The following is a 144,179-nucleotide window of genomic DNA, read 5'->3' as shown; positions in this document are numbered from 1 at the left end:
GACGAAAGTCTAAATGCAGAGGACACTTGTTCAGACACAAAAGGAGTTCACCGATACTTGAAAACTGCTGTAGAAGCTTCTGGAAGGTCAAGGTATTGGTGACATGGACTTGTAAGGCATACTGGATGAGCAAATACATTCACAGCCTGTGTGCTCAGCCATGTATGAATTCTAGTGTATATACTACAGCAGTTTCAACGTATGATGGCATTAATATTTTTAAATCTCTTCCTTAGGTTAACACCTTTGGGACAGATTTCAGTATTTAATTTCTACTATTTTTGCTGCCCTGCTCTGCAAAGCATTATCTATCTGCAATCTGTTTTCCTCAGTAGAATACAATCCCTGAAGAATACCCCATTTTTTTCTCCCATCTTTCTACCCACACAAAAGACAATTCAACTACGATATTCCATCTAGCAAGGCTGCTTAATGGAATCTGTCTTGACAGTATCAGGTCCAAATGCATATGTTTCAGCATAACTTTGGCAAGTCAAAAAATCAAGTAAGCATCAAAAACACTGCAAGTATCAAAGTGCACCTGGATAGAGTCAGGATATGGCCTCCTGTACCAAATTCACCAGAAAAAATGGTATGAAAACCCAGAACTCTAAAGGGAAGTCTGATCCCAAGCAGCACCTTTGGTCACTACTTCAGCTACATAAGCATTAGATTGCCATTTATGCAAAGACAGCTCTAATCTGTCATAATTATGAAAAATAAAGGCCTCCACTAACACAGAATAACTCAATATAGGTAAAAATGGGAAAAATAACTTTTTACCAAGAGATTACTAAATAAGTTGACTGACTTAAAGTCAAGTAAGATTCCACTGGCGAAATTCAGAAGGTGAATCCAGACCTTTAGTTCTATGACACATCCTTACATTTAACACTTCTAAATCACAGGGCCTCCAGACAAAAGGTGCTACAATGTGGAGGAAAAAATCTTGCTGACACACTAGCAAACAGCCTAGAATACCAGTAAAAGATGAACATGACAAAGACTTTAGAACTATCTACAGAAGTAAGAAAACCTAAGTAGAAGGACAAAGCAAGCAAAAAATACCCTGAGGTTTAAAGGAGTTTATAAGAATATGAGCCTTACCATAGGCAGAAAATACTAGCTGGATTAAACATACCATGTTTTATTGCTTCATCAGTGCCTATAGTTTGTATGTTTATTGACATTCAATATTCTTATTAAAATGTGAGAATCATATATTGCTGAACACACTCAAAACGTGTGGATTAATTGCAATTTATGACTAAAAATAATACAGAAACAGAATTGTCAAACCAAGTATCAGGACTGCAACCACTGTTTAGTTCTCATTTAAAATGAATCAAGTAAAAATGCTATGCAAGACTATGAACACACCAGGTATACCATCCTTACCTGCAAAGGAAGGAGAGTATTACTGTTGGTGTCAGTTCGGAAAACATTATCTTCAATCCACGATTTTGGTGTCAGTGATGGAGTAGAGCGAGTAAATTTAGGAGGAGCTATGACATTACCAGAAAAGGGCTTCTTCAAAGGAGAGATCTGGTTCATAGTTCCTGGGATTCCCATGGTTCCAGTTCTACGATGGTCTCTGCCATGCATTCCTCCCCAGGATATATTTCCTGTGCTCCAGCCACTGCTCTGATTGCTCCAGGGTGACTGCTTCAGAAGAGGCTAAAAAAGAAAGATTAATTTCTATTATACTGAAAACACTTGAAATTATTTTCTACTTAAAAACCCAAACCCCAAAACAACCAACCACCGAGTAAGCAATGCGCAGAGATTTCTATACATCACTCTCTTCTGATAACACGTAAATTAGGTACTGAAACAAGGAAGAAAATGCAGCTTCATTTAAAAAAAAAAAAAGTCACTCCTACTCTCCCATATGTCTCCCCCAAAAATGCTGCAGTACTTGTGCAGGCAATTTTGATTATAATTTTTATCATTATGATAATTTTAGTGACTGGTAGCATTTTTAAAGCTACACAGAAGAAAAATTCCAGGGTATAAAACCAATTTCCAAAAAGCCCTGAAACCAGTTTTTATCATACATTACTTGCTGTTATATGATGAGATCTCTACAATAGTAACAAAAGAATTTCAAATAAATAAAAAAATATTATTAAAATAGTATTTTTCTTTCTACTCAGTGAGTAGTAGTATTTCACTACAGTGAGTAGAAATTTAAAAATTAAAATTCAAATGGCAGATTTAATTCCCCCCACTCCAGTATTTTGAATATCATTGTCTAAGTATTACCATATAAGAGCAAAAAGAGCACTGACTATTGTACAGAGAATTTGTTTGAAGGAGCTATCTTAACATTTCCATTAAAATGCATTATTCTGAAGCCACTGCTCAAATGTTTCTGGAGTAATGAATGGAGTAATTTCCGGAGTAATGAATCCGTGGGATTCGGCAGGGTGTACTCTAGAATTTTTTTTGATGATTTCTTCTCCTATCTAGATATTATGTACTTTACACCTACCTAAATGCACTTGTAAGTGCATTATATTCTCTAATATGAAAATGGAAGCATTTTTTAGAAAGACAATTTTTAAAGGATTAAGTTTTTTATTCATAAGAAAAACTTCTGCTAAAAAGTGACCTATAGTGGTTGTCATATTACCAAGAGGTGGACCCACTGAGCATGACTGACAGTGAAGAACTGTATTTATCTTTAGTAGTCTCAAATCTGACTGTTCTTGGAAATGCTTCTCCTCAAACATAGAAATGGAGTGGGGGTGTGTGTGATGATTCTAAATTCAGTTCTGTTAAGTGAAAACACAGTACTTTTACCTCTAAACTTAGCTGCAAGCAACCCTCAACTTGCATTCTAATAACTTAAAAATTTAAAGCATGTCAATATGCTATGCATCAGGTAAAAGAGAACTTTCTGAAGACAGAAAGATAAAATTGTAACAACACCCCCACCACCAGAAAAACCAAAAAACCACTAAAGTCACTCTTGGTCAAGTGACCAGGAAAACATCCTATTCTATATAATTATAGATAATTACATTGTAAAACTTGAATACTTGTTCTGGAATTTTGGGAGAGGCAGGCACTCTATTGTGAAACAAACCTTAAGAGATAATGCCAAATGTTACCAAGCCTCTAATATTGCTAGCTATGCTGTCATGGCACTGTTTAAGTATACCCACAACTTGTGAGAGAAAATTCCTGTACACCTCACTGTTGGAGAATTGCCTGGAATTTGTTTGAAGAAGGTTATTATAAATGTTAAGGACAACTAGCTCCTAATCATAATGCATCGTAATCAGGTCTTCAACAGGCACACTATGTGAGATTCCAGTTCTGATACAAATGAAGCGCCACTGATTAAATCTGAACGGATTTAATACCAGAATGAAAAAGAAATTAAGATGAGGCCTATGTAACTTCAGCCTTTCATAAATGAGCAAATTAATGGAGCAAAATGGGCGTATAATGCAACAGCTGGTAATATTAACACGGATTTCCTTCTCACTCATTTCTTATAATATTCTGTTCCAGGAAGAAACGTAAACTTCCATTTTAACACGGGATTGTTAAACCTCTCGATTAAAATTGGTTACAGAACTTTAAACATTGCGCTGTCCTCAGATACACATTCAAGCAACGTCTGTCAAAAGCCCTGAAAGGCAGCACGGTGTCAACTTTCGTATCTGACCCTCCTCTCGGCGACCTGTGCCCGTCCGACCGAGCCGGTCGAGGGCCGGCCCGCGGCTGGGGAAGGGGCTGCCCGGGGGCGGCGCCGGCCGGAGCTGTCAGGCTCGTTGTTCCGGGGACACTGCGCCCGCCGCGGGCAGTTCGGGGGGACAAGGGGGGGCGTTTTCACGGCAGAACTCCCAGCACCAACAGCAGCGGTTGAGATCTTGTTTTTTTAAGCGCAAACCCTCTTTGCTCGTCCCAAGTAAAACCCCAGCGTCCCTCGGGAGGCGACGGCGCACCAAGGAGGGCAAGAAGAGCCACCCCGGCACCTGCCTCCCACAACAGGCGGGGAGAGCGGCCGGGAAAGGGGCGGCTGCTGTCCACAGACCTCTCCGGGCCGACCCCTCCGGCCGCCCGGCGCCACCGGGCGGGGGGCGCAGGTGCCCTCCCTCCCGCCGGGCCGGCCCCGCCCTGCCGCCGCGGTCCCGCCGGGCTGTCACCGCCGCGCAGCCTCGCCCGGCGCCGGCGAGAAGGAAGCTGCCCGGCTGCCGCGGCCGGCCAACCGAGGGCAGCGGAGCCTCCGTCCCTTCCCCGCGTCCCCCTTCCCCGCCCTGGGGCTCCCCGCTGCGGCCGCCGCCCGGTACCTGGTGGTGGTTGTAGGAGTTTCTCTGCTGCAGGAAGGCGGCGGCGGCAGCCGCCGCCTGGTGTTGGTGCTGGAGCTGGGGGCTCACAGGGGATCTCCGGTTCTGCTGTTGCTGCTGCTGCTGCTGAGGTAAATTCATCTGCGGCGGCGGCGGGGGGGCGGCGGCCGAGAAGGGGCTGCTGAAGGGCCCGGCGCAGGGGTTGTGAGGCGACACCGGCGAGAAGCTCTGGAAGAAAGCGGGGTTGATCGATGACGGGATCCCCGGGTAGAAGCTGGTCTCGGACTCCGGGCTCGGGGGTGGCATCGCGCTGATCTGCCCGCCGCCGCCGCTGGAGACCGGAGGCTGCTGCGTTTGCTGCGGAGGCGGCGACGAGGTCTGCACCGACCAGGGGGTGCCGAAGCCGGGCAGCGGCGGAGGAGGAGGGGAAGCCGCCGAGGAGGAGCCGCCCCCGCTCTGGTGATGGGGGCTGGGGATCTCCGGGCTCTGCAGGCTGCTGAAGCCGGAGCCGAGCCCGCCGGGCAGGAGGTTCCCGGGGCTGCCCAGTAAGTGGCTGTTCGGGGGGGACTCCATGGGGGGCAGCTTGGCTCTAGCCTGCAGATGAGGAGACGAAGGCGGATTCACGCAGGAGGCGGCGGCCACCCCCACATTGGGGTCCGCGGACGCCGATCCCCCCGGGCAGGAAGGGGCGAGCCGCTCCAAACCCCCCCTGTCCGCGCCGCCCGGGTGCTCGGCGGGGCCGACGGGCCGGTGGTGCGAGTGATCCCCCGTCCGCGGCGGCTCCGGGGGCTGAGCGCTGAGGAGCTGGAGCTGCTGCTGTTGCCTGTGCTCCTGCTGCTGGTACTTGTCAGTGGGGTGGCTGAACTGCTGCTGCTGCTGCTGAGGGGGGTGGTGATGATAGTCTGGGGGGTGGTGGTTATTCAGGGGGTGGCTGCTGCCGAGCTGGGCTGGGCTGCTGAGCTGCTGCTTAAACTCTTTCCTCTTCTGGCTCAGCTGAGGAGGCGGCGGCTGTGGTTGCTGCGCTTGCTGCTTGTTTAAATCCTGGTGGGGGCTGAGACAGGGTTTAAAGTCAGAGGAGGGGTGGCCGAGAGGGGGGTGTCCCGACGCGGGGCTGCTGCCCAGCCTCTCGCTGCCTGGCTGCTGCTGCTGCTGTGTCACCCCCAGGAGCAGCTCATCCTGCATGTTTTGATGATGCGCGGCAGCGACCGCTGAGGAGGAACAGGGAGGGCAGCGGCGACCCGGCTGCCGGACGAACCGGCTACAGCGGGCGGCAAGGGGCAGAGGAATGAGGCGAGGCGGCTGCGGCCGCTCCGGGGAGGGAAGGACCCGGCGGCGGGCAGGGGCTGAGGCGGCCGTCTGCGGGAGCTCCCCTGACAGCGGCTCGGCGCAGAGGTGAACCCCCACCTCAGCACACTAAAGAGACAAAGATAATTAATAATCTTTGTGGCGAAGTGTTGGGGGGCGGGGGGAGAGTTTAAACACCCGCCTATCGCAAACCACTATGCAAGTCCCAAAATAGCTTATTTATAGAATAAAGCTCTCTTCTTTCCCATCAACGCCACTGTACTGCTTTAAAAATATCGCAGCTTTTTGATACAAGCCCATTTTTATCGGAGATTTCTTTTTCCTTTTCATTTACTGGGACCCCCGGTAAGGCGGCCCTTCCCGCCTGCAGTCGCACCCACAGGGATCCACTAGATCAGGAACTCGCCCGGACAGGTCACTGTCCCCGGACAGAAACTCTTCCGTCCGACCCCCCCAGCCGCCACACCGCAACTCAGGGGAACAGCGGGGCATTCCCGGGCCTGGCACTGGTGGGGAGGGAAGGAAGGGAGGCCGCCGGTACCTCCACAGGGCAGGCGACCCGGTCTCCTCAGCGAGGCTCCTGCCGCCCCCCGGCCGCCCCCGCCCCGCTGCCGGCTCGGAGCCGCCGCGGCGCCCTTAAGAGCGCCGGAACATCCGTCACGGTGACGTCACAGGCACCGCCCCAGCCCGGCGGGCCCTGGTAATGAGCCTCTGGGCCGGCCCCTCATGAATAATTCATCAGGCCGGGAGCCCGCCCCCCCCCCCCGGCGCCGACGGGCCGGGTGGGTGCTACCACTTCAGCCAGAGGGAGGTGCCAGCCCTGTGAGCCGCTTGGGCAAGGAAGGGTCTCGTTGGGCTTTGACGACCCAAACGTCAAAGGGAGAAACACCTGCAATAAACAGATTTTATTTCGTTCTGCGGCAGCGGCTGAGATAGGCTTTTATCCCAACAGACGGGGCAGGGATAGCCGTGACGTCGGTTTCTCCTGCCGCCCGTGATCCCGTCAGGCGCTCACTCTGGGCGGGGGAGAGGGCGATCGCCCCGCCCCCGCCTCGCGCGCAGCTCATTTGCATTGACGCACGACCGCGCGCCACGGGCGGGGCGGGGCGGGGCGGGGCGGGGGGTGGAGCGCAAGCGCGGCGGCACGAGACGGGCCGGGTGTCAAAGCCCCGCCCAGCCCCGGGTGGCCCCGCCCCCCGAGCGGGTCGGGGTGCGCCGTGCGCCCGTGTCCCTGTGGGAGCGGGCTGCGGGACTGCCCCTGTGTCCCTGTCCCTGTCCCTGTCCCTGTGGGAGCGGGCTGCGGGACTGCCCCTGTGTCCCTGTCCGTGTCCCTGTGGGAGCGGGCTGCGGGACTGCCCCTGTGTCCCTGTCCCTGTCCCTGTCCCTGTGGGAGCGGGCTGCGGGACTGCCCCTGTGTCCCTGTCCCTGTCCCTGTGGGAGCGGGCTGCGGGACTGCCCCTGTGTCCCTGTCCCTGTCCGTGTGGGAGCGGGCTGCGGGACTGCCCCTGTGTCCCTGTCCCTGTCCCTGTCCCTGTGGGAGCGGGCTGCGGGACTGCCCCTGTGTCCCTGTCCCTGTCCCTGTCCCTGTGGGAGCGGGCTGCGGGATTGTCCCTGTCCCTGTCCCTGTCCCTGTCCCTGTCCCTGTCCCTGTCCCTGTCCCTGTCCCTGTCCCTGTCCCTGTCCCGTGGGGCACTGTAGCGTCCAGAGCTCCTGCGGAAACATGGGCTCGTCACCCCTTCCTCCTGCACGCCCGGGGCCAGCCAGCAAACCTGGTTTGTTGGCATTTCAGAGACCCACGGGAACCCGTGCTGAGGTGTGGTGGCACGGGATGGTGGCTTCTGTGGTATTCCAATATCAAAGGTGGGGTTTTACCCCTTCCATACAGTGGAAGCACACATTCTTTCAGCTGTTCAATGCAAACAAATTAACAGTTTGGCACATACAGATGTAATGTGTCCCTGAAAAGGCTAAAAGCAATGGCCTCTGTGCTCTGGGAAGGCTGTAGCTCAGCAGTAAGAGAATTCATACAGGGCTGTTAAATGTGTGAGTACTTGGGGAAAGTGTCATTATGTGCTTGACGTGTTGAACTTTTCTCTAGGTGTCTGTCCATGCCCACTATCAATGACTGGATAGCTTCATTCTTCCTGTCCCATGGACCTTTGGTCTGACCCAGTGTAGCAATTATTTTTTTCTTAAATCTGTATATATTTTCTATATGCATATAAAACATTGAGGATAAAAATTATTTTAGCATTTGCAGTCATCTCTGATGTGGTTGTGAACCTGTGTGGATATATATTGGGGAATCTTGCAGAGTTAATATGTAAATGCATTTGCGCCATCAAAGAATAATTGATATGTGTTTGTCTTTGCTGTATTATGGCATGGCACTCCAGAATTACTTGTTATATTGGCATTTGTTTCAAGAACTTGGCAATCTTACGGGGGCTAAAAAATCCAGAGCGCAGACCAAGGCCTTACGGATGGTCGCATGCTGAATAAATGTTGCAGGCCGAGTCCTGGTTCCTCTCTGAAGACTGAATTGCTTCACAGCACAGTTCTCATAAACATCAGTTTGGTGAGCTGCAGAACTGGTAGCATCTGGTTTCCCTTTGTGTTCCTGTCATACACCTGACGTTGAGTTGTGTGCAAGCCTGAACAGAAATTGTCCTCTACCTGGGGCGTTCTCAGGCAATGTCTAACAAGGGTGGAAGCACTGCTGCACTGCACTCTCCTGTAACCAGCTGCCTAGTTCTGCAAAGTGTGTAGGAACTCATTCAATTGAGTTTTTTTTGGTAAGCAGTCAATTTCCCTGTCCCTCACTTTTAAGTCAAGTCTGAATTCTAGCAATTCTTCCTTCAAAACAGCTGTCTTGGCATACACAAGTATTTTTAAAATTAACTGAAAGACAAGAGTGCTCACATCCTTCATGACAGCTTCTCTCTGGCATGGTAGCCACTCACCCCAATTGCATGTGTTTGTTAAGTCAGCTTTCATGGAGTTAAGATCATCTATTTTTAATCATGTAAAAAGTAAGTGTCCATTCTGCATTAGCTGCCTAATGTTCCACAAACACAAGACACGTGCTATCGAGGGTGACTCATCCTCTGACAAAGGTACTTTTAGAGAGAGAAACCTGATCTCCCTGTTGAATATGAGGAAAGGTTTTGGCTGCCTTACTGCAGAATCCAATAGGTCTTTGGTGATCCCTGGTCCTGTGGCACACGCTACTTTAATATAAGCAAGAACAGTTGTACCAAATCAAACCAAGCATCCTGCAGGCTCTTCTGCCTCAGATACAAAACCCCTTGTGTGCTGAGACCACAAGTTCTGGCTTCTCCTCCACCAAGTCAAATCTCTTACCTGGTACCTTGGTGCCATCAAGAAGTGCTGAGGCCTCTCCTTGGTAGTTTGTTTTCTCTCTCCAGTCTCCAGTTTCTTGATTTTTGACAATTTGGCCTTTACACCCTCTTGCATTAATGTTTTTCTCTCCCTTGTAATCCCTTGATTTCTTCCTCCTTTCTTTTTTCTTAGCTGTTCTAGGGAAGGCTTGAGAGCGTTTTTTGGATTAGACTAGTTGGAAGGTAATATTGTCTGAAAATAAATGTCTAAATAAATGTGTAAGAACAAGCTAAGTGTTTGTTATGCTTCTTTCAGGTACATCACCTATTTGCAACACAGGAACTCCCTAAATTTGCCTTTCCAGACTTCAGAGTGTACTGAGAGTCTTGGACTCCATGTTCCCTGATGATTACCAAAGCGAGACTGCCGGAAGAGGGGAGCATGCTGGCAGAGCCACGCCTCACCTGAGTGACTTGAAGAAGCTGGAGAGTCATGGAGCTGGGATGAGTTCCTTAGGCTAGACAACAAACATTACAAATGCCATGCCATATGCAATATCACTATACATAATATGTAAATTGAAAAAAACAGATGTTGCAAAGCAAGCTGTCAGTATGGTAGAACCAAGTTATTGTTTTTGCAGCTATTAATCAACCTGCTTCTGTATATTCATTCCAACAAATGTGCCTGACATTGACTTCACCTGGGAGACCTGTAGGAGAGCTGGGGCTGACAGCTCTCCTGGATTTGCCAGTGCCAGAAAGACAGCGATCATATTGTCTGGTGTTCTGCATCATGCAGTGGGTGTTAAATTTTGTGTGGTGAGTTTAACCAGCAGTGCTGGTTAATGGAAAGTATAAGGACAAATCCCATTAACCTATATAAAATAACTATAACTATATAAAGACAAAATTAACTGTAAGTGTTACAGAGCAGCTTCTCTGGCTGCCATTTGGGTGACATGAAAGGAATCATCAAGGTAGTGGTTTTGCCCCTGAGTGGTTATCATCTCTTCTAGAAATTGCCATGCACAGCTTAAGTTCTTTCCTTTTATAAACCCAGGAGAATAGCATCTTCTATTGGCCAGTGTTAGGAACAGGATATTATTATATGAGGATGGATTTTGGCTCACTGTTCTTTTTTTTTTTGCTTGAACAATAAAACCTTTAGCGGTTATAAGAACTGAATGGGACTGTACTGAGATGCTGTGCACTTCAGAGTGGTCTGTGGGTTTAGCTCCTTTTAAAAGGTCTTTGGTGGGGTAGGATCCATACTTTGTAGTGCTCACATATCACTTAACAAGTGTTGCAGTTTTTGTGAACACACCATAAGTCATGAAACTTAAATATGGTATGTAGACCTGATATGTAAACAGAGCTATTTCAGTGCTTCCTCAGTTTGTAAATGGACACACACACACACACTAGAATATCAGGAGCCTAATGTATACAAAACAAAATAGTTCTGACCAGTGGTAGAATCTGCTCTTTCCCTCCTATTAGCTAGTTGGAAAAAAACATGCCTGTGATTTTAATATGGGCTGCAATTAGATGTGCACATTAGAATATCTTCCTTTCATTCCAATACCAAACAAAGCTTTTTTTTGATTATTTTTTGCATGTTACAGTTAAAAGTAAGTGTTACAGATATTATTGACTTCAAAAAATCTTTTGTGGATTGGCTCAGCATAGTAGAGACTAATTGCCTGCTTGTAATGCAACAAGTTTTCTTTCCACGCCCACAATATTTATAGGCCTTTCACCATTTGTAATGATTTACTACTTCATTTGACCTCTTTTCCAAAGTGCTACAGCCAACAACAACAAAAAAAATCTGTTTCTTGTTTCCTCTGGCTGTTTCACCATTCCTTCTTGTTTTGCATATCTACTTCTTTTACTAGGGTCTCTGTTAGCCTTCTCTATCTAGGTAGCTGTGTCTGTCCTGCGGTGCTTGCAAGTGTTCTGCTAAAGATCTGCTGAATTTTGCCTGGGATCAGGATATTTAGGGAAGTACACAGTATGCTGACCTGTAGTCTCTGACATGTGCCTACTTTGTTGCTCAGCCTAAACTGTGACATGGTCTTGCATATGCATTCCAGGAACAGCACATTGTTCTAACTGGTAACAAAACACACGATTCACATGCTTTTGCTAGAGCTGCTTCCTCTTAACCCTAAAGCTGACTTTTTGTTAATTACATTTTCCTCCCATGGAAACATGGTAAACAGTCTGGGACTGCAGGTTGTTCATATAGAAAAGCAGATGATGAGGTTTGACATTTCACAGGAAAAAGAGGTCTGAAGATTTATAACAACGTGCTTCATTCACTGTTCTGTTCTTGATTTTTTTAAACTCTAAAAATAATAGTCATGTACCCTTAGGAAGGAGGTAGGGAAGTCTTTTTCAGCAGTGAACAGACTGTTGAGTTATAGTAGCTTACCTTTTCTCCTGGTGGTTTTTCTCATTAAAAAAAAAATTAATTACCCAGATATACCAAAACTGGGTAAAAAACCCTTTCTTAGATCACTGTGTGTTGAAATTAAATTAAAAGCAGTGGGAAAAATTAATACCAGAGGTTGAAATAGTTTGCTTTGTTCTCTTATTCCCATCCTCATGTTATGTTTTTGTTTGTTTGTTTGTTTTTCAGGTTAAAAATCTTAAAATGTATGGGAGATGGTCAGCTTTCTTGTTTTATTCAAAGTCTGGTTTCCATCATGAAAGCCTGCGAAACTTGAAGGATATAGGTTCCGGTCACAAGAATGCAAAGCAGTGATCTATTGTGTCTTTTCTTCTTTGTGCTCTGGAGTTTAACCAGCACACTAGTCTAATATTCTCTTGCTTGCTAGTGGCAGTTTCTGTTTCTTTTTTGTTTTGGTTTTTTTTGGTAGTGGTAGTCATTAGATTTTCTCCCAAGAGAATTACTGCCAAAGTAAACAAACATCTTCATGGAAGGAAAATAATGTCTAGAGTATTCAGAATTCCATGTTTTACAGATGAGTATTTGTGGCAACCAACTAGCGAATTAAAGTGAATGAAATCCTTTTTCTAGTTTGCTACTTTTGCTGTGCTAATTGAATGTGACAACTCTGCAGTGCAAGTACTGGATGCCAGTTATAATTTAAGATTAAGAAAAATATGAGATGAAACTTGGTTTAAAAAAAGATTTTATTTTTTATTTTTATTGGTGGGAATTGAATAGTACATGTAAACCTCCAAGGAATTGCTGTTGTCTCTAAAGTGTTCTGCATGTGGTTGGCAAGAAAAACAAGGAGAGAGGAAAGTTCAGCTAAAAAATTCATAAAGGCTGTCTGGTGGAATGCATTACAGTCATCTGTATACCTCTGTGCTCTTATCCCTCTGAACTGATAATTTTTAGCTGAGATGAAACGTTCTGACAAACAGGAGGCTGGCAGATTTGCAGCATAGATTGTTTGAAGGTTTAAATACTGTGACTATCTCAGCTTACTGCAAGTCTGTAGATATAATGTAAGCTGGAGTTGCTGAAAAGTGATAGAATAGCTCATATGAACAGCCAAAAAACCCTGTAAAGAGCTTTTATTGTGTGCTTCAGAATTCTGCAGTCTTTCTCTATCTTTCTACAGGATAGCAATAATTCACTAGTAGAGCAGAGACACTTCAAATTTGTTGACGATGAGACCATATCTAGTTCTTTGTTTAGGCAAAGGCTTTCACAAAGGGGACCAGTGGTAACTGGGAGCTGCTGCCAACACCATCATATGTTTCTTGACAAATGCAAAGTGTTCAAAAAGTTGGCACTACAAAATAGAGATACTGTCAATCTTTGTTTAATTCTCAAAATGGCTTTTAAGCTTTTAAAGCTTGTGTTGTTGCTGGCACACTTGCATATCAGATAACATTTTTGACAGTCCTTATAATATGGCTGGTTAATTTGGTCACATTACTAGAACATAAACCAAAATTCTGTGAGTGCTAAGATTTTACTGCTGGTTTTTCCTACGTGCCATGAGCAGAAGAAGGGTATGTTCAGCAGTGTGTGCTACTATAGCCAGAACACAGTATTTTCTTATCTCCTTTTCTCTGCACCATGCAGATGCAGCTGCCACTGTTTATCAAACATGAAGGTGTTGTTCACAGCTCTGTGAGTAAGTTTGGGTTTTGCTTTACATAATGCAGGAGACATCTCTACTAATTGCACAAATGTTCAGCCTATATTTATGTACTGGATATTGTGGTGTAGGAGGCAAATTAAAATTTTAAGGTATTATTTCTGTGATCATTGGCTAGGTCTCCAGAAGCTCATGGACCTGGATTTTGCTCGGAATAACTGTGTGGTGCTTCCAGTTATAGAATAATCTGTTCTGAAGGGTGGAATACTCCAGTGTGAATGCATGTAGATGAGGTAGGAGACCCAAGGAAACTCTGTAAATTTTTGGGCAAGGAGGCTTTGAAGTAGCAGTCATGAGTCCTGCAGGTAGCCCTGATCTCAGGTGCAGCAGGAGGAAGCAAGTGTCTGTAGCTACTAGGTCTGCCCCCCTGGAGGAATTGTACAGATCATGTAGCAACTTAAACAGAAGGAGTATATGTTTGTACCTCAGCAGGCTATTAAAAAAGTGCTTTCAACTGCTACAAGAAAATTTATTAAAGCTTACTTATTAAACTCAAAGCAATAGAAGAACAGGTTCCCCTTCTGAACCATAGCATCTGTGTTGTACAAAAACCAAAGGCAGCCTCTCTGATTTATATGTGAAAATATATTCTCTTGTACTTGACCTTATTTTCTCTTTGAGTGTAAGACGGATGCTCACTAGTTTTACACCACCACCCACTGCTTCAGGAAGATTATTTTCAACAGATTCTGCAAGAAATTTTCTGCTTTAATTAATACGGAATTATCTCAGAAATTACCAGTGCAGACTCTTCAGATTTAGCATAGAACTAAAATTAGTCAGTCTAGAGCAGAAGAAGCATAGATTAAAATTTAAAAATACATTAACCATATAATTGTGAGTAATTATGATGATATATCCAGTAGTCAAGATGGGGTCAACAGTGCTGGGCCGGCCACACGGGATATCAGAGTTTAGCTAGTCAGGAGCAGCCAGCCTGCTTGAAGGGTAGGATTTCTTTCCCATTTGCTGAGGGCATGCAGCTTCTTTTAGGAAATGCTCCATTATCCATGGCTGGAATGATGAGACTTGTCTAGTGATGAGGCTGTCCCTCTGGGGGGAAAAGGGGCAGGCCTGGATGCAGTGCAGAATTGAACTCAGCTCTGCCATACAGCAAATGAAGGCTCTCTCAACACTTGGCTGGTTTTAGTCATGTCCCAGCTTCATGCCTTCCCCACCCCTGGCTTTTTGCTTGTTTTTTAACCTACTAAGTTATATTTCTGAACAGTGTATAGTGACTCTACTGAAGCTTTCACTTATTTTCCTGTGGGTCTCCCTCCTCCTTCTAAATATGCCTAGCTCTAGATGGGACTCAGAAACAAGAAATCTTGAGTTCTCCCATAATAATTTACATGTCTGATCTGATGATGAATTGTAAATCAGTTAAGCTTCATGACTTTTGAACATTCATGCAATTATGATACAAAGACATTGAAAAGCAATATGCTAATTTTGCCCCATATATTTGGTTACTAAAGGTCATATTATCCACATGATTATTTCTTAATGCTCATGTATAGCATTCTTAATAATTGTAAAGAAAACAAATCAAAGAAAAATTCTTTGCCAAGAAACTATACAAAACCTAAACATATTAGAATATTAATGCTAAAATATTTTAGAAGTCCATTAGCTATAAAAAATAATTGAAACCTAGAAAATGTAGGGAAAATATTACATTTCAATAAAATGAAATATATTAAAAAATAAAACACACAGTTGAATGTCATCCAGACAACCTTAATTTGCTTCTGTAATGAGAACTTGAGGGAAATGTTGAGTTAAATTTAGTTTATTTCAGTAGATTCTATTTTTTTAACCCTTTATGCCCATATATAAAAGAATTTTTTGGTAGGTTTTATCTAACCGAGTGCTGGAAGTGCTTTCTAACCACGTAGCTACAAGGTGAAGGAACTAAGGAAAGAGCAGAATTGTTGCCTTCATCTTTTTCACAGAGAGTACAAAACCTACTGAAATTTTGTCATTTAGTCTTTCATTATGGTACTGAGAGCTCAGATCCATTTTTATGCAATGGCACAAAACAGTTTGCTGCTTAAGTATATCTTGCAGAAGCTGAGGAACATCTACACCACAAATCAATTGTATCCATGATATTAAGAGGGAAGATGACATAGATCTTTAAAAATTCCCAAAACTTGACAAATGACCTTGAGTGATTGTGATATAATTTTGGGTCAGTGTGCTTTGACTGGTGGTCAGTCAAAATGCATCAGAGATTTGTTTTCACAGCTGTAATAATTTTTTTTGTGTTCATGCTTATAGCAGGTTGTAGCTAAAGAGCAGAAAACCTCATAAAATGTCTACATTAGGAAATCAAAGGGCTTTTCCTTTCTGTCTTTCCTCCCAAATAACATCTCTTTTTTTCAACATTGAAAGGTCGTCTTTATTAGAGGAAATTTACCAGAGACTAGAGTGGTATAATTATGCCTTGTGGATGCTTTTTAATCTTGCATGAATGCCTGTAGAATTCTAGTGTCCACTTGGGGAGTTATACCATCAGAACTATAGGGGCATAATTACACAGGTGAATTCTGTATTGAGACAAATGCTTTATGAAAAGGAATTTTATTTTTGCTCTTTACTTTTCAGCTTATTCATGTTCTGAACTAAAAGGAGGTGATCAAATCAATGAAAATAATGAAAATTCAATGGTTACCAAGGGCTGGGGAAATTGGAAAGTAATAAATATATATGTTTCCTGATAACACTCATGTGTGTTTTGGTTTTTATTCTCTTGCCAGTGTTTGAGTTTGTGAAGGGTTTAGCGAAAGGTCAATAAACAAGCCTTGTTCTTTGCTGAACCTCATAAACTAATATGTGTAATAGCTAAACACTTGTAGAATATTAGAGATTCTTAGCTTCCATAAAAAGCAGATGGGGCTTCAGGCAAGTAGGACACTGGAGAGTTATTTGAATACTTTTTAGTCTCTGTAGAACCTCAGCAGTTAACACTGATCAAATCAAACATTGAGTTGCTATATATGAATTTTCATACATCCCAGTCAAATTGTAGTTCCTAAATATGTGAGTCCTAGGACAGTAGTCAAAATGTTCTCTACAAAAATAGCCCATTTACATGAAAATAACTTTTGGTAGGTCAGTAAGGGTGTAGTAACACTAATAATTATTTACAAAATGTTCTTAGAGTAAATTACAAGCATGTCTCAGTGTAATTGCTGCATAGACTTTAAGAGAAGAAGAGCTCAATCATTTTGGTGATGTAATCCAGTCCAGCCTTAGCACTGACCACAGAGCATCACACTGTATGTCTTGCTTCAAGACCAAGGTGAACTTCATTAGAAAAATGTGTCGTTCATATTTAAAGAATTCAGAGAACAAAGAGTCCATACCAACACTCCCTGTTCATGTGAAGTGTTTTATTTGTGGTCTGAATTGAGCTTTGACTTGTTCAGTCTTTGCAGGGTTAAAAAAGCCTTTAGTGCTGGACAGTATTCAATGAAAACATTTGAAGGCTGGGATCAAGGTATCTCAGCCCTCTTTAGTTGTGAAGCAAATCTCATTGACGCACTTTAGTTTCTAACTGTAAGGCAAGGTTTCTGTATCACCAGTTTTTCTTGCAGCTTCTTTCAAGTTTTCAAACATCTTTCTTAAATAAGGACATCAGTGTTGTCAGTAGTGGTATTACTAATGAGAGAATTACAGCAAGAGCTAACAAAAGCATGCTATTCTTGCTGTATTTGAAGCATGGAGAAGATTTTTTTCGTATTTATTATCATAAACCTTTTATGAGAGACACTTTGCAAGGGCCTCCATTGAATAATATGTTTTCAAGGCAAGCATATTAGGAGATAGCAAAGTGATACCTTGCTGTGATAACCAGAATATTTGGGTTTGCCCTGGGTAGTGTTGCACACAATGGAAGTGCTTCTCTCCTGCTTCATATTTTTTTATCTGCTATTATTTATTTTAGAGTTGAAAATACAGCCTTCAGTCTTGTAAATACTGTTGATTTTTTTTTCAACATGTGTAACTGATATTTTTATCATTAATGAAGCATACATCTGTCATTTTAAGTAAAGCAGTTTACAAGGAAGCATGGCTGTGCCATTTTTTTTATTTCCTATTTTTCACCTGTAGAATTTCCAGGTTTTTCATCAAAGCATATCCCTGTATGTTCACCTAATATATTCACCTGAGGTAAATGAGTAGAATTAGTCCAAAAAAAAATCTTTCCTATGAGCTGACTATCGAAAGATTGCAAATGGAAGATGAGTCTGGTTTTGATTACCAGTAGAGCTCTGTTATTTATTCTTAATTAATGTAGACTAGAGGTCTTTGCATGGTGTCATGAAATGGTTTGATAAGTGTTTTAGAGGGATAAAAGTATGTGGGTTTGCATTTTTACCGCATCACTCTGCAGCTGTTTTAGGCCTGCTGTGCAAGCACACTGAAACATAATATTTAAATTTCTTTTTAGTTAGCAATAGTTTCCAGTCCTGTACTGTTTTCTCCAGAGCAGGCTGTGTGCTAGGCGTAGTAGAGCCTTAGCTAGAGTATCTGAGGAACTTTTTTGGTGTTCTGAAAATAATGAGATCAATTTTATTGTGTTTGGGTGGATTTGTGCAAGGGACAGCACACTGCAGACAAACTTAGAAAAGGGAGCAAGGAAGCCCGTCAGTCTGAGGTCTGGTCTCAATGTGACCCTGAGAAAAAGGTGATTGAAACTGTGAGGATGGAATCTGTCTCCTGCTGTTTGCTTCCTACTGTGTTCAATGAAACAGCATATAATATATATGGTTTGTACATAAATAGGACTGCATTGAATAAATGCCCATCAACAGTTCAAGGTGCAACATACAAGACATCAAAAATCAGAAAATTTTTTGTGTATTTACTGACCAAGTTTATAGCAGTATCTTAGAAAGCCCTCAGTGAAGGTGAATGGAGACAGAAGACAGTGATGAAATTTAACTAAAACTACACAGCAAGTCTGTTTTTCTGTCTGGAGTTCTAACTGAAAATTAGGTATTTCTAGCAGCACTGAGAATTTTTGTTTGCGTTGTTTTTCTAGTCAGAACAAAACCTTGATAGTTATGGAATAATATAGAAAAACCTGGTGTGGAAGGGAGCTCTGGAGATTATCTGCCCTAGGCTCTTGTTGAAAGCAAGACCCTCAGTGAGATAATCAAGGGCCTGTCAAGGCCAATGAGTTCCCCACTTCTCTGGGTAAACTGCTCAAAGTTCAGTTCCTCTCATGATGAAGAATTTCTTCTTAAACAAAAATGGGTTTCCCCTGAAGCAGCCTATTGCCTTGTGACACTGGGCATCTTGCTGAAAAGAATCTCTGTCATCTTTGTAACAACAATTTAAGTGATAGAAAATGGTGTTCAACCCTCAATTGCGTCTTCTTCATGCTGAACCAACCTGATTATTTCAAGTTTTCTTCATCCGTCAAGGTCTCCAGTCCAATGATCAGCTTGATGGCCTTCTGCTGGATTATCTCCAATTTTTAGCATGTTTTTTTAGCTAAAAGGACCAAGACTGGACACAATATTCCAGGTGTAGCCTAGTAACCGGTGAAGAGAATGCAATTGCTATGTTTGTTTTGTTTGTTGGCTGCAGACATACTGAGGAAGCCTACGACACCAGCTGCTTTCGTTCCTGCAACAGCACCAGTCTGGCTTGTGTTCAGCTTGTGATCCCTTTACCCTCAAAAATACTATTTACTTTGTGACTACATATAAGGAAAGCAATGAACAGAAGTTCACAAAGCTTCTGGAAGAAAAGAGTTTTACCCTAAAGCCTAATGACCTCAACCTCCACTCCCAGTATGGGAGACTTGGTTTTAGTTCTTTCCTTCTTTCGGAAAGCTGGACCTGTGTTGCTCCCAACCCTGAGCTGTGCCCTTGGGAGGAGACTGTAACAAGCCACAGCATATTCTGAAGTTCCTTCAAACTCACATATTGCCACAATGATATTTTTGTTTAATATACTTCTGATGCTTCTTAGAATAGGGACTAGGTGTGATCCCTTCCCTTCCCTTCCCTTCCCTTCCCTTCCCTTCCCTTCCCTTCCCTTCCCTTCCCTTCCCTTCCCTTCCCTTCCCTTCCCTTCCCTTCCCTTCCCTTCCCTTCCCTTCCCTTCCCTTCCCTTCCCTTCCCTTCCCTTCCCTTCCCTTCCCTTCCCTTCCCTTCCCTTCCCTTCCCTTCCCTTCCCTTCCCTTCCCTTCCCTTCCCTTCCCTTCCCTTCCCTTCCCTTCCCTTCCCTTCCCTTCCCTTCCCTTCCCTTCCCTTCCCTTCCCTTCCCTTCCCTTCCCTTCCCTTCCCTTCCCTTCCCTTCCCTTCCCTTCCCTTCCCTTCCCTTCCCTTCCCTTCCCTTCCCTTCCCTTCCCTTCCCTTGTTCACAAATGCAAAAGCCCAGAGAAATTCTCCAAAATTTGAACAGAAAATGTACTTGCCCAGCTCCAGTGTGATTCTTATGACATACAATGTCTTTATGTTTGGTTTCTTTCCTTTGATGTGAATGAACTTGCCTGGAGTGATTAGTCATGGCTTGAATGGCTGCATCTTGGTGGTGGTGAGTAAGTAGAGCTACTCAAATTTAATTTTTTTTAAGGTACTTATCTTAATGCTTTTAGTATTTAAAATGGTGGAACTGGATAATTTTTTATTATTTTTTGTATCTCACATAACTTCATCTGTTCAATATAGTAACTTGTGATGGGACAAGGAATCTATTTGTATTGTTTTAGAGGAGCCAGGAAATATCTAAAAGTATTTTCAAGTGCCACAGTTTTTTAACAAAAGCAGCTTGGATGTAATGTTTGATGTACTGGGTAATAAAACCAGGATCAATATTCATTGCTACTCTTATTTTATTTTGTAATTCAAGTATCAGAATAAAAAAAAACCTACAAAAAACAAACCAACAACAACAACAACAACAAAAAAAAACCCGACAGAAACAACCATAAAACAAAACCACTGGTATTTTACTTGCATAATATGAATTGTTCAGTTGAGTTCGCCACAATATATTTTACTTGCAGATTTCAAAGAATGAAAACCAATAATTTTAATTAATATATTAAAGGGGAGTAATATTTCCATATTATTTTTAAAGATATTTTCAATCCCCCAGAATGAGGTTGGAATTTTAGTCTACCATGAAAATGGCACACATTTTATGTCCATTACACTAACAGCAAAGCAGACTGTAGACTGGTGGACATTTAGTACATGGACAAATACTGATGCAGTGGAGAGGACCACTTCCTAGGATTTGTTCAAAATGTCTGAGAAAAAGATGTATTGCCATCAGTAAATCCAGAATGAGAACTACGTCTAAATAACATTAGGAATAATTGAATATTAGGAAAATCTCAAGGATATTGTAATATGGAAATATCTGCATCAAGTACAAAATAAATCTGTGTTGGACTTTGTGATGCACCAAGCAGAACACTGGCTGTTGATAGCCAAAAACTCTCAGGTACTGCAGTATCTATACTTTGTGGAAACAAAGGTTTTGCATCAGGCAGAATTATGTGAAATACAAAATCGACCGGTTCATCAGAACAATTTGTTTCCCTAACCGAGTGCTAAAAGGGGAAGCTTTAATAGAAAGTGTGACTTCTCAACGAAATCCTGCTGGGTATTCTAAAGGCTATGCTTTAATGAGCAGATGAGTAAGTTACCTTGGAGAGGAAAGCTAGCCTAGTAAAGAAGACACAAAGGTGATAATTAAACAAGAAATCAATGTTAAGTATGGAAAAGAGGGGCATAACTGAGAATGAAAATTGAATCTACACAATGTAAATGACATTTTGGAGAAGATAAAGGTAATAAGGAATTATTACTGGCCAGTAGAGCTTAAGACAATAAGAAGACATTACCAATGTATTAGGAACAAAAGAACAACTAAATCAAATATAGATTTCAGTCTTGCAGGGACAAACCAAAAAAGAACCAATGGCTGGAAATCAAAGCCTGAAAAATTCAATCACTATAAAGATGCAGTGAGGGTGATTACATGTAGAAATAATTTCCCAGTGTAGGTAGGTGGTAAATTTGCCATTGCTAGGAATTTAATCCAATTGGATACACTTTAATCTGAATTTAGGAACAGGCTTGGCAGCATCTCTGTGGATGGCAGTGGAGGTCATTTGTTCTGTGCAATCTTTACATCTGTGAATTTGTATTTGTGTTTTGTCACTCCCTTTTTTATAAATTGTTAAAGAAAATAGAGAGTGCTCATATTCAGCTCTACTTTAAGATATGACTAAAAAACCTCAGTCTTATCCTTCAGGGCTATAGGCTGGCTGCCTGCAGGAGGAGAGACGCTGCCACTTCTCTGCAGGAAAGTCTTCTCTTTCATATAGCTGCTATCTTCTGTATGGCTGGGGGATCAGACAGCTTCAGGCTAGCAAGGGCTTTGAGTTCTTTTTTCTTTCTTGTTCATTACGACACCTAGGCATATCTGAGATCAAAATTATGATCATTTGGTCATATCTAATATAAACAACTCAATATCATTACTGAGGCCTGGAGGAGAGGCATCAGAGTCCTTTTTGGAATTGTTAGCTTGATTTATTCAAGATAGATTTTTGTTTTATTTTGGCTTTTTTGGGGGTTTTCTTTGGGTTTTTGTTGCATAACCCAGCTCACTGTAGTAAGCAATAGTAAACAGGTGAACCATTATGCCACACACAAAACAGCAGGTTGTCTGTTCTGGTTTAAATCCTGAATTATCACTTATTCTTTCTGCAGCAAGAGTCGTAGGTTACAAATACTGGTTCTTTTTTCATAAATGGCTTCTGCCAGTCGGGATGCTTGAGGAGTTGCAGAGCTGCCACTCAGGCTTCCCAAGTGCTGCTTTGCTGGCTGTGTGCAGCAGCTAACAAAGGGTGTGTTGTGCTTGCAGCAGCTCCTGCAAAGTATAGACCTGCCGTTTCATCAACATCAGCACGTTTTCTTCTTAACCATGTGAAGAAAAGGCAGCATCCCTCTGATATGAGCCCTTATGTATCCTTTTTGTGTGTCCAGTTGAGGGACACCTTTTCAGATGCTGCTTGTTGTGTGCAAGTGGAACTGGCACTTGCATAAATAAACATATTGGCTTATTGCAGAATCACCCTACCTGTGATAAACCATCTATTCTATGATTTATAATATGTCATTTTGCACAACATAAAACATAGCTTATGATAGTATATGTTTAATTGTGGGCTTATCCTGTACCATTGTTTCCCAGGTGGCTGAGTACCTATCTGTAGCCCTTCACGCCTCAGTAGGGGTTTGTATGTAGGAGCTGCAAGGAAAAGTAAGTCCAGCTGGAAAACTGGAGATAGATGGGTTGAGAGAGATGAAGGGAAAACCCAACAGATCCAGATCATTCTCTGAATGGCAGAACTAAAGAGAACTGATTTGCTCTTGCTTTGTCTCTATGGGGTGCAAGACATTTGTGATCATCCCACTGAAGTGGCCTCTTCCATGGTACTTTCCAATCTCTCTGTGTCCTCATAGTGAGGTGTCTCACTTAACCCTAGCTCCTCTTCATTCCATGGTTTTTAGCTAGCATTACTTGGCCTAGCTGGGAATGACACAGCAGATACTGCTCTGGAGGTGCATTCATGCAAGGTGGCCAACCTGTATATGTCCAGCATGGTCAGTAGCTGCTACCAGATGAACTTAATCAACTGCTCCTCATTTTTGCTGGCAGCAAAATTAATGACTTTGGGAGCTGCCTTCCATGATGTGCTGAATTTTGCACAGGTCTGTTGTAAGATTTTCCTACGTAAAAAATGACTACGCTGTTCAGTTCACTTGAAGCTGAATAAACATGACAGAGAGACGGTGTGATGCACGCAAGCTTTATTTTCTCACGAAGCCAGGCTAAAAAAAACCCCTCCAAATCTGCCTAGGAAAATTTTCAGCCAACATTTGAGAAGCTTGCCATTAATTATCAAAATGAAGAAGCAGAATGTGCTAACACAGTGTTGATTCAAAACATCAGAATCAATTTCTCAAAAAATAAATGTGTTGAAAATAATACATATAACACATTAGACATGTACACTGGCTGGTATTCCTATTTAGTTTCTGCATCTGGCCTTGTTATAACAGCCTCTAACCCTAAAAATCACCTTGCTTTCCCAAACTCTAGAGGATAAACAGAATTTGGAAGGACCATTTCCTTCCTTAGGCATCAGCAAACCTTTGTCTTGTAAGGTTGTTCATTCAAAGTGAGTAAATTGAACTAGGTCAGCTTGAATTATGATGATGTTCTTCAGAGTGCCTGTGTTCCTGGAGTGTCTCTGGAGGACTGCTACTCTGCAAGGTGTCTGCCACCAACCCGTCCTCTTGGCCGTTGTTGCTCACAGAGCTTTGTGCTGTGGCTGTGCAGAGCAGATTTGGATTCGTTCATGCAAAAAGATGTAGATGCTAAATATGCATTTATTGTAACACTGTTTCTATTGCTGTAAAGTCAGTATTTTGAAGGCTTTAAAGTTTCTGGAAATGGATTTTTGATTTATTCTGATAACAGCCTTCTGGTACTTATTCACTTGCCTTCTGTGTTCTGAAGGCCAGTTGGGAACTACGGCTCTTATAAATAATCCTGTGTATTTTGCATTAATCCAAGCCTTCCTGCACCTCACTTAGTTGTTGTAAATGCAGTTTATAATTAATACAGAATGTGGTTCTTCTGCCCTGTGACTTGGAAACGTTAAAAGACAGCATTCAGTCATAGTTTATGAGTCTGGTGATGCAGACTGGGTTTTTAAAAGAACCCAAAAGAATTAGGCATTCCAATTTCATTAAAATGCTGTGGAAGTGAAGCATATAAGCTCTATTTAAAAGCTCAGCCATTATCTATAGCTCTTGTTTTGTTTTTTTTTTTCCTCCAATTTAATTTGTGCATAAGCCTGCTTTGGGGAGAGAAGTGGACAGGGCTGTTTTTGCTCACCTTTCCTTCTTGGTGCTGAGGAACAGCCCTGCCTTTGAGCTTGAGCATGCTGCAGCTCACTGAGCTCTTCCATTTTGAACTGTAGCTTCATGTAGCCACACAGGTACTGATTTTATAATTAAAACCTCATTTTCTGAACCATAAAAATGAATGTAAGTATCTGATCAATAAAACTGTTGATATAAATATGACTAAGCATTACATGTAATATTCTGTCACATGTCTAAGAGAACAGAGAAGTTTCCTTTATATGCAAGAATCAGGAAAGTACAAAATGATAAATATAATTAAAGAAAGATGAGAGATCAATAGGATACACAGTTGGGTGAAGAACAGTAAGTAGGGAGTGAAGTTTGTTCCGCAGTCAGAAGGGATTGCTGCAGCAGTACAGAATATGCAGAATTGCTGCAAGAAGGAGTTAATCATTGTGCCAGCACTGCTTAGCCTCTATTTATTGCAAAAGAGGATTAATGGTTTTCCTGCCTGGTGCTGAAAATAGAAGTCAAATTTCAGTTGTTCTTGAAAGCAGATATAATTAGATTGTGAAACTTGTGGCTTTTGGGTCTAAATAATAGGACAAGAATGACTACCCTAAAATCAGAACAGAGTGCAGTCTCTTAACTGTTTCTTAGGAGTGAGAATAGAACAATCACAGAGTGATACTTTTCCCATGTTCCAGCTGTGCACAATATATCCTCTACTTAAACTGTAGATAAGATGGATCATTATTATCCCTTGCTGAATCCTTTCTCTACACATTGTTCTGATTATTTAGTAAATGAATTTATATTTTTTTTTAGCTACAACATTCTTGTAACAACAGACTATACTGTGAATTGCATGGAAAAATATTTCTGTTTGATTAAAACTATGATACTTGGTGCTTGTTTCATGGTAGGATAAATAGTGAGCAAATGTTTTTTACTTACTAGCTATGTTAGATTCACTTTTATATACAATTATTTCTTCTTTCTCATCTCCTTTTAAAGTTGAAAGGTACTTTCATCCACCCTCATACAGTGTTGTCTAGCATACATCATTACTATCTCTAATAAACCTTTGGACATGGATCATTCAGACTTAAGTGAAGTGTTTGGAATGTGAATGCAGTCTGGGTTATACAATGGTGTAATATTTCATCTTTTCATACTTACAGAATGATTTTAAAATCAGTTTACATTTTCTGTCTGCCAGTGAGCCCTGGACAGATGTTTTCAGAGAGTTCTCAACAAGTCTAAGATTCTTGCTGAAGTGATACTAAATTATTTATTTGTTTGTTATTTGTCCCTGTGTATGTACAGTTAGGCTTTCCCCCATGTGTATTATTTTGCATGTATCGATATTAAATAATGTCTATATTTTTTGTTGCTGAATCAGTGTTCAGTATAATGACACCTTTTGAAGTATTGACAGATTTGAGTAATTTGTGTTGTCAGCAAACTTTACCATCTCTTTATTAATTCCCTTTTCCAGATCATTTATGAATATATTGAAGAGAGCAAGTTCTAGTGAAGATATCTGATCACTTCTCTCCCATGGTGAAAATAATTTATTACTATGGTCTAACATATCATTTATCTACTGAAGAATTTTCATCCTTCTGGTAATTTAGTTTCTCTAGGAGCCTTTAGAGAAAGGACTTGTCAAAATATTTGACTTCTGAAAATTCAAGAACACTACAGCAACTGGCATTCCAAAGCTGGCTGACATCTTTGAAGAACTGTTAATATCATCATTTTAATCAACTGACAGTAAATTGAAACCCCCGCATTTAGTAAGGTTTCTCTATTTGCAAATACTACATTATTTGTATACGAAGAATATCGCAAGTACTTTTATTATTCATATTAAGGTTTCTAGCAGTTAGGGGCAATTTCTGCAGAAAAAGTATTTACTATGCTGCCAGAAACTCCAGAGTGAGGTGCAGCTTTTCACTGACCCTGAGTGGAGCATGGTTTCTTTGCGATAGAAGTCTTCTATTTATTTTCTGTAAATGACACATGCCTGAAGCAACAGGGAGGGAATGAAAGTTACATTTTATCACAGTAGCATTTGCAGAAAGGTGAACTGTGAGAGTCCCTATTTTTAATGAAGCTTGGGCCAACCATGAGTTCCTAAAAACCTTACCTGCAGGTGCTTAATTTTTTTTATTAAAAATTTGATATCTGAGCTTTATGAACTTATGATTAAACTTTTAAAATAAATTAAAGGTGAGAGGATTAGATGTGAAATTGGAAATGAACTGTGGTACCTTTTGCCTCTAGCTCAGCATTTTGAAGGCAAGCCAAATGAGATGTGACAAAGTGCAGTGAACTCTTTTTTTTTTTTTTTTGCTGACCTATGTGAAAGTAGAGTTTGGTCTCCGCCAGTTTTTCTGCGTGTGAATAGTCACATCACTATCCCCACTACTGTAATTATCACTATTAGCCTTCTATTGGAATTTAAAGTAAATATGCCATGATTTAGATATCACAGAGACTAAATTATCCTCTTAGATGATCCATTCAGACTAGAAGAACAGCCAGCTCCCCCCAGCTATCCCTTTTTTCCATTGTTTGACTAAGTTACAAAGGTAAGTTTTAAGTGGCTGATACATCCTAGTCCCATGTTGCACCCTATTTGAAATTTAAAGTATAAAATCCTATTGAAGGACAGTTCCTGGATGTGAGTTGAATGAAACTTTTAGTCTGTTATGGGTCTTGGCTACTGTTGGACAATTCCTTCCTGATAGGAAAAACTTTGGCAGAATTCCTCAAGAGGTGCTCCTAGATTGGAGGTCTTCAACCTCCAATCTAAACTTCACACACCTCCTCAAGAGAATAAAATTAATCTACATTGGCTTTTGCTTAGCATGACCCTGATGTTGTTTCTGCTACCTGTTCACTGTTAGGCTGCCAGAAAATCTTCAGACCTGTAGGTACAACCAAATTACTTCTCCTAGTCTTCCCACACTTATAAGACATCGTGCAGTAACAGATGCCCTGGAAGGGAAATGGGAAGTGTTTTTTAAGAGAAACATTTCATGCAGCCTAATGTTGACATGAATGCAGTTTACAGCTGGTGGTGACCATCCTATGCCTTTCTCTTTGCTTGATTGAAATCCCAGCTGCTTCTTCTTTTTTCCCCAAGGCACTAGTGGATTTTCTGTTGCTTCCTCCATCTGAACATTGTCTCTGTAGAGAGATGAAGACTTAGCAGCTGGCCAAGGCCCAGTTCTTCAACCACACTGCTTGCCAGTGGTTGCTGGGTGAACAGAGGCTGGTAATCCTTATCCTGCTGCCGTTCAGAGCCCCAAATGATGTACAGTGCACACAATGCTTCTAGACAAAGGGTGATGGCACAGAACTCTGTCATTGCTCTTCTGGGACAGTGATCATTATCCAAATGGTCTCTGCATTGTTGTAATGGGAAAAATATTGATGGCCTCAATGTCTATTGCATTGGATTATTTCAAAAGCAATTAGCAGTGGCACTAGAGCCAATGACAGGTGATACACTACTGCACTGCATGTTATGTCAGCAATGTGCCAGTATTCAGCCTTCAAACAGATGTATACCTTCAAACCACACAAACACTAGCTGTTATTCTGGAAGAAGAGAGCAGCAGCCTAAATGGGCTTTTTTCCCATACTTGCAGCAAATTATGGACTATTTTAAGTTTTTATTCAAAATAAATATTTGGACTTAGTTTTAGAACAACAAAAACCTGCTGGATCTTTCAATGCAGACAAAAACTTAAGCTGCCAATATGCAATTGTTGAAACGAGAACTTCAGCAATCGAGTATGAGGCAATTCTTGTTTCCCACACTAGGTCAGCACTTTCTTGTAGAGTTAGTTCATGTCGTCATAGTGTGCTCCATGGAGGTGACTCATTTGTGTATTCTGGAGTTCAGACAAAGCCTATTAGCTGACTTTTCTCTGTTACCTTCCACATATTTTTCCTGCATTTGTAACAGCACAGTCTGCCTGCTATCTGCAAATGAAGCAGCTTCTCATCTATACTTTCCTTACACACAAAGAGACTTCTAAGGGTGTCAGGCTATGGCTGAGAAGGCTAGGTTACATACTACCTGAAAATTATCACAGAGGGATCTAAAAATGATCTTGCTTAATTAACAGATAGGGGTGTTTTCCTGTGCAGGTCCAACTATTTGACAACTGATACAGCTTGTAAAATTGGATATAATTACACACGGCTGAAGATCCCTAATAATGAAATAGTTTTTTATCTGTATAGAAGTAACTATGCCAGAATGGCTGTGTTCATATCAACATTACTGCAGTATATGATACCAGATGTACCATTTTAACTATCTTGATATTGTTAAAATGGGCTGTTTAACATTTATGTGTGTATAAAGCCTTTAAGCAGAGAAATGCTCAATCTGTTCTCCATTTTGGAAAAGTATCTATTACCTTAGGAAGATTGTAGTCACCCTGACAACATGAAGCTTTGCTCAAACTCTATCAGTTCAATTCTCTCTATGTAGTCAGACATGAAATTGAGTTACAGTGGCTTAATGGGTTACCACATGTCAGTGGAGATGAATTTGTGTGCAGCCCATTGCCAACACAAGACAGAAATCATTAGAACCAACAACTCCATTTCACAGAGGTTTTCAAGAATTTTTTTCTTATGTATGCTTGTAGTCTAAGAATGAACACACAGTCTATTACTATGCTCAGCTGAAGACTAAGGCACTATTAAGTAGTAATAAGTTGATCTTGTAACTGAACTACAAATTACAATTTTGAAATAATTTAATTAGATCTGTTTTAAATTAGTGAATGGTATGTGAAAACGTATATATGGAATGACTATGTCTTATATGCTGATAAAATAACACCTGTAGTGACTGCATTTAGTTCACTTGTATAATGATGACTGGAGATTTTCAGAGGTAGCTTAGAATCCATGATTTCCATTTGAAATATTTCCAGGTGTGCTTAGGCAGCTTCCTCCCATTTATCCCTAGAATTTCATGTTTATGCTTGTTTCAAGAAAATTACATGATCTTTTGGACTTCTGACAATTTTACCTTCATAATGAATCTTTTTTATTTTTCCAACCTGTCACAGATTTGCTGACATGTAAAGAAACCTTTAGAGAGCCAAACCACAACAGTGTAGAACAAACAGCTTTGTACAGGTTTTATTCTTAACAAAACCATGCTCTTTGCTTTATAAGTTTTACTAAAAAAGATAAAATAATTACTATACTTAAATTAATGGCTCAGTGAATATCTCATCTCTTGATTACAATTATGCTTATGGCAAGAACATTGCCATCAATTGCAATGCCTCAAAATGTTTTGGGAACTTCAAGAAAACAAGATCTGACTACACATTTTCAGGTAATGCCTCTAGGGTAATTTGTGGAAGAAAAAGAGGGTTCTGCTCTTTTAGAATTAAAAAAAATTGTGGTCATATTAAAGTTTATGTTAGTTTCATCTTAGCTGACACTAAAGACTGTAATTATTTGCAAGAGAAATTTGAATGTAAATATTGTCAGCATTTTTTCACACTTTTTCATTGTGAAACAGAAACCATTAAATGTAATGAGAAGGAAGTTAAGAAACTCCCTCTCAGGATACCATGAGTTTCTTACATATTGGCACATCCTCTAAGTAAAAAACAGATCTCTTAATAGCAGTTAATCTGGATTACTTGAAATACTATACTGCAAGCACCCGGCCAAATTCTGTTTAGCAGAAATGCTTGCAGTTGCTCCTTGTGTCAAAAACTCCTGAGGTCAGAATTTTATCACACCTTCTTTAGCTTGCTAGCAGATGTGGCAGATTCTCCCTTTTGAGGGCTGTTGTTTTTTTGTTTTTGTTTTTTTTTTTTTTTTTTTTTAGTTGTTTTTTGTTGCTGTAAGAAAAAGAGAGATGAGAGAAAAGAGAAATAACATCTCTAAACACTGTGCTATTATCTATAAAATTGATTTATGATGGCTTATGAAATTTACCTCAGTCCTCAGTCCTTGAGGAGAATAGTACCTAGGGAGTAAGAATACTTCCATAATTATGCTCATCAGTCTTTTTTTTGGTATCTTTTTTGAGCCATTAGTAAAAGTATGTTCTTCTCAGGTAAAATGTTCTTCTCAGGTAAGGTGGACCCTGAGACTGATTTCTCATCGACTTCCAAATAACCTGTCTGTAGTAACTTACTTCTGGTTTACTTGGACTGGATTAGGTTTGGCAAGGTGAAGGTAGGATGCTTTCATGGAAATCTGGCTCCCAGGAAGTCAGTTTTCCAATAAATTGTAAAAAAGTTTTATAATTTTTTTTTCTATCTTAATCTTTGTGCAGCATTAATTTCCATACTTTGTTCCTTACTGTAAATTTTATTCCATGGCAATTGCATTGCTTTTTGTAACTGTGCTGTGAATGATGTAAGCCTTAGAACTATTCTTTTCTATTTTGATTTTTTTGTGAGTGTTCCTATTTATAGATAACTGCCCACCTTTTGATAAGTTAAGAATAAAACAGTTAATTCTATGATATGACCTGTCAATTTCAGGCTAAAGAAAGATGTTATTTTTAGTCCTACTTACTTTTTGAATAAAAGCTTAAAGGGAAGAAGATCAACATATAACCGAAATTAAGCCCTTGACAATGCCTATTCTGCTGTGTAATTCATAAATTAATGGATCATGAAAAGACCTTTAAAGAATGTTATCCATCAGAAATACTACCTTTGTATGTGCAGTGCTTATATCCCAGAAACCTTTGTGTTGATTTTGCCTTACTAGAAGCCTGCAATCCTTTTGAGAAAGGATGAAAGAACCATAAAATAAGTTTATGTTGTTCAGTCACCAAATGTTATAAATGACTAACACAATATAAGCAAACCAGTAAATCTAATCTTTTGCAACATGTATATTTAACAGTCATAAAATCTACTTTTGGGGATGTTGATATTAGACTTGTTTTAGATGCTGCTTGCCATACATCCAAATTACTTAGACCTTGAATAAAGCTAATTTTTCTTTCTAGAATTTCCAAGGTGACAAGAAATCTCCCACAGAATTTCTAGAATAATAGCATCTAGTAAATGCTTGCTATTCAAAATAAGTTTACCATCACAGCATCAGAAAACCTTATTGCAAAGGTAATAAACAAAGCATGACTTCCCATCTGTCTTTTGTTTTTTTAATTATCCATTTGACAGAGAAAGAAATGTGCATATTAGAATAATGTAGAATTGCTTTGCTGATTTCTTTCCTATAATGACATATTGTGTGATACACAAATGTATATGTGAATGAAGAAATGTGCTTTTCATTGGAGATAAAAGGGGGTTAAGCACTTTTCTAATTTTTATTAGGTCTCCAGGAATGGCTCTCAAGAAGATCTTAAAACTATTCACCCCACAGTCAGTTTTAATTTCACTGTGTAGACTGCACTGTGTGACTGTTGACCATGGCGGTTTCTCTGGAATTTTATCAGTCTTGGTCCTCAGCCATGAAATGCCTCATAGAGCAAGACTTGAAGCATTCATCATTCTGTAGGGAGCTGGACTAGCAATCCAGAACCCAGAGGGTTTGCTTACGATGGCTGCTCATGCAGAGCAGTGATCAGGAGTGCCCCTGGCTTGCTGCACTTGCTGAAGGGAGGAAAGGTCTCTTGCCCAGGGTATGTCCAGTAGCTGGGTCAAGGGGAGAGCTGACATGAATAACCACAGCCAGCTTATTGGCCTGACAGGGAGCCTTGGGTACTACCAGGGTCAGGAGAGAGTCTTGTCCATAGATGTTGCTGTGTAGGATCTTCCTATCTCTGAGGAATGCAGGAATGCTCCTGGAGCATGGACTGAGCTGGCCAATCACTTCACTGTAGAATTTTGTTTGCTTATGCTTCATCTCATCTAGAAATTGCATTGCCTGGAAAAAAAGCAAAAGAGCATTTTGTTTTAATAAGATCAGACTTGAAAACTCAAAAGTAAAGCTTTAGAAATACACACTTGTGACATTAGTCTGCTTCTATGGGGCCTTTATTTTCTTGATGAATTATTTTCAGAATTCATTTTTGACAGCTTTTTTCCTTTTGATTGATACATATAGAATGCTATGAGATTGCAACATGGCAGTTCTCTTATCAAACTGCAAATGGGATAAAAACCAGGGAAGGAAACAGATGCTGCAGTGATTTCCTTGCACAGATGCAGCCCTTCTTACCTCTGCACCCCAATCACAGCTGGTGTGTTTGAATAACAAGGGCAAGCTCGGGGCACCATGGTGCTTATGGCAGGATTACTTTTGGTCTGACTGCTTCTCAAGATGCTGTCTCCTACCCTACTGCTGTTCAGTAGAAAATGGCTCTATGTTTTGGCACTGACTGGTTTGATCTCTATTGCCCTGGCTTGACAGCAGCTGGCTATAGAAACTGCTTTTCCCTCTCTATGTAAAGTACAGGTGTTTTAATTTGATATGTAGAAGTGCCACAGTTTTGAAGCTTATACTTCCTTCTCCAAGCCCAAAATAATTTGAGTTAGTTAATTGCCAGGACAAAGTTAGGTTATTGTCTGTTATAATGCATCCTAGGAGATGAGCCATGATGTGTACTCCATTTGAAAATGGGGTGGGTTTGTTTTATTAGTTTAAACTTTGCCATATAATATGGAAACAATGAATTGTGGGCAACTTTTTCTAAGAACTATGTTTTTATGGAACAGGTGTGCAGAGCACCAGATTGTTGCATTTAGGTTGTGCATAAATACAAATAGATAAAACCCAAGTGCTCCATTTATTATGTGTAGATTTAAATAAATTATATCTTTGTATTACTTAGGTGTATCTTGCACCAAGGTAGGTTTTAAAATAGAAAATCATGTGTGTATGCATATTCTTCAACATGATTTCTAGCTTTCAATTATTGCCTAAGACATTTAATACTTCTGTTCCCTTCAGCTCTGTACCACTGTCTCACGGTGAGTAAAAGATTAATTCTCTTACTTCATCCCAAAAGGCAAAGATAGTTTTTCTCATCCCTTAGTTATACACTTGCATATATAATAGAAAAAGTAATTTACCTTTCTGCCTATTCTAGATAATGTTACATAGAACTTAAGACACACTCACAAATCTGGAATCTGTCAAAATACTTTACAAGTGATTTCCTATCTTGTGCAAAACCTTCCCACAGCCACACAAGGAACTCACTCGTGAAATCTCCACCAGCCCTATGATAGGTCATTTCAAGCTGACAATAATGCAGTAAACTTTCACTTCACAGAAACACAGGTTTACTTCCACAAGTAAGGTCAGGATTTTCTGAAAGAAGGGAAGAGTGTTCTAGCTTGCTTTTAGAGGGCATATTGTTGTATCACTTAGCTCTCAGAGCTGTGTGACTCTGTGAAGTCCCTCTCTAAAATCTGAAGATGAACATATTTTTATTATATAGAAACTGATTATTCACTTTCAACACAGCTTTGTCTTTCTGCCACTTGGCATATACCAGTAGGCAAATCCTTAGGATTCTTGAAATGGGAGCAGTAGTGCTGACCCTTTCCACCTGTCCCACCAGCTAGCCGTGCTGTTCATATTTACTACCACGTATGGATGTTACAGCAGAATCATTTTTACATCTACAGAGCTGCCAGGTGCTGTATCTCAGTTTGAGGCTTATGTCCCAGCTTTCTTCCTAGCAATGCTTTTGCATCTTCAGTACAAAGCTAAGACTTGAAAATAGAGATTTATTTTACCTGTTGACTATCTGTGCTGTATACACACTGAAGCAATTCAGGCAAAAGACAAAATTACTAAAGCTTCTGTCAAAATTCAATGGGGAAATGAATATTTTAGATTTTACACATCCAAGCTTCTCTTGCTTCCCAGTTTTTAGTGCTTAGTTTACTTAGAAGGGTCAGAAAATTCAAAACACAAAATCCATGGGGCTATTGCATCTTCCCAACAGTGGAAATTTCAAAACAACATCAACTGGTCTCAAAACAACATCTCATCCTGAGAGGAAATAGCTGAGAACTTTTTTATGAGTTTAAATGTACTCTTGCATTGAAATTTGGAGGATAGCTGAAGTGACACAGGAGAACAGGAGGCACATACTAATCAGAGAAGGGCTGTATGGATTGTGCATGTTTTTCATGCCTGAGTGTTGATGGAGCTTTATGAGCACCACAGAGGCAGTGCTCAGCTGGGTGGACCAGGAGTCATCTAAGAACAAATCAGGTAGCTGGGGCAAATGGAAGTCAAGAAGTTTCTCACATTTACCCACTTAACCAACCTAAGTTAACTCCTAGCAACAAAACAGTTGGTGAAAATATTACAACAGCAAGTTTCAGGTTGACTTGCTAAAGACATCTCTGGCAAACAAGGGAGTTACAGAAGTCATTAAATACATTAAATGTATCACCACACATTGGTGTTCAAACAGAACGGGTGGGGCAGTTATGAGAGATTGTGCCCCTGCAAAGAGTCTCACCAAAATAAGATTTTAGCCTGACAATATGGACAGGAGTGTTGTCCTTATTCCTTACTCCTGTACAGGAAGCCATGTGTCTCCTCTTTCAGGTGACAGACAGGTGTCCAGAAGTCAGATCTCACTGCGAGACAAAGATGGGAGGTGTTTGCCTTCATTGATTTGTCTGGCTACCAAGCTCAGTTATTACCACTGAGTCCCAAAGCAAGGAGTGAATGCATGCTTTTCCATGGTTTAATGGTCTTCGTGCCAAATCTTTCCAGTGATACACTACTAAAAGTGCAAGTCACGAAGCAATCAGAGCAGGGACCACAGCATGTACTAGAACTGTGACAGTTCACACTTCATAATTAAACTGGCAGAAAGATTAAGTAAAGGCTTCTTTTATAAAATGAAAATTAAGAGTAGAGAATGGTAAGAGGTAATCTGCCTTTTACTAGAAATAAGATCTGAAATATAAATTCTTGTGTTTGTGCTGGATAAGATCCTATGGATGGAAATAAGATGATTTACATTTATTATATACCCTGCCATGCAACGATTTTCTGAACATGATGTGTGTGCATATATATTATCTTAAAATGCTTACTGCTTAGGAGGATATAAAAAATAAACTGTTTTTTCTCAATATAAGTTTAAAGTATTAATTATTTTGAATGTTTAATAAAATTGGTACTTCCAAATAACTTGACTTAGAAAATTAGGAGTTTGTAGAACAACCAACAATTCTTTTTGGGCTTTATTTTAGGTAGTTGTGCATGCTTAAATGAGACTAAGATTTGCACTTAAATTGTTAAAACTATGTATGTTTGGAACGATAACTAATTCCTAATAGCACTTACAAATCATAGTATTTCCATTCCTAATCCAAAAGACAATAAAGAAGTCACAGAGACAAAATATTGTCCATCTCTGTAGATATATGCCATAATATAGAAAGAGAGAAAATTTTTTTCCCCTAATACTTGTAGTTTTCATGCTTTGCTATTCTAACTCAGTGTGCTTCAGATCAGGACCTTGATATCTCACTGTGGAACAGCTCCATGAAGAGAAACTGTGAGCAATGCTTTCTAGGCTAGCTGAGAGTCTGAGGGGCAGAACACTCATTTGGATAATGAGATAATATCATAATCAGGTCTTAAATGGAACCACATTCCTTGCTATTAAGTTGTTGTGGTCTGTTTGGTGTTTTCCTGAATGTATTAAATCTTTTAATCCACAGGAACTAGTGTGATCTTGATGATATGATTAATTTGACAGTATTTCCAGATTTCTTTAAAAACCCCTCCAAACTAACTGGATTAACTCTAGGGTAGTTTAGAAATATATCACACATTGCCATCATACATAAATTTGATTGACAGTACCTATATATGTATCATTTGTTCACCATCATAATTCTGTTATCTAGTTAAAAATTATGCTTCTCAAAGTATGAAATAGGTTTAAAAAGAATGCTAAAATGAAAAAAGTTAAGTTCTTTTAGTCTGTATACTGTTGTTCTTGACATGGAACTGTATCACATTTTTAGCTTTTATACACATGATAGCTTGAAATGTACTTGATGAAAGGTGGGATTTTCTTCTATTCCTTTGTCTGAAGGAATTGTGGCTCTAACATAGCATGATGACTCATTAGAATATTGAGACAGTGATATTGCTCAAACAGAGTGGTAAAAAATGATGCATAGAGATCTCTTTATGTTACACTGTCATGTCATTATTGGAAAATTCTTCAGTGACAGATTCAAACAAGTATTTCTTAATGAGAGCCAGTTTTTATATTTTTGAAAATATTTGTTTTAGGCAGAAATTGAAGTTTTGACTGTATTGCAAATTTTGGTATCGCCACTTCAATGTAGATAAATATAAGTGATACCCATGAAAAAAGCAATCTTAACTCTCCTTGTAGTGTGATCGACTCTGAATTGAATGTTACCACTTAGGAATGAGATCTCAGAATTTTAATGAATAGTTTTTATGAAACCACCAATTTAATGCTCAGCAGCAATAAAAATGTAAATTGAATGTTAGGAATTATTAGAAAAGAATTAGAGAACAAAAGAAACTGCATAAATCTCTACAGAGTTCATGTCCCCTCTTCTTAAAAACATGTAGTGGAGAACTGGAAAAAGCTTAGAGAAAGGAAACAAGAGAAGTATGGAAATTCCTTCACATGAAGAGTGACTTAGAGGTCTTCTAAGTTTGGAAGAAAATCATATGGAGACTCCTTGCCGTTTTCCATCAAGATCTAGATGTCTATGAGCCCAGCATGTATGCAGTTCAAAGCTACCTTATGTTTTTCCTTATGCGGTGCGTACTTATGTGTGCAATTTATCCGTGTGTGTTATGTGTGCTGTGAGCTAGCCGAGGCAAAAAAACCTACACAAAAAAAAATCCATGGAAGATCCCATTGTGAAAAACTAAACACAAAGACATTAGTGATGGCACAGGAGATACCAAACACATCTTCAGGGAAAGCCATCACTGTGTGTTTTCATGCCCTTTCCAAGGCATCTGCTGTTGATTACTGTCCTGGGCCAGGTAGACTTTGGTCTGAGTAGGAGCATCCCTACGATGTGTAGCAGCATCAGAAGAATTTATCAGTGGAGGAGCTGGGCTGATTACGTAGTTTTACTGAGAGCAGATGGTACTTCTGAATCTGAAGAGTTTGTGGCTGAAGGATAAGCTTATGTGTTCAGATGTCAATGCTTGATGCAAACTAAATCGAAAGAATGATGAACACAGGATGAAAAGAAGAATCTATGCTTCTCAGGACTATTGCTGCAGGCTGGCTGAACAGAAAACGGACTGGGGGCATGGGCAAGAAAATGACATGAATAAACCTCTCTGAAACAGATAACTGCTGGCTTCAAACTCTCTTGTAGCCTGTGGTGAGTGGATATGGTTTTAACTCCCTGCTCCTAACTTGATAATCATGGGCTTTGAAAGAGTGCATGAAGAGTAATGTCTACGCCATCGTGCCGTGCTATGAAATCTACCTTTTTCTTGCCATCTGATAAGGCTGATGCAGATTAATGCTTGTTTCTCACACATCCTCTTTAGGTGGGTGAGAAAGGCCAAGAGCATGGAACACAGCCATACAGCAGAGCCTCAAGGCCAGTTAACATGTCCAAGCATGCTATTTATCAGTGTAGGTATAACCAGAGTGCCTTTTAAGTGTCTTTTCAGCCCCTTTTACCCAACTGACAAGAGTGGAGAAAAGTGTAATTATAGACTCTCTTATTTTGCAGAAAAGCAATAACTGTGATTCTGGTTTATATTAGAGCAGCTTGAAAAACTGCCCTGCCCTGGCAGCCCTCTAGACTTTATGTCCAAACTTAGATCACATGTGTTCAAGCTTATATCACATATAAATACACAAACACTCACTTGAATAAAACCCTGGGCTGCTGGGCACAATTATATCAGCATTTGCCTAAGTTCAACATTTATGTTGCTTAAGAAAGGCTATCACTTAGTTTTTTGCTTTTTCTCAAATTTAAACAGAACCTTGAAATTTCAAAATTTACTGAGAAATAACATTTTGGAATTGCTTTACTTGAAGTCATCAAAAGAGCTCTTTATCAAAGACTTCGATAGAATCAAATCAGTTTGTTTTGCCTTTATTATTTCTACTTTCAAGTGATAACACATTTGAAACATAGTGATTTAAGTGATGAAATCCAACTGAAATTATATAACCTTTTAGAAGTAAAACCAAATAATTTTCTTTAATTTTTTTGATGAACTCAATACATTTCTACAGATCATTGAGTCAGCACTTACTAATGAAAAGCAGTTCTTCTGGAACTGCTTCAAACAGTCCTTGCAGGATATAAGACTTTAAAAATTCCAGACTGTAGATAAAAGCCCTCTTCAAAAAAAAAAAAAAAAAAAAAAAAAAAAAGCCTTTTACTCTAAAAAGCAAAATTACTCAAACTAAACAAATGTTTATGTTTTCTGCCTGCTTGTCACACATGAGTGCCTGTGAATATAGTCTAACACATTTGACAGGTCTGCTGGTCTGATTTAGTACTTAATTCAGTTTTTTTTTTATCCTCCAAATTTTTGCACAATATCTGCTTTCATCCTTACTTATTAATATTGGCTAGAGTCTGTGTTATATTCCATCCCATACAGCAATGCTCATAGGAGCATTTTGAAGTTAAAATAATATTCCAGCATCAATTTTATACTCTACTGTCCTATAATAACTCTTTCATCTTTGTTTTTAAATGCTATTTTGAAAACCACACATACTTAGGCTTCATACCTTGCTCACCAAAGGAACAAAGACTGAACACTGTTTGGCTCCAAGTGTCAATCAGGACATAACAAGTTAAACAGCAGTCAACACATTGGCAGATGAGTAACACCAAGTGGTTACTAAGCAGTGCTGAATGCTGTTTTTCCTAGTCTACCTCAGCAGCTTAATGTGTTTACTTATTCATCTGCATCTGTTAGGGTGTAGCCAATGTCAGTAATGGGTAATTTTCCCAGTAGAGGCAAGGTTTTGGGGCTCATCTTACAAAACCATTCAGACCTGAAGGATATTAAACTGTGATTAAGCTAATTGATTTCAATAGGTGTTAATCATGCAGGCTCTCTGGCAATGCAGTGATGAAAAACTAGTGTACCCTGTCCCTTGGACAACAAATGTGTATCATACTTGCCCACTATCAAGATGAGATATTTTTCTGTCACAATTTGGGTATGTGTTTGTTTTTTCTACAGCTGTACCCCATGCTGAGTGGATTCACTTTAGCAGTCTCAATTTTCTACTAGGAAATAGCCTGTGGATAAGTCAGGTTCTCATCAGTGTAAGGAGATGTTACAATTTAACGCCTATTACAGGATCTGATTAAGCAAATGGAAATGACCTAACAAGTTGTCCCACATGTCTGCTTAAACACTTACTTCAGTGGTAGTATTTACTGTGCCCTGACTGATAGATCTGTGGAGGTGGCAGCTTGCTGGTTCATGCTCGGGCTTTCAATGAGGTGGGTCTGAACGCAGAGACACTCCACTACTCCCATCTTTGTGCTACCAGCAAGGAGTGGGTGAGCAAAGGATGTGCAAAGCAGCACCAGAGAGGGACTGGTAAGGAACCAGGAATCAGGAATCCCAGCAGCTCGTAAAGGAAGGGACTCAGGGAGTGGGGCAGGATAGAAACCTAGCCCACTTTCTCCATGCACCTGCCAGTGCTCACCTGTTCCATGTTCTCACCCTGGTGTTTTTTTTTGTCTCTGAAAGACGTGAGCATCCCCAGGACCATCTTATGTGCCTTCCTCCCTTCCCATCTTCTGTGGAAACAAACCACTGGCACCTTGTCAGCCTAGGTCCTGTGTCTTATATGTTGACTGTGTCTTATATTTAAATTACTTAGAATGAATTGGGGCTTGCACCCGTGTATGTGGGGGAAGAAGGTCCCCAGAGATACTACATCTTGGGAAAGTGATCAAGAGCATAATGAAGCATTCCCTCTCATTTAGAATAGCCTTTATTTCACCACCGCTTTCACTTCAGTCTGTGCTGCCAGATGAAGGATGCAATAAGCCTGATTAAATTTCCATGATTTATATATATTTGCAGCACATTGAGTCCATAATTAAAACAATGGGGGACAGAGGCCCCAGCTGTGATGTGAAAACAGAGACCTTCACATGGCAGACAAGAGAGGGATGTGTGAGAGAATACAAGTTAAGACTGATACAGTATTGAACACTGTACTGGGTGTCAGCCTGTGTATATTAGTATCTTACAACTTTTGGAGCCATGTCAGAAGAAAAGATGATTGGGGTGGGTTCTCCAGTAACTTAAATCTGATTAATTTACTGAATTACAGATATGTTAAACATGAGTCAGTTGGGAGAAAGCTGATTGAAATATAGGTGCCTGTGGTGGAAGCTGGTATCATGAATCCAGAAAAAGAGTAGGGCCGTGGTGAGGACCTGCAGGTGCCTCCATGGAAAACTGGAGGAGGAATCAGGAAGATCCTGACCCACTTAGGGAAGAGGGAAGAGGAAATGACCTAGCCAGGTAAACGAGGGCAGGATTGCATGACAAACAAGAAAGCTAATTGTGTTGAATGCAGCTGACGGATCACAGAGGATGGCGAAATAGCAATGCTCAGTTTTGTCTGAACACAGTTCTGGAGAGAGCAATTTGAAAGGGATGAGAGAAGGAAGCTCATCTACATATGACAGATGTGTACCAGATTGCAAGTCAAATACATGAGTATCGGGAAGATGAATTTGTATACAATGCACTGTAAGTTCAGGATAAGCAAAAGAAAGAATGGAGGAATATACAAGTTAGTGTATGTCTACTTTGTAAACTTGTTTTCAGATTGTATTGTTGTAGGTACCTCTCTGACTGAAGCAAATGAATCAAAACAGCATTGAGTGACTCTGTCCAAGTCCCACAGTAACAAGCATCTTAGTTTCTACCCCTGCTTGTCATGGGTGGTCATGGCTTTCATGTCAGAAATCCCTTACTCCTGGTGTCTGTTAGCAGTTTTAAGTGAGACAGACATGTGATCTGTGAGACAGACTATTCCTTACAGATAGTGAGATCCACAATAAATGGAAGTAAATGGAAAAAACAGACAGGGATATAAAAATTAAGTAGGTTTAAGATGAATACTTCTTTGCAGCAGTTGAGGAGGAGCTCAGAGTGACCAGATAACATCTGCTGAGAAATAGGAGGATTTTATTTGGATTTGAGGAAGGGGAAAATCTACAAAGCAATGGTAAACTGTTATGCACCCCAGTTCACAAGACAGTGGGGAGAAAATAGCCATAGTGTTTTCTCTGACACATGTTGGGATACAAATGGACAAGCAGTTTGGCCATGAGGGTCTCCATGGCTGCTGCCAAGCACAGCTGCTTGGTCGTCTTTTGGGGGTGAATAACCCAATTGCATTCTGCATGCCTGGCAGACTTCTCCCAAAGGGTTCAGGGCAGGTGTATCCTTGCCCACTTCCAGGCTCATGACACCAGGTGTGCTATGCAGCCCTAAAGGTCGGTGGTGCAGTGAGTGGCAGTGTCAGGGGATCCACAGAAGGAAACAGGAATCACAGTGCTGTAGCAAGGTATGGGCCCTGCAATACCTCCTGGGGCATGGATGCCTTTCATGCTGATGCAGCTCAGATATCCCCAGTGCATCTGTGTTGACAGCAGCATCCCAGATCAGCCCAATTGATTTGGGCTTTTCTGTTCTGGAGTATTTCCCTTTTGCCCCAGGCAGGCTGGTGACAGAAGCTGGGAACACCTCTGCTATTGGTGTCGAGTCTTCCTGGCCTGACTCTGCCCCAGCCAGTGGCTGAGAACAGCTTTTAGGATGCTGGCAGGCCAAGCACCTTTGTGTAGGGCTTTCAGAGGTGCTGCTGGAAACAAGATGATGCCGGGGATGAAAGGGCAGCAGGGACCTCACCCCTGCCATCTCCGTGCAGCCAGGCCATGCAGCAGCTGAGGTGTTAGTGGGGACAGTGGCAGTGGCAGAGACATCACGGCTGTTTCCCCCTCCTGTTGAGTAGAGCATGGTAAGAGCAATGAGTTCCCTCCCCACCTCTCTGCTGCGAGCAGCACAGACACCCTTCCTGCAGCTCGGCGTTCCTTATTCATTACCATCTCCTTACCTCCACACCTGTTTGATATTACATATTCAATTTGGAAATACTGTCCTTTTTGTCCCCTTTTACACCATCTGTTGACACAATCCCGCGTGTGTGTCTGGGTAAGACCCAGCTGGCAGGAGGTGAACACATTCACATCTCCTGAAATTGCCGATTTGGGGAGGGGAGGCGGGGGACACGCACAGGCTCCGGAGCCCCGCACCCCGATAGCGGCGCAGCTGAGAAGCGGCAGTGCCCCGTGTGCTGGTGCCAGGCGTTATCAATGCACAGCCATCCCTGCGCCCCGCCTGCCCTCCCCACGCCCCCGACGGGCCTGTTGTAATGGGGGAACAATGGCAGAGGCAGAGTGCCCGGCACAAAGACAACAGCTGCACTCCCGGGTCGGCCTTCGCAGCCGCCCCGCACAATGGCCATGTGTAACCCCATCCCGCTGCCCGCCTCGGAATAATTTATTTATAGATGCAATATCTCTTTCACTGGCCTAGTTAAGAATGTCTTCTCATAAATGCATGGAAATTGAAATTATTCTCTGCTTTTCCCCCAAAAGATTAAGGTATCTGTTCCATTTAGATAAATAGCGCAATTTTGGAGGGGAAGAGGGAAAAAAGCTGTTGGAATATATGCAATAAAGGATGAGGAGAAGTTGATTAATTGTAACGTGTGCATTTTTAAAAATTAAATATATCTCGTTATTAGTGTCTCTGCAATAATAGGCACATGTTTAACTAAAGGAAAAAAAAATACTGAAGTCAGGAAAAAAAAGCCCTCCTAGGCAATGAATACTAGTCTTTCCTCTGCAAGAGATGACTGGTTGCCTCTTTGGCAATAAAACCTCTTTCACCCTCACAGACTGTAAGCATGAACATCTGCTTAGGACAGAGAATTTTCTACCATGCAGGAGACAGTGAATCATCTCTCACATGAAAATATGGTTGGTTCAGCACACTGCTTGCTTCTCTTAAATACAGCATATGCAGACTATGTATCATCTAAATGTGTAGTGTAACATAAGATCAGAAATGAGGACAGTCTCTGAGATCTCTAAAAAGAACTAAAACCAGCAAAAGATTTCAATACCCTCAATTTTTTAAATTAATAGCTCTTTAATTCTTTTTTCCCCCCTTCATTTTCACTACAACTAAGCTTCATTTTATTTGTCTAAATCCTGATCTCTGAATGCAAAGAAGTAGTAGATTGGTGACAACACTTTCCTGTGTTAAAAGAGTTGCTTTAAGGATCAGGACCCTGGAGTGCTTCATCCATCCACATTTTGTGTGCGTGTGAACATACCTGTGTAAGGAAAACATGACAAGACAGTCTCCAAATAGGAAAAAACTCTGGCGCTGCTAAACACTCTCCAGACACCTCCATCAGATTTAAAAACAACTAAAAACTCCTCATGATATGGAACACACTTTATTGGTCTCTCTGGGAGGAATTTTTAAAATTAAAAACACCATATATAACATTATCACAGTTTCTGTATAAAGTGTATTGGAAAAAAATGCATGGCTTATTTATATCATCCTCTCTTCCATCCCCTGCAGTCCACAGGAAAAGCCTCATGACTGGCAGCTGTTTGACTGCCCTATTATCTGAGCCTGCGTCCAGTCTGGCTAATTACAGTCACTGATTACTAAACACTGAGCAGCACTGTCACCTGCCTTAGCCTGACAGGATTATACCATCTGTGCCACATGGCCAGGGTATGGAAAGCTGGTGAAAGGTCACAAAAAGGGGCAAATAACCCTTAATGGGAGGTAAATGTATGTTTACAGACGTGACAGCTGACTGTCATTAGAGTATATACACGTATTCACAGCTGAAGATACTTCTCAAGGAAGAATAAGGGGCATACGAAGTGTGGCTTTGTCAGACAGTTGGGTTTTCTTCTGTCCCCAAAATAGGTGTTATTCACTGGGAAGAGACTAAATACACTTCTGTCAGACACATTGATGTAACACCGGGACCAAATGTTTTCCCTCCTCACCTCCCCAGACCGTGCCTGCCCAGCAGCAGCAGTTTGGAAAAGCTGATTTAGTGAAGCTGGTGCAAGCCTTTGTCCTGGTGAACTGTCTCCTTTAAGGGAGCTTGTTGGTTCTACTTGGTTTGTGTTCACAGAGGCACCCAAATTAAATCCACTGGGTAATGAAGACTGGGCTACTCTCAGGGAGCAGCGCAGGGGCTGTAAGCAGAGGGTCTCCCCTCTCCAATACCCTGCTCCAGTGCATGTCTTGCTTCCCTCCCACATGCAGTGACTGCATGGACATTGCTCCTTCCTGCACCTCTTCTCTCACCAGTGCCTACATGCTTGTACCTGCCCTCCGCTCTGCCCAAGCCTTTCTTATGGCTGCTGCTTTTCTTCCCCTGCACGCGAGAAATTTCTTTTCCCAAGTACATGTGGCAATGCAACCTTTTCACAGAAATCTTCATTCCTTGTTTAATGTCTCCATGAATTTAGGTTATGACTTTCCAAATGGTATTTTGCAACTTTTTCTATGTATCTGGGCTGAACCCTCCTGGGGTCAGAGAGGCGTAGTGTTTATTCACTACCTTTTTGGATCATTCCAACTCAAATCTGATCCCTCCTACACCTTGGAGGTTATCTAAGTTATCCGGAAATCACCATAATTTGTTGGCTTGGAGATTTTTTCTTGCTCACACCAGTCTCTGGGGCATTTTGCAGGCAGTATATACCCAAGAGCATCCATAAAGTGGCCTAAATCTGACAGTATATGCCTCTGGGTCTCTCAGCTTGTCCAGGGCTATTATCTGTGCAGAGGATGGTGACACGAAGTCTGACATGGGCTCAAGGTTGTCAGTCTTCTGTTATCAGCTGCTCAGTGAGTTGCACCATCACCTGCTGTGGCCACTCCCCCAGGTTTGGGTTGTGGTCTGCTGGGTAGGGAGCATCCTCCACTTTACTGTATTCTGCTTGAAATATGCAGGCATTTTAGCCATGAAAATAAGCAATCTGTGCAACTGGAAGTGATTTATTTCAGCTAAGTTGTGGTGTCACACGCTTACTACCTTGCTTTTATTCTCCTTGGATTTCTTGCCTAGACATTCTATTTTGCTGTCAAATTTGTATTATGTTTCTCCAGTTGTGTTCAATTGGTCTGGTCATTATTTACCAGGTGTTTTAGTATGTGATTCTAAGATAGATGTTTGACTGAAAAAAATTATTACAAATGGCCTTGCATAAATCAATTCACACCTTAAAGAAAAACACATGAATTCCCAAAAGGTGCATATATGTCATAATTGAAGCAGACTTACATTTAATGGAGTGTAATCTTCTTAGAAATCAAAATATAATTTATTTCATGTCACACAGGTGACCAACATTTAACAGCCACTGAGTACAGAAATTTTTCAAAAGGTATCAAATCAGGGTGTCTAATGCTCTGAGTTTTCATAGACAACCTGTGTGGTTTTCTAATAGCTGCTCTGTTCTGTTTTTTGTTTGTTTGTTTGTTTGTTTGTTTGTTTTTTTGGTGAGCTCTTTAAAATTGATCTCAGGAGGAGAACACATTCAAAAAGCAACTTTGTATGCACCTGTCTGTACAGAAATATGTTCACAAGTCTGCCAGTGGAATCAGACACTGACATTTCATGGGCAGTATCACCATCCAGACTGGGACTGGGACACTGGAGCAGAGGCCCACAATGATGATCCAGAGCACTGCTAGGAGAGCAGCAAGATGAAATTCAGTGGCACAAAATACATGCATTCTTTCAACCAGTGATGAGACTTTCTGTTGGAAAGTGAAAAGGAGCATAATTGGGATGTGCTGGTAGACTTCAGTCATTGGGGTGCTACTGATGTGCTGTAGCTGTGGAAATCCCAGGCTGATTCTGAGACACACCATTTCCAGGGCAGATAGAGAAATACTTTTAACTCATTTGGTTACCAGAAGTTACCCTTTTGCCTCTTGCCCCACCTCTGGGTGAATACAGGCAGATCTGGTGTTGCCCACAAGCCTGGTCAGCCATGCCCAGAGCAGATAAGTGCAAGCTGAAGCAGGTATGGAAAGCATTTCCTTGGATGAATGAGGGACCTGGCAGCTTAATTTGAGAGAGACAGCTTAGGGAGTGTAGCTCATTTAGCTCCTCAAGACAAATACCAAGAGAGAAAAAGATGTGATTGCTCACTCTAAATTTATCAGCAGAGGCAAATGCCAGAGAGGGAGAGGAACTATTTAAGGTGAAGGACAATGTTGGCCTAAGAGCAAATGAGTGCAATCTGGCTATGAATAAATTTAGGCTGAAAATTAGAAAAGACTTTCTAACTATCAGAAGAGTGAGTTCTCAGCTTTTTAATAGGAATTCAAGAAACCCAATTCTTATTCAGTCCAATTTGATAAGATTATTAAAAAGCTGCCTGTGATAGGAGGGAACCAGTCTATGGCTTAGAAGGTCTCCTCCATCTCTGAGCACTGATGGATACAGGTTGACTCGACTGAAATGATATTAAGAATTTTCAAAAGTCAGAACTCCAATTGTCAAAAGAGTGTTACAAATATTTGATTCTTTGGACTGTAATGTCTCCTCTGTATTTCTCTGCCTTTTCTATGCACCTGTGAAACACAGAGAATAATTCCACCTCTCCTCCCCATTTAATCACACAGCTGAAAATACTCTCACTGTGGTATTATGAAAATATACTATTTACTGTTTGTGTAACACTCAGGAGTGCTGTGAGGATGAGTATCAAAGGAAAAAAAAGCTGTGCTGAAATTAATAATTTTGGCTGCACAGCTAGGTTTGAATTACATCTAGTAAATCATGCCTAGGGCAACACACTGAGTGAGAAGAAAATAAAATATTGAATAGCTGCTCATTAAGTGAACACTAGCTATTCCGTGAACTGAATGAGGCAGGGTCCCATGGAAAATACAGTACGTGATTTTGTAATTGAAGATTAGAAGAGGGCTGAATTAAGGTTGCACAAGCCTTTCCTTATGCTTTTCCAGCATCAAGGATCTGGACAACCAGGGGATCAGGCCCAGCCAGTGTGTGTTAATGAAAGGCAGGTCCTGCTGGACCAACCTGATCTCCTTCTACGACAAGGGGACCTACTTAAACACTGCAGTGCTGGAGAGAGTCCAGAGAAGGGCAGTGGAGTGGGTGAAGGGTCTGGAGCACAATTCCTATGAGGAGCAGCTAGGGCATGCGGAGATTTTTAACCTTGGGAAAAGGAGGCTCAGGGTGGAACTTTATTGCTCTCTACAACTACCTGAGAGGAAGCTGTAGTGAGGTGGGGGTTGAGCTTCTCTCAGGTAAAAAGTGATAGGTCCTCAAGCTAAACAACAGGAGCATCTGATTAGATATTTGGGGAAATGTCTTCACTGAAAGGGTTGTCAAGCATTGGAACAGACTGCCCAGAGAAGTGGTGGAGTCACCATCCCTGGAGGAATTTGAAAGAGGTGCAGCTGTGGTGCCCAGGGACATGGTTTAATGGAGGACTTGGCAGTGGTGGGTTAACAGTTGGACTCGAGGATCTTAGAGGTCCTTTTCAACCTCAACAACTCTGTGATTCCATGAATAGCCACCCACCCTCCTATCTCGCCAGTCTGTGCGCAGGGAGATGCTCTGATGTGCTCTGTGTGAATACCCCCCACAGTACTCTGCCCTTGGCACAGGCAGCTGGAGAAGAATGAGAGGATTGCACCAGCTCACCCACAATCAGCTTCTCAGAGCCAGGGAGAGAATAGTGTTCTGTCTCGTGAAGAAATTGGAAATTTATTTCGTCCCAGCTTGGAACTCACCCTGTCTTTAGAAATTCAGTGTAAATGCAAGTTAGAGGAGTGATTAAAATCTTGACTGTTGAACCAAGAAGATTGCGTAGCCCTGGCAAACTACCTTTGTTGTGAATTTTGAAGTGTAGCTGACTTAGAATATGAAGCTCAGGCTTTGGGTGTCATATCAGGACTACCACACAGACTGCCAAAGAGGAGTGGGTACAGTCCCAAGAACCCATGTCCATTTCAAACCTTGCACCTCCCCTTAAAGTAAGATTTTGGAATAAAGGTTGAAGATATCAGTGAGAAAGCAAACATTCTATCATTATTTTTCAAGCTGGTTACAGCACAATACATGGAATAACTGTCAACAGGCCATCATGGACAAGGTGAGTTACGGCTGTGGCAGGGAGAGCTGCCACTGAATAGGTGGCTGGCAGTAGCCCTCCCTTGGGTGCACAAACACCCATACCAGTGTGTGGCTTTATTCTAGAGTGTCTGGTATGCCACCATCAAATGCTGAAACAAAATCTCGCTATTTTTAAAATAGCTTTGATATAAAAGTCAAACTAATAACATGTGTAGTGAGTTTGGGCCCCTCTGTTTCTTGGCACCTGACATCTTCCTCAGCTGAGGACTGGTTCCCAGAGTGGGGATGCTCACCTCTCCCTGGACCCTCTGCAGTTTCAAAGTGGGCACTAACAAAACAAGTAAAACCTCAGCCAGTTCTGAAAATCAAATTCCTCAAAAGTTATCCAAGAAACATATATTTCTCAGCCTTGGGAAACAGTATTATTTATAGGCTCACCCAGAATACTTGGCAGGATATTTTCTGTGTGAATCGATGCAAAGGAGTCTGGTGTGACTGTATGTACTATACTAAGGCAGACACACCCCATATTTAAAATATTCCTGGTTTACTCTAGTCAACATTATTTTCATGTTTTTTTTGTCATAGCACGCATGTCTGTAATTATGTGCTGATGACACATTCTTACTAACTGAAAATATTATCAAAAAATACAGAGCTATCTCTAGATGCAGACCTTGTTTGTGACAGCAATGTTTGCCACTGAATCACAATGCACAGAAAGCAGTGATTTGCACAAGAACATCTAATGTATAAGAAGTGTGCTGAACACTACTTCTGCACAGGAAGAGGGAAGGAAGAGAAACATATTCATCTCAGTAGTGGTTAAACGATAGTGCAAGCCAGTAATTATGTGCAAATTATGACCTTGTGCCCTTCAGTCAGCTCCTCAGAAAACATGACTGCTTTTAATTTCCATTCCTTCAGCAATAAAATTCACTGTTTTCAGACTAAGTTCAATTATTTTCTTCAGATTTTCAATGAAGATATGTGGTTTTATACTTCAAAACTTTAAACAAAATGCTGGGCTTTGTAATATTTAAGGGATCATAATTGAAATATAAAACTGGTGCTAAAATATTAGCTTTTATAAATTTCACTCTTTTCCTTTCAGCTTTTCTATCATTAAAAGGCATTACTTACAAGTTTAAAGTTTATAGACGCTTAAACATACATGTTTTTCATTTTGTTTTGACACTGTAATGTTTCTAAAGCTGAAGAAATGTCAAAAAGTTGTAGAAAATAATGTGATGAAAGAAATGGACGCTTTTCATGTAATGTACAGAGAAATTAAAAAAATACAGACATACAGAATGAGCATGGGAGAACAATGTGAATGAAGCAGACAAAATTACTTTTAAAAAAATACAGGTTAAGAGTACATTTTAAAAAGTAATGGAGAATTTCACTGAACTGGAAGTGACTTAATTAATGGAAATTATTTCCATTTTTTTATATTTCTAATTTTTCTATTTCTTTAAACAATAAGAAGCAAATAAGAACTGAACCCCAGAGCTTACATATTATCATGAATTTCAGTGTGACAAACTGTAGCTACACACAATTATGTGCTATCAGTTGCTGAAGTGGAATTCATTATTTCCTACCTTAAGCTGTCCTATAAATTTGCTCTGCACTGTTAAGCAGATATCAAGTTCTGCCTAGAGATAAAAACACTGCTGATGAGCAAAGAAGATCTTAATAGATAGTTTGTTGATGCTTCTATTAAAATCAAGAAACATTCTGAAAAAAGATAGAAATCATTCTTCCATGAACAGTCACGTTGCATTTCCCAGCATTTCCCCTCTAATGTTCCTGCAAAGCACAGAGAGTCATGGCTTCAGTTCCCTGGCACGGGTTAATGCAGAGCATATTTCGATGCAGGATTGCCTAGAGCTGATCTCCTGGCACTGGCCAAGCCTAGGAGTCATCATGATGCCTCCTGGGTAACCCAGGTGCTTCACCTGGATCACATACTCCTCAGGTTTCTAGTGGCACGTCCACTGATGGCTGGAGAAGTTTCTGCCTGACCCACTGTGTTAATTCTTCCCAGGAAACATCTCTGGGATCTCTCTGGGGGCTTGGCACGTGCAATGGCAGCACAGGGATGTGCAGGGGATGCACTGACACGTTCCCATGGAGCTACTCCCTTTCCACGCCATTGATGACTGCAGGTCAGTGTTTTGTAACCCTGACTGAGAGACAATGTGAGGCAACAGCTCCCCCACAGCAGGGTTGGAGGCTTTTGTGGGTAGATGGGATTTAAATAATTGGCAGGGGCAGGAATGAAACCTGACTTAACTTGATTAAAGAGGAATCCTAGCTCAACTCTGTGCATGTGAAATGCTGCTCACTGCTGTTTTGTCTGCTAAAATCAGAAACAGGTTTACTCCTATGACCTACCTGTAGTTCAGACACTTTTTCCCACTAAGACACACCTTTAAATGCTTTGCAAATATCAGCAAACTCAGTTTCACAATGGGAGTTTCTGCTGGCAGGCAGACTGCATCTTCAATTTTTTGATGAGGAAATAAGGCAGGATTGGTGGCTGGCTCCAGGCCACATCCCTGTGTCTGCGTGGCACTGGGAAGCACTGTAGAAAGACATCCAGGCTAGCATGGATTTATATCAGAATGGGGCTCCACCCTGGCTAATTAGTCTGCTGCTGGGGAGCATGGTCTATCCAGCAGAGCAGAGAGCTCTGATAGTTCAATCCTACCTCCAGATGCTTCATGTGGGGATCCCATGGCTGCTCTCCAAAATGCTTCTCCAGCTCCAAGGTCTTCCTGAAGAATGAAGTGTATTTTGTGGCTTGAGGACAGCATTTATGAGAACAAGTCTCTTGCAGCTGTACTCACAGCTGAGAACTCAGAACTCCTTCCTTTTTTTCCCTTTTAATTTATTTATTCAATATTTGTTTATTTATAATTGAACAACAACAACAAAACCAAAGAGATTAAATAAAAATATCTAATCCTTAAAAATATGCAACTGTAGTTCATGACAGTGTAGTTCCAACAGGGAAGTCAGGAACTTGCTGTGACTCGGTGGCTGATTGTAAACTAAAACATAGGGAGGGAGTGCCTGACTCAGCAGATGCCGGAGCCTTCAAAGGGATTAGAGCTATTGCCAAGGAGCTCCACCCTTTTTTCCTCTCTTTAAATGTCTTAAATTTCTTATTCTTGCATTACATTATATACAAAAAGATTGGCACATCCAGAATAGAGAGCACTTACACGTCAGATTTTCCCAAAGGATTACAATTTGATTTGATCTGCATATGCACACCATTTCATCACTGCAGAATCTCTTCCCTAGAATTAATATCCCCACCCCCCAAGATTCATAAACACAGTAGATGCAAACATTTCAAAGAGATACTCTTAAAAAACCAAAAAACCACCAACCAAAATCTTCATAAAAAAAATTTGCAAGCAGAGAACACCTGCAAACCCCTTGGACCACAACTTCAAGTACCCTGGCACACCTCCAGAGCTGGTGTATCACTGTGGTTCCTTTGGGAAGCTGCTTTCAGGAGCCTTTTCCATTGCAAGATGAATTGCTTTCTAGGGGGTTAAGACAGTTCCCCATGCCAGGTACCAAACCAGTTCATAACTTCTGCCTCTGTGTAACCTTTTAAACTGAAAAGATAAAAAATGCAGGGAGTCAGTCTACACTTAAAAAGTTTTGCTGGCATGGCAAGAGCATAATTACAACAGTAAAATCCCTACTGTGAGTTCAGTCCTACCATCAAAAGACCTTTTTGTTGTTATAATGTAATCTGTTCAGCAAAGTGGTTTAATTCCTACCAGCAAAACAACTTTTTTTTTCTGGTATAAGCTGTTTCTCTGCTCAGGGTGTTGGCTGTGGCAGGGCCAGTGCTATACCTCCATCAAGTGCTGATGTGCCCAGAGGATGAGCTACCATTTTGCACCTCCCAGGGCTGAGGCATTTGGTGCTCCAAAGGGATTAGAAGGTGTGTGATGAGTGTAGGGTCGAAAGGGAATTTCAATCCACCTTTCAGTCTGTCTCCTTTGCATAAGCCCTTTATATTTTTAAATCTGTGTCTTTACTCTGCAGATTTGTTGGCCAGGGCTGCATACAGCACCATTTCTGACACTGAAGGCATTTTTGGACTGATACTGAGAAAAACAATGACTTTTTTCACAGGACTGTGAATTAACCCCTCGGATTTAATGTTCCCTGCTCTCAGCCTATAACTTTTGTAGAAAAATTTGTTTGAATCTAGCTGTGACTTTCCATATACTTAAACATACTGAATGCCACTTACCAGGCTGTGGTGACTTGGTGACAGCTGATGCAAGGCACTACCAGAGAAATGCAGATCCTCAGTGGGGTTTCACACTTACACTGTCTCCACCGCTCAATCCTTCTCTGCTGCTTTTTTTGTGGGAATGGTGCACAAGTTTGCACTTGGCAGATCAGGGATGGCATTTTAGATGCCCTTCCCATCACCCTGTCCTTCCCAGGGGTGGGAACTGGGGCTGGGTGGATCAGGCCATGGATAACATTTCTCTGATCCCATCCCTTACCTCATGAGGAAAGGCACAGCCACGCAGGATTTAAGGCTTTTTCATAAATATATGCGGCATGTTTGTTTTTACCCACATTTCATCAGTTTTTATTTTAGTCTAATTTCAAGATTCTGTGGGATTGGTGCCAGAAATAATAAAATGCAGCAATAAGCATGATATTCTCTTAGCCAGCACAACCATTGACTATTTTGGGGTTTTTTAGTACTTAAGAAACAAATGCTTCAACATGTTTTATCAAACCGCCTGGCCCTCCCATGGCAGATCACTGGAGCCATTTTCAGGGTATTACATGCCAAAAAAAGCAGGGACAATCTGGAAGGAACAGGTGTATTGGCTTCTGATGCTGCTTGAAGGAGTAAACACCTAATTTGCTGCTCCCACAAAGGTGGTAAACATTTAGCTCACAAAAAGTTTCCTTCCCTCTGAGAAAGTCCCACTGGTGTCGACCTAAATAAATTCCAGAAGTCAATCTTTTTTTAATAAAAGATTTCCTTCCCTCTATGACACACCATTTTGCATTGCAACTGCTTGTAAAGAAAAATGTTTTTTGCAAGCAGGCTGGACGTTTTGGTCTCTAGGGTGGTTTTGGCTGGAAGGAGCTGTGCTGAGGTACAGCAGTTTGGGCTGACCTTCTTCTTGCTGCTGGTGTGCTTTGGGCTTGCTGCTCTCATCAGGTGCTCTCCAGCACACATACTTCAGTCCAAACTCTTCTCAGAATAAGGGAAGATAAAAAAGAATAGAAAGTAAATTCTGCTGCTGATGAAAAAGGAGTATTTGAAGAGGTATCTTTTGAAGACTCTGGGAGTTACAACGCTTTGGAAAACCTAACAGGCCTGGTGGAGAGTTATGCAAGGCTAAGTAAATTTGCATGTGCTCACATCCAGTGAGGCACCTGAACTGAGCCCAGAGTCCACCCTGCCCACCTCACGTCCCCTCTTCATTAACTTCAGACTCTCAGAGTGGGAGCAGCTTCTTAGGAAGACTGAAGAAGCTCAGGATTTGGATCTGGGGATGTAGACACTGCACCAGAAAAAAATCAACAAAAAGACCACTATCAGTAAATTGCTCTTTTGATTTGCTTGTTGAAGGCAACAAACCTGACCATCTTCATCCTGGTAACTCTTTGTCTTATATTTCTTAAACTCCAAAAAAAGCTTAATTCATACTTTTAGAATACCATGGTATCAGAGTTAACTACCTTCATGTCTTCAAATATATTCTTTTTTGTTTGTTTACAGATTATGAGATTATTTCTTTGATCTGAAAATAGGGCTAAAAGTCTACAGGGTTGTACCTTAACAGTAGCTTTCAAAATCAGAGTTCTCATGAAACCTGACTTGCAGCAGTAGTTGTTTTTTTTTTTTTTTTTTTTAATCTGATTGATCTAGGTCCTGTTCTTCACAGTGTATTTCTAATTCTTTAGAGTGTATCTGCAACAATTCTGAGGTTTGCATTCAATTTGAAAATTGTACATCTGAAGCTGAAAAATAAGCTCTGTATTTCTGTGGTAAAATGAGGTTTGCCAGGCCCCTTCAGAAGCTGCAGCAGTTTTGTGGTTTGTTTCAGTTAACATGGGCTGCAGACAGCACGTGAGCCTTTTGGTGCCCTCACTGTGTGCACAGCTGCCTTTTTAGATGAGTGGATAGGTGCAAAGGTTTTGGGGTTTTTTTGGTGGGGTTTTTTTTTGGTTTTGTTTTTTTAAAATAACACCTGCAGAGCAGTGGAGAGCCCTCTGGTTTCTAGTTTGGCCACACGACTGTAAAACAACTCTGCCAATACCATCCTTCAGGACATCTGTGAATGACTGTGTTTTCCACCTGCTGTTCAAGTCACTCAGTTTTAGAGCTCTGTATTCTGTTGTTCAGTCTCTAAAAGGTATTTATTATGTCCACTGGACAGTTCACAAGCTTGTTGTTTAGACAGTTGAATTATGGATGGTGATTTTTTTGTAGTCCAGGATCTCAAGGTGTTCTTGTACTTGTCTCATCTGTGTTGGAGAAGGTATGTTACAGATGGCTGGATCATTGATGTGGTCAGTCTGTGCACTTTTTCTTTTTTTCCAAGAGATACTATTTCTTTTAAATTACTTTTTTTTTTTTTTTGTTTGGATCCAGCATTTTCCAATACTGCTTAGATTTTCTTAGCTTGCCTCTTTTCCTGAAATCATGCATGTCCTTATACTGTCCAAATTTCTTGCATTCTTCAAGTGAGATACTTGTTTGCTACGTAAGAGTTTGCAGAGGCAGGGTCTCCCTGTGGGAGTGTTGAACATGTCGAGTTGTCAGTAGGGTTTCTGGGGAGCCCTGCCCCTGCTCTGCTACACGAGACAAACTGGTGCCTGGCATCAGACCTTTCTCCAGAATGGTGTTCTCTGTGGTGGGGTGGATTTACTTTTTAAAAATTTATGTATTTCCTTCAAAGCAGCTATTCAGTTTCTCTTGCAGTGACACCAAATGAAAGCTTGTTTCTTTTCTCTTGCCTTCATCTATTTAGCACCTACTCCTGCTTGGGCCTGGAAGAAAGAGAATCTGCCCAAGGGTGAATGGCTGTCTGACTGCTGTTGAGAACTGAAGTCCTTGTTCTGGGAAGATACTTTTGATCTCCTTCTCATCAGTTCTTCACTGAAATTGTGCTCCCTCTCATTTTTATCCCACTGATGTTTCTTTTTCCTTTAAAAAATGGTTATTTATCTGTACCTTTATCTGCGTAATCCTTTATTGAGGAACAGTTACGCTCTATTACACAATATTATTCTAATATTTCTGTCATTGCCCTTAAAATGTCTGAGATTTTTTCATTTCAATAGTAAATGGCACAGAGCTATTACCTAGCCCCAGAGAAAACTCACTAGAAACATTGCTGTCTCTCTGTTTCTGTATAAATTTTGAAACTATCAAAGAACTAATTTCCTTTCTCACTTAATCATGTGAACCTGGGTTTGATTTCCCTCTTTCTTATGTGACTCAATGCTGAATATCTTAGACCAATCCAGGATCTTTTTTTTTTTTTTCCAATGGTGGAGGCTTTATCAACACAACTTCTAATTTTTGAAAGTTGTTTGCTACTATATTGTTTTCATAAACCTGTTTTTTATTACCTCTACTATTAGTCTTAAACTCAGGCCTTTTATCTGCTGTTTTGTGGTGCTCCTGGGGTTTCTATCAGAGCAGGAGGATGGCCCACTTGTTCTTGCAGCAACTGGGGTAGCATCAGTTCTCTGCCAGGTAGCTGCAACCTAATGACTTCTGTACTGAAAAACAATATTGAAGGTCTGATGACCTTCTCCACCAGCTTTTAACACTTTGAGGCTACAAGTTAGCGGGACCAGTTAATTTCCATATGTTTAACCTTTTGTACCTTGATCTCACTTCTTGAGTATTTCTGCCTCTGCTGCTAACCTTTCTACAGTTCTTAACAGTTAACTGACATGTATTTGTTGCTCTCAGCTTTCTGCACATTCTAATTATTACACATATTTATAAGGTTTTTTATCTCTTTTTTAAGCAGGTTGACATGTTAATCACCCTATTTTGTTAATTGTATTATTTATTATGTATATATATGTAATAGAACCTATTTATTATGGTATTTTTTTAATCTCTTTTATTGAATATTTCCCAATTAGAAATTCCAGGTGATTTCTTGCATAACAATTCCTGGCTTTGTGAACCTGGAACTTCCAAAGATCCAAGCGTATAATTCTGTTTGCACATAATTACATCTGTTAAATGGCCTAAGCAACACTCAATTTCTATTCTCTGATCAGTTTTTCTGTGGCAGACTGAGATGTAAGGCAGAATTCCTTTAATGTGGATACAATTTGTTCTGAGTATGAAAAGGGACATATAAAATGTCTCCAGTCCACTGTGGAGCTGGGACCAAGAGGTGCCCAGCACCTTTCACCCTGTCGCTGCAGATTTGTGCAGCGTCGTGGTTCCAGCCCGGTCAGCGCCAAGGCTCGCGCAGCCGCTCGCTCACTGCCGCACCAGTGGGATCTGAGCTAAAAAAATCACAATCAGAAGGGTAAAAGCTGGAAAACTCATGGGCTGAGATAAAGACAGTTCAATAGGGAAAGCAAAAGCCATACACACAAAGAAAAACAAGGAATTAATTCACTGCTCCCCGTGAGCAGGCAGGTGCTCAGCCATCACCTGTAGAGCAGGGTGGCATCACACATGGCAATGACTTGGGAAGACAAAACACCATCACTCCAAATGTCCACACTTCCTCCTTCTTATTCCCAGTTTCACACACTGAGCATGATGTCACACGGTCTGGAACACCCCTTTGGTCACTTTGGCTCACCTGTCCTGGCTGTGTCTCCTCCCACCCTCCCATGCACCCCCAGCTTCCTCACCAGGGTGGCAGCGCAGAAAGCAGAGAAGGCCTTGGCTCTGTGTCAGGCAATAACAAAAATATCTCTGTATTATCAACCCTTTGCTCAGCACAAATCCACACACAGACCCATACCAGCCACTGGGAAGAGAGCTAACTCTAGCCCCAGCACATACAGCTGGGAGATGCTTGAGGACGTGAGCACCCTGCACACTGTGGTGATCGCTCGGGCCGGACTTGTGCTTTTGCACTGGGGACATTCAGGGCATTTGCTTCTCAGCTGCCTGTGATCTGGGAATGGAGAATGGCAGGGCACCATGTTCTGAAATTTGTGCTCACTGAAACCTTCCCAAATTGGAGGTTAAGCAAGATTTTCAAGTTCTTACTATAAGGATTAAGTTATCAGGTTTCAACAAGATAAACTGGAGTGAATTTGTACACCTATGAGGGTCTCAGTCCCTTTTGTCTGTGGCCAATGCTCATATGACTGGAGAAGACTATTGATTTCTTCTCCAGGTGTCAAAGTGATGTACTCCATTTTGTTGCAAGCATCTTCATCTTGAACTGAAAATATTCTTTTATTTCTCCTTCAGTTCCCTCCTTTGTGTTAACATCCTGTTCTTTGGTCTAGTCAGCAAGGAACCTCAAAAGTCACTTCTACTGAGATAGGGTAGGAGTGGCCTGAACACTACCAATACTTATTTCTGTTCAAGGTAAGATTAAGTTCAACAAACCCAGTTACATTTCACTCACTATGTACTTCCTGATTTCTTCAACAAAAAATTGGGAATTGTCCTGTGGATGGTAGCCAGCATGCTTACACCTTCAATTTAACTTCAGAGTTGATTAATTTTGTGTAAATTTAAAACAACAGGTTTGTGCAGAAAAGGAAAATGGTTATATAATTTAAATTTGTATGATGCACACAAGGAGACTGAATTAAGATGACACAGGGAACATCTGTCCCAGTACATTGTGTTTTTTGTTTTTTGAATGCTGAATATATAATGTGCTCACTTTGATTTGTGTATATATAACATATATATTAAGGGGTTTCAAACCTTTCAATTTTATATGTCCTTATAAATTTTCATGCTGAAGTATGAACCTTTTTAGCTTAAACTTTTCCCAGACACTCTCAGAGACCCCTTGGATAAAAAAAAAACCAAAAAACAAAAAAACAAAACAAAACAAAAAAAAACTCAACAAAACAACAGGCATCCTAACAGTATGCGGACCTACCAGACAGAAAAAAAATGACATAAAATCAGGACTCATTCAGTTACGGTATTCAGTTATTTTCTGGAAAAACAGATATAATATTTTTTTCCTAAAAAATCTAGATATTTCTAATCTTGTTCAGTTTCTTGTTTTGCAACTGAACTCACAAGTTAAGCATACTTTATCTTTGCCAGTGGAGCATCCTTTGCCAGCTGAGTTGCAGCTGGCGATATGGTGTCTGCTAGAGCTGAACTTTGTTGATAAGTTCCTAGATTTTGAAATGGACTGGGAATAAGAGGGGGAAAAGTGAGTAGACCCCCAAGGCACTCTTCCTTCTGCTTGAGATGGAGCTATCCCATGGCCATGAAACCGAAGCCTTGGCAGAGCCTCCCTTTGCAGTTCAATCACAATAATTCAGCCTGGAGCTGAAGATTGTATTAGTCACAGTGCATCCGTGTTGGCAGAAAGGGCAGGGGGGAAAGCAAGCATATTCCATCACTAAAAGCAGCTAATAATAGCCTGAGCTTAGCTGCAAGCAGAGGGAAGGTGGGAAAGGTGACGCGGGAGAGTTGAAGCGGTCTGAAGCAGGCATGGGCTGCTGCTGGTGGAGCCAAAGGCTTGGATTTCTGCCACCTGCATGAGGGAGGCAGCAACAAAGTGATTAATTTCTCCTTGGCAGGTGATTAATTCTCTGTGGCTTCCAAATGAGGCTGCCAAAGTTGGACAGAAACCTGCTAAAGATGCTCAGATACTCCAAATGTGGAAACTGGATGAGAAGACAGAAGTTTGCTTCTAAAAAATGAAGCCTTTACAAAGCACTTGTGGGATGGGCAGAGCTGATGGATGGCTGTGAGCAGGGGAGCATGGTAATAACGTGCACTTTAAAGGAGAGCAAGGAACTCTTGAATTTTAATCTGAAGGCTGATGCCAACTCTTCCCCAGATCCTGGGCAAGGTGAAGTTCACTCCTGTTGAAACCACAGGGAGTTCTTGCATTCATTTCAGCCGGGCCAGGATGTCACTTTCCTTGAAGAAGTAACATTGACTGCAGGGAGGAAAGGTGTCTGGGAATAAATTAACTATCTTTTACAGTGATGCATACATTATTATCACTGCCAAACCATACCTTGCACATAAAGCTAAAATTAAGTTTTATTGAAGAAAAATAGAATAATAACAATCCAAACCACTGGCTGATATGTGTTGAAAGGCTCTGCATGGCCAAATGTTTCTGTACTTATGGCCCATTACATTTCAGTTCACCTTCCATAGTTGCTGAGCTGTTAACTTGCCAGAAAGCTCCCCAGTACATCATAATCAAAAAAGTAAATATTTGATACCTTTGGCTCTGCACTCAGTGTGAGCAGATATCCAGTTCTAATACTTGCACCAGTGTTAGAAGTTTGAGGTTTAGATGTCGACCTGGGAGCAGAGCTGTGGAGGAGAGCGATGGAGAGAACTGGGCTGAGGGAATGGTTAACTCTCTGCTGGATCTTGGCTGGGTTTCTGTTTTTTTTTAATGCACACAGGGCAAGGCTCCATTTCTGGCAGTGAGGGAACTGCTGATCCCATCTCTGGCTAAGGGCACCCAGAAGTGCCTTGTCACTGCCACGGGGTCATGGGCTTTTCTTGTGACTTGTGCTCATTCATGTTGCTGGAAAATTAAACCATTCCCCATGAATTCAGGAAGTAATGCTAGTTTCAGCTAAGCCCACATGAAATAATAGTTCCCTTGTTTTGGAAGGTATTGGTTTAGGTGTCTTTTTTTCCACACAGGCAGCTTGTTTTAGAAGAGACAGAGATAGATTAATGAGTAAGATATCTCATGACATGTGAGAGTTAAAAAGTTTCTGTATGTACAAAACCCTGAAACTTTTTTTTTTTTTTTTGGAGGTAGGATTTGTCTTACATAGGTTTATAGCCTTGTATTTTCACTTTAGCTTTTTGTATTTCATATGCCCCAGAGTGATAACCACAGGATTGGACTTGACTCATGACACAAATATTGTGAAACAGCAAACCTTTAACAAAGCCCCTGTTATCACTGGACATCTGGCTGTGTTTGGGGAAGGTCAGGCTGCTAAGAGATGTGTGCCACAGAGCAACAGGGCACTGTGTTACACATACAGTTGGACACTGATGGCACCAAGGCAAGGGTTTGGGTTGGCTAAATCTCACAGATATTAAATATAATTTGAGAAAATCACAAAGCTGATTATCATGGAAAGATGCAACTGTGAAATGTTTCTGTATCCTGAAAATAAGCTTTTTTGAAATTATCATTAATTTAATTTTCACAAAACTTATCCTAGGATTTGTGTTAGACACAATCACAACTAATCAAGAAAGAGAAGATTAATAACAAGGCGATGACCTTTCCAGATAACATACAGTTGTTTAGAATAGAGGAAAACAGAACATAAATAAAGCATCCTTAGTTTTAAATGTATAGTGAGGAGGTCTCTTTCAGTTATTACAACTTAAAAAAAACCCTTAGAAATATTGTAGATAATTTTCAGATACATCTCATATCAGTATTTAGAAGAATATAAATGTAAGTAATACTAATACTATAGTAGTATATATAATAGTAATCATCATATATAATAGTAATACTATTGAGAAAAACAATATAGGAATATAATGATATCACTATTTAAATTCATGAAGCCATCCCATATACTAGAAGTAGTTCTGGTTCATCAAACTCAAGAAAAGATACAGAAAAATTGAGGAAAAAAAAATCCAAAACAAACAAAAAACCCAATTTGAAACAAAAACTGTAAGACATTCACAGTAGTTTGGTACTCTTTGGCTTGGAAAAGACAAAGTACCGTGAATGGAATAATGCATTGTTTTATAAAACCTTAGAGATATTAGAGAGAAATTTATGCAGATTGCATGCTATTCTCTTAGTTTAACAGATTCAGAGGCACCCACAGAAATTATTAAATAGAATGCAGTATAAACACAAGGAAAATCTGTTCCACGCTGTATGTAATTATGTAGGATTGATTGTTACTGAATGACATGGAGATGAAGAATATAAATGGTCTCAAAGGTATTAAATGTAAAAGGAAAGGTCAGCCTCTCTGCAGCAAATAAACACTTTGCATCCCTCAGGTGTTGAAGTCTAAGTCACAGATGGCTGGACCAGGGAAAGATGGAGAGTCCTTGTGCTCAGTGTATCCTCTGCAAGCATCAGCAGCCCCTGCAAGGGACAGGGGCCGGCCAGAACAGTGCACTGGACCTTCCAGCTTGCCCATTCTAGGACCTGCCACTTCCATATTTCTGTGTCTGTTTCCATTTTGGAAATTCAGTTTGCTTACTGATTTGATAAAATAAGATCAGGATGAATTAGAATTTCCTGTGGGACAAACCATCCTAATTTTGTATAATTCTTATATCTGACATGAATCAGCCTAACTTGCATGGATGAGGGAGCCAGGCTGTGTTGAAAAGAAATCTGTGCTTTCTTAGGGAAGAAGTTTGTCTTTAGAAGTAAATAATTTTTTCTCTGAAGTCAGACAAGGTTACGTGTAATATTTTTGTCCCTATGTGATGTTATTCCTCACCTGAATACAAGCTGCAGGCAGTAATTTGACGACTGAATATGTGTCTAACTGTGAAGACCTAAGCGATAAGCAGACTTTGGCAGTACAGAATCACAGAATAAGCTGAGTTGGAAGGCACACACAAGGATCATTGAGTCTGCCTCCAAGCCTTGCACAGCACCATCTCCAAGAGTCATACTATGTGTCCCAGAGCAGTGTCCAAACACTTCTTGAACTCTGTCAGGTTTAGTGCTGTGATCATTGCCCTGGAGAGCCCATTCCAGTGTCCAACCACCCTCTTGGTGAAGATCCTCTTTCTAAATCCAACTTAAACCTCCCCTGACACAACTTCAGGCCATTCCCTCACATCCTGTCAATGTCACCACGGGAAAGCCAGCAGTGCCTGCACCTCCACTTCCCCTCAGGAGGAAGTTCTGGAATGCAATGAGGACTCCTTTCAGTCTCCTCTTCTCCAGGCTGAACATACCAAGTGACCTCAGCTGCTTCTCACATGGCTTCCTCTCAAGGCCCTTCACCATCTTTGTTGAATACATTCAGCTTCAAAGGAATGCAACAAAACTTTTAATTCTCCCCCTACTTTATTGTGTGCATCTAATATAGCATCATCTCTGGGTGCATCCCAGAAATATCCCACAGGCAGCTGCAGCAGAGGGCAGCTGTAGGGTGACCCACATCCCTGCACCTGCTCGGACCAGCACCTCCTGGGAGGACACAAAGAGCAGGGCTGCTGCATGTGCAGGGCCACTTGTGTGCAGGAGAAATTGTCCCCAGCTTCTCCAACAGCCTAACTGGGTCACTGAGGAGTGAGATGGTTTGCTCAAATAATTAGCCTTGCGAATAGGCACGTCCTTCCTGGGAAACAAGCTAGCAGACTAATAATGGCTTTACTCTGGTAAAGGACATAGTGTATACCTTTGTAGTCCTAAAAACCCTATATGTGGATAGAGCCTAGCAATGTATAACTCTGGAAATAGATGGCTATATTTTTCCTAGCATTTTTCAATTCAGTTTCTTGTATTGATGTTGCAACAGAGGTGCTAGAAAAACTGAGGCATGTAAGACATCATGAACACATCTTTACTGTGACACAGACAGGAAGCCAGGAGCATCACAGGGTAAACCAAGGGGCGTCTTCAGATCGTTAACTTAAAAAACCCACCCAAAACCCAGACATCCACACCCACGGTGTTATTCAAAAACCAGAATATCATCAGGAAGCAGTGAGTCACCATGTGGCCAGTGCCTTTTTTTCGTTAAGGTGTTTCCCAAATGCAAAACTTAGGCTTCCTGTTCCCTTTAGATGAAGTACCTGGTATCACTAGGTAAGCAACAGCTGTTTTATGTTTATTAGCAATAGTACAGTGCATAACAGCCAGGAGGAAAATAACTTGTTTTTAATGTGATGGGTGAGCATCCAAAGGACTGGGGACTGGATCCTTGGCCTGTAAGAACTGGGGAGCTTGTAAGAACAGCAAGTCTGTGCAGTGGTTTGGCCACGTGATAGTGCAAATGCCCAGTGTGATGCTGGATGTGGGCAGCGGCACTCCAGCACATCATCTCCAGCCCCTCCTCATCCCGTGCCAGTGGAGGTGCTTGAGCAGAGGGCTGAGCTGAGCTGTGTGGGTGTGTGGACCTGCAACAACAGGTGTGTTTGGATGAAGAGGCTTAGAAAGGTCGAAACAAGTTGCCCAACATATTTTTAATAGATTATTGCCAAAACGAAATGACAGAGAATCAGAGTTATTGCCTCAAGAAGGTCATGGAAGTTGTTTGTATTTTAAAACATCTTGTTAGTGTATGTTGTGGCTTTACTATTAAAGTAATGCATTCTGCCTAATATAATACATCTAATTATATGACGTGAGCCTCATCTGATGACTTTTGCCAATTATATCTGACAAGGATATTTTAAATGAGAAGCCATGTGTTAGAGCAATTTCAGGAGATGAGCACAACAGCATATGGTTTCAAAAATAAAATATCTACTATGTTGTTTGCAGTGATTAAATACCTACTAATGCAATTGTAAGGTAGGGAAGCAGGTCTTTCTGGTTTGTGAATTAAGCTAGTGCTGAGTCACTGCTGATTTTTTTAAAGTTTTATTATGAATGAAGGGCTGGGTCAATGCCAAATTCCATGTTCCTAGCTGCTTCTTTTGTTTCCTGCCAAATTATTCAAATCCCTGGAATTGAGCACCTTAAAATTAAAACTACAGAAGTTGCAGAAGAAATATCTTAAAATTTTGAACCAACCAGCACAATGAGTGACCCTGTGGACCTGAATAGAAGATGGCACCAAAAATGAAGAATATGACATACACCATCATATGACAAAACTCTGTCACTGTGGGAAAACAAAACAAAGCAAGCTATTAACACTTTCTGCTGTGCAACAGAGATATAGCCTCAAATGAGCATGCCTAGGCAGAGGATGAAAGGAATGCAAAGGCATCCTCCATTCCCTCTGAAAATATCAAAGGGATAAGAAATTAGTAGAGATAGAGGGCTATTCTTGGTGCCTCCTGTTGCTGTTCAGACAGACATTGAGCAGAAGGGGTACAAAAATCATGAACCACAGAGTAAGAGAGAGAACACAGGAGAGAGAAGCAGCATACTTTATCTGATGATATTGTTTATTGTAAACGTGCACACAGGCTTTCGAACCTCAAGGGATTGTCTGTAGTGCTGGTCTAACACAACATTCTTCCTCATATTTGTGCTCAGGCCAAATATGCCCAGCATTGCAGAGAAGGCTGGATTCTGCCTGTACCCCAAAACACATGGTTGCGAGGAAGTGGGGTACTGGACTGTGATCTCTATGGGCCAGGCAGCCCCACATACACAGGTCTCTGACACAGGAGAAGAGTTGCCCTCCTTGCTCTACTAAAAGCAAGGTGATCCTCACAGGATGAGTTGTATCTGGAAGCTGCTGTGGTCCCTCCCTGCCAGGTAGAACCCAAGTTTGTCATTTGATGTTGCCTATTTTCAGGGCAGACAGGCAGTATCAGGGCAGTATCAGAGCACTGAGGAAGCAAGCACTGAGGGAGAGAATTCAGGCAATTCTGTGCTGCTGGGTCTTGGCTGGGTGGTGGCAGGGCTGGCACATGGGTGGCAGCGGCAAACTCGGATGTGAGCTAAAATTTTCGCAGATCTGAATCCCAGTGCATGCTGAGACTTTGCTGGGATGACAAGTAAGGTGCTTGGCTTCTTTCCAGCCTGTGACTCCTGTTTTCAAGACACTTCCCAAGTCTTCCTCTCCCCATGCAGAGGAGAGTGGCAAAGAACACCCACACCATCCTTCACTGGGAGACTGTCACATTAGTGACACAAATATCATAGAGATAAGAGAAATTTGCATTTAAATATCTTCCTCCTTGGCTGGCTTGCTTGGATCTCTCCTAGGAAAGCCTAATTACTCCACCTCAGGGTGTTTTGGGACAAATGTTCTCAAAATACTTTACATTTTTCAACTTTGGTTGAGTATTTGTTTTGTTAAGTTGCCCCTACCCTCAGCTGAGCTTGACCCCCCTTAACCTAGCTAAATCACTTTTACTTTGCCCCAGTAGAAATGTAATTGCTTCAAGAAAAGAGGAGCAATTTTAAGAGAAGGGACAGAGCAAACCCTCCATAACCCACTGCATACTTTCATGACTAGATTGCTATGCTGAATGCAAGAAGCTGGGTTAAAAGACTTTGGCAAAAAAGTGCTCTTTTATGTTTCACATGAAGTCTTTAATCACAAAAATATAGATTAAAGGCAGTGTATGGGAAGAGGAAGTATTGTATTCTTGCTGTATTTTGTGGGAAAAGCCTGTCTAGGGTGTTGAATACAAAAGAACATGTGTGATCTATTAGCAGAAGATGATGTCCTTTGGCATGGAATCACCTAGACTCTCTTAAGCACCTAGACTTTGCATCTTTCCTTGGCTTGTCTGAGATAATCTGGGTGACTCTCTGTACACCATGCAAACTAGAGGATGCGTCTAAAGACAAGTGCAGACAGACATATGTGTTCTGCCTGTGGCCTGAGCTGGCCAGATGAGGGCCAGCTGTGATCCCTCATCTGTATATGTGACATTAGCATGTTGGATCAATATCTCCTGCTGAAAGGCAGGCATACTTGCTCAGGCACAACACCTGTAAGCACTTCTGAACCACACCTGGCTCTTGTCCATGCCAGCCAGAGGAGCCCATGCCCACTTGTGTAAGCCTGGTCTAAGTTAGTGCTAAAATCTTCACTTGCTCTAAGGAGTCTGGGTGCCAAAATGTTAGGCCCTGTAGTGTTTGGTGTTGTACTTTTGCTTATTTAACTCCTGAGTCTGAGGAGCTGGTCTAGAAATTGCACTGGGCAGAGCATGGGAAGTCTCCTACTGTGGATGCTGTGGTGTGGGGTCACTAGCAATCCAGTTTTGTCAGTGGGAAGTCTGACTCTCTTCTGAATGGTGAATAAATACTCCAAAATATAAGCCTCTATTATAAATTTTGTTCAAATTTGTCTTTTATCTTCAAGTATGTTGTTTCCAGGAGCAAGTGTTCTGACTCAGAGTTTATTCCATATTAATTCCTACAAGTTTAGTTCACTAACATAATAAATATAAATATATGATAAATATTGATGCATAAACATTCCCCAGAGAGGTTGCAGAATCCTTTTTATGAGACCCAGATACAAGATCCATATTTAGCACTGGGGAAAAATTATTTCCTTGTGTTCATTAGTGAGTGTAAAGGAATTTGGTTTTTGGAAGGTAGCAGACTACAGTTTTCTGCACTTTTTGGTTATTCTGGCCTTCATTTTTTAATTTCTTCAGACACTGGTATTGTGCTGTGTAATGTAGGAGAGATTCAGGTTAAAGACACAAAAAATATAATAGAGAAAAGTTCTAAATATCTTGATTTTTACATTGTGTATTTTTGTCTGAGATACTGGCATATATAACCATAATTGCCAAAGTCTTCTAACTAGTGCGTGTGCATGGGATTTAAAAATGCAAGCAACCCCATCAAAGGGCCTCTTGCTTTTTGATTCCCTGAGAAATGAATAATATTCAGCACATTTTTTGGAAACCGCATTTAAGTCAACCCTGAAAGTGGGGCTGCACATTTAATATTCAAAGAATTTTAACAACTTCAGCATGAAGTAGGAAAAAATAGAGTTGCATTTAGGATCCTGGTGTCTGCCAAAATAATACCCTCATGTTTTTCATCTTCAGAGCACTTTGCATAGAGTGAACGGACGTGTTTAGGTGCATTAGCCTTGAGCAGTCAGCTTGGTGGTGCTTAATGCATTCACTGAAAGACAGAGCAGCTTCCAGATTTAGCAGCCTCGTGGAGCTCGGTGTAGCCCAAAGGTCTGGCCCACAGCCTGAATCAGGCCCAGGAATGTTTGGCACAGCGGACAGGCACTGCTGCTGGATGCCCAGGATGGCCATCCTGGCAGGGAGCAGCAGCAGCTGGGGGCAGGGGAGCTCATCCAGCTGGTGCATACCCATACTGGGGCCATGCTGTGGGAGCCTCCTGAGCTCCAGTCCTGGATGCTCTGGCTTTTGAGGCTGGAATGCTTGACCTCACATTGCAGTTTCCACAGGACTCTGGGATTTTTTGTTATTTAGACATTTTTTTTTTTGATGTCACCAAGAATATTGTGGGCATTAATTTACTATCTTCACAGTTTTGCTGTGAGCTTTGGGTGATCTTATAATTCCCATTTTGCTGCTGAGAAACTAAGCACAAGCTCACTGAAAGTACCTTCTGTTGTTTAGTGTATTTTCTGAGGTACTGGGGCCCTGGGCCACAGAACACAGAATTAAGTCCAGGCGTTTTCACCCACAGCCAGGAGCATTCCTCCTCACTGCTGTGTATCCATCCATAGCCACTGCTGGCTATCCATCCATGTCTAACCTCTGGAAAACTAGGAATGTGACATGAGTTACCAACTGTTCTCATGCAACTTGGTCTGAAAACATTGTCTACTGTCAGAAGGGCTCCTTCTGGCATATGCTCAGAGACAGTCCTATCTCTAGGTAGTATTTCTTTTTAAGCAATTAAAGTGTTTTGCTTTCATCTGTAATTTGTATTTTATCCTCATAGTTTTTGTGGAAAATGTGGAAAGTCTGCTATGGACAACACTTGAATTCACTGCATAACCCAGCTCTTTCCAGGTGCACCAATTGAAGCAGCAATTGTATTTGAAGTAAAACAGCATGTGAGTGACTGTGCAGCTTTAATTCTGCATTTCCTCTCTTTGGAGACTTTGACTTGGCAATCTCAGCATCACTGTTGTGGAATAATTTATAAATGTACTGGTGGGTTAGGTAGAGGATATTTGGAGAGAGATGTGGATGTGTTTATATTCCTGAAACTAACAGCCCAAACAGTACATGATGTCAGTAGGCATCTCTTTTTAGAGAGGAAGAAAAGGGTATGGGTTATTAGAGGGACTGGAAGCCTAAAGCTGCTTTCTCAGTTGTGCTCAACTTGTGTTTTCAGTACTAAAGGACCTACAGGCAGTTCCCCAGTCCTGAAATGGCCAGGTATCCAAAGCTTCTCAGTTGCTTGACACAGAGCAGAGGTTTTGCTGTCAGTGAACTGTTCTCTGTGGAGGGAGGCTGGGATACCATTGCAGCAGCTGTCCCACTTTCTAAGACCAGATGATTTCATCTTCTTCTGGTGGGAATCCTCATCTGGGCTGCAAAGGTTTGATTAATTGTTGGATTTGGCCCAAATGCTTTTGTGTCAGAGATCCACATTTTGATCCTTAGAGCACATTTATGCAAATGCTAGGAATTTTGAGAAATTATTTTTACTTTTTTTTCCTGTGTTAATGAGAAAATGGAAAAGGTAGGTAATCTTTTCTTTTTCTATTGTATGTCCTTGCTCTATTGAACTTAATGACTATTCTTATGTGCTGTTCAGTAGGAGCAGAATCAGCACTGACTGCCTCCCACTAGAGTAAATCTGTCTGAGTGGATTTCCTCACCTTGTGTGCTCCATCTCCTTGATGTGACCCTGCGAGGTACTGTAAGCTACCCTGCAACTGTAGGCATGGGAGAGAAAAAAGTGAAAATAATGGGAGAATAATAACTGTCCTGCATGCATTGGGAAGGAGTGATCATGGATTGTTGAGCTCCTGTGCAAGGACCTGGTCTCCTCCCCAAGGCTCTGTGGAAGATGTGGAGAGGTTTAGACCCCTCTGTGAGTAGGGATTCCCACCATGCACAGCCCTGGGCAGGCAGGCAAGTTCCTCTACTTAGCTTGAAACTTCATGTCTGCTTTATATCTTTTACTCATGAACACCAAAAGGATCCTGGTTTAGCTCCACCATGTGGAGCTGGAGCTGCAGAAACTGCTGGTAGCCCTAGAGCTGAGCAGGAGCAGGTACATGACAACTGCTTGGGAAAGAAATAAGCAAGTGACACAGTGGCTTTAGAGGTCCTCCAGCAAACACCTCCAAACACAGGGCAAATCTGGCCTGGTTCTGCTCAAGGACACAAGTGTTTCAAACAGTGTCCACTGGAGAGCATGGAGCAATGCTGAGAGGCTGGAGAGAGTCAAAGGTCTGAGACCTTCCCTTGCTGCCTCACTCCTAATCTTGTCCCTCTTTGCCAGGGATTACATCCCAAGGACTGGCCTGATCCTTTGATCCTCTCTCAAAGTCTCTGTCAAGACTATCTCAAAATGTGGCCTCCAGCACCTTTGAAGCATCTGGCTGTATCTGTGAACCTAGGTGGGAAGCTACATAGAATTTCAACAGCTTTTTTTTTCTTTTTTTTTCTTATTTTTTCTTTTTTTTTTTTTTCCTTTTTAAAGCAGTTTAAGCTATTTTTAAAAGAACAAGATAATTTTATATTTCAAGTAGTGCTTTTCTGATTTATCTATTTACATTGTAAGCATAGAGAGGGTTTAAAGTACCCATTGTCCACATTAGCTCTTCTTGTCTTTTCTCTCATCTGCATCCGGAGGGCTTGGTTGCTGTGGTTTCTTTCATTTTCTAGACAGAACTGGATGTTGAAGAGATGAGAATTTATCCAAACAGGGTAGTGACGTTTGAACAATTCAGATCATCATCATAAACCAGAGAAGGAATGGGGCTGAAAAACAGACATTTTAGCCAGAAAGATCTGTGTATTTACAATCCAGGGGCTAGTTCTTGCTAGTTAAAGCTCAGAGATGATGCTTGAGGAACTAGTGATTTTTTTTTTGTTTTCATTTTTACATTGGAGATGTAAAACTAAGCTGCAGCTGCACTTAATGATCAAGGACATAAAACTACAACTGTGTGATATGACCTAGCATTAGGGGAGTCTGTACACTGACCACAAGAAACAGCTGGTTAGGCTTAATGCAGATTAACTGATACCTGGTGGCAAGGTACTTCTGTCAAACAATCGATTTCGCTGCATTATTTCAGCCCTTAGGATAGGTCTGTGCTGTCTCAGTTAATCCCTAGCAGATGTTTGGAGGAGGGCACACCTTGTGCCTGGCTGCAGCAGCGTGACCTTGTGTGGAGAGGAGCCGGTGCCGCTCGGGATGCGGCTTTGCCGCGAGGATGGGCAAGCCTGGGATGTGAACGGAGCCCACACACACATCCCGAGCACACAGAGCCCTGACAAATAGTGGTAACCTTTTAGGGGGAGCTGTGTAAATGATCCTTGTCAATACTACCATTAGATTAGTGAGGGACAGTGACTACTCCAGGGTGATGAACTACATTAGAGTCACTTAATAGAGCTCATTGCTAGTAAACTGACTCGGTGATTTGCTTTTCATCAGCTCTGCTGGCTTACTATTGAGGCTCTTCTGCTCAAATGGCATGTGAAATCTCTGGTGCTAGCTGGCACCTGTGGGGTTATTTAGCAGAAGTTCACATAAAGTCAGCCAGATTGGTAACAGCTACCCAGGTGCCTGTGAATTGTAAGTAATGCTGGCAAGAGTTTAGGACTTCTCCTCTGTCAGCCTTCAGTTATGTCATGTGTTTGTGCAGAAAGGGTACCTGTCTGATTTTTGCCAGTCCTGTTGTTTGCACGTGTCTGTATGTGTCTGTGGTTTGTAGCTTTGGAGTCTGTCCCCTGGCAGCTGCTGTGGCAGTGCCAAGGATCAGGGACTGAGTTCAGCCTGGGTGGAGGGTGGGTAGGTGACAGAAAACCACTGGCTCTCCTCTTTGGCTTCTCCATATACACTATAGGCCAAAGGCTTCAAACAATTGCCATTTTCTGCCAATCTTAGGTTTATATATTTGTGTGAAAGCACTAGATGGTTGTATACTCAAACACCCTCTGAAGAAGCTTTTAGCGTGAAAATATTGTGTTTAAAAGCCTGTCCATCACCTGAAACCCGATTCATATCCCTAGAATCAGGGTAGTGGAGATTTTTCGTGTTTCACAAAAGTAGTTGTATGAAAAGTTATGGATAACATGCAGGGCTGGGAGCTCCTTGATGGCAGCCCTGCTGGCAGGTTGTTCAGTGACTTCCACCAGATCCTTTAGCTTGGTGTCTCCACCTTTCTCTTATCATCCAGAGGGGTTGTGAAGGCAGGTTTATGCTTAGAATGATAATGAGCTCAGTGAAAAAAATGCCTGAGTATGATTATTGGCTGCAGCAATATTATACTTGGCAGCAAGGTGGCCTCTTACAATTATATCTCCAAGGATCCTGCAGACACATAAATGCCTCCAATTCTCCCACCAGGGAAAGGGGTCTGTGAGCTGGCCTGTGCAAGAGCATTTTGTCAGTGGAGGTTGGGTTTGGTTTCTCCAAGAAGAAAACATACTGGTGAGCTTGAGTACTACTCTCTACCTGGGCAGCAGAGCCCTTCAGGGCCAGGAGAGCACTGAACCCAAGGCCTGTGGACACAGCGTTGCTCCCTGCACTGATGGCTCACCTGCCTGCTCACAGTGATGTGTGCTCAGCGCATCCCATCACCTGCCTGTGCATCCAGTCTGCCCTGTGCTGCAGGGACCCAGAGTGCTGCAGCTCTCCTGGCAGGAGTTTTTAAGGCTCAGACTACAGTGACACGGCTCATTTCACTCACAGAGGTGGTGATACTCTGTCACCTTGCTTCTAGCAGATCCAGATCAGCTCTTTTATGCCCTAAGGAAAATATAGCCATATCCCAGGGTTGAGTGATGACCCTGCTGAGAAACTGGATGGAAAAATTGGTTTTTTTGCAATAGTATTATATTTCTTTTTACTATTAAAAGTGCAGCTTTTTTATTTCACTTGTGGCTTGTTCAAGCCTTTCAGAATTGTGTAGATGTTTCAGAAGGATTTTTTAGAGAAATGTTTCATTTTGAAGTGAAATTTGAAAATTTTAGGAAATTCTAGGACTCAGTTTGAAATCCAGTTTATTTGAAATAACAATGAATAGCAGATTTAGGTTGAAAAACATCACCAAGATTTTACTTCAGAGTTATGGGATGAAGATAAAGCAAAAAAAAACATAAGAAGAAGGATAAAGAATTCTTTTCCTCACAACAGGTAGCAATAAGAAATGAGAAACCTCTTCTGACAAGTATGAGTGTTCTCATGCTTTCAGAGGGATTTTTATCTTCTGGAAAACCAGTGGTTTAGGCAAATAATATTTACCCAAATACTCTTCTGATTTACAGAGCTGATTGAAAAGCATCAGCCCACATGGTAGCAAAGGCTGTGATTGTCATCCCCTGAACTTCCTACACTGCAGTGTGGTACTACTTTAACAGGTTCAGTGTCCAGGTGATTCTTATGGATCCCTCTAGCCTGGCTGGAAGGGTGGCTGCTCACTCCCGGGGAGGTGGTGGGAAACAGGGGGCTGGTGTGGGGTGGGAGATGCTTTTGAAGGGATATGTCCCTGCCTGGAGGGCCAGAGGATGGTCCCAGTTAACATCTGCCCTTGGCTCCATGTTGAGCCGTAGCCTGGAGTGTTGCCTGTCGCTGGGGCAGGGAAACACTGGGGACACACAGATAAGGTACTTGTGCTTCAGAGGAATTGGTTTCCTGTCCCTGGGTGACAAGGAAGTGTACTCAGCACATGTCACCCATGTCTGGTGAGCGGTCACCCTTGTTTGCTGTATTCCTGTCCCCTTGCCACTCTGTTTTAATAGGAAATCTCTTTGGTGCAGAGATTCTATTGATTTCATTTGTCTTCTCACCACAGTAATCTGGACACCATGGACTCATGTGAAAATAAAAAGTGAGGTGACTTATTTGCTGAGTCCCTAATGCAGAGAGTCAGATGGAAATCGGTTGTTGGCCATTGTACATCACAGAGCAGAGGTGTCACTCACAGTGAAACTCATCCTAGTAAGTGAGCTGGAAGCTCTTGCTCCCCCCACAGTTTCTGCATCAAGAATGAATTGCAGTAATCCCATGTTAAGGTGACACAGGTGCAGATTCATTTCCAAAACTGCCAGTCCCTCTGGACTCCTTGTTTTTAATTCTTTTTTTCTCCACTCATGTCAGTACAGCAGCAGATTTAAATGATGGCAGTGCACTGATTAAAATTGTATTCCCAAAATAACTTTGTCCTTTGGTATCATTCTGTGGGATGCTTTTGTTTGTTTTTGAATTGCTAGATTTTCAAAGTGAAATCTGAAGCAGAAATTGGATAGGAAAGTTTCAAAATAACTTCGCCAGAGGTATGCACTGCCTGTCCTTGGACAGTCTATTTTAAATAAAAATAGGTACAACCAGTAGCAAGAGAAGCAATTTATTCATAAGGGGATTGCTGAAGGAGCTGGCTGGTGTTTCCTTTATCTTTCCCCCTCTTACCATGTAAATCTGTATTACCCATGTTACCTTTTTGTGAACCTTTCAATTCACCAGCTGTGGTAAGTTATCTACAGTGTCATTGGTAGTGATTAGTGACTTTCATTTGCTTTTGGTGAAAATCTTGTGCTGTCTGGAGACTATATAAAATTTGTTTGCTGGCCTCACCTATCAATTTATTGCACCTTCCTCGTGCCCCTCTGGTGTTTGCCTCCTTGTGGAGGTCACCCAGTCTGAGTGACCACCTTGCCTACAGCCTCCTCTTTTCACTCGTCTTACACCTTGGGACTCTTTATTTTATTTTATTTTTTTCTTTTTGCCTCTTCTTCTTTTGAGCTACAAAGCACTAGGAAAAGTCCATACTCCAGGCAGCCCCTAATACTGATTTCCATAATCTCCTCTTTAATAGTCCTAGGGCTGCTAGTGGTCTTCTCAAATAGCCATGGAGAAGAAAAAGAGATTATTTCTGTAGGACATCCCCATATCCTACTTGCTCAACTCCACTTCTGATCTATATTTTCTATTTGTTAACTATTGCAACTAATTCATCTTTTTTCCTCAGCAGGGAGAGCAAGAACGTGGCACTTCTTCCTCTCTGTGGTGGAACTGCCCTGGATCCTCTATTGGGAGTTCCTTACCACTGAAATGAGCCCTTCATGGCACTAGGTCTAAAGTCTGCATGACTGCTAACCAGTGTTTCTCTTCATGACTGATTTTAGACCTATTTCCCTGGCTCACTGTCCTACTTGCATGTTGCATACCCCTGGAAGCAGATATTGCTGCATCTTTTAGATCAGAGGACCTCTCTGTAAATTTTTTTACTGTGTTACCATCATGCTTTTATTTGAAATGAGTGAAAGGAGTTGTACCATGTTGTGGTTCAACCATAGGCTTGACATGACTTCACAGAGAATTTGGACTCTTTGGACTACGATTTGGGAAATTTGGCAAAGAGCATTAAATGGAGTTGAACGAACTCTTTGCACCTTTGGCAACACCATTTCTTCTTTCTGGCATGATCAGGAGCTGCCATCTGTTCTGTCTGATGCTGTTTTCTGCCAGAAACCTTGGATTCTTACCTCTGGCTGCATGTGCTCTCTATATTCAAAGTCCAAAGAACAGGCTGACCTAGAGGCTTCCAGTTCAACCAAATTAATGTATTTCAGGGAAGAAGCAGAAAAGCTCCAAACTTGGATTTTTAAAAAGTCTGTGAGAATTTTATCCATAATTCTTTCTCATCCTTCTTAAAAATTCTGTTTCCCTTCTATTTACAATGGAAAAAGGATAAAGAAGGAGAAAAGATCTGAATAACAAAAAGAGTTATAACTCTTTTTTTTTTTTTTTTTTTGAGGAGGGGAAAGAGATGCTGGAAAACCTAAATGAAGCTTCTGCCAAGATTTGCTTATATTTTTGATAAGTGCAATTTTTCAATGAGAAAATTGTGACTTCTTTTATTTTTAACAAGTACTACTGAGAGCTCTGTTTAGAAAATGTTTCATGTATCTGCAAGGTAAAAACCCCCCATATTTGTCTGCAATAAACATAGAACATGAACCCATAATGGATGCCTGATAGCTCTTTATAAATTAGAGGCCAGTGTTCACCTGTGGCTATGCTGGTTTAACAGCACAAATCCTACTCTTTCAATCATGAGAGGAGAGTTTATAAGAGACATTACAGAGGACAGGAGGCACCTGTGTTTCCCATTTGCATATTAGCTAACATAAAGATTTAAAATATGGAATAACTTCAGAAGAAAATGCCAACATTTACCAAAGAGAGACAATACTGATATATTGGCTCAGGAGACATTTATGTTTGCATCCTCTGAGTGAGGGCTGTTTTAACTAGGGCTAGTGGATTTGTCTGACCAGCAGACTCACTCCTATGAGAAAAAGAGAACCCCTGGCATGACAGTATGCATGAGAATGGGAACTTCTGGGGGATGTTTTTTCCTAGGAATAGATTTGATATGCATATGAGCTTTAAAAGAAAGGTGGGATTGGTGGGATTTACCTGAGTGCTCAGTTTTTAAATTCTGTGTGGGTTTGTATTCATCTTCATATCTCTCAGCCACTTTGGAAACCTGACCTTGAAACATCCGATATATCCTCGTGGGCACATTTCAGGAGCCCAGGGGTGGATGAGACATGGATAAGGAGAAGTCACGATGGTGTGGAGCTTCTGCTGGTACAAAGAGACCATATCAATAATGCTAGTGAGACTTAATTACTGTGTCTGCTAGTGTGCCTTCAAATCTGTATCAGAGGAGAAGTGAGATTGGTGACTCCTTTTTGTTACAAAGTAGGAAAATACCTACTCTAAGATAGGTGTTTTCCAACTGATTTCTCAGACCACTAGAATTAATTACTTTTATGGCCGCTCCTGCAGATCGACCAGGCAGATTTCCAGGAAGGTATATCGCAACAGCAGCATGTAGTTGGAGGATTGCAGACAAAATTATCCTCAGAGGTACTAAGTAGTGAGTGGGCTGTGGGGGCACAGAATTTGCTTTTGTGGTGAAACACATCTGAGACAGCCTTAGTGGGAACACAGGACCTCAACATTGCCTTCATTGTGAAGAAGTGTAATATAAGTAGTTACCACCATAGGTTGAAAAAAGGCATTGCCCAGAGCATGCCAGTTCCCTGATCTTTTGGCACTCACTTCACAAGGAGGTGAAGCTCCATGTATGTGCATTTATTGTAAATATTATTAACTGTTATTGCTGTCGCTATTATTATTATTATTTATGTACCTGTGCTCTAAAATGACTGCATTGTCCTACAGGAGCCTTAGAATGGATTATCTCCTAACTGTAGTATGCAATGGAAATTTCCAGTTCCGTTTCGTTGTTTTACGTGTTTGGTTGTTTTGGTTTTTTTAATACAATGAAATTAAATGCAAGAATGTTGTAGCACAGCAATAAGGAAAAAAATTAATTGAGCAAAAGTCATCAAATGCAGAATTATGGTTCCCCCAGCAACTGTAATGAAGGCAGAGAACGCATATAATACGCTGGTGTTGGAGTGAACGCTGCACACTGCCTGGAATACAAATCCTGACTGTGTTCAAGGGGCTGAGTGATGATTACTGCGAGAACCATAACTTTGCATTTCCTGACTTTTTGCAATTAAAATCTCAACCTGGATGATGCATTAGCATAGGCTTTGCATTTAATTTGCTATTTTCTGTAGAATGTATGTGTGTGTTGATTGTGTTTGAACATTTCTTAGCTTTTAATATCATTTATTCTTTTGTAAAGGAAAAATAAGGGGAAAAACATTTACCACATTAGCTCCCTTCTTCTCACTGTCAGGGAGAGCTGGAGGAGAGAGGGAGGGAAGAAAAGAACAAAAGCCTTAGTGCAAGCAGTGCAATTAATTGCATTTTTAGCTCTAAGAGACATTTGCTGACAAATGTAAATGTCTATTACTGGTTTTATCTTAATATTTGTACAGACTAGCCAATCCATATGGGGATGGGTCTCCTCTGGATCTTTAACCCATACACAGTTGAACTAAACATCATTTACCTTACCATGACTTTGGAATGCCAGAAACAAGTCTGACAAGATCTTTGGTGGCTCCAAGCTCACAGTTTCTTTAGGCGATGATGTTAAAGTCCAGAACTCATGTCTGCAGTCCTTTGGACTGTTTGAAGCCCCAGTGACTTGAAAACCTCAAACTTGTGAACGTTTGGAAGAGTGTCTGCATTGCAGGATGTCACCAGAATCTTTCTGTGTCCTTTCTGTATCTCCTCACTTAGCCACAAGGGAATTTAATGGATTTAAGGAGGCTTCATGCCCTGACTAGCCCTAGCTAGCTGATATGTTGTGGGGTATGGTCAAAATCCCAGTGCTTTCAGTGGGAATGGTATTCCTCTGCATAATGGAAGATCAGACTGAAATCTACCAGTGCTAATTGGATTATAATGTTTTTCTTTAATTTTTATCTGCCTGGAAGTAAAGTCAACTTCTTTCACTGCCTGTCTGAGCCCTGGAAGCACTGGTAACCTTTTATGCAGAGCCCAGGGACCAAACCAGAGAAGTCTGTCCCTTGAGCTCGTCCTACACACCAGCTCTGTAAAGAAGCTCATGCTCCTCATCATCACCCTGGCCAAGAGCAGTCACTTGTTCAGCACTGATTTATAGCCTTTGGGCCTAATAAAGACCAGCAAGAAAGGAAGAATCAATGCAGCTGTCTCTGTTTATGCTGCAACTTTTATTTTTTGTTTTATTTGTTCTTAATGTGTTGATGCTTACATAATTTTGTTTGACCTTTGCTTTTGTTCTTTTGCGCTTTAACCTTTCGTAGCGGCTCCTTTTTTTTTGCTTTGTGCTCAACCATTTCATGATGATGACTTAAGTCTATTCCCTTTGTTCTGAGCCTTGTGCTTTTATATCCCACTCCCCACAGAGCCATCAAATTTCTTTTAACCTAAAGGCCTTCTGCTACCAAAGGTAAATCAGCCTTGTCTAAGCTCATTCACTTGAGCCCACCAAAGAGAGATTCCCCTCCCTTTCTGTCCATCCTCACATGAGTTCACGTCCATGTAAAGATGTCAGGCATCAAAGTTCAAAGAGAAAATAGCTTGGCACACATTTCCCAGATGCTGTCAGACTGTTGCTTAGGCTCTGAAAGAATTAAATTATGTGAGTACTCATGTTGCTGTCAGAGTCCTGATGACTTCCATGAACAAACACTGTTATCTCTAAACATACCTAGTATTTCTGAAAATCACAAAGTTCTACTTTATTGTTTAATTTATCAAAAATTCAGAAAAATGTGAAAGCCTACTACTGTTAATTAATAGTGGTGTGTAGGATGGATATATACTAAAACATGTGGATCCCACTTATCTCTATTAGAAATTACTGAATTTTGGAGAAAGAGATGTGACCTAGAGTAATATGGCTTAAAGCACTAGAAGGAATGGCATCCTTCCCAATAACAGTAGTATTTAGTCTTTTTATAGGTAAAATTTTTATCTTTTATTTTGACATAATGGATTTGGAAAAACTTCTCATGACATTCCTAGGACAAACAGGAGACAGACAGAATTAATTTTGTTAAAACATTTACTATGTCCCATTGGCAAACTGTGTTTTTTGTCAAACTCTTTTGTTCCTAACATGCACAAGCGACATTTCATCACATTTTTTGTCAACAGAATGTAATTTTATTGCAATCATTCTGTCAACAAAAAGAAATACCATAAAATCACTTTGCTCACAAACATAAATTATATGTTCATTTTGTTTGTAGAAGAAATGGAAAAATCAAAACTTTTTCTGTGGAGACAATGAAGACTGATAGCATTTGTTCTATGGACAAAATATTTGTGTTACAGGCAGCAGTTTGTGATTTTTTGGCTGGCTGGTGAGCAGAGCGTGCATGGAATTCAAGGTGAAGCAAAGAAGAAATGTTTGAATGTGTTTATTTCAGCCTTGATTCAGGACATTGAGATGAAATCAATGGACTTTGAATCAGGCCTTTGAAGGCCCAGATGTGATGCAAGGCACTGTATACACAGAGAGAACACAACCCATGGGAGGAGCGATGCCTTTTTGGAGAGGTGGCTGGGATGTCATGGAGGACCCTGTAGGGCATTCATGTGGCACAAGGTAGAGCATTTAGATGGCAGAATGGACTCCCAAGTTTGCCCTTTCATTTTACTGTCTGATGTCCTGATGTGTTCTTTTATTTCTTTTCTAAATAACTGCTTTCTTGCACAGCATAGGCAATGCATTATAGTCAAGATACATCCTTTTAAAATGGATTTTTACAGAATAGAGCCATTGCTCAAGAGTCTATATACTCCAGCACAATATGAGAAAAACGTGTGTGTATTTCAGTGATTGCCAGCTGCTTTCCATTTCCCCCATTATGGCACATGAACAGCTTCTTCTTTTGTCTTCATCTTTCAGCCCAGTAGTCTAAAAATGGCAAAATAGACATCGCAAATAATTGCTGGATTTTGAGTGTTTAGCTCACAACTACATGTGCTTTTTGATGACTGGTTGAAAACACCTGTGCAGAATTCCAATTTTACCCTGATGTATTTGGGGAATGAACATTCATTTTAGCTACTAGCTTTTCAAGATAATTGGTACCCAATCAGGGTATCAAGAAAAATAATGGTGTAAGATTGACTTCTTATACCACAAATGATAACCAGCATAAACAAAGGGTAGGATATACTGCATCAATTAAAGATGATTGTATAGATGATTTAGGTACAACTACAAGCATCTTGAAGGTTTTTTTCCTTTTGTTAAACTAGATGCAAATGGAGAATAAGGTGCAGAATCTGTACTGAACAGGGGAACAGGGATTTGTTCAGAGTTCATTTGTTGGCTCTGGCACTGAGCTGCTGGTTAACTTTAGGGAAATTGTTTCATCTTCCTGTGTGCATAAGCCTCGCCTATCAAAAAGAGGTAATGGTTTCTATTTCTCTAGTGCTTAATACTTGTGTGAGGAATGCTACAGAAAAAAAACAGGTTTGAAATTGAATAAATGAACATCTCCTTTTCAGTTTTTCATGCTCCAACACCTTCGCTTACTTTCCTATACACTTGGGCAGCTACTTGAAGCTGATAGGTCTTTCTCCACCTAGTCTCAGAGAGTTCTTCTCTCTCTTGTGACCAAGATACAGCTGCTCTGCTCCAAGATCTGCTTCTACATGATTGCAGACTATTTTTTACTTGGCCTTCCTAATTTCTCACTATTTTACCTTGAAGTGATCCAAAAGGCTGCTGCCAAACCCTTACCTCTGTTCACCCTGTGACACAGCCGACAGACTTGTATCTGAATATCATCTCCCACCCTCCTGGAGTTTTCTGATTTCCATCTCTCCTTGTTTCAACTGATAAGCAATGCCAAATGTGCTGCCAGAATGGCTTATTGGTTGACCTGTATCCAGCACTTGCCTTTCCCTCTGACTTCTCCTGTCCTGAGCCTGCACCTCCCTTCTTGGCTACCTCCAGCATCCATGGCTAGTACCCTGGAATGTCTTTGTGCTTAGCTGCTTCCTCAGGTATCTCTTTGGCCTTTGACAGTATTCATGGTTCAACTTTGGAAATATTGCATATTCCAGTCATCTTCTAGTAATCCTGCTTCTGGGATCACACTGATTTCCAGGGAACTTCTTTACGTCTATTGTTTTTGTATTTGGCATTGAGTGATATGTTACAAAGGGGAAGAAAACTATTCACTTGTAGCTCTGTGTGAAGTTTTCTGTGCTAGAACAGTTGGTCCTTCATAGCACCCAATGACTTTTGTAACTCTGAATGGATAAGCACAAATGTTCACAGAAGTTTAATACATGAGGATTTTAAAAAATATGGAAGGAAGAGATGAACAACTAATTTCTGAATGCTCAACAGTGCTGTAAAAAGCAACTGGTTGAGATGCAGAGAGTTTTGTAAATTTTCAGGGTCCTAGAAACAGCGTTGCAGACTATTTGAATCTTGTTTGCAAAACAAAATTTTTAAAAGATTGGGAAAAACCAACTCCTAGGGTTTTGTCTTCAGAAAGTGTATTACAGCTATGTATTAACACCAGAAAAAGACTTTGAGTTACCAATAAGTAAAATAGTACAGTACCTGGATTCAGGCATGCAGACTCACAGTTCATTTTTATGTGTCCAATAAGATTATTTTTATGCTACTTTTCAAACTATCCCAGAAGAGTATGGTATGTCAGTTCATGGGCTTTTATCACTGAGAATGGTGTTTTAAAGTACAAATATACATTCAGTCTTCAGTTATGAAATATTATCTTCCTTCAGAAGTCAACTGGAAGTCAGAGAAGAGATAAATTAATAATTACAAATGTTTCATAACTGCACATCAAGTCCAGTAGTCTTGCATTAATTGAAAATCCAAGCCCCTCGTGAGACCAATGAGAATTTTCTGTTGACCTTAACAGGGAGGTAAGCTCGTACACACTTTGAAGGTAAGCTCGCTTGCCCTTATTGGTGTTGGTTTCAGTTCCTTACCCTGAAACATGAATGTCCTTGAAGCAGAAAGTGATCAGATTTTACAGCCCTTCAGTCCTCTGGGTCTGTTTTCCACCCTTTCTGCTTCCCTCTGCAGTAAAACTGTGCACTGTTCAGCCTTTAACCCTTCTTTCCACTTGATCTCTCTCATTTTTGCAGTAATTGGTTCACCTCAGGCTCAACTCACTCAATCAGGGTGCAGTGAGCTGGCCAGAGGGTCTCACAAAGGTGCTGATTAACCACCTCCAGGACTATGACCCTCTGTCCATCTTCTGGTATCCTGCAGAGTCAGAGAAGGTGGGGACTGCGTGATCAGCATGAAAAGTTCATTAAAAAGTTAGCAAATAGCTTCTAAACAGCAAAGATTGGAAAATGGCAGCTCTGGAAACTCCTTGAAGCTCTATCAAAGCAATGAGAGCGCTTGATGGATTCTCTCAGCTGCAGCAGTGGCAGTGTCCCCAAGGTGAATATCAGGCAAATGAGCAAGGGCACACTGACTCCTAGGCTGGAGGGTGGTGGCAGAAGGGATCCCTGGTGGTGGTGCTGTGAGCAAGGGCACTGAACCTCTCTGTACTGAGTCTCACATCTGGATCACCCATTTTGGGGCCAGAATTCAGATTTGTTTGCAGCAGGAGGAAAGGTGACAGCAGGTGACACAGCAGCTCTAGAAAAGAATGATGGCAGCAGCCCAAATTTGGGAAATATAGCTGCACTTTTGATGTCTTTCTTAAGGAAACTACAGGAAATACAGGAGGGATTTTGTTGTTAAGACCAAGAAAATGGAGGCTACTGTGTATGACAAACTGTCCATCATCTATGGAGGAAGCCATGAGTTTCCCTCAGCCCATTCTCTTCAGTCTCTGATCAAAGATGGGAGTCAAGCAGAAGACAAAACTAGGCGTGCAATTTCTGATTCATTCTCACTAGGTTTGTGCTGATGGCTTAAACATAAAAAAAAAAATCAAAGCTGGGATTACAGGCTTAGCAAGGGGAGTGCATATTTCAGCACATACTGGGCTCTTTGTTGCTCTGTCACACTGGTAGAATGAGACTATTAATGCATTGTCCCAGGCAGGCTGCATTATAAAGCCCAGTGGCTAAGTTAAATGAAAGAGACCACTAAGAAAAGCAGTGTGCAGCTTCCTACTGCTCCCTTTTCCTTGCAGAACTGTCTAGATGAGGCAGGGCAGAGGCAGTGAATGAAGTTGTAAGAACATTTCATAGATGAGAAACTTGTGATAAGTCAATAAGGTTCCTCAGCAAAGATTTCTAGCATCCACTCACTGTCCTACAAATTTTCCTGACTTTCTCAAGTGCTCTGTGTCAGCAGGCCACAAATATTCACTTTTTGTGCACAGGGGAGGAATTGCATGGTGGGCTGTAAGTGCTTTCTCCAGTTACCTGTTCAGCATTTCCCAAGTGTTTGTGGCACTCAGGGGCACAGGCATCCCATTTTTAACCATAACATTAGGATGAAAACAAAGTCCTTACTTCTGAAAAAAGCAAAATTCAAGATTGTTCAACATTTTACATCAATGTGAGTTATCTGAAGAAGGCTTGCTGGTATGCCAGTGACAACAGGTTTTGGCATTCCTTGCAGAAGTTGTGAAGACCAGCAGTGGCCCCAGTGCAATTTAGGAAATTCTGTCTCTTAATATCTCTTATTAATTCATGTGTGCTAGTTAAACTCCCTGGCAGTGTGTAATTCACAATTTTTCTTGCCTCCTAGATGCAGAATTCATGAGTGTCTGGTGCTGAGACAGCCAGTAAAAAACTTGCTATTCTTTGCACAAATTAGCTGCTAAATAACAGTAACAACCTGCTCTGAAATAATATTATCCTGACCCCTGGTCGGGAAGTTGTTGGATTGAGACCCAAAACCACCACCCATTTCCTTAGAACTGCAAGGACCAGGCAACTTCTTTTTCAGCTCTCGCTATCTGCGAGACTGCTCAGCTGAGATTGACAGTCGGCTTTTGGGGAAGCACTGCTCACTGCAGCAAGTGCATCACTCCACTGCAGGAGGATTCTGGTCTCCTGTGAAACCCGTCATTGCTTTCTGGGAATCATAAATGAGCCCTGAAGTGTCTCCAGTGCCCCTCCAGGGCAGGTACTGGCAGGGCATGGGCAGCAGGCTGCCGGTCTTGGCAGGCTGGGGGCATCATGGTGCGGGGTCAGGCACTGCTGGGGTGTGTTGGCAGGCTCACATGGGTGTACTGAGTCCATGTCTGCTCTGGGGTGGGTCAGAAGAGCCACTGTGCCCCTTTTGTGCCCAGATTTTCTCTCCCTGCCTTTGAAAGCCGCTCCCAGTGTCACCCCAAACAAACCCATTCACCTGCCCTTGTCTCAATTCCGGGTGCTATCAGCTGAGTCTGTGTAAATGCCTAAAGTACAAACAGTGGGTGAGCACCATCTATCCCAGGCATTTCATACAGAAGAAACAGAGCATAGGTTATGTCAGGTAGAACTACTCTTTTAATGCTCAGCTTAATGAACGTTTACAAAAGGCTTTGAGTACCAGGGTTTGTAAAGGTGCTATAAAGGCAGAAAATATTGTCTTGTCACAATGCTTCTCAGCTGTGTTTCTTCTCTTTTCAGCACTGAATGAGCTGGGAATGTCTCATTTTTCTCTTCCCTGAATGCTTACAATGTTTTGTTCCCTTATTCATATTTTTCAAAGGTATGTTGCAAGTGGGAAGAATCGTTAACATGCAGAACAACATTTCTAGGAGTCACTTTTCCCTAGGTTTGCCAACCAGAGCCTGCTGGTTCACAAACAGGCCCCAGAGAGCTCTTGATGGACCAGTAGGTAAATCCTTATGGCTCTTCAATGCCATCTGGCTGCTGGTGTTGCTGGGGCAGTTTTGGGGAGCCCATCCAGCCCCAGCCATGGAGCCACTGCAGGTAGTCCAGCAGCACTCTACATATCCATCTGCAATTGGGTGGTGACTGGTGGGACCATCCTTCTCCCGTTTCTCCAGTCTGGGCAAAACTGACTTGCTTTTTGGGCTGCTTTTATATCAGGAATGGTGTTAAATAACAGTTGATCTGGCAACCTGTCATCCTACTGCTTAATTCTGAAGGAAAACAAGACTAAAACGAAAAGCCCTTTTCCTCTTTTATTTGTCATTTTACTAATTACAGTATTACAGCATTTTCCAGGGCCAATTATGTAGTGTTCGGGGAGATTAGCAGCGTGCAAAACCTACTTTGCTGTATTATACAGTGGTGGCTCATGGAAGGAAAGTAGTTAAATTCAAACCCTTATAATTTCATGTGTTTATCCTAATGCAGATTCCATATATACATATATATAATAGCAACTGCACAACATTCAGCAATGCTTAAAACAGAATTTCTTCCCCATGAGAGAATGAATAAGTCATTTGTCATATGTTTCCTTTAATTCATGGCTACAGAGCATTTTAGAATTGCTTGATGTAAATCTGTCTCATCTATTTGACAACTCTGATATTGAGTCATTCATTTTTATTCTATGACTTAAAAATTTCTGTATTGCAGCTAGAGATGGGTGGCTAAAGTGCTAGTTTTGGACTATGGCTTGAATGTAACAATAGCTTTTGACCCCAGCTCCAGTCCCAAGGAAAGTGAATTTGGCAATCTCATTTCAATTCATAGTGAATAGCTGTTCACATAAAAAAATCAGCACCTACCATTTGTCATACTTGGCAGCTTCTGTTTAAGAATGGTCCAGAACTGCATTACCATGGAAACTAAATTACCTACTCCTACTCCTGGCTCAGAAGGTGATTTCAGCCAGTGGTGGAGGTTTCATGCTGCTGACAGAAGGGGTGGGGGTAACTGGGGGAGCTGCCATGTGTATGACCCATAAGGACGCTCGCCGCAGCCCTCTGGTTTGGATATTCCCATCTTCTGGTCTCGTGCCATTGGGTTCAGACCACATGGGTTTCTCACACATCATGATTTATTTACTGATATTTCTTATGGTAACAGCTACCAGCTCCAATTCGGAGCAGGACTGTGTTGTGTTTAGCGCTGTACATACATATGTTTAAAGACAATTTCTCCTCTGGAGCCCAGGCAAGCGTGAGAAGCTCCATGTATTCCTTTTAAACTTGAAAATTAAAACAAAATAAGTGATTTGCTTGAGATTACACAGGAAAGTGGAGGCAAGCCTAACAAATGAATGCCCATTTCTTCATTCTCAGCACCCATCCAGGATATTACTTATCCAAACCACTTAATTCTTCTTCAGAATTACTACTAATTTATGCCAGGTGAATTGGAAATGCCACATGGTTGGATAATTTTTGTTCCTGCCATCTACAAAAAGGCTGCTGATTCATAGGACAGTATTTTATTTCAAGCTGCTCAGTCCTGAAGTGAGCAAATTTAATGGATTACAGAGCAATGTTTACTGGACACTGAAAGTTTTTTAAGGTTACTTAGATACTGTATGTTTATTTTATAATAGTAAGCAAAAACTGCTATAACCACTCCACCCTTCAGTAATGACCAAAACAAAAGATGATTTAAATCTGCTGAGCTTCATATACCACCCCTTTTCCTCACAGATACTGTTTCTTAGAGAGATGTATACTAGTGAAAAGGCTAGAAAATAAATAAACAAGATAAATAAATAAATAAAAACTAACAATAATATGGAAATCTCTTTCGCTCAGATAGCTAGAAACTGAACAGAGAGAAACAAAAGTTTTGCCATTCCTAGAGTGGTGGCTTAGATGCAAGGACAAAAGACACCCATCAAGGCCAGGCTGGATGAGGCTCTGAACAATGTGGTCTAGTAGAAGGCATCCCTGCCCATGATTTTTAAGGTCCCTTCCAACCCAAAACCATTCTATGATTCTGTGAGAATCCTCTGAAGGTTTGGCTCTTAGGGCATCAGATTTGCACCATGGAGCAAGAGTCCTTCACCTCCAGCTGGAAGAGAAACAAGGTCATGAGCCCCCACCTCTGCAGGACACCCTGGCAGTCTGGCTTTCCACCCCATAGACTCCTGCCACGTCCTCCTTCATCCATGGGCATGGACTGCTCCCATTTTTAGGGCACAACAACAGCAGGGGCTGCTGAGTGTGGACACCCTTCTTGCTTTGCCCTTGCCATGGCCCTGGCAGAGTATCTGGGTCTCTTCTGCTCTGTATTTGCTTTTTATATGCATCTTTCCTATTTAAGTGTCACAGATCACTGCACCAGCTGATTAGCCTATACATGAATGGAATATAAAAGAGCAAGTCCCCAAGTTGTAGGTAAGACCTTTTGTGAGATTGACTGGCTAAAAATAAAATGGAAATTGGCTCTGAGCTTTTGAGAATCTGTCTCTTCCTCAGGCCATAGGAAAGAAGAGCAAGGGGTAGCACTTCATAATTAATTATGAATTTATAATTAATTTGAAGCCTGAATCAATAATCTAACAGAGGAAGTGCTATAACTTCTTCTGGATTCCCACAGTCAATGAAAGAGTTTAATCCTCGCAAGCAGTTTTCAAAATTTTAGGGCCTTTTTCTATTAAGTTTGATTATTTTTCACCCAGCATCTTAGTCTTATGTACAACTTTTTTTCTGTTTAAGGGAACAGACCAATAGCTATAGTGGGTCACTAGGCTCACTACAACTGAGTGCAAATTGTTACCCTCCCTGGGTAGGAATGATTTGTCTATTCATGTAGGTTTATGTATTGTTTTGAAGGTTGGTGCTTTTGACAGATAAACAATGCAAAAATATTCTGTGCTTCTGCAGCACATAATCTGATGTTCATTGTATACAAAGACTCCTTACTCTGTGCTATAAATATAGCATAACTTCTCTTCCCTCAGAGTTGCATGGGGCTTAAGCAGACTGGTGGGGTGGGATTTTGAAAAGCAGTCAAGGCTGACCTTTTCCTGCCTCCCCCCTAATGCCAATGGTAAAAATTCCTGCTGACTTCAAGGAGTGTGGATCTGGATCAGTGTTGAACACTTCTGAAAATCCCACCTGTAAAGCCTGCAGAGTTCATTATAGGGGCAAAATTTTGTATAAGGCTCAGCAGGGACAGACAGAAATTGTTAGCAGCTTATTAATGGCCTTCACAGTGGATGTGTGTATTGAATTTAATTGGGCTGCATCCCAGTAAGGCCTTGATATGCTTATGATTAATTTTCTCTACCGTCTACCTTTAACTTTTCTTTGAAACTGGATGGACACTCCATATTTGCACTTTTATAAAAGACTGGCAGTGAAATAAAGCATGCAGGTAATTATGCTCCAGGGAAGAGCTGTGAGTGAGGTAGACCCTCAGTTAATGTAGCTGGATGGTAGCAATTTGGTGTCAATCCCTCTTGATGTCCTGCTGAAATAAAACAGCATTCAATTGGATGCTGCTTAATTTTTGTGGGTACAAGCATGGTTAAGTTTCTTTGTATAAGATCTGGTTAGTAGCATGAAGACATAAAACAAGCGTTGAGCACAGTGACACACTTGAAAGGGCAGGTTATATTTATTCTGTGTTGTGTCAAGGGCATGCTGCTTGCTAACTGTAATTAGACAGTGTATCTGGAGGTCTGTGGCCAAATAGCAAAGATGTCTTTGCAGAGTATAAAAGGACTATTGTGTTAGTCCCTGGTCTCAGAGGGTATGAAGATGTTTCCCTCTCCTATCTGTTATTACTCATACTTGGTTACTTTTATGTAAATTCAGCCTTGAGGAGAGCTGACAAGACTGTGACATGAAGAAACTTCACCTTTTTCACTGAAACAGGGCTTTTATTGTCTAGTAATACTGTCTTAGTTCTCTGCAAAGGAAAGAAAGAGATATTATTGAAAAATCTCATAATTAGCAGCTTAATGTATAAGCCATATAGAACCCAGTGTTCTATGATAAACCCCCTAATTAGCTTTGTAGAAACTGTTTAATAGCAAACATACATGCATCCATATCACTAAATAATTATTTGCAAATAAACTATTTTCAACATATCTTAGGAAAACACAAGATTATTAGTTGGCAGAGTTAAGCCAGCTGAGTAGCTGAAAAAGCACGAAAAGAGGTATAGTTCTTTTCAGAATCCTGCTGTCTTTGGCATTATTTCTCTAAAGCTTGATTTATCAAGAGGAGAATACAGTATTTGGTTTCCCCATAAGTAAGGTCTTTTCATGTTTTGTCTTTGAAATGAAAATCGTCTTTTGGAACAAATATCTGCTCTATCAGATAACTGCATGCTTGTCATCCCTAACAGTGTGCTGGCAGGAAGACTGGGCGAGGATTTTTCTGCAGTACATTGAGTACACAGTGCTGGCACTAGATCAAGAATCAATTCCTCTGATATCGAAATATTGACTTGGCATGGCCAGTCTGATTTAAATGCTTATCATTCTTGACTTTGTAGGCTACATACATACTGCAAACATTTTTCATTGTGGGTCTGAGAATAAACATCTTTACAGCTGCCTGGCCATTTCTAGCAGAATAACAAAGGGGCTGTGTGCATGTATGGGAGCCTGTGTGTGTGAGCAAAATTTCCAGCAGATTAATGCAACCGTCACTTCTGTGTAGGGCCATTTAGAAGTTGAGAAGGGTATTTTTAATACTTGGTGTTACACAGCATTGTTTCTCCGAGTGCAAACAGAAGTCTCACTGCTCAGTCTGGATAGGTGCTGGCCACTGAGCCAGTGGAAGGGAGAACAAAAACAAACCCCAACACAATTATTAAAACATTTTAAAACCTTTGCAATGTGAAATAATACTACTACTAATACTACTAATAAAAAAAGTAAAGATAATTTCCCATAGGCAATCAGAACACCTATTAAGTTAGCAATGGCGTTTAATTGACATTATCGCACGCTTCAGTGAGGAAGACAATGGATCTTGCGGATGTGCAAGTGGAACGCATTTGCATTTCATAGATGATTAAAATAGATTTGATTGCATTTGTCTGAAGCCTGGCAAGTGCGGGCACATCTGCTGCATTCGATGTGCCCTGCGTTTCCCAGGACTAATGGAGTGCACTGAGTCACCGCAAGACAGGCTTTTACCTCTGAAAGTCCCACGGCACCTTCTGCTGCACGGCCAGCTCCTTTGTTAGCCCTGGAGACCTCTTCTTATAAAGAATTGATGTAAAGTAGAGCAAGGGAAGGATTTGAGGCAGTGAACTTGTCTTCATCTGGTTATGCAAGAGCCCTTGGGCTTTCTGCTGCTTCAAGGTAGAATTTATAAGGTGAGATGAAAGGTAATTTAAGTCATTAATTTGCGTTAAGGGCTGGCAGAACAACAACGGCACATTTAATCTTGCTGTGGAAAAAATTGGTGATTTGCAGAGTAGGGGTCAGAATTAGGGGTCTGACTTCCTCTTCCACTCAGCTTAAAAGGGGCTGCTTCAAAATGGAGCTCTATTTACAAGAAACATAAAGCTGAGTTAATTGTATTCAAAAAAAATCTAAGAACTTTAAATATAATATAGAAAACAATTAATTAATGGTATTAAAAAGTTATCTTCCTGCTTTTCATTACTTTCCCAACTAAATTCACCATTAAAAATACACTCCTGGCAGCAGTTCAGCTCAGACTTGTCACCTACCACCTGAGCCCTGTGAAGGACAAGGGTTGCCCTGTGCTCTGCAGGGGGAAATGCCCTTTCCTGTGAGCCCACCTTTCCCTCCTCAGCCCAATGGCCACTCGGCAGCTTTCTTTTTGGCACTGCTGTGCTTTTTTTCCAGCCAGTGTAACCACCCTATGGCTGATGCTCTTGTCCTTCTCTATTACTTCCTCCGCTGCCCCGAGTGTGTCTCCTGGACCCTTACTGGGCTCTATGGGTTCTGCTGTTTATTGCTTCTCTACTCCAAGCTGCCTTCTATTTTTGCTGCCTTTGTGTTCCTTCTGCTCTTGCTACATGTTGTGCTCTCTGTCCCTTATTCTCACGGCATTGCACTCTTTCATTTGCCAAACGATTGCTCTTCGCTTTGAGAAACAGCTCTTAAAAACACATTGCCCTTACATCAAAGAGTGAAATTTAGGGGAGCTGGTTTGACTGGGAGAACCTGGAAAATATGGCACCTCAGCTGATGAAAGCAGTTTGTTTAGGATACCAATGTCTCAGAATAGCTGGACATGTTCAGCAGCAGTTATGAGGGGTTACTAAAAGACAGGTTTTTTGGGTGGCTCCTGTGCTGCCACGCCCAGTGGTCTCTGTGTGGCCGTGACTGTGGCCATGATTCTGCCCTGCACCCTCGGCACTGTGGGCTGTTGGTATTCCTGTCTTCAGACCCAGTCCTGGCTCATAGCATCCCTGCCATCACTGTGATCTGTACAATTCTGGCATTGCTCATTTCCCGCCTCTCACTCCTTCTATTGCTCATTTTCCTCAGGAACAGCCCTGGCACTGCCCATCTTTGGGGTAGCAGAGCAAATAGTCCTTCTGCCATTAGGAGAGCTCAGATACTACCAATGACTTGTGTTTTTCATGGGACATTCCTGTATCTCTTGCTCCCTGAACTCCTTTTCTCCTGGCCATGGCCATGCCTTGTTGGTCTGGATTATCCCTGTATGTGGTGTAGGACAAGTTCCTTAGGCTGGGTGGTAGCCACAGGGAGAACAAACGCATAACTGCTGGAATTTTTTTTTGTTAAACTATGTTACTTTTGGGAAGAAAATTACTGGGCATGTATGTCACATTGTTAAAACAATAATTATAGTTTGCCTGTTGTGAGTCTTATTTTAATCATGTACATGTTGCAATTTTTTCCCCTTTTACTTAAATAAAGTATTCCCATAGAGAAAGAGTGCTTATAAAAAAAATTCTCACCATTTATTAGCAATGCTTTTCCCTTCAGCTTTGTTGCTATTTAATCTTAGCCCCTTGAGACAAGTTGCACATATTAACCTGTCAGAGAAATTTTAAAATTGCATGACACTTAGAAATATATTCAGAAAGTCCATAAAACCATCACAATGGTTCTGTTTTTTCTCCTCATCTGGTCATGTACTTTAACAACATTTCTCTTTATACTGAATCTCTCACTCTATTGTTTTTTAATGAGGTCTCCCAGTTGGAAATGGCTTTTTGAAGGTTTTTAGATCACCAGTTTTTGGATCAATGTGGGCCCTTGCTTGTGACCATCACCTGGTCTAGGGTCTCTAAGACATCAAGACAGACAGAAGCCATAATCCAAGGCCTCGTCTGAGTACTTGTGCTAGGCTGTAGGTAAAGCATCAAGACAAGAACTAGAGCTGAGCCCTTCTGAAAGCTAATTGATGGAGCAGTGTGGGCTATTATCCCCATAAAAAAATTAACAAGCTCCCTGACCTATGACTGCTTATGCACAGCTCCTTTTATAAATTACTGGTGATATTTGGTTGCTGTGAATCCCCTAATGGACCAAGGCATCTCATTCAGCTATGGGGAAGGTCTGTTTCATTGGGTGCAGCTGGCCCTCCTTTCTGAGGATGGAGTGGAAGGTAAGGAAAGGGCAAGGAAAAAGAGATTGGATAGTGAAGAATGATGATCAGTAGTGTCTGATTTTGAATAATGTTTTCAGTCATGGGTTTCAGGATGCAAAATACAAATTTGGGCATCCAGCTTTAGACACACTGTCTGGGAAACAAACACTTCAGAGGGGCACTCTGGATCCTGCAGTCAAGAGAAATCCCTGCTTAATACAAATTGCTGTTTCCACATGACAACACAGACACCAAACTCAAGGGGAAATATGGCTTTTAGCTTCAACAGTGTTTATGTGTGGAAAATGCCTGGGATATTCTTAATCAAGGCATATAAATAAATGTTATTGTTTAGGCTTGTCCTTGAAGCAATGCAGTATGGAATATAAAAATTATAATACACAAGTCATGAGTTTTTAGATTTCATTTTTATTCAAATAAAGAAAAATGTTTTTTTATGTCAGCATGTACATGCTAAAAATTGTTTACCATGTTTCAAAAGCACAGACATAAGGCTAAATTAAGCTTGATCAGTCAAGTCTGACTGTATCCTCTTTAATATAACACGGCTGACAATTCTAATCGTGAAGCATGCAAGCTGTACAAAAAAGCATAATTTTTATACACCTTTGGGAGAGAGCTGGTAGCTAAAAAGTTTCTCTCCCTATTTCAGAATGAAGAATGTTCATATGCAACAGAAAGATCTTTATTTGAAGGCAAAAATAGCACCTCTCTGTCATGTGCTCTAATTAACTTGCTGTGATGTCGCTCTGGTGATGGACACAGAAATAGACATTTGCTTTCCTAAATCCTGAAGTAGAAAATGAGGCATGAGTCAGAAGGATACAAGAGGGCAGAACTCATTTTCTTTTAATTACTTTTATTCAGGTTTTATCATCCAGCAGCTGTTCAAGTTTCATTTTGAGATGTTGGATCCTCCTGAAAACCTAGCATGTAATTTTTGATGGGACTTACTCTTTTCTCCTTTAGACATATATAAGATTTTATATCTAAGTGCTGATAGGGAACATAGACATTTGAACAGTGTTCCCATTCCCTGTTGAAGGATATAATTGGCCATCAAGTCTCTGACACTAAAGTAGATGAGGCAAAAACTCTGCAAAAAATGTGGCCAAACAATATGAGAGTACTCATCACTAAGCAGATAGCCAGGGAAGTGTCTAAGTGCTCCTCCAGCTGGCACACACAGGTACCAAGGCCTGCTTTGGGGAAAGCAGTGTGATTCATAGCTGCATGGCAAGTTTTGGATGGCTGTGAAGGCTTCACCACAACCTCTGCTTGGTGCCAGAGCTTCAGGGAGCTTTGCTCACTGTGACTCTAGATGGAGCTGGCAAAATTAAAGCTTTAAGCAGGTGGATGTTACTCCCCAGTGGCTCTCTCTGCTTTTCAGTCTGCACAGCAGGTTTGGCTAAGGGTGGAGGAGGGCTCTCCCGAGGTACAGTCCTGCTGAATACTTGCCAGTCCCTGGCTTCTGTCACCAGTGTCTGAATCCAGTCCTCAATCCCAGTGCCTCCACTCCTCTCATCTGAAATGAGAGTAACAAGATTGATTTCCAGCAACATATGAAGATAAAGACAAAATAAAGCCTTCTGAACCACCACAGCATTCTGCAGCTGAGGCACAGCAGGCGTCTAGAACTGCTGCTGAAGGCAGGCAGTGCCCTTGAGAAGCAGAAAACTTGTAGAGAGGGCAGGGGATGGATTTGCTGGGGACTGCATGAACTTACCCCTTCATATGTGTCCAGTCATTTTCCTGTCTTTTGGAGAAACAGTAGGAAAATGTGAATAACTTAGAAAATTCTGGTTTTCAGTTCCTCTTATGTTGTGGCTGGCTTCTTCTAGTGATGGACAAAAGATTGAACCTTCTATATGTGTCAGTGGATTTATTTTTCACTGCAAGGTCTGTAAGCACAGTCTCTTGCAAGAGAGCACTTATGTGGTGTTTTTTGTGCATAGTTCTTTTGTATGCCCTCTTGGGATATTGGGTGACAAGTAACTGCCTGGTCTTCTAATTTTGGATATGACCCTGAAGGAGTATAGGGTGGTCTTCTAATTTTGGATATGACACTGAAGGAGTATAGGGTGCCTGAGGCAGCATAAAAAAGGCTACGTAGAAAATCTTAGCACAGATTAAAGAAAAAGGAAAAAAACTGAAAATAAGGGTGTCTATATAGAAACCGCATTATCTGTACTATTTGAGGGTATTTGAAAGTCTGTAAGGTCTCCAAAGCCTATTTCCTATGTACATTTAGGATGCCTTGACAATATAAATCAATATTTCAGTATTTAAAATCAAGGAAATGAAATCTGTGTAAAATGGAACTGCCTGAATGAATTTTGACAGCCTCTCCTACATGCATTATTTATTTTTTATTGTTTTATTTTTTACAGATGTAGATGGTGACTGAACTACTGCTGTAAACTTGTACCCAGGTAGCTTTAAAACACATATTATTGGCTGAGTTCATAGTAATGATGTAGTTTAGTTATAAAACAGCTTTTGTTCCAAACAACTTTACAAGCTTTAAATATATATCAAACTACTGAATATATGAGAACAATTTTCATCTATACCTGAAATGCTCTTATATGGAATGGATGATTCATAGTAGATTCAGAACACATATAAAACTTTTGAAAATATATTTAGCAAAGGAAGTGAAGGCTATTTTAAATTTATGCTGAGCTGGAATTAGAAAATGCCTACAACAGTGCCCTAACAGACAAACTCCACTGAAGAGAGAATACCGTATCCTTAGGATTTACAAACTGACCAGGGCTTTGATTTAATTCTCTACTTCCAAAGGGCCACCTTAGCCCACCATCACAAGCAGCATGTTGTGCCTCTGGTTTCCCAGTCCAACAATGGCACCACTGTAAATCACTCCAGGTTTTACAGCACAGCCCTGCGTCCTGAAGCTCCCACGTGACCTTGAGCCCATCCTTGTTCAGCTTCACAGTGGCTGGCATCATCCCCTCTGAGTCAAGCAGGGAGGCTCAATACTACATTTAAACCCTGAAGTCCACTCTGTTTTAGCACTTTCTTCTTTATTAATTATTACTCTCTGTTTAAGCTTTTTTCCTCCCCCCTGCAAGCTCCATACATTTAAGATTCTTCTAAATGGATGCAAATGGCTGTTATTAGAAAAACAGAAACCAGAAAATCACTCCAGGACAAAAGCTAACCCCAGCATGTTTAATGTTCAAATTAGAATACCCTCCCCAGTGCTAAAATGGGGTTTATAATGGAAATGCTGACATCCTTACCAGACCCTACTGGCCTGTTGCTCTTTTGTCCTGCAAGTTATTAAAATCTAGCCTGGTTGCCTAAGAGACAGGGTAGCTACTTAGAAGATATTTAGCCATCAGTAAAAATGAATGTCCAATGTATTTATTGGAAAAATACATTTAATTAAGCACTCAAGTTATACAAGCCACCCACCAACTACAAGTGTGTTCTGGCAACAGAAGTGTTGTTATTACCCTGGGTCTGCTTCATGATGTTATTTTCTTAAGTCAGTGCATTTTTCAGCCTAACAGTTCTGGCTACAGCATATTGATAAGATAACTCTGCACTAAAAGGGAGACACAGTATTTTTAGTCTCCTTTTCCAGTTACCAGTAGTTTATTAGTGACACTGTTGTGAGAGTGTTGATTCATTAAGAGTCTTTTCATTAACAGTCTGACATTCATATGTAGAAGAAAAAGCCAGGAAAAGTAACAAGACACTCAGCATTTTCTTCTGCTTCTTTGGTACTTGTATCTTTTATTTCAACAGATGAGCTGGAAGCTTTCAAGACTGTAGGTTTTAAGTCAAACTTCAGTGTGTGCAGTCTATTTTTTTCTTAATTTGCACACTTAATGCGATTTCAGCAGCAAAGATTTTTTTTTCTAGTGTAAGAGGTAGATGGCAACTGCATGTGAAAATCAGATGTTCTGTTGCTTTTAATTGGAGCCTTAAAGGCTAACATAGAAACACTGGGGAAAATATGACTTTTCTATGTTATTTAAATAGGCTGCTAGCCACATCCCTAAACTTTATATGGCTTTGGATAGATTAGGAGCTCTCTGCTAAGCTATAAAATACATCATATTCATGTAAATTCCTAGCAAATATACAAATATGTATTTTTTGTTGTTTATAATTGCCATTTAATTGTAGACCAAATTCCATAGCTTAACATTTATACAGCGCCTGATACTTTAAGCATTGCACAAATATTAACTAATTAATAAAAACATCTGAGCAGCTCTTTGGAGACTGTCAGATTCCAAAGGAGTAAATTCCTCTTCATGAAAAAGGGGACTGTTCAAGCAAACACACTGTAAGCTTTTAAATGGCAAATCCAAAATGACTCAGTGGGACATCATTTCATGCCTGAAATCTGAGCACAAAGCCTTTATTTTTCCAAGATTTTTTTTTTATCCAGTCTTGCAAATAAATACTAGGTAATGATTTAGGAAACAGAGGGGAGGCAGGCTAGAGATGAACTTGATGTTGGCACTTACTTTGTTTTCATCTCCATATAATATTTCATTGGAATATAGTATTACATTGACTTATGTATTCATTCAATCATTAAATTCAACAGGACTCTTCAGTTCTGTAATCAAAAAAGCAAAAAAAAACCAGCAAAACAAACTGTATGGATTTAACCTTTGTTCTCCTTCATGAGAATTCATCAAACAAATGTGTGGCCTTTAAGTATTTTATGAGTTATTTTGGCTTTGAAAGGTCTGATTTAGTGATGCAAAACTATGTGGTTATCTCTGGCTTGCAAGCAAGTCTGAAAAGCTCAAACCCAGCCCATAGCATATTGTTTGATAACTTTAAGCTACGCTGGTCCTTCTGTTTTCCTGCTTGGGGCTTTGCTTTCCATGATAATCTTACAGTTCTGGTCCTTCTGTCTCAGTCAAAGAGATGACATTTCAGAACACATGTGACATTGCTGTGTTATTTTATATTCAGCATTGTGTCTGTAGAGCAATCAGGACAAAGAGAATATCTGCTGTTGGAATGTTGTGATTTAAGGTGGACACAGAGTGGCAAAAGATGAGAGTGACCAAGGGGAAAAACTGGCTTGAGGAGAACAGGGTATAACTCGATTTTTGTTTTGAATTTTTTTCCTTGGAAGTTAACTTTTTGAAAAATAATTTTTTATACTTTGCTGTTTAAAATAGAAATGTTAGTGGCTAGTGATTTTTAATTTTTGGTTTCCTACTTTCCTTCTCACGCCTGTCATCTGAGGCAATGTGGAGACAATATATTTTTAATCATCATTGGCAAATTTGAGAATTTAGGTGGCTCTTTATGCATAAAGATCATGCATCTGATAAAAAAATTAATTTGGAAGATGTTTTTACAGAACTTTTTCGGTTTTCTCAAAAACTTCTAAACATATTTTACATTTTGGGACCAGCCATAATTGCACAGCTGCAAGCAGGGCATAGAGGCTGCAATATCACCTTAGGTTCATTTCACACAGGGAGTACTGTTAAGGATGAATGCTTTGGTAGCAGGGAGCTTCAGAAAGTTAATCCAAAAATTAAATTGCAAAAAGGGGCTTGAGAAAATTAAAATTACATTGACATAAAGAGCTGGAATCTCAGAAATCATCCAAGAGTTTGATCTCTTGCCATGTTTTCTGCATGTCTAATTAAAGAGCTCTAATATATGTAAGACAATTTAAAAATAGTGAAAAAATATTAAAGTTAATGTAGATGTGATTTCACAAGAGATGTGCTATTTATTTTGTCTGACAGCCAGGGATAAAAGAATGGGAGTGAGAGCAGGAGGGTACGATGGCAGCATATTCATTACCTAAGTAGGACTTCGGCTCTAAAGCAGCTTTCTGCAACTTCTGATCACAGCTTCCCTTCATATTGCTCAACATGCTACATCAGTATTGACATGTTTTGGATAATCAGCCAATATCTGACATCTCAATGTACTTTTTGTGGTGTGTGCTCTCTATCCAGGGACCTTTGTTTAAGCTTGTTAGTTCCATGAATATCACTTCAAGCATAAACTCTGGGATCCATTATAACAAGATCCTTATAGCAAGATTTGCCTGCATGGTGAAGACAACAGTTTAATAGTATCAGGTGAACAGATATTAAAAAAAAACCATTCAAATGAGACACCTTACATAGAACTATCTAGAGCAGAAGGGAAATTCACAAGGTCTCTTCACTTTAATAAATTAAAATACTCTCAAAAGTGTATCAACAGATCTTAGCAGACTAGTCAACAACTATGGAGCTGAAACACAAAATAATTAAAAAGTATTTAAAAGTAGAGGGATTGAGGATTGGCTATGCATGATCAAAGTTATTACTCTACTTGGAATAGAATCCCTACAAATAGAGCTTAAGGTCACTCAACCACAGCAAATTTTTTTAACCTAATCAATCACTGCATGACTGTGCCCTAAATCTGCAGTTCTTAAATATTTGGTAGAACTAATTAATATATTAACAAAAAATGCATTTAATCAAGAAGAGGATATCCATAAAAACTATCCCCAAACATCCCTTATGGTTTTTGGCTTACTCATATCAGTGTGATGTGAGAACCCAGGCTTATTTTCAGGGGCTTTGCTAATGGATCTTGTCCTGCCTTGAGCCAGACACTGGCAGAGAATTTGTTATACAGGGGGCGAGCAAAATGTGGGGTTTTGCTTTATGGGCTGTGAAGCACCTCAGAACCTTTGTGTTGGAAAAGGAGAAAAGCACAGGTTCCCACACGCTATTTTGCACCTTTTCACATGTTTATCTATAGTGTCTTATGACCCATGTGAAAGATTTCTTGTGCTATTGAGGATGACTGAATAATCTGTCATTTTCTACTCTGATTATTATTTCATCAGAAAGCTGAGATATTCTGCTCCAGATCCTCAGCTGGCAAGAGTCAGTAGCTATCCCACAGCTGGAATGGATCTAGTCTGATTTAACTATTGGAACTCAATGGCACAATTTTTGGAAGGTATTTAAAATTCTATTTCTCAGTGCACTTTTCCCAATTGCTTAGTTTTATTTGTTAGATTTTGTTTGTCTTTTTCAAATGTTTTTTTTTCTGTTCTAAAAATCCAATGTGCTTTACCAGTAAATGAAAATTATTCTCTCCACAACACTATATTAAAATGACACTTTGCTTTCAGTTAGAGACTATGCTAATGGTTTTGTTTTCTTTCCTTTTTCTTATTACTATTGATATCACAGCTGCTGAAATTTTTAACATGCTTGTATTTTTTAAAATAATTTGAATGAAAAATAGTTGGAAGTCTCCCAAACTGCTGTTCAGAAAACCTCACAATTTGCAGTTTTCAATTCAATTTCCATTAGAGAGCACTGTGACATTCAGCACAGGGCATGATGCAATATTCAAGCAGTGTGGGAATTCCCTAGGGACAGAGCAATACAGTGAAGGGGTCACCCACAGGAGAGTGTTGTGGGACTGTGCATCTGGAAGAGGTGAACTTTCAGATATATTACAAAAGCAAAAGCAAGCAAACTTTCTGCCCATTAATCTGGCTGTTGGAGCAGTGCTGCTCGTGGAGCAGCTGGTGGAACAGCGGGAGGTGGGTGTGCAGGTGAAGGCAGCAGTTGAGTTTGAGATGGTTTGCAATACAGTGAGCTGGCTGAACTGAAATGAGCAGTGCAAATATAGGTACTGCAGAAAATGAGAGGAAACTGAGGTGAATAAGAGCATTTAACAGATATGAAGTTAGTGTTGTGCTATGGGTGTTACCACGGCTACCAGCACCTAGTACTCCATGCAGGGGTTGCTGATGAAGGGCATCTCCTTATACAAGACAAGGTGCTGAGGTAGACAGAGCTGTTCAAAAGCATCTTCAGGCCAGTGGCAAAACCTGGGGTACATCTCACTCTCCAAAAACTCTCCATTGCTGTAGACATAGAGCCAGAGCCTGAGCCCTGGCAGCAGCATTGGTACAGAGCACTGGGGAGCCATGTGGGGGGGTTTTGATCAGCTTACACTATGATTTTAATCACACTTCTGGAGACCAAGATGAAGAGCACTCAGCCCTTTTGGCTAATAGTGACCATACATTGTCTGCATAGCATCATGTCCTCACTCACCTGACACTGTCCCAGACATCTGAATTCAGATATTGCTGCATATTTTTAATTTAAAGAACAAAGTGGCAGGAAATGGAGGGGCAGAAAGGGAAAGAGCAGTGGCAAAGCTGACAAGGTTTTGTGTGTGGCTGAAGGGCAAAGATGATACAGTAGGGAGAAACCCTGGCAAGGGGAGGGGAAGGGTGATTAGACAGCCTAATATGTTTTTTTCCTTCAGCATTTAATTTCCTTAGGAGTACATGCCGCATTTTATGTCAGTGACAGATAATGAAGGAGTCAAAAGATAATAAGCTCGGTATTCAGAGAAGATCCCAAGAAGTGGTGTGTTACAGGGCTGTTTGGAAAGCTGAAATTCTCTGGTGATAGGAGATGGATGAGTTGGCTGAATGCCCCATGAGATTTTCCTCAATCTAAAATTAATTCTCCTTCATAATTAAAATACATTTTATATTTTTAGGAACAGCTCTGTAAGTGTTTTTTTTTTTCTTTTTCTTTTCCCTACTCCTTTTTACTGTGTATCAGAGCCAGATGCTTTAATTGCTAGTTTGCCTGACTTAGGATGAAAAAACTCCCAGAATGTTCATGGCTGTCTGTCTTAGCTACTCATTTGATCTTGTACCCATTGTATAAGTTATCATGTATTTATTTCTGCAATAGATCTTTAAGGCAGTGACCTGTAAGTATTAACTCACAGATAAGGAACTGTGACACAGTCAGAAAATACAAGTTTCCCAAGGTCCCGAGGTGGTGGGTGTGGGACTAGGATTTTGAACTCCTGCCTCTCATTTTTTGGAATGTTGTTCCTGCCGAGTAGTCTGGGGCTGATATCTGTATCAGGAGTTATGTAGGTGACACGTGGATCCATGACAATGACATGCAGTCCAGTGGATCCCCACACAATGGGCCAAATAGAGTTTTCAAAAACATGCTGCACTGGTTTGTGCCTGATCCTCCCACAGCTGTGGATAAAGCTCCCACTGGTTTCAGCTGATTCCACTTATGAAGCCCTCTGGAAAAACCCTAAAGCAAATTAATTTTTCATTCAATTTATTTATTTTTTTTTTTTTTAATGATGCTTTGGTGGAAACTCCCTCTGGGGTAAACCCAGACCAGCTCACTCCCACCTTCTTCCCATCTTTCACTCAGGCTGTTTAACTGAGAATATCCCAGTGCTGACCCCAGCCCACAGGCAGCTTCTGGTTCTGCTAAAGGCACTGCAAGTCTGGAATTGGGAACAACAAAAGCAGCAGCGTCTGACCCTAATTTAAATTAGTTACAAACTGGAAGATGGAAACATTAGTATATGCAAATTTCCTGGTGTTCCCAGACACTGGATCACTGCAAGTCATCTGAATTCCAGTTTACCCCATAGGAATACAATGAGTCAATTAACCCTTTAAATAAATCAACTAATTCCAGAGCAATCACACAGCATCTGTTTCTGCATTTTATCGGTTATATAATAAAAATCTTCCTCTTTTCTTTCTGTTTCCTATTGCATTCTGTGCTTTGGATAAATACCACCAGTGCCTGCCAAGTCACAGTTGCAGAGATCTACTGCAGAAAATGGAACCAGAGACACACACTGGGAGAAATCCTCTTTAATGCAGTGCTTCAAATTGAATGCCTGCAGTGCTACACAGAATCACAGAATGGTTTGGGTTGGAAGCAACCTTAAAAATCATCTGGTTTCATGGCAAATTTAAAACTAAAATCCACACATCATTAAAAATGAATCTGATGAGTAAGTTAAGTAGAAGAAACATCAGTAATTTATGGTGATGAACTCAGCATTTTCCCTCTCCCTTTTTGTGTTGTGTCTGTCTTTGGAAGCCTGTAGCATGTTACAAATGAAGTGCCACAGATGAGCTAGAAATAAAAAGCTAGGAGGTTTTCCAGGGAGACAGTGAATAAATATAGAACCTCCACAAATGCAAACACACATGCTCTGGACTGTTAAGAATTTTGAATCTCACAGTGTTTTATCTTCTCAGAATTTCCCAAGTGGCAAAATATATCCCCAGGAAAAGACATGACAGCAGACAAAAAGCAAAGACAAGCAGAAAATAAAATTCAAATCAGAAAGCCTACCATAATACAGTACAGAATTACTTGTTCCCTGAATGATAAAGGAAAAGTAGTAGTCATGACAATGATCAATTTTGCTCGAGAAGGTTACCAATTTAACAGTGGGTAGACATCTTACAGATATCCTGCCTGAAATAGAACAGAGGGAATGAACCAAATGATTAGATTTCAAAGTGTGAATTAGGTTATGTAGTTTTTAACAGAGTGCTTTGGAATAGGTTCCAAAAAGCATCCTTTTGTGTTGATGTTTTTTATTCTGTGTTATTTCTTCTGTGGTCTAACATGGACTAACTTTAGAATTTTGATCCTAAAGTAGTTCCCAGATCAGATATCCTGTATGTAACCCTAAAAAGGACTTTTTTAAGAAGGTCTACTAATGTTGATTATCCCTTTTATCCAGCTTTGTTCCTGTTACCTTCCTTTTATGCATGAACACTTGGCAATATATTTTCTGCTGGTAAAGGATATTATGGAGTCAGGTGTTCCTTTGGAAAAAACTTCTCGTTAAGGACTATACTCCTTCTGTTACCTTGAATACAGTAAAAATCCCTGGAATATTAATATAATGAAGCTTGAATGAAGTAATTTCTTTCTTTGAAGTTCTCAACTTTTTTTCATTAGAAGATGCCCATTTTTTATTCAGAGCCATAGTAGAGGAAGCTTTCCTAGTGTGAAAATCTCCTTTGCCTCTGTTTTAGGTAGCCATGTGCTTCAAAGTACGCTGAAATCAAACCTCAGTCTGTCTGCTTATAGTCAGTAATTTCCAGGTGAGGCTGACATTGTTTCAGCAATCACTAATAGGAAATGTTGAGGACTGGAATAGAGTCATCATTGTCCATAGTAAAAAGCAATATAATGTGTGTGGTAGGCAGTTGGAAAAGTTATACTATGGTATGAACCTGCTAGCTCTAGTGGATCCATGATTCTCAGATAGCCAGGAGATCTAGTGATTTTTATTTCCAGGCTCATGCTGAAGGTTGATGTCTCTCTTGAGTAACAGGATTAAGGGACCAATGGTGTAATATTACGGGGTCTGGAAAGTGTTCTCCTACTGGTACCTGAAAGTTACTGTTTTACTATTTTCCTGTACTATTTTACTTTTGAGTTTGCTCTGGGAGACAGTGATGACTTGGTTTCACAAGGGTGGTTTCAATGAGGAAAGAAGGTTCCATGGTCATACACCTCCTAGGCTGTGTATTTGTGTCTTCCATGCTGGTGATAGTGGAGATGTGCTGTCAGGGTCAACATTTATTCCTCAGGCATGGTCAGGTTCCTGGTTTGTAGAGGTTTACATCTGAGATTACTTTAACAAAGTTGCTATGCTGCAAGGAAGGAGAGTTTGAGAAATTTTCATTAGAATACCATTGTCTTACATCTAGTTATTGGTATAGGCCATAGGTTAGGATAATGTAAGCTCTTCAGAGGAATGTTTTGGCAAGGTTCAAAGTGGATCTTTGAGATTGGAGAGCATTGAGAATATGGCTATACACATTTTTTTTCCCTTATGTGTCTGCTAATTTCACTCACATAGGTTTAATGATCTATTAATTTTTTTTTTCTAACAGGAGATTGTTTGTAGGCTATCAATCATGATTATTATATGAAGAATTAAAGGTTCAGAGACAGATCTCTGAGAATGTTATTTAATTAAAGTTTGTTGTGACCTAAATCAGGTGACAAAGCTGAAATACTGGTTAGTCTCTGGGCATAGTAGGAGAGGTTATGATGCCACCTTGGGAAGGGGTACAGAGGCACAGGCTGGTGGCAAACACAGTGGCAAGGATGACAGCAATGTGAAGGTGAGTTAGCGGAGAGGTCACATAGTTTTGTCTACACAATTAGTAGGTGAGGCAAAATGGTACTTTTTCAAATTGGGCAAGTCAATTTGAGTTGAGTAGCAGGGTTTGAAAAACCTCTTTGATCATATTATAAAAAAGAAGCCTCAACCAATTGAAATTGTTTTGGGTAGTTTTCTACTGATCAGACTCTACAGTCTGAAGGACGTAAAATTTTATGCCTTTATAATAATTATTTTGACTTTTTAAAAAATCCTGTTCCTTTACAATGAAATTAAATTATTCTTTTATTTGTTTAGCTCTTTGCCTGAGAGTAATTGGCACTTATTAACCACAAAAAAATTAGTGAAAATCCAGAGGGTCAAACAAAGTTGTAATGTAAAGAGAAAGAGGACAGGAAGATAAGAAGTTACTTTAACACTTCAAGTGATATGATATGGAAGCGTGTAAGCTGACAGGTTCTTAGTAAAGAAATTAAAGTCCTTTTACAGACCAATCCATGATTGCTGTATCATAACTAACAGACAGAAAGAATGAAGCTGTTACAGACACACCCAAAGTTTAGTTTTGTATCAACAGGTAAGGAACAGTGCTGGTTGTATTTTCAGTTCTTGACTAGAATGATAATAACAATTATTTCTCAGGGATTGTTTTACAGAGAATTTAAAGATGTATGGTATGTGTATCATATAATTGGCATCTGTATTGCCTCAGGACTGAATCAATGTTATCCAAGACTTCAGCTACATAAACTTCCCCTCTCCTAAAAGGGAAAGTTTTCTTTGGGTGATGGTAGGCTGCAGAGTCATGATGAATTGCATAAATATCTATTTAACTATTTTGAGGTTTAATTGAATAAGAAAAACTTCATTAATTTCAAGGGTATCTTTAAAATTCTATTAATTTTGTGTTGGAGATAAAGATGAAAACAATTATGAAGAAAAATAGGTATTCCACTGATTTCTGTATCACCCTGCTACAGAGAATTGCTTTTATAGCAGTACTTTTGCTGTTTATCTCAGATGCAGATTTACTAGATATCAGAACAGAAAAAGTGGGAAGAAAAATGTCCTTGGCACAACCTTGTGCAACCTGTGTGCCCCATGTCACTGGAGGCAGTAGCTGTCACAGGCCTGCCCCTACTGCTGTCTCCTCCTTATCAAAATAGGTGGAGGAAGCACAGACTTCTGGATACACACCAGAAGGTATTTGCAAACTCTTCCTGTCTGTTAGGGAAAACAGTGGATTTTGAGAAGGCAATGAGGAAGGAATATTTGAATAGGGTATGAATATCCATTGCAGAGTACAAATGGTTCAAAGAACACCTCTGAAAATTGGTGCCAGGAAAACCCTTCTGCCACTGCCAGACATGCACTGTGACTTTCAAAGTAAGGATTTTCCTCCTTTTACATGATGTCCATCAGCCCATTCTTATTTGGTGTTGCATTTTGTACTCCATCCTGCTGGATTTCCTCACCCATGTTGGTGCTCTTGTTCTGGCCCTGTCTGCAGCTCCTTGGCTCCCATGAAGCCCAACACAGCATGCTTTGCTGTCTCTCCAGTTATCCTGACAAGCTCCACCAAAGCTGTTTAAGTGTTTAATACTGAATCCTGCAAATACCTTTTATTGGGAGTTTACAGCACCCTTTGAGCCAAGCTTGCTTATGATATCTGTATGTAGGACTTGTGTCTCTCCTAAGCATGAATACCCTGATCTCTTGTGACTTCTAAATGCAGAAATCTTTTTCCCTCACAACCCAGGATCTCACATTTAGGTCTAAAACCGACCTTGCCTGAGCTGATGGGCCTGGGCAACTCCACAAAGAGAAAGAGCAAACTTTTCTGCAGTTCTGGCATGATTGCACAAATTCAGATTGTTGCAATGCTTCAGCTCCTCGTTTCCCAGGAATAAGGAAGAGGACTAATCAAATAAATCTAAACAGATAATCACCACCATGCAAGCAGATATTGCGTGTCAACCCTTTCTCATCTACTCTATCTAATCCTCGTATTCCTACTGACATAAAATAGACACCACACTCCTCCCAGGACTGTCAGAATGGAGGAAGCATTGGGGATAAAGGTGGGAGCAGCATTTGCAAGGTTCCTCTCCTTCCCTAAGAGGTATTACCTTGCATCATTAGGGACTGAGAATTGCTACTTTAAAACGAGCTGCAACAAATTCTATCTTGATTATTGCCTCATTTTGGTTCCAAACTATCAATATCAACATATGGCTTGAACACCAGTAAAACAGAACACAAATCCATGGATGACTTCATCTGAGGTACAAATGCTAGTGAAATAGAAAAAAAAGAGATTTAGTGATTGACATATCTGGAGAACATGTATATTTTAAGGTCACTGTTTTTCCAGTAGTATCTAAACAGCAGGAATAACAGTAAATTTGACTTAACAGGGGAGACAAAAGAGGCAGGTGATTACTCTGAATGTTGATTGATATATTTTCCCCCCTCTGGCTGCTGAAGGTTACCATGCTGAATGATAGGAATTTTGAGGTCTTGGTAGTTATTTTGCTCATTTCAGTCCATGACATCCTTGACTTATGTCTCAAATCTTAAGATTTGTAGAAAATCTTCATTAGGCTTAAAGGTGTTTCAGGTCACTAGAGTCCTTGGCATAAGCACTGTGTCAGATGTCAAAGAAAAATTAAGAGAATAGTTTTGAATGTTCCATGAAACCCCTGGAAAACCAGATAAGACAATAGTCAAAGGAAGGAGGAAAAGGGAAAATGCACAACCTCTTTGTGGTGGTTACATGATAACTCATCAATAACAGCCTCCTATGTCTTCTTTGGTCCTTGACACAGTTTTTGCCCTGTGCTGTAAAATAATCCTAAAACTAACTCAGCTATAATCTTAAATCAAAGAAGAACACTTGGGGGATGTGTAGGGGGACTAATAGTTCAACAAAAAAGAGTTCTTTATAAAAAAAAAAATCCTTAACTTATGTGAAGAATCAGCATGCACATCTCCTTTGAGTCCAGAAACACCTTGTTTGGATCTGCAATTTTTTTTCCTACTTTTTCTTTTTTCTTTCTTCTTCTTTTTTTTTTTTTTTTTTACTTTTTAATGTGAAAAGTACCAGTAACTTTTTATACAAAAAACTTCTTTATGTGGACAACCTTGAAAGATGGATCTGATAATTTGGACTCAGTAACAACCTTCCTAGGTCACAGAGTATTTTTAATTAACCTGATGTTCCAGTTATATTAATTACCCTTGTAGTTCCAGGTAAAGGCAATATTCACTGCTTCCCACCTCAATTTAAAAGCAGTGATGCTTTGCACATTACACCACAGTGCTTTGGTTATTCCCATGGCTCAGGAACATATTGAAAATAATTCTGCAAACATATGTTTAAACTAGGAAGTATTTTCAGTTGAAAGACACTACGGAAGGGGAAAGTCCTCTCAGAAAAAGGAGAAAAACCCAAACCCTAAAATGAAGCATCAGTGAGCTTTACCAAAAGTTCAGCTTTACCACTGAATGCAGCTTGCTGAATGAGAATGAGCAGGGCATCCGCACTCCATCCTATGTAAAGGGTGATGTCTGTGCACACCATTTGCCTATTATTTCTAAATGGAGAGTCTGAATGCAATCTGAGACCGTCTGAGGCAAAGAGGAGAGTCAGTGGCTCAGATGACAGTCTGGCCTCAGCTAGCAGGGAGCTGCCAAGCAAGATCACTGAGAGAGCAAACCACGATGTGAAGTGAGTCCTACAGGCTTTCATAGGCCATGTACGCTCTCATTAAATAACACACTGAATTGTCCCTAAGCCAGTCCTAGAGAGTTAGTGGTGCGGTAGCCAGCCAGCACCTTGTTATAAAGTTTCTGGCACAAACTAGTAATATTTGTAACAAATTCTATGGATGTGTTAAGATATGGAATTTGGAAGCACTTGCTTAGAGGTCTCAAAAGATGATGAACTTCATTACTCTCACAACTTATGTCATGAAGACCTTTCCCAAAAAAGAATCAAGACTTGTACTCAAGAAATAAACCAGAGAATTGTATGTTTGATGCATACAATAGTGTATGCATAGTGTCTTTTTTTTTTTTCCCCCAGATAGTGGGATATCCATAAGCAGGTCATGAGTGTCTCTTATGTATATATGACAAATACTTTTCCTCTGGATTGACAATAAAAGTTTGCACTCACATGGCAAAATTCAAAGATTGTTGCTTAATAGCAATTTGTAATGTAAGTCACAGGATGGTGTTTTTCCACATATTTTCCATAATTGCATGGATAAAGAAGAAATTCTGAAACGGCTGTTTTGAGACAAAAACCAGGTTTCCTGTCAGTAGACAGATGCCTTACTGGACTCTGTGGTGTCCTTAGTGGAGCTCAAAGGCTCTATACAGTGGTAAAATCCATGCTAGGTCATGCAGCTGCATTCTAGTGTCTCACTGTCTATTTCTCAAAAGAGAAGAGAATTTTCCTGAAATGAAGACATGTTGTAAAGCATTCCCTAAGTTTCTCGGTATAGAAATTTCTTATGAGTAGGTAAGATAATTACTCTCCTGGTGTTTGGAGGCTACCATGAACATTGTAGACCACCATGAACATTGTTGTGAAAGAGCTGGGATTTGAGCTTTTGACTTTGATTTGACTGGAGGACTGCTTGGTGTCCAGCCTCATTGCAGCTTGTAAGAAAAGGCTCTACTACCCCAAAGCCATGCTTTAGGAATAATGTAGAAAATGTATCCAGAGCATCTCATGGTACCTTCTGAGGCAGTTGGAGAATTTCAGAAGGGCTCTTACAGATTTATACAAATCACTCAAGGCTCAAATAAAACACAGGGATATGTGGTGGCATTTGATAACATATCTTAAGTATGCTGATTTATGCCACAGCAAAGGCAGGCAGTTCTTTTTGTCATCCTATTAGTCAATTATGGTTAATTATTGATATGATAGAATATTATATGGCTTTTTATATCTTATGTAGTTGGAGTTTTTTGGAGTTTTTTGGTTGGTTTGGTTTTTTTTTTGGGGGGGGGGGTTTGTTTTTTTCTGTTTTGGTCTTTTTTGCTTGTTTTTTCTTTTTCTTTTTTTTTCCCCCGCTTGTAGAGGTCAGTAGATGCAATTATTTGTGTGGCTAATTCATGAGTCATTGCTTAAGAGATGAGGATGATGATTCACTTTGACAAAAGCTATTAATAGGTGCCCAGCACTATATTTTAAGGTCTTGGAAGAGTCAGTCCCCTTTCCTTTCACAAGGAAATATAATGTTGTAAGCCCTTTACTAGCTTAGCTGTTATGCCAGAAGCATATCATTCACAGGATTACCCTCTATGAACAAGTTAACATAAGAACTAAGAGAGAGTTTTAAATAAGAGCTGACTTACACAGCACATGCCGGAGGATACATGGTCTTGTGATGGTGTCTGGGAACCATCTTTCATTTTCTTTTCTTGTATAGCCTTTTTCCCCTCCCCCTGCATTGCACATGGGCTATTCATAGTCTCAGGCTGTGGTAATGTCTTCTCAGAGTATGGACAAATGCAAGTGCCTCTTCTTGCCCCTGAGGGTGGGCAAGGCTGCTTTTGGCTGCTTGTGTCAGGAGTTTCATCAGTGCTGCTGCTGAGATGATTCATTCTTTCTCCTCGTGGGATTTATGCACTTGGGATATGCTGTAAACTATACTGGCATGAAGAAGAGATCAGTCTGGAATTCTCAGACGTTGAGCAAAGTCTTTGCTGGGCCATGTAGGTCTACAATTTGGGCTCTTGTGTGCAGGGACTGGGTCCTGTGCTGGAGTGAGTGTCTGTGACTGCAGCCCACTGAGACCTGCATAAAAACTTATGCAGGAGGGGCATCTGACATTGGTCTTTTCCACCTCTGCTTTGTGAAGGCCAGGCCAACCTCAGTGTTAGCTCAGGTTCCTCAGAACCTGTCCAGCAAAGTGCTGCAACCTTCCAAGCCCAGAGCATCTCTGTGAAGCTGCCTGGGCAGAAGTGCACTCAGCAGCCAGCAGGAATGATCATTCCCCATGACATGGCACTGGGCAGAGGTCAGTGGGAGACTGAGTCCAGTTCTGTCTTTCCCAGCACAAGAAAGGTGTCAACCACACGGAACGAGCCCAAGGGAGGGGTCACCGGGGTGGTGGGGGGCTGGAGCGAGTGATCAGAAGGAGAAGCTGAGGCAGCTGGTTTATTTTAGCCTGGAGAAGGAACCACTGAAGGGAGGTCTCCTGGCTGCCTGCAGCTACCTATTGGGAAGCTGTAGGGAAGATGAATCCAGATTCTTATGAGAGATTCACAGTGAAAGGGCAAAATGCAAAGACACAGCTTGGAAGACGGGAAATTACAGTTAACTATTAAGAATTTTTTTTTTCACTGGAAGAGCAGGAAAATGTGAAGCAGACTGTCTGGAGAAGTGCTGGAGTCTCCATCCTTGAAGATGCTCAGAACTCAAGAGAACAAGTCCAGAGTAAGCAGATTTAGTGCAGCAGATCTTGCAGGTATTGGATTAGATAAACTATTCCAGTTCTTTCTACATAATTTTTTTTTGTATTTCTTTCATACATAGTAGATCAGCAATGTCTCAAGACCAGCCCTGCATTGCATAGGCAAAGGTGTGCGTCCACCACTCCTTTCCTTGTTAGAGAGCATTGAATGAGTGGGAGAGTAGATCTACCCAAAATTTCTTAATGAAAAATCCTAAACTAGCATGGAACTCTAAAAGAAAAACACCCCAGAATAAAGATAAAGTATTTTAAGTTGAACATCTTGTACAATTCTGTATAGAACTTGTTAGTCTCCGCTTATATTTCCTTTTTCTGCCCATTTTAATTACTGAACAAAACCCGAAATTCTTGCATAAAAAAGGCTACGTGATGCAGGTGTAGAAATGTAGAAATGTGAAAATATTAAAATGACTATTCTTCTTTAATTTCTGCCCCTGGTTTAGGACCATTGTGACGTAATCTGATTTAGGACTTTAAGACATTGTCTAAGCCATCCTCCGAGGCTGATTTAGAATCTTTCAGCAAATGTTCTTCTCTCTGGTAAGTTTTTGTCAGAGATCTGCATGCTAATTCTTTTCATGCCACAGTAAACTTTAGTGAAGTCAATAGCTACTCTGGCAGCAAAGTAGAAATGAAAGAGACTCTATTTTCAGAGCTCTAAAATAGTCACTGATCCATCCTTTGGAAAATACTGCTCTCAGGGGGGTCTGGTGAAGTGGTGTTGGGTTTCCAAATGGACAGAAAAACAGACAAGTGTATTCTTGAGCATTTCATGCTGACTTTCTGTGAGGTGACAAGGATGGCTTCCCTGGAGGGCTGGCTAGCTATAGGGGTGAGATTAAATAGATGACTTTACCCCTCCTAAATTACGTGCCAGAGATTGCTGCCTCTCCTGTGTCAGTGCCCGCTCACTGGAACCTCTGCTGGCATTGAGTTCTGCCTGATGTGGTAGCAAGCCCTGTCACCAGGGTCCCCTGCCACTCCAAAGTAGGGATTTAAAGGCAATCTTGAATCCGGAAGGGAAGAAGGAAGAGAGTGTAATGCTGTGCTGTTTCAGCTGCTAATTGTGCCCAGATTAGTTAATTAGATAATTAACATAAGAATGCTCTCTTTTCATATTAGAGCATCATACATTTACAATAGAGCTGTTCATAAGTAGAGTGCTATGCTGTGGGAAACACTAATTAATTTTGCAAATTTGGACCTTTAATTGCTAAAGTGCCATGCTTTCTCAATGTTTGTTTTAGAGTAATGTTAACTGATTACTGCCTGTTTGGAGAAGTATTTATTCTCTCTGCCAGTTGGACATATTCCTCTTGCTGTGCGACCAGAATCCCAGTTTATTTGCAATATTAACTGCACTGCACTTCAGAGGAGCCTGCAAGAGATGAGATTGTCTATAAGCCCAGCTGACAGACCCAATAGCTGCAAAAGCAATGCAGCACATCATTTCCAGTTAGGACACATCCCAGTCATATATCTCTGCAGCCTGCATACTTGATTATTGGAACATTCATCCTGGCTTCAAAGCAGAATCTGGAAAAACTGCAGCTGGCAGATGCAACCACCTGCTTCCTTTGCAGCAGTTCTCAGAAAACATCAATCCATGTACCAGGCACTTTGCTGGCTCCCTAATGATCTCTGAGTCAATTTTCAGGGCCTTGTGCTGAGTTCTCAGAAGCACTTATGTGAGCTGGGGAAACATCAGCAATATCTGCAGGGTCTTGATGGTCTTCTCCTCAGACTTCATCTCCTACCACCCCAAGAGGATTTGATCTATGGGCAACTCTGCAGCACCAGCACCATCCCCTTGGCTCAAGGATAATTCAACAGTTATTGAACCAGAAGGAAAGCAAATAAGACTTGCATTTGCTTGGGTAAAGGGAGACATGGGTCTTCTTCATTCTCCAAGGCTTCTTTATGTAACACATTAAAAATGTTGAGTTAGGAAACTGGAGCAGCGTTTTTCATTGTTCCTTCCCCACCTAGCTAGGATCATCAGTTGTGGCCAGTTTTCTTCTGGTGTGTATGTGGGCACAGCATTCCCACTCTTGACTACTCTTAACTATCACAAAGAAACACAAAAATCTCTAAATTATTAAAAGGTCTGAGTGTTCTCAGAAACACCTTGAGGTGAGATTTAAGACATTTAAATGTTAAGACATATTTTTTCTTCTGGCTGGCATCTGCAGTAGAACTGTAGATGCTGGTCCAAAATGCTTACCATGTAGCACAGAGGGCTTAGCTGCCTAGCTCAGGGATATTGAGACTAATCTGAACAGAAGATGTCAATGTTCAGAACTTTCTGAATCTTTTGGTGAGTGAGAGCTGACTCAACTGTGTAAGAGCCTTCCTGTGACTAATCACTGGCTGAAAAGTTTCAAGTTAGCCACTCATTCAGCAAAACTGAGTCAGCAAAACTCAGATACTGAAGTCGAATATAGGGATGAGCTCTAAAGAAATGTTTTCAACCTTTTCCACTTGTTCAGCTAATTTTTCCAGTAGCTTAACCACATTAAACAGGGGAAATAGAAAATAAAACAATAAAAATGTATGCTGAATAGATGCACGTGAAGATATTTTTAATATGAGCTTGATCATTTTGAGAAGTGAGTGCAAATATTTCCACTGTTATATTGTTGTACTTTGAACCTTAGCAGCACTTCTGGAAGAAGGGGTAACAAGAAGAAAATATGTCATTAATTGTGGGACAAAGGGTGTGAAAAAGGATCTTTAGTAGGGGAGGGGCTGTATGACAGTGGAAATTACATTATATATTTACTTGTTACTCACATTTTGCTATGTGCCTAAACTGCTCCTGTTTTCATTGCAGGCTTCAAGTTGCTGCTATCATTCATTGAGGTAACAGTACAAAGCTGCCAATTCGAAAATAGACTTTGTTCAGTAGCAGAAGAAAAAGAAAAATTCAAGGGTAAGTCTGAAGATTACAAGGACTTTGAAAATCCTACCAAAAGTGAGCCTTTTAATTTAAGTAAGAAAATAAATTAAGGTACAGATTTTGCTGTCTGCCTGCTGAGTTAGTCCTATTGATTCCAGGTAGGCCACACATTATTAGGTACCATAACAGGTTTTAGATAATTACAGTATTCATCCCTTGGGTAGTATACTTTTTAGGGTTTATGTCTTGAGTTTTATCCCCTAGATTGTTTCTAGTGCTAGCAAGTTTTGCAAGCATAGAAAGACTGGATGAAATGTTTCAAAGAAGCATCTTCAGTGCTTTATGTTGAGTGCAATTATTTGGTCTTATGTTCCTTGTTCATCTAGTAAGTTCTAATTTCTTTTTAAGCCTTTATATTTCTGAACCAACAAGGCTCACATTTGCTCTACTGAGGGACAGGATATGGAACCCAAGTACTTGTTTCATTATATTCTGAAGATATGTCTACCCCTAATAATACAGGTTTTGAATGGCTGCTTTCTTCTTACTTTTCTTTTACTCACAGTATTTTTCCTGAAGAAAAGTCCTTCACTTATTCCAGCTCAGTGTTTACTGTGATGCCCAGTAATATTTTCCAGGGATTGTTTGTAAGGATTTTGGTTTTCTGAAAACATCCTCCATAGTCTCTGGAAGCTTATGCTGGTTGTGGCAAAGTCATCTTTACCCATGGAAGTCAGAAAGCAGCAATGTGCAGAAGAGCCCTTCTGTTTGTATAGCAGTTCCAGCAGGCAGCAGATGGGGGAGGTTTCTGCAGCTGGGGGGAGTTTAGCTGGATTCCAGTGCTGCAACATCTGCAGCATTCACTGCCTGACTGCAGTAAGGCTTGAGCAGGTATCTTCTCCCCCCTGCTTTCTGCCTCTGGTTCTTGCATGTACAAATGTATGTGCACTCCCTGTTGAGACACAGCTCAGCTCTTTATGTGCAAAAGTGCCAGTCTTGTCTCTCCTGAGATTATTCATTTCCTCATGTGCATAGGCCATTTCATGGAGCAAAGGATGCTACAAGGTGCCCTGTGTGTAGTAGGAGACACTTTTTGTGTTTCTCATCAAGGCTGCCTGTGCGAGAGAAGCAGAGTCAAAGCTGCTGCTCCACCAAGGCCGTGTCTCACAGGGGAAACCTCTGCTCCTATTGATCTGCTGGGTTTGGATGTAAACTTTTTCCCCTCCACCATTTTAATACTGTTGATAGCACTAGTGTGAACTCATTTTAAACTAACAGAAAAAAAAAAAACAAACAAAAGGCTTTGCTGGTATAGCTTAACTTTTGGGGAGGAATAGACAGAAGCACAGCTCTATCAACAGGAGCTGCATCACTACAAAGAGAGTTTCCCATCTGGGAAGAATGTTTTCCACTTCTTGGTGTCAGTGAAACCTGAGTGGGAGTCCTGCAATTACTGTGGGAGTATGGGGAAAGATGTAGCCATGGAATTAATAAGATGCTAAGGTGGAAAGCATATTCTAGCAAAGGCTTGTCAGAAGTATTGATGACTGAAGGTGAAAATATAAGGCAACTCTGAGTTAATATTTTGGCAGAACATTTCTGTATAAGATGCAGGCTATTTATGGCAGCTTCTCAAGGAATTAGTGACCTTTGAAATGCTGCTGAAGTGGCAGAAGCAGCAGAGTGACATTTGTTGTTTTCTGTAGTACTGATTTGGACATGCAATGTTGACTTTATCAAGACATTCTCTTTCAATATAGTTTACTCAATCACAAGAATGCCTGGCCAACTATATATGTGTGTGTATATGTGTGTGTGTGTGTGTGTGTGTGTTTGTGTGTGTATAAAACACGACAAAGGAATACTTTGAGAAGTATTGTTTCCTAGCCAAATATTGAATATGCGTTCATTGTTAACTCTACTTTTATAATTCCAAAAATTTTGTTGACTTGAGAGGCTTTAGGTCAGATGTTGAACCAATGGAGAGATGCCCACTTTGGTACAAACATGCTGATGGAAGAAGTTGCCATTCTCGGGTACTCATCACTGTCTGCAGTGGTGATTACTGTCACCAGCAATTTCCCCGTTAAAGTCACTTAAGCTATCTTAATTGATTTTTCCTGAAGTAAATTAGAGTGCTCTGACAGCCTGCTCTGCCAGCCCTCTGATGAAGGCTGCAGCCTCAAGAAGGGAGGTGATTGAACTGGCACTTATGGATCTATTAGAGGAAAGGAAAGATTTTTTTTGTCTATGCCATATCAGGTAAAAATTCCCAAGAACTTTTCTTGGACTTTTAGATTTTTTAAAAAAATTGTTGCTATCTCTAGATTATAAACAACATAATGCATCATGCTCATTGTGGTTTTTTTTTTAATGCTGGGTCCACTTTTAGCTATGGCAAAATTTTTTTTAATACTTGTCCTTTAGAAAATGCTGTGATTTGAAATCAAAATGTCCTTCAAGATAGTATTGATTTGGATGAGATCTGGCTGTGAAAAATGACTTAAATAGAGTTGCTATAATGTGTTATGAATTTTCTGGAATATAATAATATAATTTATCATTTTAATGTTACTTTTTGAAGTTTGCTTTCATATTTGTGCTGAAAGAAAACATTTTGATTAAGCAGACAAGGGTTGACCCCAAATGCCTTCTTTTGATTAAGAAGCTTTAAGTGACAAAATGCCTTTTTCCTGATTTGTTGTTGGATCAATATTAAAAACCATAAAATTGCTATGAATCTGTAAAAATGTATCAGAGTAGGCACAAAGTGTAGGTGACCTCTCTGGGAAATCCTGTGTTTCAAGTTTTAAGTCCCCAAAATGAGTGTGTTAAATTATTAGGATGGCTAGTTTGATAAAAATTCTTGTGTGGATACTACTGTTGTGCAAGCAGTTTTATACTGTGATGTCACTGAAAGGGTTTATTTCTGTCCTAGCTTTATTGGCCCATCAGTTGAATAAGGCTCCATCCATTGGCTCCATCATGAATAAGGGGGTCTACAAAAAAGTCAGAGAGGGAATTTTACTAGGGCATGCAGTGGGAGGATAAGGGGTGATTGCTTTAAATTAGCAGAGATCAGATTTAGATTAGATAGAAGGAAGAAAATTGTAACAATGAGGGTGATGAGGCACTGGAACAGGTTCCCCAGAGATGCCTCATTCCTGGAAGTGTTCAAGGCCAGGGTGGGTAAGGCTTAGAGCAACCTGGTCTGGTGAGGTATGGGAACTAGGACCAGCTAGGTTTTTAAAGTCCCTTCCAGCCCAAACCATTCTAAGAATTAGCTCCATCAGTAAAATCTACTGATAAACCTACCTATTTTGTGCAAAGCCTGTGCCTGAAGAAGAATGGAAAGTTTGATTCTGGTTCCATTTATTTGGGATAAAATATAAATTAATGCAGTTTTTGCTCACCTTTTAGCTTCTTTCCCTTGTAACATATAAATAAAGACAATAAAACTCAGAGGCAGTCAAGTTTCTTTACAAAGAGACTGAAAGTAAATCCCATATTATTCCAAGTTCTCCAAAGGCAAAAAATGCTGCTCTGAACATGTTGAACCCTTGCTTATTGTGAACTTCTCATGAAAGAGAAAGGAGTGTGGCACTGGGCATCCTGCTGTGCAGAAGGACAACACAAATGACTACAACACTGAGAAGACAAATGAGCATACAGAAGGGTGCATTAGTAATTGTGACCTCTCATTATTAGGCACTGTCCTATTCAGTACCATAATTTTGGTGATAATTACTACTAATTGTTTTAATTTCTCCCTCCTGAGCTTTCTTAGAGTTCACACCATGAGGTCAGTTTTTCTTGGCTGCCTTCAAATATGATAAATGTAATTTTTATTTTTATACTTGAGTCAGGACTTTGTAGAAATGCCTTCTTCCTCTTTGTGTAAGTAGAGAAAAGAGGCAGGAGAAAATGCTGGAGGCTTCACTGCTTTGCTTTGATCCTTCTCTCAGAATTATTAAAAGTGAAGCCTCTAAGTAAACAACTGTAAAAATTAAATCACTACATGGAGCTTATAGGAACTGCAGGGTCTGCTGTAGCAGCTGTCTGACATTGTGGTGTTACCTTCATCCCCAGGTTAAGGCAGAAGGAGAAGCAATTCCATCTGCACAGAGCTGAGCCAGGCCAAATGATTTCCGTGCTGTGCTGAGTGCTCAGAGCAGCTGCTGAGCAGGGCTCCTCTCCCGTGTCTCTTCTCCACCCTGACTGGCAGGGTGCTCCTGCTCTGCCCACCTGCGCTGGGAGCTGGGAGAAGGACACCCACTTCCACCAGGCCTTGATCAGCAGCAACCTGCTGGGAATGAAGAGGGATCCTGCATCCTAGGTGTCCTTCTGTCAAGGTGAAAGGCTTTCTGAAATGCATTTCCATCTAGGGGGAAAAAAAAACAAACCAAAAACAAACAAACAAAAAAAAATATCCCCAGATGGCAACCACATAAATTAACTAAGATGAACAAAGCTGGCAAAGGGAGGCTTTCTGGCCTTTAATTTAATAATTCAGGGGCAGGGGGTGGAGGTCAAAAGGGAGCTAGATGAAACTGCAGAAAACTTCTAAATCCTACTGGTAAATTTTTCTTTAAGGGAAGTTTAGAAAAATACTTTGGATTTGTCTTTGTGTTTCTCTATCTTCTCAGTTAAATTGGATGTTTCTATGACATTCTTTTTCACTACAAAGTAACTTTAATTAGCTCTCCTATGGTGTAAGTCTTTCCAGCTTAAAAAAATGCAGTTACATTAAATGTCCATGTTCTCAGGCTTGCAGCTGCCCATACTTGTGAGGCAGTCATGGAAAAAGAAAAACACAAAATTGAGGTGGGAGGAAGGTTTTGATTTGGACTCTTCCTGATGGGAACAAGTCATTAAACAAATGTTCAGTTTCCAAATTTGGAAAAATTACTGAGTATATTTTGCAGAGCTGCTTTAGAAGCAACTGATTAAGAGCATGGTATCTCACCAATAGGTATTGCCTTTGAATTTTAGGAAAGGAAGCAGTAGACTATGACTTTGAAAAAGCCAAATAAAGGCCAAAGGCAGGTTTTGGCTTGCCAAATAGAAACAACTTCAATCTAAATGGAATGGAGTCCTTTGAGTTTTTAAGTTCTTTTTTCATTTTCACTCTTTGAAAGAGAAATAAAGAAAATCCCTAAATCTGCGGACTGGCAGAAAAAACAGCTTTTGCAGGCAAAGGACTGATTATAGCACATGTGGGTACTGCTGATTTCAGTAGGAGTGCTTGGTTCAAACAAGGACAAATTAATATCATCATTTTTTATCTTTGGTACAACTGGGAATTCCTGGCCATCTGATTATGGGCTGGCAACACTTTTATGGAAACTTATCCACTTGCTTTGAAGTTTTCTAAGCTTCCACTTGCATAGTGAACATATTGATAAGAGGTCTCATGGTACTGTGCTCACACATTAAAATGATGTGCATTGGCAGAGCAGCGAGACTGCAGCTTAAAAATTGTGATAATGTGGTTTCAACCTGAGCTCCCTCCTTCCAGGAGAACTTTGCCTTTCCCAGGAATTTGACTGTTGCTATCAAGGTCAGAGCTCTACTAAATATTCTTTCATGGAAGGTGTCCACAGACAAGCCCAGTTCAAAAATACAGTCAAGGGGTAGACTTTGCCATTTATCCATTTATATATAATTTTCAAAAATCCTGTGTTCCACAGCAGGTTTCTCTTGCCTCAGAGACAATATGCTTCCAAATTTCCTGAAAGCTTACTTTTATAATCACGTAGTCTAAATAGAAATTTCCCACAGCAGAGTTTACTTCTTCATTTGATGGTTGCTGCCTCCCAGATTAACATTTTTTATAGAGGAGGACACACAATTGCCTGGAGTATGGAAGGATTCACAGCTGTTCAATAGGATGGGAACATCAGTAGTAACATACATATATAGAAAATAGATGCTATTTTATGGACCAGACGACATGAACTTTACTGCTATTGGCAAAGGATCTTTTTGGAGGTAAAACATACAGCCTTCCTAAACCAACACAGATATTGGCATCTGATTCCATTAATGTCCCAAAAGTATCCCACTAATTTACTGTGATATAGCTATTCCTATTATCCTGATTCTAAACTACATCTTTCATTGCCTAATTAACCAAAACTATGTGAGAATGAACAAAAACATCATTTTGCTGAAGTCTGCCCAGCTGTCGTCTAACTTCTAACCTAAGTAAACCTAAGTTAGGGTAAATTCAGAGTTGTTTTTTAGGATAAAGCTCACAGAACAGAAATAAACATCTCACTCAAAGTTAAGTTCAGTCTGGTGTGTTCTGTACTGGGTTTAAAAATTTTTGGGTAGAACAATTTTTTTTTTTTTTGCCTTTGTATATGCTCCCAAGGCACCACATGGGATCACCTGGGGCCCAAGAAAGCCCCTGTAGAGGCAGGCTGCAGCACCAGCTTGCCCTTGGGAGTGCTGACCATGGGGGTGGGAGATCTGTACTGAAGGCTGATGGAGTCATAAACCTGAAACAATGCTCTACACGCTGCTGTGAGGAGAAAAAAATGGCTTTGTTGTTATTGCCCTATCCAAACATACTGGCTTGGATCTTGGGTTATGCCTTGGCTGCAATGCTTTGTAGCAGAGGAAGTCACTAGGCAAGAGCTGATATTAAGAAGTCTTTAGGCCCCGTCAGTTCTGCCTGGCTAATCTCTCTTCCAGCATTAGACCAGTGTCAAGAAATCCTGATTTCCTGCTCATCCTGGCCCTGGAGAGCAGTTCTGGGAACTGTAATCTGCTGTACTGTGGGCAGAGGGCCAGAGCAGACACACACCAGCAGCAAACAGTGTGGACGGGTTGGAGCAGGGAAAACAGGGCTGAGGGCACGGGGGCCACACAGGGAACTGGTGGGCATGTTTGGGCTCTCCCCCTCAGGGCACAACATGGTGCTTGGTGGGGGAGCCCCTCATTCTACTTCACTGCACAGGGCACCGTCCAGCTCCCCCACGGCTAAGCCTGCCTTTGCTGCCAAGAGACCTTTCCTGCCAGATGTTGTCCCCAGTCTCAGCTGCAGCATAGGTGGAGGCTCTCTCCAGTCTTCCCAAGATGTGCTGGGACCAGGCCTGCCATGGTTCAGGGCTTGATTTCAAGGTTTGTTTTCTGTTCTGCTGTTGGAGTCATGCTGGGGAGAGCACCGAGAGGTTGCTTATAATTTTTCAGTTGACAGTCCTCAGACTTCTCCTTGTACATTTAAAGAGTAAACCCACTGTGGTACAGACTATTTCTATTCACCCAAAAATGTGGGAATGGTGCATCATTGTTTAATTGAAAAAAACCACCAACATTTATATCTTGAAACATTAATCAGCTGCTCAATAAGACAGCTATCTACATGGCTTTACTTCCAAGAAGAAATTAAATACTTCATCTTAGAAAAATCCTGTGAGCCTGTTTGCTGCTATTTTATACCTAGATAAAGAAAATAACTTCTGATTGTCTTTAGATTATCTCAGTTGACAGTATATCAATGAACATATCATTACCAGATAATAAATGCTGCTATTTTTATGAGTCTTGCAGTCCTGTTTTTGCCAACCAGCACTGTCTGTATCTCAGCTGATATCTCAGCATTATCTCTTTGCCTTCCTAACCAGCACAGCATTCAAAGTTTTCTAAGTGCCTTTGCTACAGCAGCCATCAGCAGCTCTATTGCCTATATGAAATGATACTCTGGGATGTATTTCTTTACTCTGCTGTGGTGATATCTGCACATGATGACTACTTGGAGACAAAGAACCATGTCAAAAAGAAAGAAGTAGCTCCAGAAAGTTGTGGGGAAAATGCTACTTTGCTCTCAGCAAAGAGTGACTTCAAAATATCTAACTGCTCCTTGCTGAATACATGATAGGACTGCTTCCAGAGAGGAAAAACAATTTAGTTCTTGCAGTGGATATACAAGCTCTTAAGGCAAGCAGACAGGTTATGGATCTGACTCTAAGGATCCAAAAACACCCTAGCAATCCCAAAGAAGATTTCTATAAGGTTTTCCATCCTTTTGGAATACACAGTCTCTACTATCCATCTGGTATGCACAGAGATTGAACCCACAATTCAGAATACAACTGAAACACCAAAGTTTTGCAGATATGAAAAAAAAAATATATAAGCAGATAGATAGCTATGTATGTATATAAACAAAATTTATAAATATAGATTTAAAAAATCCTTGCAATCCCAGCCAGCATTTCAAGTAGGTTGCCCATCTTGAAATTTGAGCTTCTGAATGCTGTGTTTTACAGAACACCAGATCCTCATTTCCCTGCATCAACCTCTGCTTTGGTCTTTGGTCTTTTGCCAGGATGGCAACATTTAGCAACTTCACAGCTGTTTTTCCCTATGTTATGTGAAACATTTTGCGCTTGAAGAAAGAAATTATCTTGACGTCACTGGGATATAAAGCAAATGTTGCATCCATGTTGCTGGTATAGGTGGAAAGGAAATATTATTTGGAGTCCAGAAGTGAGGGAGAGGAAGGAAGGGAAGGGGCTTGTATCAGGCACCGAGTGCATTACAAAGGCATTAGTGACAGGTGGGGACAGCATGCACAGAAAGAGAAAGAATATAAAATAGCTAGTCACTGGTTTTTCCACAAAGGCCAGGCCTTGGCAGTTTCTGCTACTGAAGAGAATTAGACAGAAACAGTCTCCCCAAGCATCCTATGATGCCATCTGGCTTATTACAGAGGAAATCCCCATTGGCAGTCTGGGTTTTTTTCCCTTCTTTTTCTTCACAACAACCTGAGTGAGTGCCAAGATTATTTCTCTCTCTCATGCTCCTTCTCTTTGGCATCAAAACATCGCTCTGTAGAAAAGGGAAATATGCACTGCATTGGCTTAGATGAAGGCAGGAATTTAAGGAGCAGGAGCCTTTGCAAGCTTTGAGACTGAAGCAGGGCTGATAAAGGAGATTAAACAAGCTGAGACACTTTTGATGAACAAACTGAAACATCTTGGTGCTGAAAGAGTAGAGATATAGTTGATAGCTCTGATCTACTGTCTGTGCTTGCCAGGAGAGCTATTTCCATTATTAGCCTAAAGGATGATGCATGCAATGAAAGTGAGTGACCAAATAGGAGTTCAGGTGAGATGAAGGTAGTGTGAGCGGGGAGCACCTCTTTATTACAATTCTTCAAATTACCCACTGTGGGTAATTACTTTGTCACCTCCTTGTCCTTTCTGCAAGGTTTCCTTTCCTGAGATTAGCAATGTGCATGCACAACAGTGGTCTGTATCTGACAGACAAAGACACACAAGTAGTGTGGTTAGTTTTAATTATTTTTCAGTGAAACATCCACATTAGATGCAGAATGGAGCTGATTTAAATTACAGCTTGCCTGAAAACTGTGATTGACCTGCAAAAAGGTCCTACCATGTTTAAAAGATGATTATACCGGAGGAAAATGTTGAATATTTTGCCAGACACTGAATATTAATTCTTATCCTAAATACCTATTTTTTTTTTTTTTGTGTGTGTGTGTGTGTGTAGTAACACATGCATATACAAGGAGATAGATTTTGTATTTATTTTATTATTTTTTAAATATCCTTTTTTCTCAGTAAATAGTTTGTGAGTTTCCCATAACCTCAGTAGTCTTTTAATTGCAAAAATCTTTGCAATGAAGAGCAGCTAACCAGGTTTTTTTTTTCATCCTAATAATTTTAATTTCAGCTTGAAATGTTAGTGAATATTTTTGTAAGTAATCTAGTTACATATGGGATGTGTATATGTCCTGTGTGGAAGTCTGACCCTTATTTTCACACTGTGGTGAGGTAGGACACTTGCTCAGCTCTGGCCCTGATACGATACACCTTCCTTCAGTCTTTGTTATTACCACATCATATTTAATCTGCCCCTCTCCTTCTGGTTTTTGCCCAGTCATAAAACTAGAGATCTGTCTCTCAGCCATGCTGCTTTTTAAGATTGCAGTTCAATCGCATTATTGTTGTGCTTTCTCCCTTCTTTCCTGCAGTAAAAAAGCCACTGAAGTATTTGCTTTAAAAATATAGAGCTTGTTCAAAGTGGTTTTGTTGTGGGTAAAATGACCTATTGATATCAAGCCATCTGGGGAAAGGGGTGTTTAACAAACATAGGGAAAAAAGCAGTGCACTCAGCAGGTTTGGGAGAATGGTGTCAGATGTCTGCAAAGCAACTGTTCTTATGTTAACACTAGTGCTTCCTGGCTTTGAAGTGTCTGTAAGTGCATGAAGTGTATTGACTAAAGTCTAGGGGGGTTTTGCACTTTCAATTTCAGAGTGAAAGTTTCCATTATTTCTTTTATCAGGTAACAGCTGTATCTAAATTCAGAAAATATTATCAACGGTTCCAGGAAGAAAAATCTTAATTCTCTCACAGAAAAGGAAATAAAGGTTAAAATAGGGGCTTTCAGGTATTACCAGAAGCATCCTACTGCTACATAAAAAAATGTAATAGAAAAAGGAAGAAATTAAAAAGGGAATTTAGTATTGGGTGTGAATAAAGAAAGGTGAGTTATGTTGTTTCCTGACAGATTTTGTTTTTGACAAAAATTCCACATAACTTGTTTATTAAGAGTGTTTTCTACTGTTATAAAAGTTTCTGGCAGTGGATTTTAGCTCTTCCCTGAAATACTTCACCTGCTTGCAAGAGGACCTGGCTGTATGCACACAGCAAATACCTGGGGCATCTCCACTGCAGTTGCTGAGTGGTACCACTGTGCAAGCCATTCACTCCCTGCAGAACTGAGTGAAACCTAAAACTATTCACAGCCAGAGAGACTGAGGTCAGGATCCAGAGGTGTCTTTGAGGACATGCCCTTTCTGGCCTCTATGCAGGATAACCTCACAGTGAAGGGACTGGCATCTCCTTACAGAAAACTGTACTTTGCAAATCTCAGCAAAATGTCACTTGATGATCTCAGCAAATAATGGCTTTGTCTGCAGTGCTTGGTTCTCCTCCTCCAAGTGGTGGATCCTGCTGCCAGGTGAAGTGGTATTGACTGTCCTGGGTTTGTGCTGCTCAGGGCCAGACACTCCAATCTGCATGTCCAGGGTTGCATCTGGAGGGCATGGAAAGGAAGCAGTGTGGGCAGAGAGCACTGAGGAAAGACCAGAGAGTTGGGAATAAAACTTTCTGCAGCCTGGCCATTGATGTTTATGTGGGTGGCCTCTGGAAGGGACTGTTACCCTAGACATCATCCTGTTTTGTTCCAAAAGGAAATTTCCCAGGCAGAGCTTCTGAGCAACCCCCCACTGATGAAATGGGGGGGGATCAGTCACCAAGACCTGGGAGCCAGTGGGGAGCTGGACTAGGAGATGGCAGAACTGTACCTAGTAATAAAGGCTCAAGATCTTTATTAAAGGTTTGCTACTGTTTGATCACTGTTAGTCAATATACCAGCCTTTATCTGAGTAACCCTTTCCATAAAGTTTGAAAAATGAAAAAATAAAATAGCCAGCATCTACCCTGACAAACTGTGGGTCCAAAGCTAACCCAGGAGTTAGCTTATTCAAATCTAATGAACTGCCTCATTGTTTGAGCAGTGCTGATAAGTTTTTGATAAAAGACCTTGTATTATTGCTTTTACACAGTTATATCGTCCTTGCAAAAGACAAATTGCTCAAAACAGAGGACAAATATACTTCCTTAGAAGTCTTTTCACAGAAAATATATACAAAATTAGTGAAATAAATGAAAAAGAAACACATAATAAACAAAAGAGTGACATTTATGTGCAGGAGACCTATATAAATTGCCTTTGCAATAGAAAAGACATCTTGATTGTGAAATTGGCTACTGTTGGAATAACACAATTTTAGTAATCTCTCTATCCCAAGCACAATATTTTATTCTTATTTTCCTTCAAATCCATCATTCAGTTTACTCAACTATAGGAGTTTTCACCAGCAAACATTGTACTGACTGTATCAGTCATTTATATCTGATAAGAAATGAAAATATTCATGGATTTCTGGAAACTATGTGCTGGAAGTGTGGCACAGAATGATGAATAGCCCTGACTATCTGAAGGTATTTGTGTCTTCTGTTATCTTTAAAAGGACAGATTTTGAAAACACGTGACATCTAAATTTTTTACTTTGTTATAGTAGTCTTAAGTAGTGCAGTTCCTCTCTAGGAAATGAGCAAATATTCAGATACCAGTAACACCACAAACTCATGTTCTCCCGTTCTCATCTCCTGCAGACTGGAAGGTTTTCTGGTTACTGTGTATAGCCTCTGCTGGAACTAGTGAGTCTGGCATGCATTTTTGCCTTTCCATTCAAATAGTCAGCCTGGAAAAAAGGCATTTGGAGAAATTAGGGCACTGCCTGGCCACTCGAGTTCTCCTTTCCCCAGAACAGACAGGTTTACCTTGATCACATGTGTAAGTCTGGCCCACACCATGGTCAAATCCCCTTGCAAGCTGTGCAGGCTGCATCACTGTCTCTGCCCACCTGCAAATGCTCAATGCCATGGATTTGCCTGCAGTATTGCAGAATTTGCACTGGAATAGGATAGGGCAGGATGCATTTGGTCACTTTGCAATTGTAGACAGTTTCTTTTTTTTATCTCAGGTAAAATAAAAAGGATATGCACTGCATAACCTAAAGGCTGGATGTTGACATAGGATGGATGATAGCAAGATTGGAGCTGTGGCTGGGTCCTTGCCTGCACTGCTTACTCAGAAGCACAGGAAGCTCTAGAGGTAGCCCAGCTCTTGCTGCCTCCTGCAAATCCATCTGACTGCGGTGCTTTGTTCAACTGCTGCTGAATGGGGAGTTCCAGGACAGTTCTTATCTTTCTGAGTGCAATCATATTAAGAATAGTTGAGATCTTTCTCAGCACTCTCTGTCCAAATATTTTGTATGTACTGTAGCTTAGCAATGCCTCCCAGGAAATATTACTCTGCCAGTAGGCAAACAATTGCTTAGCTTGAAAGAAGTGTAATTATTTAAGGCATGCACAAATGTTTTTGGCTGCATGGTGCCGTAACATTATTAACTGTGGGGGAAAAGCTAGCTAGCTCTTTTTTAGAAACTATATTACCATTGTCCTAAAATGCAAAATTGCTGTAAGTCCTATTCTGACCAGAATTCCACATTTGCTCCTGATAGTAGATTGGATTTCAGAGCAGGATTAAGTAAATAAGTCATATTAAAATGACAAAATGGGTAAATAGAATATAATGTGAAATGAAATGTAAATTGGATTTAGGCAAACACTTTTATACAGACCTCCCGTCAAACCCTATCAGACTGCTTCAAATTCCTACTGTGATTTCTGCTTGCAGTTCTATTACATGTTGCCACTCAAGGGCATTTGATGTTTTCTCTCTCTGGAAATTCATTTGCATTTAAATGATTTGAAATAATCATAAAAGCCAAGTGCTATGAAGTTTGAAATTAGTTACTGTCTATAAATTGCGATGCCATTAAAAGATGATTTTGAAGAGCTTTGCTGTCTCAAATGTATGCAGATTAAAATCTAACAAAGTACACCTTGTTACAAAACTGTAAAGAATGGTGTGACATGGACTTAAATTGATTTATTCTCCTACTAGTGCCTATAAACTTTACACACTTGGGTTTCTTCTGAAAGTGGAAAAAAACCCTTTCATTTGCCTACCGAATCTGAGCCAAATTCTGTTCTCAGATGGGGTTTCATTGGGTGTATCTGACACCAGTGCTTGGCCCTCAGAGTTTAATCTATACGGTCTATTAAATTTCTGGAAATGCTGTATGAATAGTTGGGTCTCATAATTTTTTTATGGAGGGAATAAAGGAGTGGGATCAGGAACAATGGAGGCCATTTACAGTTGGCAGTATGTGTATGCACATTTTTACCTGTATCTGTTGAGCTTTCCCCCTCTCCCTTGAATTTCAATGTTCTCCTGGTGGGTGTTTCTACAGGATCTTCTCTGTGAGGCAGCTGCTGCTCCTGGCATGTCACCGTGGAGCCAGCCTGGCCTTCTTGCCTATGGAAAGGTACAACCTGGTTAGGAGCACAAATACATTTTGAAATACTGAAGCCCCTTTTAAAAAAGAGCTCTTTTCTCCATTCACCTCCAGTCGAGCTTAGGCAAAATAGAGCTGTCACCTCATAAACTCGTCTTCTACTTCACCTCCCCTGGCACTATTCCACTTTTAACCTATTCCTGCCCTCTGCCTGTGAGACCTTGTTTGCAGTATACTACCTAATATAAATTCCTACTCTCTCTTTGTTTATACCATTGGGATATTATAACTTAACATTTTTGGATACCAACAGTACATTCCAAATATATTTTCCTATCCCCAAATCATTTTAAATGGACTTAACCACAAATATATGTACAACTATGTCTAGTTGTATAACTTGATCTTAAGATGTTTGTAATGAGGAAAGTGAAGTTGCCTTGTTTTATAGGTCTCAGAACCCAGGGATGGAATTACCTCTTTATAAACATATTTATGTGTGGTTTTTTATTATTCAAAAGAAAGAATGAAGTATGTAGAACATATCTTAAAGGGCAAGAAGAGGTTTTGGTTTTACACTTCCAGTCTAGTGGTTCAAAAATTCCTGATATAATTTCTTTGAAGTTAAAATTGGCTGTACTATTCTTACAGTCTCTAGTACAAGAAAAAGTCCTATATTTGTTTGTGTATGAGTCATAAAGCAAAGTAGCTGTCTTAACCACCTCTTTAATAAGCAATTTTTTTCTCTGAAATTGTCTCAGTGGTTAGTGCAAACTACCAAATAATCCTTCCTGATCAATCCTTAATGCAAATTCAGTCTGTGCACACTAGCGTGGGGACAATACCTGGTCTCTCAAGTAGGGTTTATGGTTGCTGCAGGGTCAGAGTAGTGATGGGGAGTGGGGGAAGTGAGACAGAAGTGAAGTGATAAGTTTAATACATTATTGTTTAACATGCAGAGGACTCTTATGTTAGTGTTCTGGCAGAGTCCTGACTGCCTTATTGGGAGGAAAATCCTTATAGATTCACTGTGCAGCTCAGGCAAAATAGCCCCAAACAAAGGACAAGTCTCTTCAGTTCTGATCATTCCCTGGAAAGTCAGTTGGAGGACAATGGATTTTGCATAGAAAAGAAGAGGTGGGATATTTGCCCTGGGCAGGTTTTCATGGCAAAAATAATTTTGGCTTCTACATAGGTTTTGCTGAAAACCCCCTTGCCTGAATTATTGATCCAAGAACAAGCATTCTTCCAGTCCCAGATGCTTTCATCTGAGCAGAACTACAGACTACCAGCATCTTTCTTTCATTGGAATGACCTGGCCACAACCATTTACTTTAGTCACTTTCCACAGTCTGCTTCAGGAGCTTGGAACAGGACAATTCTGTCCATATCCATGGAGGGAGAATCCTGGTGCAACAGCACTGAAAAACTGGGGATAATCCCTGGAAGTCTGATCAGTGCCTGAAAGTGTGAGAAAGTGCTGAGATACAGCAGTAATTTGGACAGGGATGAGGGATGCACCTATTCACTTTTGAACTGATCCAAGTGGTTACTCCAGATGCCTGCTTTTCCCTCATGAGAGAAAAAAAAATACTCTTGAGAACAGTGGATAATCTGTTTTTCAGTAGGAAATCCTTTTTAGCACACCCTATAGAAAAGTTGGAAAAGCTTTCGTTTGAGCACAGTCCTCCATCACAGCAGGGTTCACTTAAATAAATTAAAAGCTTATGAAAAGACAGTTTTTTTGGATGCCTCTTTTACATATGTCCTTTTAAGAGAGACATCCAATAAATGAGCTATGGTCATTGATTCTGTCCTGCTTTAAATCAATATTCACAGACCACTGAAGAAAGTTTTGCAAATCATGTGGCTTTGAGAACTCTTACTACTCAAAACAAGACCTGGAAAAACAGATAAAAAATTATTCATAACTGCAGATGAAATTGTGGCAGAAGATTTAACTGAAAAATATAACATTTTATGAATTCAGGGCAAAACAATATTTCCCAGAACATATTGCAATCCGATCTCTGCAGATGTTATTGAAATAATGCAGAGTTTGATAAAAATACATAAATTATACTTTATTGTTGTGGATTAGAAAATATGTTCTGAAAGGGATGGTAAGCACAGCAGGCATTTTGCTTTATCTAGTTTGACAGCAATTCTTTGCCATTAAATGAGGAGACATAACTTAATATGTGCAAAAGGCAGAGAAGGAAAGGGCCTAGACTGAAAACTTTCCAAAGATAGGACTATCTGCTTGTGTGCTTGCACAGTGCTTAGCACAGAGACCCTTGAGTGTTCAGCACTCTCCCTGGTACAGACACTAACATAAATAGCAGGGGAAACTTTCTTCTTTGTTCAAAAATGTTAATGTTTTCTTTATATTTTCAAAGTCTTATGTTTTTGGAGAAAGCTTAAGTGCCCTTTTGGTTTCGTCAGCCATTTTTTCCTAACCACTCCCTACAGGCATTTTTTTAGCTCTGCTTTGACCTATGCTAAGGAACATAAAGTTTTGGTTCCCCAAACCTGTGTTAGCTCAATATTGCAGCTCAGACCTGTCACTGCACAAGATAGGTTTGAGGGCCAGAACTGCAGCACTGAATTTAAAACAGTGGGAGGTAACCCCATCTCCTACTCCTGCAATGACATTTTTAGTTTTAGGGTTTTTTTCCCTCAGGCAAACATTTCTAAATGTTCTGGAGTAGAAACTAACAGATGGGATTTCTTTAAAAAGATACAAACCACAGATTAGGGTTTCAATATGACTTTTTTTTTCTACCAAAGGTAGGTAATTAATGATTCAATGTGCAGCCACCATACACTGGAATTTAAGCTGCTAGAAATCTCATTTGTAACCATAAGAATGCAAAGGGACACAAAAAACTTGATTTGTTTTTGTGGCTTTCCTGAGTTAAAATTAAACCTATTACCAATAGCTGACAATGCAATATAGTTGCATTAAAGGCATGTTTATACTTTTTCACACAGAATGTTTCCTGTGAATAATGACCTATAGAATTTGTGGTATTTTTTGAAGGCAGAGGTTTTAGTTATTATTCTACTGTTGTAATATCTGTTTGTAGCCACAGATGCTGTGCCTACTGCCTGTATATTGTCTCTACTGCCTGCAGTTTGCTACCCTGCTCACTGCTGTTAATGGGGATATTAGATACTCAGTAGACAATACAGTTCCTTTTAGTTATCCAGCAGGAGACTGAATTTTGTGAACATGCTGATTGTGTCCCAGATTTATTTTTCTACAACTCAGCTCTCTATGGACCCGGTGGGTTGCTTGTTGCACCTCTGTTCTTCTCATTCATTTTCAAGTTGCCCTGTTACAAAGTTCCCAGCTCCCATTTAGTCAGCTGTAAACAAGGAGGCAACTGCTCCAGAGGAAAACAGTGATGTAATTAATACATTGCTTTAGATTTGTTTAATATAAACTGAAGAATAAATTTAAATAAAGGTGAAATACTTGGTTTCCTCTCTGGGACTTGCTCAATGCAGCAGAGATGTATACTGGGGCAAAGAGTTATTCCTTTCTTGCAGAGGCAAGAGTCCTGTGCCTCTTTTTGCACTGCCTCCAAGGAATGAAATGGCCTCCAAGAGCACAGCACTAGTCAGAAAAGCAGTAATAGTTTAAGTCTAGAAAGTATTTAACAATATGCTTAACTTTAAGCAATTTTTTTCAGTCCCACAAGCCTTAAAAGAATTTAACAAGGCACTTAACATCCTCTCTGAACACGGATACTTTCCTGGAGCTGGCCTCAACGAGGGAACTCGCTGCTTCCTTTTGCTGTGCAGCCTAATGCTCTGGGTTCTACCTCTTCTGCACCACCTCTGAGGAGCTGGAGAAGGACAAAGGCAAAGGGTTAAGTAATCCATTGTCAGCATACCTTTGCATACATCCTGGTCATCCCATGGCTGGTGGTTTCTCTCATTCTGCCACCCTTGGATCTTGCCCAGTAAATGATGTGGAAGGTCTCACTTGGGGTCCCAGCAGGTGCCCCAGAGACCAGCACACACAACACACCTCTGGAAACATGAAATAAGTGCAGGGAGAGGTCACTGAAAAGGCAGTGCAGAATTGCTAACTGCTTTCTTGCATGGTTTTGGCCAGTGGTTTGTCCACTTCCAATTATGCTTTTACTGTCAATTTAAATTATAACGCTAGCAATATTTTCACATGATCTTTGCTTAGGGGGAAAGTAAGCACAAGAGTGAACACTGATTAAGGGAAATGAAAGCAAATCTGTTTACTAATAATATATGTGGCAACACTGAGACAGGTAAATGGTACTTAGGGATTGCTCTCTGCTCATGTTTATGATCTTCAATATATTTGTGCATTTCTCATTTAGTGCTCAGGCAAAGTTAGCATTTCTAAATTACATATGTACCATGACAATTTTGGTCACAGGAAGGTTACAAATTCTGTCATTCAGCAGACCTACCTTTCAGTACTTCTGAATGGGATTTTACTGGTCTCTGTTCTTGTTGGAGAATATACTAAAATTCAGATTAAAGGTAAATGCATTCTTTATGCACTGGATTTTTTCATAGCTTCTTCCTCAGAGAAGCTTTTCTTTTCCTCATTTCATCTTGAAAGGTCATTTTAGGAACTAAAAAGGCCTGTTGCCAACTTTTAAAATAATTATGATCTCCAATAAAATGCCATCTATTTTTAACATTGTACTTTTTAATGTGTCTTTAAAAAAGACACAAGTAGATTACTTTCTCCATGAATAATGTATCACTTCAGAAACTTTGAATGCTATGACATAAATTATCAACTACTTTCCTACTGTTTGCTGATAAAGTGGGGGTGTTTTCCACACACTTTATAGTCAGATCATGTTTGGAGTCGGCTTCATTTTGTTGCTGTATTTGAATGATGACATTTCATCATAGTTTATGCCACTTAATAGCATAAAATGTCAGGAGGAAATGATCATAACACTTCTGCAGGTGATAAGTATTCCCTGCCTCTACCCTGTGAAATAAACCATGGTGCACTCTGTAAAGTAAAAGCAGACACTGTGTCAAAAGTATTGGGATTAGGAACACAGGGTGTGCCTGGTCTTAGAAGAGGAAACATGTAGAATATACCTCTTAAAAAACAATTGTTGTCTTTGAAGGATTTCCAGGGATGGGTAATATTGATAAAAGTCAGAGAGAGCCCCCAAAGCTGTGTGCAGGTTTGAGCATGATGGTTGGACTTCAGGACTAATTTCTGGCTGAGTGACCAGAGCAGAGCATCCATGAGTGGTACAGAAGTGTTTCAATATCCTCAGCTGGAAGGGTCAACAGCAGTGGTCATGTATTTAAACTGGTAATTCACACATGAAGCGGGAAAACACTGAAATATTTGAAAAAGGGAATGAGAAGAAAAATGAGGTGCATAGCTGAGACTGTATTGTGGCAGTAAAATATTCAACTGGCTGAATGTGCTTCAGGAAATAGTGATGTTTAGGATGAAGAGAAGAAGAAAATTAGTGGAAGTGGAGAAAATGAGATAAAATTTTTTTAGGCAAGAAGCATATTAAAGCAAATAAAGGACTGGAAGGGGAGAGTCTGCTGGGACCTGGGGCTTAGCAGAGAAGTGGTAAAACAAATAGCAGAAGTTGGAGAGAATAAGAGAGATGGAAACTGAAAGGAGAAAATAGCCTCACATCACATGGAAGCAAAATACTGGAGGAGACCCTGGGGGACACTAATATGGATTTATGTCCTGCAATTATAATTAGTGAAAATGAGGGGATAAAATGAGATTTGGTCTATTTAGGAGCAAATAACTATTTCCAAGTATTAAAATAAGTTTTATGTTTTCCTTGTCTGCTAATTGCTTTCTGAACTTCCTCGTCCATTGCTTGTCTTTCCAGAAAGCACCTTATCTGTTACACACCCTGGGATGAGCTGCCCTTGTCAGTGGAAGATACAGCAGGAAGAAAACTCCAGAGAAATTGCAAAATCCATTTGTAACAAACATAATAAATATCAATAAATTGCATAGTCAGGAATAGCACCTACATAAACAGGATGTGGCAACTGGAATGAACATCTTAAGCTATACTCATCAAATGATCAGATTTGCAGTGGGATAAGAATATTTATAATTTTAAAATGCTTTATGGCTGTCAGATCTCTGGAAGAAGGTTATGGCTTACACTGAAAATTCATGAAGGAGTTGGACATGCAGAAATGTGAACCATTGTCATAGTTGGAAGTTCAGAAATGTATGAATCCTTTGGAAGGCTCTGGATGCTGCAAAACACAGGCCCTACACTGGCCTTATAAAGCAACACTTGCAACATCTATATGCCTTTGGTAAGGAAACAATGGAAATATGAGGACTTTGTGTCCTTGAGTCCATGCATCTCGAGAATGTTTAAAAGAGCAAACATTTATTAATTTAGGATGGCTGTGTTTTAAAGATGTCTTGCAACTTGTTCTTACCTTGGAAGTCACCCAGTCAAAATCATCAAGATTTTTTCAATTACCTAGTCATTGGATATTTTGAAAAACAATCTAAGTAACTCTGGAGAATGGACAGTCTTGGATAATTCAGAATATTTCCAATATTTCACTACATATAATTCATTGTAGACTAGCAGCATTAATGTCAAATCCAACTAGTTGCACAATAATTGAGGATTCATAAAATGTTTCTCAGAATCACTGTGTAATTACCATTGTCTCCAGTGGTGGTACAGGAAAATAATATGCAATATTTCAAGATATTTAATTAAGAAGTGTCAGTGAGTTACCTTGAAGATAACTTCTATCACCCCCCTATGACAGGCCTGTGTATGACTAGATGATGGATGAGTCCCCTCAGTATGAAAGACAGATGAACTGAGGAACATCAACGTGATATGCAGAACTCATTATAATGAAGTATATGTAATTGTTGTTTACTCTTTAAAGGTGACCTACAAATACAATGCTTTATGGCTACTTTTCTCGTCTTCTTTATAATACAATAAAAAATTCTAAAAAGCTCTCCAATAGAAGCGGTACTTTTTTCTTTACTTAGAAATTCTTGTCCATTTTGTTTTTTCTCCAAAGACCTCTCATCCATGAAGAAAGTAACAGGTTTATGGTATCAGATATCAAGGAAAAAGAAGATGTTTGTATGAAGGTAATTTCTTATATGGTCTTCTTTGGATGTGGGAGCTGTTATGAATTCATGTGTGGTTCACTAGTAATGTCAGCAGCAAAACTCATCATCCCTGTTTAGGGAATTGTAGAAAAAAAACTCGTGGCCTTCACGATGAAAATGTGAGATCAGGGGAAAACAGCAAAGAGAATTTAAAGAAAGATGGGTCTCCTAATGGGTATTTCTGTTAAAGGAATTAAGGAACTACCACTTTTTATTTAAGCTACTTAGCATAAACAATGGGTTTTGTGTTCCTTGCTCGAATAACTGCACTCTTACCCTCTGTGGGCTGCATTACCTTACATTTTGACTAACTGCAGTATTTCTTGCTGTCACCACACAGCTGACTTGATCACAGCCTTTAGTTTGGGAATCCTTGCTTTTTACTCTGACTCTTGCTTACTAGCCCATTTTTCTTCTACTCTATCAGTGCCCTCCTCTGTGGACCCTAAGGTGATAATTACATTAGCTGTACTTCATCACAAGCTTGTTAGGGCTTGACAGTTGATTTTGGCTGACTATAATCAGCCTGGTCCCCACTTGTCATTGTCCCTTTGTGCAGTGGTTGAACATGACTCTTTCTACATTAGCAAGCAGCGTGCTCCATTAGGAGTGGATCTGCTGAGTGAAATAACCTGCACTGACCTCTGTGATACGTGTGGTTTTGGGCACTCGGTGCTGCTTACAGCCTGGTCCTGTAGGCTGGGTGCTCGTTAGTGCCTGAAGCACATCTTTGGGGTTGTTTTCATCTGAAAGAGGTCGGCTCGTGTGCTCTGAGACAGGTGTCCTGTGCAAATCACAGCACGTAAAGGGGAAATGGTTGGGAGATTTAAAAATGCATTTCTGATCATCAGTGCTGATGAAGGGGCCTTTGCTGCTTGCTCACATACCTAGGGTAGTACTGCTTCAGCTGGTCTAAAGTGAGACCAGATGCCTGGGGCTTCCCTGTTCTGGATTAAAAGGTAGGTGAAAATATTTTTGTGGTTTTTCTACAAGTAAATCTTCTTTTCCTCTGCTCGTTTAGCAGAGGACAAAGGACCTTTTTTATGTGTGTACATCTTGACAAAGTGTAATCTAGATTTATTCCCATGTGATCTATTCTCAGTGTGATATCCAGCTCAAAACCAGATCATCTCAAAACTAGAACAGGTGAATCTTCTTGTCCTTTCTACCTCTTCAAGATGGCTGGGGCCCTTTTTATTTCTTTAGTCATAAATTTGGACATGAAAAAGAGAATAATTGCATGCATCTACATTTTCTCTTTATGCTTTTTTGCATGTCAAAGTACTTGATCTATAATGAAGTCCATGAGTTTTTAATCTTGGACTGTGTATATAATTAATTAATTAATAATAATAATAATTATAAAATTAATAATAAAAAAGGATTTAATTAAATTTGTCAGTGAATATAAATTTAAAATAGACTAGTGGAGTCTGTTGAAAGATCCTACAGATTAAGTAAGAATATGTGTGGCTGAGGCATCTGATGAGTAAAATTGTGATTGAAGAAATTCTCCATTTATTTGAAGCAAGATTGAAAGCAAGGACTGAGTCTACTTTTTGCAGTTGTTGCAACCACCAAAACTGGAAGTGCAGGAAGTATCAGAGTTAGGAAGAATGGTTGTGGTGGTTTGGCATTCATGGGTCACGGGTCGTGGTGAGAGTTGTGTCCATTCGGATTCTTTCACTGAGAAACTGCTCATGAGAGGTCTTTGTTAACACAGCATTTGGTTCAGAGGCCTTGGTTCATATCAGAGATCCCACAAAGGTGCTCAGAGCAGTGTTGCTATGTGAGAAGTTTCTCACAAGTGTGGTATTTGCTAATTTTTCAGTGCTTCTGAATGTGACCTTGTGCAAAACACATGCAATCTGACTTTGAGTAAACTATTGTTTTATGAAAATGTGGCATCACTATTCTAAACTCTTTATTTATAATCTCTTTCTTTCCTATATTTTTTTTTCCTTTTCTTATTTGCAGGTCTTTTGTGGAATATCCATTATTTAATTTCTTTCATTCTGCTTTTTTCCCCAAATGTTTTCTTAAATAAAGCTCTTTTCTTTTTTCTGCAAGGTCAAGACTAGAAGCAGGAATGATGCTTCTCTTTTTTTCTAACACAAATGTGTACTTGTGAAGACTCATAAAGAACTTTGATACCAATAAACACAAGTAAAACTTGTTGACTGCACAGGAGATAAATTTGCAGAGTGAAAACATAAACAATTGTTATCATTGCTCCAAATCAAAAGAAGGTCAGCCCTATGTGAAAAGTTTATAGGCAACACATATCACAAAAGTACCTTGAAATGTTAGAAGTTAACAGCCAGATCTTCAGCTTTAAAAAAATGGTTTTAACACCACTGATATTGCTGGAGATATGGCAATCCATATCAGACTGTCCTGGCCTTCTGATTTTTATTCTGCATTTTACACATAATTTTTGTCATCAATCTCCATTTATATCAATGACAATGCATATTTCACACAGTCAGAAGTAGACAGAGAGGTGCATTCATTGTTATAACTGATAAATTAGTGTCTTTGTTCAAACAACTTGCATTTACATTCTCTGTTAGAGAAGGAAAAGCTTCTTAAAAATTTATAAGCTGACTATGCAGGTTAGCTTAAATGTGCAGTCATACAGTGTTGACTCAGAGTTAAATTTAGGAGTGCTTTGCAAAACTAGCGGAAAGTAGAGCATTTGTTCAACATCACAGACTTGCAAATGCTTGAGCTAAATATATGGTGAGCATTCAGTCACAGGTCAGGCTCAAACAGTGGGCTCAGAATGCTTTCTGTGCACCGACTGGTCTAATTTTGGAGATAATTTTGTGTTTTATTCAAAACCAGACAAGGATGTGGGGAAATCATGGCCCTATGGGATACAGAAAAAATCTGATACATAAAGCAAGCTTGATGCTCTGCTTCACTTTGTGTGCCTTATACAGCCACTTCTGGAAAGAGCACTCAGCTACCCAGGATCAAGTTCTCTCTGAGCTGCCTGTGAGATACCTCCAAAAGCTATACTGGGCATCCCCAGCCCATCTGCCAGCAAAAGGATTTTAGTTTATCAATTATTTGTTCAGAAGCCTCCCCCAGTTCTTAGCAAACTGGGACCTGGGCTTTCAAACCCAGACATGTATTGTCTGAGTAAATGTGTAATTCATGTGTGTAAATTCACAGAGTGCTCACATAAATCAGTTGCTCTCATCCACGGGTGACCAGACAGCTGCTTAACTGGCCATGTTCCCCTACAAATACCTTATTTAGAGACAAGAATTAGGCCTCCATGATATATGGATGTCATTATGTGCCCTTAAACTGATTAATGGGAAAATCATTTTTCACCCTTTATTTTTTTCACGTTCTCCCATCTCCCTCTAACCTGTCCCAGGACATAAAACACTCTGAAATGACCACCCAGTCTTTCAGATTGTAAATTCCTCTGGGCAGGAGGATTTGCTTTAAATGTTTTCTCCTGTGAGCCTGTTGTAGCCTCCTGTGCTAGGGAAGTGCTTGAGTGCATGCCTGTAACTCTCAGCAGGAGCAGTGTCCAGGGCCAGGAAAGCACATGCCAGCCCTCCACCTGTCTCCAGAGGTGCTGTGCAGCCAGCCTGCAGACAACCACTGGTGCTGGAGGTGTCCTGGGGAGCTTGGTCCTCAGGGGTTGTGGTGGTACATGCTGAGCTTGTGCTGACAACAAAGACAATATTTGAGCTCTTCCTCACCCTTTGTAAAGTGTCCTTCTGTCACAGTGCACTGTTGGGGTAGAGGCCCATGCATTCTTGTTAATTGATTTCAGCTGGGAATAACATTTAGTCAGATCTAACCAATCTTTTTAAATATGACCAACTAATACTTGTCCATTTAGCACATCAAGTAGCTTTAAAGCCATTGAAGGCTGAGATGAGTCCAGCTTCAGATGTTACTTGAAAATGAGTGATCAGTCCTGCCTGGGCATGAGATCTTTCTGATATGTCATGAGAATAGCTGCAGAGTCCTTTTTGAATTTGTTATTTAGCCAATGACTTGCTGGCATCTGAATCTGCACAATTTCTAATGAATAATTTACACCATAGGAAGCAGAAAGTGTGACTGAATTAAAAGACAAAAAATGCTTGAAAATGCTTTCATGGTCCTTTTTCTTGCTTAAAACTTGATGATCAAACAAGAAAAAATTGTAGTTTAGGATCACTTCACAGTGTACAAGGAAGCAGCAGAGTTGCAATGTTGAGCTCATTGGGTTTATCCACTTTAAATGGCATCTCTTTGTAGCCAGTCAGGACGAAACTGTAGACATTAACAAGAAAATATTAAACATTAATTTTGTGTGTTTTCACTTGTCTTCAGAGATCATTCTGTAAGCAATTTATCTTGACAGATAGATTATATTCCACCATTGTGTGTGAATTACCTGTTGCTCACCTATTAATCCAGCTTTTCTGTTTCCTTTTCAGCCAGTCTGAGAGGTGCAGAGATTCCGAGTCCAGAGCAATGTTGGAATACAATGTTGGAGTGTTTCCTGAAGTTAATAATGTGTGTCACTGCTCTGAGGCTAAGTTAGGATAGTTCAAGATTTCTGCAGTAACCTTTGTTGTGAAGAGAAGGATTGCCAGACTTGGGGTTTAGGTTGCAAGTTAATGGGCAGTGGGGGGCAAAGGAAGAACAGTGTCTCTCTCTGAAGCACCACATCCTGGTGGCAGCAGATGGATGGATGCTGGGATCAAAGAAATCATGTTCTCTTTAGCTGTGATAAATTGCAACACTCCTTGCTGACTTCCATGTTTATGATCATGGGTGAATTTGATATATTTCTATAGAAAGGAGTCCAGGAAAGTATATTTTCTGTACAGTGATGAAGACAATTATCATCCTGGCTAAAATACATGTGCTCAAGGTTGTAAACACAGTGAGCAAGTGCAGTAACTGCTGGGTTAGATGTGGCTGTCATTGCTTTTAGCAGTGAGGTGTTCCTTTGCTGATGTTGTGGGTGAGTGAGTGAGGTTTGTGCAGCCCATCCCTTCATAAGGCAAGAGGTTGCTCTCATCCAGGTGGAGAGAGCTTCCCTTGTGCCTTGTGGTAAAGGATAAGCAGCTGGGAACACTAACCACAAACCAGTGCTTTTTTGTTAGCTGGCCATTTGCAGTTATCCAGCTTTTTCAAACCAACTTATAAGTGTTTTGCAGGGCAATTTATAAAAATTGCTTGCTTTGATGTATGATGGGGGACACTTCATAGGCTGAATGTTTACTCCCATACTTTCTTCAGGCATTAGGTATTTAGCAGCTTAACTGTGCAAAAATGTGTATTTAATCCCTCCCACAAAAGCCATTCAGTCGTAAATACCTTTAGGTTTTTTGAGTACAGAATTTGAAACATGAAGTAACCAGAGTCTACATTCCACTTGTGAATGTAAGAAGTCGGCAAGAGGCATTTCTTGAGCATGCCATGTTCAGAGGGAGGTCATTTAGACAAATGGCCATGACTCAGCTAGCACTGAATTAAACAGCTTCCAAAGAGCACTTACCCTCCAGAAACAGGGTAAACAGACCTGAGCCATAGTTGAAAATGTGTGTAACCAACACTTATTTCACTCCACCACTGCTAACCCAGGAACAGCAAGAGACAATGACTGAGGGTGCATGTACAGCAATAAAATATTTCTTGACTTGGTGTTCTGCAACAGCTTTTCAATCTTTTTTTCTTTTGTTCCCTGGGAATTTATTGTTTGAAAAATTCTTTGTGTAACTATGATTTCTTCTAGAGGATCATCAGGAAGACCTGTAAGCTGTTTCCTGACAGGAGATTGAGAGAGAAGAGAAAACGAGCTGTTAACAAGAATGCTGCCCGCTGTCTGACTTGTCCTAATTCATGAAGGGACATAAAGCTTAGACAAAAATTTATGGTGCCTTAATCCTGGGAATGACTCAGTTGTTTAACAGCATGTTTGTGTTCACACACACATAGCATCTGGGCTGAACCAGAGCATCCACTGGAGCACTTCCATGGGTGGATAGGGGCTCTTCAGGAAGGACCATCCAGGGGGATGGAGGGAGTTCTGTCTGATGGCAGCAGGGATGCACAGACCTCTGCCCTGGAATGGATGAGGACACAGCTCAGAACTTGCATGTTCAGATCAGCAGGAGTAATAATGTGGGTGTTTTTGAGCAGGGTACCTTCTGCTGCCAGACTGACCAGGAAGAACAGATGAACCTTTCTGCAGACAGCTGGGAAAAGTCCCCTGGTCCTCACAGGGGCCTCCAACCACTGATACCTGCTGGAAAAAACACAACAAAACACAAGTGATCTGGGAGGTTCCTGCAGCACAGGGATAATGCTGCAGAATTCCTGGCATGGGTGGTAGAAAAGCCAACAAAGTGAAACACTCTGACAGACATTATACTTACCAACATGAACGTTGTGGGCAGGCTTGGCTTCAGTGACCATGAGCTGTGGAATTCAGGGTCCTGAGAGGTGGGAGAAATGCCAAGATTAGTATCACAATTCTGAACTTCAGACTTTGTCTTTTTCAAAGACCTATTTGGGAGGATCCCATGGGACATGGCCATGAATAGATGAGCAGTCCTTGAAAGCTGGCTGATTTTCAAGATCACATCCTCCAAGGTAGAAAATGGTCCAGCCTGACAAGCAGGAAAGCAATCCAAAGTGGCAGAAGGGCTTCATGGATAAACAAGAAGACCACGGAAGCCTTATCCCCACTGAAGAGGTGGGGCAGAGAATAACTAAAAAAATTGTGCATGCACAAATTCTTGGACCTGAAGGAATTTGAAGGAATCTCCCTGTAGAAAGAGGATTCTGTGTTCTGAGCAGCTCTTTCACCTTTTTGTGACGTATGAATTTAGTTTTTTCCTTCTGAAAAGAAAAATCTACTGAAAGCCAATTTACTCTTCTCAGTATAGCCACTTCTCTAACCTTGCAAACACATTCATAGCTGCAAGGTGATAGCAAAACAGTTCAGAGCTCAGCTTAAAACACATCTGGGCAAGAAATAGAAATCATAACTGTAAACAACTGAATACATAAAGTAATCTAAAGCCAAAGTAAATAATTTATGAAATGTATATAGCTAGCTACTATCTAATCAAGAATAAACCACAAACAGAAAAAGTGCAATAAATTAGTATCTCCTCACTAATAATTTGACTGGCCCTACATTTCAGCATTTCTTAGGGCCATATTGATATATTCATAAAATAAACATTATATTTACCAATTCTGATTATTAAAAAAACCCTGAGAGCTGTCCTGAAACTCTATTATTTGTCATGTTTTGGGCTTTTTTTTGGTGCCAGGATCTGCTAATTAACTGGCATTATATTTTTGTAAGATATATAAATTTATCCAAGCTGCTGTTCCATTTCAAAGATCTCAGAATAAGGTTCTTCACCTATTCAGTTGAAAGCTCACTATCCCACAGAGCCATTCTTTAATCACTTCAATGCATGCCTCCATAGAGACCAGAAAGTGTTCTTGACTTTATTAAGATACATTTCATCTTCCAAACTGAAAGCTAATCCAGATTCAGAGTTCATTTTGCTTAGTTATAGTAAAAAGGTTGTTTAATTTTTTATTTTTAATAAACCTTGAAAGTTTGAGCATTGTTGCTGGTGTATACTTTGATCAGTGGATTTGAAAAGGAGATCCTTGGCTACGGCTCTTATTTTCATTACATTCAGGCAATACTGAGTACAATGGAGACCAAACTCATTTGGAGGCCTCTTGATGCCAAGAGCAATCAATACATAACAATTATAGAAAGAATATTAATAAACACACAAGTTGTAGTAAGACAATTTTTTTTCTGTCCCTTACTTGCTCTGTGATTTTTGACCTGAGGTCTTCTGTAAGGACTGAACAGGATTTTCTAAGAATTAGTGTGTCTTCCTCCAAAACATGTTTTTAATTTGGGCTGGGTGACATAAATATCCTCTTCTCAGCTGCAGATATATCTGTCCAGTGACTTTTGCTTTTCATGTACCAATATGATACTTTTTTTTACTTTTTCTGTGAGCAGAACAATAAAGGAGACAGGCAGATGAAGGTGCTGCAGGCTGGCCATAATCCTATCCTCCTCTCCTAACCCCTATTAAATGGTTTTGAATTTATTCTTTACTCCTGGATCTGCTGCAACAGTATAGTGAAAATTTAAAAAAAAAAACCAAAAAAACTTGGCAAAAAAAAAAAAAAACCCACAAAAAAACAAACATGAAAAAACTTTTAAATACAATCTTCATGCCAATTTATTTCACCCAGCAGAGTGGTTCAAAATGTGAAGAAGCCTGGGTAGGAAGTGATCAGCTATTGGAAAGCAGCATTACTGACTGCTTTCTTAAATTCAGGACAACAAAATGCAGATCAATGCTGGTTTAGCATGCATAGCCTGTCTGCTTCTAGCTTTGTAGGATACAGAGCTCCCCAATAGATTTAGGAGCTGTAGAAGCTGTAGCAGCTGTAGCAGCTTGGAAGTTCAGTAGCAGTTATTCAAGCTTAAGATGTTCTCACCATTTTACTGACTTGGCTCTTAATTTGTTTCCAAAATCTTCAAATGTAGATTATATCTTGAGAATCTAGCAATTGGTATGGGTTCTGTTTTTGTTTTCTTGCAGACTGCAAAGAGCATTATTTTAATAAAGTTCTGTTTTACATTAAAATTTCATTAAAATACATTTTTTCTATCCTTCTGGCGCACTGCTTCTGATCAATGGCATCCAAAAACTCACCTCACCCAAATGAAAGATTGATCTGATTCACATTTTCAGGAAAAGATATAATGAGTGATTGGTCGTGGCTTGAAAACTTGGATAGCAGGTTCCAAAATGAGCAATATTTATGGCTGTTTTATAAGCACTTAAAAAATAGAACGGAAATACCAATATAGCCTTGATTACCAAAGAGATTTTATGATATCTCCCTTTAGATTATAATGGCTTGAATTTAATGCATTTTAATGTTCCTAATTTTGAATTAGGAAGGAAAAGGAACTCATGACATTTGCACTGTGTGACTCTGCTATATGGAAACACACAGCATCTCATAATGGCTTAGATGGCAATAATAAATAAACAAAATGGGCCTTACGCTATTTTTTTCTCATTTGTATGCACAAAGATGACACCAAAGTCACTTGTTTTCTCTCTGCAATGGTAAGAGAGTCCTATGGTTCTTACAAAAGTCAGTTACCATTATCTTTCTAATAGTTTTTATGATATGGTTGCACTTCTGAATCCACAGCATCTCTTGTGTTTGCTGTTGAGATGCAGTTTAAAATTTGGACGCAAGTGGGTATTTACCTGTTCAGTAAAGAAGGATAAAAAAACCTTCCAACAGTTTAGGACATTCTGTATTGCACTTTGCACTTTGTTTTTGCATATCATAAAAAGCCCCACTGCTGGAAGCACAGTAAACAGGGATTTCTGTGTGAGACTTGATTGTGGTGGAGGATAAAAAAGTTCTTCTATTTTGGGTGTAAGGTTTTGTTGATGGCAGTTTTTTTTGCTTAGTTGTTTATTACGTTGCACGTGATCATTTGTAGGTTCACTGTTTTGATGGCTGT

At 40.5% G+C, this 144,179-nt stretch overlaps 1 protein-coding gene and 3 long non-coding RNA genes across 13 annotated transcripts in view; 2 read left to right on the top strand and 2 right to left on the bottom strand.

Moving 5' to 3' along the window:
• CPEB2 (cytoplasmic polyadenylation element binding protein 2) overlaps positions 1 to 6,141 on the bottom strand; it is a 51,150-nt gene extending 45,009 nt beyond the window's left edge. For both annotated transcript variants that reach the window (XM_021554411.4, XM_021554412.4), the window contains exons 1-2: positions 4,305 to 6,141; positions 1,399 to 1,677 (exon numbers count right to left, since the gene is read on the bottom strand). In XM_021554411.4, the coding sequence (XP_021410086.2) occupies positions 1,399 to 1,677; positions 4,305 to 5,483 (1,458 nt within the window). In that variant the 5' untranslated portion in view covers positions 5,484 to 6,141. The remainder of the gene's footprint in view (positions 1 to 1,398; positions 1,678 to 4,304) is intronic.
• On the top strand, positions 4,710 to 15,823 carry LOC116183534 (uncharacterized). Its single transcript, XR_004148170.3, has 3 exons — positions 4,710 to 4,846; positions 9,264 to 9,769; positions 11,595 to 15,823. It is a non-coding gene; the product is annotated as an uncharacterized LOC116183534 (long non-coding RNA).
• A 25,459-nt stretch (positions 15,824 to 41,282) lies between these two features.
• On the bottom strand, positions 41,283 to 45,593 carry LOC146767542 (uncharacterized). The gene is made up of 2 exons (XR_014954737.1): positions 42,121 to 45,593; positions 41,283 to 42,007 (listed from the first exon to the last, which is right to left on the bottom strand). It is a non-coding gene; the product is annotated as an uncharacterized LOC146767542 (long non-coding RNA).
• A 3,702-nt stretch (positions 45,594 to 49,295) lies between these two features.
• LOC146767541 (uncharacterized) lies at positions 49,296 to 139,047 on the top strand. Of its 9 annotated transcripts, none has more exons than XR_014954731.1 (5): positions 49,296 to 63,239; positions 110,451 to 110,568; positions 111,018 to 113,506; positions 117,563 to 117,825; positions 133,329 to 139,047. It is a non-coding gene; the product is annotated as an uncharacterized LOC146767541 (long non-coding RNA). The 9 variants fall into 9 exon arrangements; XR_014954728.1 differs by lacking the exon at positions 133,329 to 139,047 and having other exon boundaries at positions 49,296 to 54,788; positions 55,281 to 63,239; positions 117,563 to 133,322; XR_014954729.1 differs by lacking the exon at positions 133,329 to 139,047 and having other exon boundaries at positions 111,018 to 111,114; positions 113,408 to 113,506; positions 117,563 to 133,322.
• Positions 139,048 to 144,179: the final 5,132 nt, after the last annotated feature.

Source organism: Lonchura striata, chromosome 4, assembly GCF_050655825.1.
Source record: "Lonchura striata isolate lonStrDom1 chromosome 4, ASM5065582v1, whole genome shotgun sequence".
Classification (NCBI taxonomy): Eukaryota; Metazoa; Chordata; class Aves; order Passeriformes; family Estrildidae; genus Lonchura; species Lonchura striata.
This window is presented reverse-complemented; position numbering and strand designations above follow the sequence as displayed.